The sequence below is a fragment of the Salvelinus alpinus genome, chromosome 21, assembly GCF_045679555.1.
Source record: "Salvelinus alpinus chromosome 21, SLU_Salpinus.1, whole genome shotgun sequence".
Lineage (NCBI taxonomy): Eukaryota > Metazoa > Chordata > Actinopteri > Salmoniformes > Salmonidae > Salvelinus > Salvelinus alpinus.
This window is the reverse complement of record NC_092106.1, coordinates 21,325,875-21,431,956: the sequence shown is the minus strand read 5'-3', so window position 1 is coordinate 21,431,956 and position 106,082 is coordinate 21,325,875. Positions and strand designations below refer to the sequence as shown.

General features: G+C 43.0%; 6 protein-coding genes and 1 pseudogene across 8 annotated transcripts; 1 reads left to right on the top strand and 6 right to left on the bottom strand.

The window, feature by feature from the left end:
• Nucleotides 1-336: 336 nt before the first annotated feature.
• Nucleotides 337-7,179, top strand: ywhag2 (3-monooxygenase/tryptophan 5-monooxygenase activation protein, gamma polypeptide 2). Its single transcript, XM_071357324.1, has 2 exons — nucleotides 337-606; nucleotides 4,877-7,179. Exons 1-2 carry the CDS (start codon nucleotides 520-522, stop codon nucleotides 5,534-5,536), a joined length of 747 nt encoding a protein of 248 aa, XP_071213425.1. The 5' UTR covers nucleotides 337-519; the 3' UTR covers nucleotides 5,537-7,179.
• Nucleotides 7,180-16,727: 9,548 nt separating this feature from the next.
• LOC139548466 (heat shock protein beta-1-like) lies at nucleotides 16,728-19,928 on the bottom strand. The gene is made up of 4 exons (XM_071358172.1): nucleotides 19,916-19,928; nucleotides 19,399-19,776; nucleotides 17,120-17,145; nucleotides 16,728-16,808 (listed from the first exon to the last, which is right to left on the bottom strand). Exons 1-4 carry the CDS (start codon nucleotides 19,926-19,928, stop codon nucleotides 16,728-16,730), a joined length of 498 nt encoding a protein of 165 aa, XP_071214273.1.
• Nucleotides 19,929-24,060: 4,132 nt separating this feature from the next.
• LOC139548465 (calcium/calmodulin-dependent protein kinase kinase 1-like) lies at nucleotides 24,061-37,068 on the bottom strand (annotated as a pseudogene).
• An 8,517-nt stretch (nucleotides 37,069-45,585) lies between these two features.
• LOC139548028 (dicarboxylate carrier UCP2-like) lies at nucleotides 45,586-49,088 on the bottom strand. Its single transcript, XM_071357322.1, has 8 exons — nucleotides 48,787-49,088; nucleotides 48,449-48,564; nucleotides 48,118-48,333; nucleotides 47,626-47,833; nucleotides 47,265-47,468; nucleotides 46,895-46,996; nucleotides 46,628-46,808; nucleotides 45,586-46,487 (listed from the first exon to the last, which is right to left on the bottom strand). The coding sequence occupies exons 3-8, from the start codon at nucleotides 48,241-48,243 to the stop codon at nucleotides 46,373-46,375; spliced, it is 936 nt and encodes a 311-aa protein (XP_071213423.1). The 5' UTR covers nucleotides 48,244-48,333; nucleotides 48,449-48,564; nucleotides 48,787-49,088; the 3' UTR covers nucleotides 45,586-46,372.
• Nucleotides 49,089-49,301: 213 nt separating this feature from the next.
• On the bottom strand, nucleotides 49,302-75,359 carry c2cd3 (C2 domain containing 3 centriole elongation regulator). Its single transcript, XM_071357323.1, has 35 exons — nucleotides 75,169-75,359; nucleotides 74,325-74,594; nucleotides 74,055-74,212; nucleotides 73,698-73,900; nucleotides 73,432-73,598; nucleotides 71,629-71,761; nucleotides 71,230-71,382; nucleotides 70,935-71,073; nucleotides 70,574-70,689; nucleotides 68,641-68,844; nucleotides 68,351-68,460; nucleotides 68,030-68,148; nucleotides 67,674-67,805; nucleotides 65,629-65,872; nucleotides 63,774-64,015; nucleotides 63,252-63,403; nucleotides 62,867-63,106; nucleotides 62,527-62,714; nucleotides 62,118-62,301; nucleotides 60,775-60,947; nucleotides 60,519-60,651; nucleotides 59,540-59,714; nucleotides 59,344-59,437; nucleotides 57,387-57,467; nucleotides 56,660-57,295; nucleotides 56,110-56,454; nucleotides 55,831-55,969; nucleotides 55,119-55,183; nucleotides 54,788-54,990; nucleotides 54,453-54,586; nucleotides 53,980-54,126; nucleotides 53,614-53,804; nucleotides 52,472-53,381; nucleotides 52,196-52,304; nucleotides 49,302-50,239 (listed from the first exon to the last, which is right to left on the bottom strand). Exons 1-35 carry the CDS (start codon nucleotides 75,218-75,220, stop codon nucleotides 50,105-50,107), a joined length of 6,876 nt encoding a protein of 2,291 aa, XP_071213424.1. The 5' UTR covers nucleotides 75,221-75,359; the 3' UTR covers nucleotides 49,302-50,104.
• A 6,025-nt stretch (nucleotides 75,360-81,384) lies between these two features.
• LOC139548026 (prolyl 4-hydroxylase subunit alpha-3-like) lies at nucleotides 81,385-92,636 on the bottom strand. 3 transcript variants are annotated; one of them, XM_071357319.1, is made up of 13 exons: nucleotides 92,159-92,623; nucleotides 91,536-91,690; nucleotides 91,167-91,396; nucleotides 89,464-89,613; nucleotides 89,265-89,316; nucleotides 88,588-88,751; nucleotides 88,081-88,257; nucleotides 86,253-86,317; nucleotides 85,642-85,801; nucleotides 85,116-85,178; nucleotides 84,514-84,582; nucleotides 83,627-83,723; nucleotides 81,385-82,988 (listed from the first exon to the last, which is right to left on the bottom strand). In XM_071357319.1, the coding sequence occupies exons 1-13, from the start codon at nucleotides 92,347-92,349 to the stop codon at nucleotides 82,918-82,920; spliced, it is 1,644 nt and encodes a 547-aa protein (XP_071213420.1). In that variant the 5' UTR covers nucleotides 92,350-92,623; the 3' UTR covers nucleotides 81,385-82,917. The 3 variants fall into 3 exon arrangements, 2 of the variants coding, with proteins under 2 accessions (XP_071213420.1, XP_071213421.1); XM_071357320.1 differs by having other exon boundaries at nucleotides 91,536-91,703; nucleotides 92,159-92,298; XR_011669618.1 differs by having other exon boundaries at nucleotides 82,948-82,988; nucleotides 85,116-85,155; nucleotides 92,159-92,636.
• A 390-nt stretch (nucleotides 92,637-93,026) lies between these two features.
• or95a1 (odorant receptor, family 95, subfamily A, member 1) lies at nucleotides 93,027-94,770 on the bottom strand. The gene has a single exon (XM_071357321.1). The coding sequence runs from the start codon at nucleotides 94,192-94,194 to the stop codon at nucleotides 93,229-93,231; it is 966 nt and encodes a 321-aa protein (XP_071213422.1). The 5' UTR covers nucleotides 94,195-94,770; the 3' UTR covers nucleotides 93,027-93,228.
• Nucleotides 94,771-106,082: the final 11,312 nt, after the last annotated feature.

Genomic DNA, 106,082 nt, shown 5'->3' with positions numbered 1-106,082 from the left:
TTGTTCAGTGACAGGTGTTAGGTAGAGGTAGTGGTAGGTTTAGGGTTGAGCTGGGGTGTGGAGTTGAAGCTAGGGTTAGGGTTATGACTAGGCTTATTATGGTTATGCTTGAGCCGGGGTGTGGGCATGAAGTTAAGGATAAGGTTATGGCTGGTTATCGGTTAGGGTAAGGGTTAGGTTTAGAATCACTAAGGAGTCCTGTTGGACTAAATTTCCCACATTGATTGCCTAGTGGGAATGAAACAGGAAATCTGATTCGCTCTCATCCCAGATATGCAGTACCTCTGGATTCCCATGTAAGGACTGTTACATCAGTAGCAAGACACCCACCTTTCTGAGTGATGACGCAGCCGGGGGAAAGTGTGAGGAACGAGAAAGGGTGTCCCGTCGGCACTAGCACAGACTGCACAGAACAGCTGCAGCCTAGGTTCGCACAGAATTTCACGGCATTGCAAGTAGTAGACATATTATTTTATCCCAAAACCTATAGAATAACGTTCACACTAACCAAATATTAAAATGGTTGATCGCGAGCAGCTGGTGCAGAAAGCCAGGCTGGCTGAACAGGCTGAAAGATATGATGACATGGCAGCTGCCATGAAATCGGTAAGTCTCTCCAAAACGATTGCATGTGAATAGCCTACGAATAAGGTCTATGATTTGGTGTTCAATAAAACATTGAATTCTCTACAATGTAATTCTAATGAATATGAATTATCTCTATTTAGATATTTTATTCTATTCCTAGAGATGTGATGTGTATAGAAATTAAACATTTTGATATTAGATTCAGTAAAGGTTTTGCAGCAATCCTAATCACTACACTGCATTGAAATACTAGCCTAGACCAATACTAGCCTACACCATTCAGAATATCAAGTCTGTTTCATAGGGCGCAATCACTGTTTAATTATAACGAATAGAATAGCCTACATGTGGAGCTCAAACATTCAAGAAACATTCAAGAAAGGCAATCAATGTATGCTATTGAACGCTCCTTGGGCGGTGCCAGTTTCGTGTCTTTAAAAGAAATGCAGTGGAGTAATATTACCACGAAATGTATTCAGAGGCACCAAATAACATTGATTTCTCTGTCAAACGTGTTCCTCGCGTTATAAAATTACATTTGATAAATGTGTTCTATGCCATTGGGTACAGACGTCAATTCAACTTCTATTCCACGTTGGTTCAACGTAATTTCATTGAAATGACGCAGAAACAACGTTGATTTAATGTATGCCCAGTGGGACTTAATTCCCCATGTGATTTGTTAAATTCAGATCAGTTAGAATTGGTCTTTAGGATTGTGCCATGTGAGGTTGCTCGAATATGGATTGATTCTCCCTGTAATATCTAGATTTAATTAAATAATTGTCTCGTAATAATAGTACTTTTTAAAAAGTATATTTGTGAGTAAATCTGTCCTCTATTTAATATATATATATATATATATATATATGTGTGTGTCTGTAAATAGAGGCTACAGATGTTCTCTGAATGAGCATCTATTCCTGCATAAATGGTTATTCAGTTTGCAGCTCTTTACACAAAACAAATGTAGGAGGCAGCATAATTCTCTCTAGAATGTTCTGTATTTTGTCGTATTGCAGTGAGTCAATGATCAGATTGGATATTGGTCCTTTTGTTATCAGTCGTTGAGCTACATTAAGTTACTTGATCACATTATCATTCTGCATTGCACCTGTATGTCGCATTGTGTGTCACTGTCAACATGTGCAGTAGCCTCTCTAGACATACTGTATGTCTGGATATGGATAGGGTGAAGCTGTGTGTTCTTTAAAGCAATTTAATGAAATTTACATTATTGTTTGGTTTATTGATACAGGTCTCACACTGTGTGAAAAAATGCATTGTCATTAGGCCCTAAACCTATATGGCCAGTCTCCTCCTGACATCTTAACCATTATTATTATTACCTAGTAACACTTTCTGTCTCATCGGCTGCATAATTTAGATCTATTTCTCCTGCAGATTTCTGGTTGCACACAATGGCATTTTAGTGATGTGTGCATGTGGGATTCCTTTCCCTTTAAGCAATCTGCTTTGTCAGTCCATGCAGTCAGAACTGGGCCTTTTTGCAGTGTAGGGGTGTGTACTCGTTCCCCTCTCCAATGGGAAATCCCTTGTCACTGCAGCCAGGGTTCACTTGATGGCAGGAAAAAGCAATGAGAGGTATAATTTTATGTTCTGATTTCACCTTGACCAGTACAGTACAGTACAATATTATTCTGCATACATGTTTGCATTGGTTCCTTAATGCATCAATGCAGTAAGATGCAATTATAAGCAGTGCTGCTTTGTCAGTGAATGCGTTGAATGGCATTTGTTTTATTTTATTATGTAATGTATTTACAGTAGCATAATGTGTTCAGGATAGTCGTGACAGATTTTTACCCAGCCCGTCAATAATTGTTTGGGCTTGCAATTAGGTATTCAGATCAGTATGGTAGGCTGCCTCTCTTTATTTATATTGACTGACATCAGCATTTTGGTACAATGATGATTCACTGACAAGAAATGCATATGATGGGCTTTTCCAACATCACTTGTGGTCTTTTGCACTCTCTGGCCATTATGTTTCTTACATATCCATCAAGATGGACTAACAATCAGATAGTAATTGAACATTTGCTTAATAATACCATGGCATTTGAGCTGTCAAGTGTATGTTCTTGCATTTAAAGCTGGGAAGGAAAAACGCCTGCTTAGAAGCATTCTGTCATCCATGCACACGATGGCTGTGACGTCACCTATCAGCCGCATTCTTTGTGCTCCTCTACCAGGCTGGGAGGGGAATGTCACATCAGCTCACCAGAAAGGAGAAATATTAGCTTCCCAATGAGAGAGAGCACTTTGCTAGAATGAGCCACCCATTAAGCTGTATTTCCTCTGTAGCTGTATTTATACTGTAGCCTTGTGCTGTCTGTATCTTCCCTCTCTATAGTTATAATCTAGATAATCAAATTATTTAGCCGATATTGATTTAGATGGAGATAAAAACTTGTGTTTTATCGATATAAGGTTATCTGGAAGTGGACTGGAAGTGATATAGTACGGAGCGTCTCAGGTCTTTACAGTTGCTCTTAATGTGATATTCAACGAAGATAGGGGGGTCATTCCACAAAATGAGTGTCTTTTGCATCCCTTTGATATTTTAAGTAGAAATTATGCACCAATATTGCATTTTAAAAGCCTGTAATATGAAACGAAGTGCCCTTTAATATAGACCACATGGATAATTCACCCTCTGTGACTTCCAGGATGACTTTAAACCATTTAACTTCAGAATTTCACCATCATTCTAAAGCCCTAGTTATTTTGTTGTTTTGAAAAAGTAATTTCTGAATATTATTCATTATTTCATGTGATTAGTGATTGATTTTAAGGTTAAAAAAACACCTTTCCCTGAACTGAACTCTCATTTTAATATGGTGAAAATATTCCATTTAAAATAAAAAAAATTTTTCAAAAGAAACAAATGAGGTAGACTGACAGTGACATGCTTACTTACGGGTCCTTTTCCAACAATGCAGAATTAAAGAGAAAAATAAAATAAACATTGAACATCTAATAGTCAAATCATAGTTTAAAAGCAGGTGAGCTGGCTCTACTCATTTTGGCCATTTTCTAGTGTTTTGTGAGGGAAACAGAGTGGGTTGAGCATAACACGTCAACCCTGTTACCCATAGATATACAGACTATAAATGTTTTAACAATGAAAAACATATACTTGCATTCAATTGCTCCTTCATGTTGCACACAATAAGCTTCCATTCCCCCTGTCACACAGGGATTTATGGCTGATTTAAGTGTTACGGTCAACCCTGCTACTTTATTTGACTATTTATTTATTTAACCTCTTGAAATGGGAAAAAAAAATATTAAGTTAAACATGTGCTCTTTATGACAGAATGTATGTGAAATCTAAATATTTTTTCCACCAAGTTACACATCTCAAAGGGCACCACATTTGTGGAATGACCCAGGGAAGATACTGTATATGACATTTGTGTGTGGGTTAAACTGTTGAGAATATTTTTGGTTACTTATTGTAATTTGCTACCCAATGTCTTTCAGTCAGAGCCACTAAATACCTTGTAGGTTACTGGAATGAGGTGTAGCATTTAGACCAAGTCAGGTTTTACAAACGTTAAAAGTTCAAAGGTTACTTATCAATTGTGCTTTTTACAGTACACTATTTGACATTCCTGGAATTAACACGTTTCCTCCTACATTGTACGTATAGAGTCAAGTAGTAGGTGAAAAGCATGTCCTGGGTGACAGCATTACATGGGGTTTCAGACAGATGAAAAGGTCAGTTTAAAGCAGCGGAGAAGGTCAGGGAGACACATGAACTGCCTGAGCGATGATCGACTGACCGTCTACACTTACACTGCAGCTGCCCCTGGATTCCTCGTGGGAACATAGCTACCTCCAATCCTCTGCCCCCTCTCCAGTCCCAACCCCCACTCTCTCTCACTATCATGAATATGGTTCTCCACTTGCTAGCATTAGCTGTCCACATGACAGCTGGAGCTACTGGTGCACTAAATGAGCTGATTGCCATGGAAACTGAGAATTGCACATGATGAGTTGAATCTTGCTCATTCCCAAGAACAACATACTGTACAGTAGATATAATAGGTATGATACTGTATATGGTTGTGACATAGAGTACAGTAAATGCTCTGATGTGATTTCCTGTAAAACCACACCTTCTGTACGTGATATTGTTGAAAGATAACTGTTTACATTCATGAATGCATAATATAGGGGTTTATTGGCTGTCTTATACATCTTCCTAAATCACTGCCCAGATAGTGCATTTATGACCACTGCTCTGTCCCCTCCTCAGGTAACAGAGCTGAATGAGGCCCTATCTAACGAGGAGAGGAACCTCCTGTCTGTGGCCTATAAGAATGTGGTGGGGGCCCGCCGTTCCTCTTGGAGGGTGATCTCTAGCATCGAGCAGAAGACCTCTGCAGATGGAAATGAGAAAAAGATTGAAATGGTTCGGGCCTACAGGGAGAAGATTGAGAAGGAGCTGGAGGCTGTGTGTCAGGACGTGCTCAACCTTCTGGATAACTACCTGATCAAGAACTGCAACGAGACGCAGCACGAGAGCAAGGTGTTTTACCTGAAGATGAAGGGCGACTACTACCGCTACCTGGCTGAGGTGGCCACGGGTGAGAAGAGGGCCACCGTCATCGAGTCATCAGAGAAAGCTTACAACGAGGCCCATGAGATCAGCAAAGAGCACATGCAGCCCACCCACCCCATCCGCCTCGGCTTGGCTCTCAACTACTCTGTGTTTTACTACGAGATCCAGAATGCCCCTGAGCAGGCCTGTCATCTGGCCAAGACCGCCTTCGATGACGCTATTGCTGAGCTGGACACCCTGAACGAGGACTCCTACAAAGACTCAACTCTCATCATGCAGCTGCTCCGAGACAACTTAACACTGTGGACAAGTGACCAGCAGGATGATGAGGGAGGGGAGGGTAACAAAGATTAATAAACCACACAGAAAAAATATATAATGAAAGGCCAGTGGGCTTTGGTAGCCGCTTTTGCTGATGATCGTACCGCAGCAGCAGTTCTTTATTTTTCCATGTGTTAAAAGAAAAGAATCAAAAGAAAGGTGAGAGGGGAGGTTACATCTTAGTTTAATATATATAGAAATATATATGAACGGTTGAAAGGGCTGCCATCTTCTTGATTTTCTCTTTGACGTTTGCCAAAACCACTGAAATGTCAGTCAATCCGCCTGAAGTGGTCGTTGTTGGATTGGTTTGGCAGCCTCACACTGGCATAAGGACTGGTGTCGTTGTACCAAGGGAAGCAGCTTAGTTAGGTTTATGCATGATAGAGATGCAGACACTTGAGGAAGGGAAAAAAAAACACTTGAGTGAGAGTGCCTCACAAAAATAGCTTGCAATGGTTCCAGTACTAGTTTAAAGGCCAACTCGGCCACTTTTCAACCTCATATTCATTATCTCCAGCACCAAACCAGTGTCCACATATGTGAAACAGCGCGTTTCTATGATCTGTGGTCCTACAAAAGGTCCTACAAAATGCTTCTCTGTGACATCACGAGTTCTAGCCATTATGATATATAATATCACTCACTCTTGAAGGGAGTGCAGGAAAGCTAAAAGTATTAATCTGACCAAATCAACTAGAAAAAGTGCAATGCAGATGTTTTGTAAAGGTGAGATGTTTATTGTAAAGTTAATGCCAATCATGCCAATGATGGCAATGAGAAAATACTGTTATCAATTTCCTATTTCACATGACTTCTAGTTTTAGGTAAATTTGGCATTAAATCCAATGTGACTGTCCTCTGACTGCTCTAAATATGATACTGGAACCATAGCTTAACCTCCAATAGAGTCTATCTAAAGGCAGAGACATGATCTTAAAGCAGCTGCAGAGTTTGTGGTTTACTTCTGTGTTTGTTTTATTAAATGCACTTGCCTACTATACTGTTTCTTCAGTGTAAGATGATTACTACAATAATATCGATTATTCAGTATTGTGCATGCTGGTGATGTATTGAAACATACAGTAGCTTGACTTTATTAACTTATACTGTGGGTGTTAAGTATTCAAATGATTGAGAAAACATAGGCTTTGTCTGATTATTTCTTATTTATAACTTATTCTTATTTTGTTTATATTTGCTATACCAAAATGGTGATCGTAAAAATGTATATGTTATGAGCATTGCTATAGTGGCATGCAATATGTGTATTTCATTTGTTAATGGAAGAAAAAAAGTGGGGAAAAACACACCAGTGATTGCCTAATCTTACCAACTGGTGTTTGTAACGTTAAATTATAATAATGGCTTTGTCACATTAAATTATAATAATAGCATTGTAAAACAAATACTTTGTTCTTTGAACTATATTTGAGTATTTATTTTGTCATGTTATTAACCAGTTTGAACAATGGTGAAGTTTTCAGAATCTGTGTTTCTGTTATGAATTCACAACATGGACCACAATTTATTTCTGACAGTATACATTTTTTGTTTGTTTTTATACCTTTTAGCTGTTCCTGAGTGACAAATATCTTGAATGTGAGTCATTATGTAGCAGTTGCACAAGAAATGAGAACTATGATAATAAAAAAAGAATATGACAAAATGATAAATGCACCATTTCCATGGTGGTCGAGTGTATTGTTGTGATGTCACTAATAAGTCAACTTTTGCTTTTTAAAGAAAAGTATTTAAGATAGAATGTTGTAACCTCTTGTGTGCTGCTAGTATGCTATTCTTGTGTGCCTCCTTTGCCACTTCAAATAGTTGATTCAGCATACTCCATAGGCATCCTCAATAACCATGTATGCAAACAGAGAATCACAAGGACACACTAAAAACCCACTTGCGCTTTTAGATCTACACAATCTTGTATGACACCAGTGCAGTGAGTGCACATGTCTGCTCATGCAATATAATGCAAACGCTAGTCCAATAATAGCTGGCGATTAGGACTTCAGGTTGAAGCAAACAGGGAGAGTCATTTGTCATACACTTTTAACGTTATTTACCCCCGAGGGCTGAATGTCCCAACTGAATGATTTCCACCACAACAAAATACTGGATCTAAATGATCTAGGACTTTAACAGAGTCACAAATGCCAACCTATTCCCTATATATTGCACTACTTTTGACCAGAGCCCTATTGTTCTTGGTCAAAAGTAATGCACTATAGGTAATATGGTGTCATTTGGGAAGCCACCTATAGTCTTTAACCCACTCTGTACATCTCACATCCTCTGAGCTAACCATGTATCCAAATATATATTGCTGAAGATGTGGTTCTCTATCTTGCTGCTATGCTCTCTAGATTTTATTAGATGTATTATCTTGATCGTAATGGGCTAAAACTCAGCAAATTCTATTTTTTGGTGTCAGATATTATCACTTGCCCTGGCAAACCCAAACACCTTGAGGTGTGTCAGATTTAGATATTTATATTCATAAGCCTACGGTGTTACTTTATGCCATCTATCTAGTGCCATCAACAGAGAGACACTGTTATACCTTCCGTTTTTGCCATGCTAATCTCAGAACAGTTAACACATGTCATTTAGTAAGTACAGTTAACACGTCATTAAACCTGGTACTTAATTAACTTACATACTCCCTTCTGGGTCACAAGGCAACTTTTGAACACTGTATGTTACTTTTTCCGTCTGTATGTCAACGCAGGTAGCGAGAGTGAACGATTCAGATGACTTTGCATCGCATAGAAACTTTAAACTCTTTTATCATTTGTTTAGTTTAGTTTTTTGAACACATCAGAAGGGATGGTTCATACACTAAGAACATTTCATTCATTGTTTTGATATACAGTAATGTTTAATTTAATTTCGTTTTTTTTGCTATTTTGTTTGTGTTTATTTATTGAACTGTAATGTTGTTTGACACAGATCCTTGTGTCTGTGTGTTTAGGTAGAACAGTACTGTAACATGTATGCTCTCTTTTCTCTGAAATTGAATTCAACTTCAATTGAATCAAGTAAAGGGTTGGCACCATGGCTATACAACAGAAAAAATGTAGACTGAAGGAACATAATCTTATCAACAAATCGATTACTATTAAAATGGGTTTAATGAATCATGTACCGTGTGTTTTTAGGAAATTTCGTTGCTATCTGTTGCTCATTCAAGCTATTTGTTTGCCAGTATATACAGTATACATTATTTATTACAGTAGATATTTATTTTTGTCATTCTGAACTACCAGCTTATTCACTATACTTCATCCTATAAACTTAGTTCTACAATGTTTCATGTCCTCTCCAGTATTTCACTCAGTTCTACAACGTTTCCAGTATTTTACTCATAGACATTTTACAAATGAGAGTGCAGTGCACCATATACTTATTAGAAATGAGAGTGTAGTGCACCATATACTTATTAGAAATGAGAGTGTAGTGCACCATATACATATTAGAAAGGAGAGTGTAGTGCACCATATACATATTAGAAAGGAGAGTGTATGGCACCATATACATATTAGAAGGGAGAGTGTAGTGCACCATATACATATTAGAAGGGAGAGTGTAGTGCACCATATACATATTAGAAGGGAGAGTGTAGTGCACCATATACATATTAGAAGGGAGAGTGTAGTGCACCATATACATATTAGAAGGGAGAGTGTAGTGCACCATATACATATTAGAAGGGAGAGTGTAGTGCACCATATACATATTAGAAGGGAGAGTGTAGTGCACCATATACATATTAGAAGGGAGAGTGTAGTGCACCATATACATATTAGAAGGGAGAGTGTAGTGCACCATATACATATTAGAAGGGAGAGTGTGGTGCACCATATACATATTAGAAAGGAGAGTGTAGTGCACCATATACATATTAGAAGGGAGAGTGTAGTGCACCATATACATATTAGAAAGGAGAGTGTATGGCACCATAGACATTTAAAAAATGAGTGTAGTGCACCATTGGACAGTGTGACAGAGAAACCAATTTGGGACACTGCTCTCATTTGAAACACTTATGTGCTGGGTCAGAGATACTGGGTCAGAGGTCATAGTTCAAACAGGCTTGTATTTATCTGTGGAAACTGTGTATGTGTGCATGTGCATGTGTATGTGAGTGTGTGTATGAGAGAAAGAGTGAGAGAGACAGAGAGAGATAAGGTGCTTTGCACATCATCATCTATACAATCACAATATGGATCAAAGCATACTTCTAGGCTATAACAATAGAGACCACATATACTGTACTCTCTTCCTATGGTTGAAATATAGTGTGCCTACTCAAAACATACATTTCATTATCATAATTTGAAAGAAACTGATATGCTTGTGGGACAATAAATCTCTGTCATGTGGATGCTATAAGTCAATGATATCTGCCATACCCCAACAGTAGTTTCACATACACGCACGCACACACACACACAAGTTATTCATGCACATCTGTTTAATGCAATCCGGAAACAGAACACCACAATGACTGATAAGATGAAATGGCAAGCTATTGGATCCCCAAACCCTAGACTGCAGTCTCTTGCTGCAGCCTGCTGTACTGAAGCTTTCATGAGATGAATTTCTGTTCTTGGAATTGTCTCCCTTGCCAGCCAATAGCTGATAGGCTCACCCTGCGCAGCCACCAATCCCGTTCCTGTTGCTAGGGCTATAATAAGCCTCCTGTTATTAGCCCCAGTTCCTTGCTGCACTGTTCAGACACCTATACCATCCTGCAAAAAAAGATGAAAGCTCAAGCAGCAGAGGAAGCATTAGAATTCAGCAGCACCAACCTGTCCCCCACGCTGTGTTGTAGTGCACTACATTATCTGCACCAAGGACGACAAGACCAACATTCATACGGTGTCCAATAGATTGTGAAAGTATCTTTGAAACAATGACAAAATGATTTATCTGCTAACATTGGTCCTTTTTTCCGACCTTCTAAGCATCTGATGATTTCCTGGATTGCGGCAACATAGACTAGACACCAGTCAACAACGATACTATAGTATAATCAAGTTAACCAGATGTGTTCTATTTATGTATAAATCACTGATAAATCATGTCAAACCTATTCTATGTGCTCTATTCACATGGTAACACTTTAAAGGGTTTATATTGCATTTACAAATTATTAAATAACCGAAAACGTAATTATAAACATTTAAGAGGATGTGAGGTCAGTGTTCTTCCTCTGGTCAAAGTGTCAAAATGAGGTCTGGGGTTTTAAAGCAGCCCACTGAGTTAAAAACTGAGAACCGAGAAGGCCAGCATCCCGGGGTCGCCTCTTCACTGTTGACGTTGAGACTGGTGTTTTGCGGGTACTATTTAATGAAGCTGCCAGTTGAGGACTTGTGAGGTGTCTGTTTCTCAAACTATACACTCTAATGTACTTGTCCTCTTGCTCAGTTGTGCACCGGGGCCTCCCACTCCTCTTTCTATTCTGGTTAGAGCCGGTTTGCGCTGTTCTGTGAAGGGAGTAGTACACAGCGTTGTACGAGATCTTCAGTTTCTTGTCAATTTCTCGCTTGGAATAGCCTTCATTTCTCAGAACAAGAATAGACTGACGAGTTTCAGAAGAAAGTCCTTTGTTTCTGGCCATTTGAGCTTGTAATAAAACCCACAACTGCTGATGCTCCAGATACTCAACTACTCTAAAGGCCAGTTTTATTGCTTCTTTAATGAGCACAACAGTTTTCAGCTGTGCTAACATAATTGCAAAAGGGTTTTCTAATGATCAATTAGCCTTTTAAAATGATAACTTGGATTAGCTAACACAACGTGCCATTGGAACACAGGAGTGATGGTTGCTGATAATGGGCCTATGTAGATATTCCATTAAGAAATCGTCCGTTTCCAGCTACAATAGTCATTTACAACATTAACAACGTCTAAACTGTATTTCTGATCAATTTGATGTTATTTTAATGGACAAAAAAAATAGCTTTTCTTTCAAAAACAGGGACATTTCTAAGTGACCCCAAACTTTTGAACGATAATGTATATAAACTTAATTCAAGACAATACATGTTTCTGTTTTCATTCATCCCTGACAAACAGCTGTGTGTATATATAGAGGAAACCTTATGGGCAGCATCTGAACCATGCACTGCATGTGTTAACAGTCTTTGACTAAATGAACCATGCTAGTATACTATTTTTTAATTTGGGGGGGAATTTTACCCTCTTTTTCTCCACAATTTCGATCTTGTCTCATCGCTGCAACTCCCCAACGGACTCGGGAGCCGAAGGTCGAGTCTTGCGTCCTCCGAAACATGACCCGCCAAACCGCGCTTCTTAACACTGGCCCGCTTAACCCGGAAGCCAGCCGCACCAATGTGTCAGAGGAAACACTGTTCAACTGACGGCCACAGTCAGCCTGCAGGCGCCCGGCCCGCCACAAGTAGTCGATAGAGCGCGAAGAGCCAAGTAAAGCCCCCCCGGCCAAACCCTCCCCTAACCCTGGCGACGCTGGGCCAATTGTCCGCCACCCTATGGGACTTCCAATCACGGCCGGTTCTATACAGCCCAGGATCGAACCCGGGTCTGTAGTGACGCCTCTAGCACTGCGAAGCAGTGCCTTAGACCACTGTGCAACTCGGAAGGCCCAATGCTATTCTATTCTATTCTTACAGTAATATTACATAATTTGCCTGCTACGTCCACTGTGGAATCTGAAGTGAGCCTGCTGTGCTACAAAGGATTTCTTTACAGTGTAAATTACTATCATAACTTAGTCGGGATAGAGCAGGGGTGTCAAACTCATTTCGCATCGTGGGCCACATACGGCCTAGGGAGATGTCAAGTGGGCCGGACCATTAAAATTATACCATACTCTGCTATAAATAACCAAAATATCATGTCTTTCCTTTGTTTTGGTGTAAAGAAGCACAAGAACATTAGGAAAATATTGAAATTTAATGAACTATCCTTTTACAAAACATTTCATGAAACACCTCATATTTCCTTAGACAAATGTGCAATTTACTTTTATCATTCACAAATATGCATTGCAACTGATCCCACTGATTGTACAAAGGCACAAAACTTTAATTGGTACTGAAAAATATTCCGTGGCAATAAAAATATCAATTGCCACGGAAAATGCAATAAATGACTTGACTCTCTGTTTCAATTGACTGTCTAAATCTGCCGATAGTTCCGAAATCCTCTCTGCTATAGTATTCCTCGTCAGGCTAATATTGGCAAAAGCTTGTCGCTTCTCGGGACATACAAGTTCAGCCGCCTTCATCATGCATCGTTTAACAAAGTCACCGTCGGAATACGGCTTCGATGCTAATGCTATTTCGCTAGCAATTAGGTAGCTGGCTTTTACCGCTGCTTCACTGACTTCTCGGCTCTGGATGAAAGTTGACTGCTGTTTCCTCAGACCCGCCAGCAATTCGTTAATCTTATCTCTTCTCAGTTGTCCTTGCAAGCCGTCATATTTTTCGCTGTGATGAGTCTCGTAGTGGCGTCGAATATTATATTCCTTCAATACCGAAACTTGTTGCAAACACACCAAGCACGAAGGTTTTCCGTGCATCTCTGTAAATAAATAGGACGTGGTCCATTTTTCTTTGAAAATTCTACACTCCTTATCTACTTTTCTCCGTTTGGATAACGACATTTTGGCTAATGAGGGTGTAGTGGAGAGGTAGAGACCAAGGTATTAACAACGTCGTAACAAGCAGCAGATGGCGCATTGATACCGTCTGCTGTTTTCAGTCTGTCTCAGTGATGCGGCTTGTCTTCTACTCTGATGGAAAGAGTGCGCCCCTTAGCGGATAATCCATGAATTGCAGCGAATTAAAAATATTAATTCCATGTCTTTTATGCATTTTTTCCACTTTCAAATTATCCTGCGGGCCTGATCGAACCTCCTTGGGGGCCGGTTCCGGCCCGCGGGCCGTATGTTTGACACCCCTGGGATAGAGGGAGATGGTGTGCTAACTTTGGCTCAGAGTTTTTTGCTTGTTATGCAAGAGTATGTTGATGTCTGATGGACTGACTACACAGTAGGCTAGTCTCCGTGGTGGTCTGTCACATTGATGTACCCAGTCTACTCAGTGTCTACTCACAGGCTGCAGGCAGAGAGTACAATTATTAGAACTGTCCGTGTACTCAGCTTCTACAGTACTACTAGCTTTTTAACAGGATGATATTTCTGGAGCTCCACTGGCATTCTCTTTATTTTTTTGGTGGGTGGGGGCGGGGGGGTGGAAGCTTCTGATAGGCTAATTGATATCATTTGAGTCAATAGGAGGTGTACCTGTGGATGTATTTCAAGGCCTACCTTCAAACTCAGTGCCTCTTTGCTTGACATCATGGGAAAATCAAAAGAAATCAGCCCAGACCTCAGAAAATAATTGTAGGCCCCCACAAGTCTGGTTCATCCTTGGGAGCAATTTCCAAACGCCTGAAGGTACCACGTTCATCTGTACAAACAATAGTACGCAAGTATAAACACCGTGGGACGACGCAGCCGCCCAGGAAGGAGTCGCGTTTTGTCTCCTAAAGATGAATGTACTTTGGTGCGAAAGGTGCAAATCAATCCCAGAACAACAGCAAAGGACCTTGTGAAGATGCTGGAGGAAACAGGTACAAAAGTATCTATATCCACAGTAAAACGAGTCCTATATTGACATAACCTGAAAGGCTGCTCAGCAAGGAAGAAGCCACTGCTCCAAAACCGCCATAAAAAAGCCAGACTACGGTTTGGGGACACTGCACATGGGGACAAAGATTGTACCTTTTAGAGAAATGTCCTCTGGTCTGATGAAACAAAAATAGAACTGTTTGGCCATAATTACCATCGTTATGTTTGGAGGAAAAAGGGGGAGGCTTGCAAGCCAAAGAACACCATCCCAACCGTGAAGCATGGGGGTGGCAGCATCATGTTGTGGGGGTGCTTTGCTGCAGGAGGGACTGGTGCACTTCACAAAATAGATGGCATCATGAGGAGCAAAATTCTGTGAATATACTGTAGCAACATCTCAAGACATCAGTCAGAAAGTTAAAGCTTGGCTGCAAGGGTCTTCCAAATGGACAATGACCCCAAGCATACTTCCAAAGTTGTGGCAAAATTGCTTCAGGACAACAAAGTCAAGGTATTGGAGTGGCCATCACAAAGCCCTGACCTCAATCCTATAGAAAATTTGTGGGCAGAACTGAAAAAGTGTGTGCGAGCAAGGAGGCCTACAAACCTGACTCAGTTACACCAGCTCTGTCAGGAGGAATGGGCCAAAATTCACCCAACTTATTGTGGGAAGCTTGTGGAAGGCTACCCGAAACCCGAAACATTTGACCCAAGTTAAACAGTTTGAAGGCAATGCTACCAAATACTAATTGAGTGTATGTAAACTTCTGACCCACTGGAAATGTGATGAAAGAAATAAAAGCTGAAATAAATCATTATCTCTACTATTATTCTAAAATTTCACATTCTTAAAATAAAGTGATTTGGGCAGTCTTGATACAACATTTTGAACAGAAATGCAATGGTTCATTGGATCAGCCTAAAACCTTGCACGTACACTGCTGCCATCTAGTGGCCAAAATCTAAATTGCACCGGGGCTGGAATAATACATTATGGCCTTTCTCTTGCATTTCAAAGATGATGGTACAAAAAACATACAAAACAACTGTTGGTTTTTTCTTTGTATTATCTTTCACCACATCTAATGTGTTATATTCTCCTACATTCCTTTCACATTTCCCCAAACTTCAAAGTGTTTCCTTTCAAATAGTACCAAGAAAATGCATATCCTTGCTTCAGGTCCTGACCTACAGGCAGTTAGATTTGGGTATGTCATTTTAGGCGAAAATTGAAAAAAAAGGTCAGATCCTTAAGAGGATTTATCAAACTTCAAGATTTGATGATCTGTTGTGAGGATTAATTTCCTCCAACTCAGATTTCTCTGGTTCATTTGGCCATGGAATATACAGTACCAGTTGAAGGTTTGGACACACCTACTCATTCAAGGGTTTTTCTTTATTTTTACTATTTTCTCCATTGCCTTGATGACAGCTTTGCACACTCTTGTGTTATTTCATAGTTTTGATGTCTTCACTATTATGTCTTCTATTATCTAGAAAATAGTAAAAATAAAGAAAAACCCTGGAATGAGTAGGTGTGTCCAAACTTTTGACTGGTACTGTATATATTCTTCCACAAGGCAAAATAAAGACAAATAGTATGAATGACAAAATGTATTATTAATTCATATTAACATTTATAGACTTTGCTGTGTATTATTTATTAAAATAACCAGAATTTTCAGCTGAAGTTAAGAAACCTCCCTAAAACAGCACAGAGAACTATCTTTAGCCGCTCCTCTTCCTATAATTCACTGGAAATGTCCACTATATTGAAAATACAATTTAAAAAGCACTGTACAGTATATATATTTGAAATCAGAAGATTGAAACATGAGACTGCAGAAATACTGATTTCCAGGTGGAAACTTATCTCCCAACTCACTTTCATACAGCATCAAGTGTACATACATGGTCATTTACAGTATATAAAAAAAGCGGGTCACACTTTATTTGGATAGTCCATCCGTAGATGCTCTACAGATGATCATGCTATCTACAAACTATTTGTTGATAAGCAACTGCTTTCTAAGGTTACAGTTGGGGTTGGGGTAAGGTTTAGAATAAGTGTTCGGGTAAGGGTTCGAGTTAGGGCTAGCGTAAGGGTAAGGATTAAGTTTAGGGTTAGGATAAAAGTTAAGGTTCGGGTTAGTAGATAGTTAGTTGAAATGTTACTAATAGTCTGTAAGCGCTTATCTCCAGTTGACCAATATCTACTGCAGATGATCTGTATGTTTGACTCTTCTTGCTATAATTGGTTGTTAGCTATTAGTCGCTAGTCCCAAACATCATCCCTGTTAATTAAAAAGAAAATATCAGATGTCTGTCAGTTCTCCTGTCAGTTTTTCAAGAGAATAGAGAATAGAGAAAGGTTGGAGCTACAGGACCAATGAAATATATCAAAATGCAATTTTGCCAAAACAGGCCATTCAATGCATTGATTGACAGTAACTACAAGAAGTTACACTAACAATGCAAGTTAAGGTATAAAATACAAGCCACAGCAGAAGATGTCATGTGTTAGCCATGAATTGCACTTGAGAACTGGTGCCTGCAAAATTACACAATGTTGGAAGCTTACTCGTGGGGAGTTTACTTCTTGCTGATGGCCATGGAGAGCCCTCCTTCCTGGACTGCTGACATGGGCAGTGGGACCTTGACGCTGAGCATACCCTTTGGAGAGAGAGAGAGGAGATCACCTTCTCAGAGTCCACACCGGGGAGAATAACAAGTTTGTATCAGAGGAGAGTACTCTCATGTGACAGAAGTTATTATTGTCAATATCGGCATCCCAAATTGCACCCTATTCCCTATATACTGTAGTGTGCTTCTTTTGACCAAGACCTAAAGGGCTCTGGTCAAAAGTTGTGCACCATATAAGGAATAGTGTGCCATTTTGGACGTATCATTGCAATCAACACCCAAGGGATGTTACTTTAGCTTTACAGTTTTATAACTATTGAAATGTTCTGCTTTGTACTCACTTGTACTCTTCTCTCTTCGTGCTTTCCTGTTGATATGACAGACACATTGGGGTTAGGAGTGTATCTTCGGTGTGTACAGTATGTGTATGACTCTCTGTGCACAGATTGAGTTCGGTCTACAGTTTATGCTTTAGAGTGCACCTGGCTGTATATTGTATGGGTATTGGGTTGTTATTTTGAAAGGCTTGACTCCCTCCTGAAGCTGCTCTGGGATACGTTTACCAACAAAGATGTGTCATTGACCCTTAACTATAGGCTGCAGTACTGTACGGGACTAAGAAATGTAGCATATCTTCTATCTTCGTCTATCCAGTAGGTAAGCAACTTTTTATTTGTTTTATTATACAAGAAAGATCAAAGCATAAACTGAACGACGACACAGATAATATAGAGCTGGTGGGATTTTCCATGCATCGGCAGAACAGAGAAGCTACGTCTGGTAAGACGAGGGGCGGGGGTGTGTGTCTATTTGTCAATAACAGCTGGTGCGCAATGTCTAATATTAAAGAAGTCTCGAGGTATTGCTCGCCTGAGGTAGAGTACCTTATGATAAGCTGTAGACCACACTATCTATCATGAGAGTTCATCTATATTATTCGTAGCCATCTACTTACCACCACAAACCGATGCTGGCACTAAGACCGCACTCAACCAGCTGTATAAGGCCATAAGAAAACAAGAAAATGCTCACGCAGAAGCTGCACTCCTAGTGGCCGGGGACTTTAATGCAGGCAAACTTAAATCTGTTTTACCTCATTTCTACCAGCATGTCACATGTGCAACCAGAGGGAAAAAAACTCAAGACCACCTTTACTCCACACACAGAGATGCATACAAAGCTCTCCCTCGCCCTCCATTTGGCAAATTTGACCATAATTCTATCATCCGGATTCCTGCTTACAATCAAAAACAAATTTAGGAAGTACCAGTGACTCGCTCAATAAGGAAGTGGTCAGATGACGCGGATGCTACGCTACAGGACTGTTTTGCTAGCACAGACTGGAATATGTTCCGGGATTCATCCAATGGCATTGAGGAGCATACCACCTCAGTCATTGGCTTCATCAATAAGTGCATTGATGACGTCGTCCCCACAGTGACCGTATGTACATATCCCAACCAGAAGCCATGGATTACGAGCAACAGCCACATCGAGCTAAAGGCTAGAGCTGCCGCTTTCAAGGAGCAGGACACTAATTCGGACCCCTTTAAGAAATCCTGCTACGCCCTCAGACGAACCGTCAAACAGGCAAAGCATCGGCTTTGATGCTCGTCGGATGTGGCAGGGCTTGAAAATTATTACGGACTACAAAGGGAAACCCAGCCGCGAGCTGCCCACACTGACAGTGTGGTGCCAGGACAACAACATCTCACTCAATGTGAGCAAGACAAAGGAATTGATCGTGGACTACAGGAAAAGGCAGGCCGAACAGGCCCCCATTAACATTGACGGGGCTGTAGTGGAGCGGGTCGAGAGTTTAAAGTTCCTTGGTGTCCACAGCACCAACGAACTATCATGGTCCAAACACAAGACAGTCATGAAGAGGGCACAACAACACCTTTTCCCCCTCAGGGGACCCCAGATCCTCAAAAAGTTCTATAGCTTCACCATTGAGGGCATCCTGACCGGTTGCATCACCGCCTGGTATGGCAACTGCTCGGCATCTGACCGTAAGACTGTACAGAGAGTCGTGAGTACGGCCCAGTACATCACTGAGGCCAAGCTTCCTGCCATCCAGGACCTATATACTAGGCGGAGTCAGATGAAAGCCCAAAAAATTGTTGTCAAAGTCTCCAGTCACCCTAGTCATAGACTGTTCTCTCTGCTACCGCACGGCAAGCGGTACCCGGAGCGATAAGTCTAGGACCAAAAGGCTCCTTAATAGCTTCTACCCCCAAGCCATAAGACTCTTGAACAATTAATCAAATGGCTACCTGGATTATTGACATTGACTCGCCCCCTCCCACACACACATGTGTTTTTACATTGCTGCTACTCACTGTTTATTATCTATGCATAGTCACTTTATCCCTACCTACATGTACAAATTACCTTGACTAACCTGTACCCCCGCACATTGACTCGGTACCGGTACCCCCTGTATATAGCCTCGTTATTGTTATTTTATTGTGTTACTTTTTATAATTTTTTACTTGTATTCGGCACATGTGACAAATAACGTTTGATTTGATTTGATCAATCTTGATTGCATGAGAATTGAGAGAGAAATATTGAATCATGTAAATCATCTAATTCAATAACATGAAGGAATACTGACCGATAATCTCTGTCACTCTATCCTTGGCCTTGACCATCAGCTCCTCAGGGGCGAACTGGTTGACGTCCAGGCTGATCCTCCAGGAGTCATGGGTCTGCTTCCTCTCAGACAGGCCAGATCTGAGCTGGCGGGACATTGTGCAGGCATAGGGGTTGCCCATTAGGCAGTAGAAGTAGAAGCCTACATCCACGGAGGAGCCTGGGGGGCACATGTAGCCGGGCCAGTGGGAGCCTGGCCAGTGGGACCACTTGTCTGGGATCTGGGGCATCCCGAAGGACTGGTCGAAGAGCCGTGTGCTGTGGTGCCAGTTGCGGAAGAGGTCAAAGTTTGGCTCCCGGAGCATAGTGAAAGGGACATGATTTAAACTATTTTCTTGGACTGTTAGGAAACAAAGACAAGCTCATGTGTCCAAAGACATATATGAGATATACTGTACCCACCACCCACCCTGGGAAAAATGACAAGTATCAGGACTATGGACATTAGAGGTAATTTACCTCTGCTGGGTGTGACATACTGAGGGCCCACATAGCACAAACTTAAATAACATACAGTACCTACTGCACAGACCTCATGGTACAAAAGCTACAGCGAACACGCCCATAGGATTACACTGCAAAAAACAGCGGTACAAAGGTACAACAAAGGCTTTGCTTGAGCATTGCAAATAGTCATTTTATTTCCTGTTGTTGCACTTTTTGATCATGTAAATCATGCACTCTTTGATTGAAACGTGTAATTGTGTATTTCCTGTTTTGCTATCTATTGGTGGTTCTGGTTGGTTAGTATCCACACACTGAGAGAGAGAAACAGAGCACACCCAACAGAGACAGTAAACAGCTGTGAAGATTTGTCAAGACCTTGCAAATGAAAACAGATACTTTGAGAAGACTGTCTGTGTAATCTGCAGCTTTTCGCATTGAGTTTAAAAACAACATTTTTTTATTAAGAATCATGAAAAGCGGAAGAGTGAAAACAGTCTACCAAGGAGTATAGCTGAGAAATGAGCTCTCTTCCGCAGTGGCAGTTCTGAAAGTGATGATTTAATTTGTTGGTTTAGGACTTGATTGCATGTCAGTGACACCAGCATGGTCTTTGTGTGAAAATCAACCTGGACCTTAACGTGTGTCTAGGCCAGGTTTTGCAAACCAGTCAGTTATACGAAGCTCAGAGAGAAAGAGACACGGGCAACATGACTGCTAGCATGATGGAGTCGTGAGTGACTTGGAAGAGACTGACAGAGTTGGGGATTCTGTAAGGGGTGCGTAATCGGTGGCAGGGAAGTCAGACGCAAGAGAGCAGAACTTGGTAATAGCCGGAGCAGTTTAATAGCAAAACTCACTGCATAAATACAACAAGATATTTGGGTACAAAAACCCGTCGCGCACCAATCAACACATGCACAAGCACTTACAATAAACAATCCCACACAAAGACATGGGGGGAACAGAGGGTTAAATACACAACAAATGATTGAGGGAATTGAAACCAGGTGTGAGGAAAAACAAGACAAAACACATGGAAAATGAAAAGTGGATCGATGATGGCTAGAAGACCGCCGAGCGCCGCCCGAACAAGGAGAGGACCCGACTTCGGCGGAAGTCGTGACAGGGATGGGAATGGACTCAGAAAACCAAGCCCATGATGGTGCTGACTGGGTTGTAACAGCTGTAGTGGCTTTAGCTGGGCCGGGGAGTCCCGCTGGGCCTCTGCATTGGCCTGGCTGGCTCAGCCTGTTGCTGAGGCTGTCATGGCAGATGTCACTGGCAAGGGAGCAGAAAATGATCAGCTATACATCATACATTTCTCCCAAAGGAGACAGGCTGTGTTGGAGGGTTGGTGGTCTCTGGAGCACAAAGGGGAGGTGTGATCTACAATACACAGGTATGTACTTCACACTGGATTAGGGAGCTTGTTTTTTTTCATCAGTTACAAAACAACACATTTTCTGTTTCCTGTGTAGCCTATTTTATGTAAGGAATCACAACAATCAATTGTCAACTGAATTGTACCTCTATCAGTAGACCAGTGGATTTTTATATATAGTGTGGAGAAACAAGTCAGTTTTATGCATTCTATTTCTAAGGTGTGGTCCGATCAGAAACAGAGCACTACTGTGCTGTTGCTTGGCAACTGTTTCCACAGTAACCTTTGCTCAGAAACATTCCACTGTGGATTTCGAGGAGTGCCATGTACATCAATGGGAAAACAAACTGATCACAAAAAAGCCAACTAATGTGAAGAATGATTAAACATGGTCCAAAGTGATGTGCATGTTTCAATAAATTTATTTTGTTACAGCTCACATGGAGGCTGTGCATTTAGCATGTACCCCTAACACCTGTGCAGTAAGTCACTCACTTCAATACAGGGAAACTTAACCCCCGGAGTATTTATTTTAGATAAAGGGACTGTGTGTCAATCCAAATCCCCTATCATAACACATATGACTAGTATGACAGCCCCTTGAGATAAATGGCTCTATAGTACACAGGACAAACACACCTATTTTTACCTCCTCTTGCTGAGGAGTGCATGACAGAGACGTATGGACTTCATATGTGCACCTCTTTCTTAACAAGAGTGAGCACACCTTTACATGCATTGTGTGACATCAAGGTGACCGTTGAAAGAAAAAAAGCATAGGACAAATGGCATGTTTCATTGTGGTCGTTGGCAAGTGGTATTAGATCATTCTACAGACATACACTATAATATGTCTGAAGCAAGCCTAATGTAGCCTCTGTATGAAGAACAATGGAGGAAAAAAACTGGCCTGAGGCACAATAGATGATACAGTTAGACAGAAGGGTGCCATCTAGTGGTATATTTACAAAGAAACAGGGACATTGAACATAAGGCCTATGACTATATGTCTGTCAATTTTGAATAAACAAACACTGAAAATCAAAGTAGACACATACCTTAGTACAATTGCCCACACCCCAAACATTTCTTCAAAACAGCATGGTTCTCAAAATGGTTCTCAGACACAGTCTCCATCAACTTCAGGTACAAAATCTCTTACCTAAACATGTCATAGGGGCGCTTTGATACTTTTGACCTGTCCCATCCTAATTAAGGTCCCAGGGGCCCAGATTCACAAAACATTCTTAAGAAGACATTTCTTCTTAACTGCCTATACTTAAGAAGAAAGTTAAGCAAAGTTGCTATTCTTTAAAATGGTTCTTGGAAATGTTCTTGAGCTATTTCTCCTTAAGCAAAAAGTTAAGAAGAAATGTAGATTCTTGAACTAAAGTTATTGGAAATTCTAAGATAGCTAAGATAGTTTCAGTATTGATTATTTTAACCCAAGAACATGTTTTAGAACAGTAATCTCTAGGCAACCAATTTAGCTAGCTAGCTAGCAGTGGTAATCATGTTAGCATATTTATTATTGCGATTACTGTTCTAAAACATGTTCTTGGGTTTAAAATAATCAATACTGAAACTTTCAGATTAAGTTTGTAGGTGAATTAAGAAGACATTTCTCTTAAGAAGGTTTTGTGAATCTGGGCCCAGGTTCCTACCCTGTCACAATAATACAAGTGTTATTCCAGTTAGTTTTTTACAAAAACATGTGGATGGTGTCAGAGAGCCATACTTGAATAGCCTACTGTGCTATGACATGAGGGAATATCAATGTGAACAAATATGTGGCCATATTGTTGAAAATTATGTGGTATACTTCAGAATTTCAAAAGCACCAATGAAAAAAGCCAAACCGAAAACAGGTATTTTGTCTTATTCACGTGTTCACATTGTCATATTATATAACTTTCATGTCAGCTGAGATGATTCAGAATAAGCTCCACTTTTTAGCTCCTCGCAATGCAGACTTTGTGTCGACATAACTTGTTTCTCACTCTTAAATCTGTATGTTGTCCTAAAAGCTGTGGTCAGGCTAATCTGACACATGTTCCACAAGTCCATTTGACATATTGATGGAGTTCTAGGTGTGATGTTACTCACTTCAATTTGTACAACAGTAAAAAAATATATAATAAAGCATTTAGTCCTACTGTTTTTTTTTTTTAACGGCTCCAGATTAAAGATTGCTTGCACTATAGGACGTTAATAACACCTGCGTGCAAGAGTCAGCACATCCTGTTAGAGAGAGCCATACAGAGAACAAACAAGAATGTTCATTTGCTAACTTTAATTATCGTCAACATCAACTGTATGTAAGCATGCAAAAATGACTTCTTTAGAATGATAAATATTTGCATTGTAACAACCACATTTCAGTTGAGCACATAGGTGTAATATTTGGAGAAACACAGAGCTAACAGTACAAAAGGCATTCAGACTATTAAGAGTACTATAGTACAGTCATGAATAGACAATGAACCCTGCTAACAACAGACACAAACATCATGCAGATGGGATAAGACAAAAGGAAAAAAACCTAACACATGGTTTGTACTGTAATTATATGATATACTGTATAAGGTTTATCACAAATCTTTCTAAAAGACTGTATCGGGGTGAGCTCTTTCATTTGGATCTTTCTTCAAATACATTACATTAATATTACATATTATGTGAAGATACAGCAAAGAGTTCTCTTTAAACAGGTCTGTCCTTTAATTTAAACAGGTCAATCAGAAAATTAAAAAAAACGAAATAAAAAATCGTTTGGGAGCAGGTTTACCAGCAGACCTATGCAAATGTGCCATCATCTTCAGTAAGGTCCTCCAACTCTCCTTCTACGCTTCCATCCAACTCTCCTACTCTGCTTGATTTCCTGCGGGCAACATATGTTTTATTGTCCCCAATGATGAAATCGGGGCAAGCGGGACAACTATGGATCGGTACAACTGAAATTCCACAATTTGAACAAGCATATCTCCTGTCCCATTTGAGATACAGTCATTATATTTTGTACATACAGTGCCTTGCAAAAGTATTCAGACGCCTTGGATTTCGTCACATTTTATTTATTTTTAAGATTAATTAAATTAAATTACAAAAATATAGTTGTTGCATAAGTATTCAGCTCCCTGAGTCAATGCATGTTACAAACACCTTTGGAATCAATTACAGCTGTAAGTCTTCTTGGGTAAGTCTATAAGAGCTTTGCACACCTGGATTGTGCAATAGTTGCCCATTATTCTTGTCAAAACTCTTCATGCTCTTGCAAGATGTTGGGGGTCATGGCTAGACAGAAATGTGCAAGTCTTGCCATAGATTTTCAAGCAGACTTAAGTCAAAACTGTAACTTGGCCACTCAGGGACATTCACTGTCTTCTTGGTAAGAAACTCCAGTGTAGATTTGGCCTCGTGTAGTAAGTTTGCCGTGCGGTAGCAGAGAGAACAGTCTATGACTATGGTGGCTGGAGTTGTTGACAGTTTTTAGGGCCTTCCTCCTTTTTAGGGCCTGGTATAGAGGTCCTGGATGGCAGGAAGCTTGGCCCCAGTGATGTAGTGGGCCTTACGCACTACCCTCTGTAGGTCCTTGCGGTCGGAGGCCGAGCAGTTGCCATACCAGGCAGTGATGCAACCAGTCAGGATGCTCTCGATAGTGCAGCTGTAGAGCCTTTTGAGGATCTGAGGACCCATGATAAATCTCTTCAGTCTCCAGAGGGGAATAGGTTTTGTCGTGCCCTCTTCACGACTGTCTTGGCATGCTTGAACCATGTTAGTTTGTTGGTGATGTGGACACCAAGGAACTTGAAGCTCTCAACCTGCTCCACTACAGCCCTGTCGATGAGAATGGGGTCACGCTCGGTCCACAATCATCTCCTTTGTCTTGAGCACGTTGAGTGAGAGGTTGTTGTCCGGGCACTACTGTTGTGTCATCGGCAAACTTAATGACGGTGTTGGAGTTGTGCCTGGCCGTGCATTCATGGGTGAACAGGGAGTACAGGAGGGGACTGAGCACGCACCCTTGAGGGGCCCCAGTGTTGAGGATCAACGTGGCGGATGTGTTGTTACCACCTGGGGGCGGCCCGTCAGGAAGTGCAGGATCCAGTTGCAGAGGGAGGTGTTTAGTCCCAGTGTCCTTAGCTTATTGATGAGCTTTGAGGGCACTATGGTGTTGAACAATGAGTTGTAGTCAATGAAAGCATTCTCACATAGGAGTTCCTTTTGTTCAGGTGGGAAAGGGCAGTGTGGAGTGCAATAAATCTGTGAATCTGTTAGGGCGGTACGCAAATTGGAGTGTGTCTAGGTTTTCTGGGATAATGATGCTGATGTGAGCCATCACCAGCCTTTCAAAGCACTTCATGGCTACAGACATGAGTGCTACGGGTTGGTAGTCATTTAGGCAGGTTACCTTAGTGTTCTTGGGCACAGGGACTATTTTTATTTACCTTTATTTAACTAGGCAAGTCAGTTAAGAACAAATTCTTATTTTCAATGACGGCCTAGGAACAGTGGGTTAACTGCCTGTTCAGGGGCAGAACGACAGATTTGTACCTTGTCAGCTCGGGGATTTGAACTTGCAACCTTTCGGTTACTAGTCCAACGCTCTAACCACTAGGCTACCCTGCCGCGACTATGGTGGTCTGCTTGTTGGTATTACAGACTCGGACAGGTTGGTATTACAGACTCGGACAGGAAGAGGTTGAAAATGTCAGTTTAGACACTTGCCAGTTGGTGGTCCGTAATAGTTTTCAAGCCCTGCAACATCCGACGAGCGTCGGAGCCGGTGTAGTACGATTCGATCTTAGTCCTGTATTGACACTTTGCAGTTCGCCGGAGGGCATAGCGGGATTTCTTATAAGCTTCCGGGTTAAAGTCCCGCACCTTGAAAGCGGCAGCTCTAGCCATTAGCTCAGTGCGGATGTGTCCTGTAATCCATGGCTTCTGGTTGGGGTATGTACATACGGTCACTGTGGGGACGATGTCATCAATGCACTTATTGATGAAGCCAATGACTGATGTGGTGTACTTCTCAATGCCATAGGAAGAATCCCGGAACATATTCCAGCCTGTGCTAGTAAAACAGTCCTGTAGCTTAGCATCTGCTTCATCTGACCACTTTTTTATTGACCGAGTCACTGGTGCTTCCTGCATACATTTTTGCTTGTAAGCAGGAATCGGGAGGACCTCCGTCCTCTTTTTCTCCGTCGTCTCTTCACGCAAATGACGGGGATTTTGGCCTGTTCCCGGGAAAGCAGTATGCCGTTCACGTCGGGCTCGTCGGACTCGTTGAAGGGAAAAAAAGCTTCTGCCAGTTCGTGGTGAGTAACCGCTGTTCTGATGTCCATAAGTTATTTTAAATCATAAGAGACGGTAGCAGCAACATTATGTACAAACGTTTAAAAATAAGACACATACAACGCAAACAATTTGACATAAAAACACAATCGTTTAGGAGCACGTAAAACGTCAGCCATCTTCTCCGGCACCGTCAATCACAGTTGATGTCCTAATGAAAGGTGAACTCCTCTCCCAGTCTCTGGTGTACAGCAAACTGAAGTAGGTTTTCCTCTAGGATTTTGCCTGTGCTTAGCTCTATCCCATTTCTTTTTGTCATGAAAAACTCCCCAGTATTTGCCAAGCATACTCATACCATGAGGCAGCCACCACCATGCATGAAAATAAGGAGCCAGTTACTCAGTGATGTGTTGTGTTGGATTTGCCACAAACATAAGGCTTTGCAGTATTACTTTAATACCTTGTTAAAACCAAGATGCAAGTTTTTATCATTTAGGTAAGTATTGTGGAGTACTACGATGTTGTTGATCCATCCTCAGTTTTCTGCCATCACAGACACTGAACTCTGTAGCTGTTTTAAAATCACCAATGGTCTTATGGTAGGATCTCTGAGCAGTTTCATTCCTGTCCGAAAGCTCAGTTCAGAAGGACGACTATACCTTTGATGTGTCTGGGTGGTTTAATATATAATCCACAGCATAATTATTAACTTTACCATGCTTAAAGAGATATTCAATGTCTGATTTGTTATTGTAACAATCACTGCCCTTCTTTATGAGGCTTTCAAAAAGCTTTCTGGTCTTTGTAGTTTTATCTGTGCTTGAAATGTAATACTTGACTGAGGGACCTTACAGATGGTGTATGTATGGGGGACAGAGGAAAGGTTAGTCATTCAAAAATCATGTAGACCCCTATTATTTCAAACAGAGTGAGTCCTTGTAACTTATTATGTGATTTGTTAAGCAATATTTCACTCCTGAACTAATTTAGGCTTGCCTAAAAATGGACTGAATACTTATGCAACGACTATATTTTAGTTATGTAATATATACAGTATATATAATTTTCTTCCACTTTGACATTACATTACTCATGCTGCCAAACATACCCTCGTAAAACTGACTATCCTACCGATCCTCGACTTCGGCGATGTCATTTACAAAATAGCCTCCAACACTCTACTCAACAAATTGGATGCAGTCTATCACAGTGCCATCCGTTTTGTCACCAAAGCCTCATATACTACCCACCACTGCGACCTGTAAGCTCTCGTTGGCTGGCCCTCGCTTCATACTCGTCGCCAAACCCACTGGCTACAGGTCATCTATAAATCTTTGCTAGGTAAAGTTCTCAGTCTTCTCAGGTCACTGCTCCAGCAGGTATATTTCACTGGTCACCCCCAAAGCCAATTCCTCCTTTGGCCTTTCCTTCCAGTTCTCTGCTGCCAATGACTGGAATGAACTGCAAAAATCACTGAAGCTGGAGACTCATATGTCCCTCACTAACTTCAAGCACCAGCTGTCAGAGCAGCTCACAGATCATTGCACCTGTACATAGCCCATCTGTAAATAGCCCATCCAACTACCTTATCCCCATACTGTATTTATTTAGCTCCTTTGCACCCCAGTATCTCTACTTGCACATTCATCTTCTGCACATCTATCACTCCAGTGTTTAATTGCTATATCGTAATTACCTCGCCACTTTGGCCTATTTTATTGCCTTACCTCCCTTACCTCATTTGCACACACTGTATATATACTTTTTCTACTGTATGTTTGTTTATTCCATGTGTAACTCTGTGTTGTTGTATGTGTCTAACTGCTTTGCTTTATCTTGGCTAGGTCGCAGTTGTAAATGAGAACTTGTTCTCAACTAGCCTACCTGGTTAAATAAAGGTGAAATAAAATCAAATAAAAAACAGTATTTTGTGTAGATTGTTGACAAAAAATGACAATTAAATCCATTTTAATCCCAATTTGTAACACAATAAAATGTGAAGAAATCCAAGGGGTCTGAATACTTTTGCAATTTGCAAGGCATCTCCTCATGAGCAACACGTGTTCCATAAAGACCTACCAGCTTGGCCCACTACAATTTCCAGAAATTATACTTTTTGTCCCCCAGCAAGTTTTGAACAAGCATATCTCCTGTCCCTTTTGAGCTGCAGTCATTACATTTGTACATATTAGCATCTCCTCATGATCCTGTTTTATATCAATGCATCTCCCTATCAGGCAGTGGAGCCCGTTCTCTGACATCCCATCCATTGTGAGCTATCAAGTTTTGATTTCCAAGGGGAAAAAGACTTGATTGTTTTTTATCTTTCTCATTAATCCACGCAACAAACGTGAATAATTGGCACTCATTGGCCCAATGGGGGTGCTGCATAATTTGTGGGGGACAACATGTTTACTCTTGTCTTGTTATTGTGTGTTGTTAAAGGCAACTAGAAGGGGGAAGGGTCATGACAAGAAGAACACTGCATTAAATGCCATGCATGTCAGGAACAGCATTACCCATCAAGTCCAATACACATAAACTCTCAGCAGCGATAGTGCTGAGACCATAGAAAACAATCACGTAGAGTAGAATGACAGTGATCAAACCCCAGAAGAAACCCTGTTAGCACAAGACTAAGGTTGCGTCCCAATTCCAAATTGCACCATATTCTCTATATAGTGTGGACTACTTTGACCAGGGCTCTTACCTCAACGAAGGATGAACCTTGGATTCCAAACTCCCCCAAGAGTCTCTGCAACAGGTAACAGATAGACAAGAACAGGACAATATCAGCAAATATGTGCTTGTTAAAGACTATACGTCAATACAATTTAATCATTAAGTTACATTACATGATGGAGATAGATAAACAACACATATCACAATATTCCAAAATACAATCATGGGAAAACAGTTTGGAAAGCAAATGGCTATTGCTGTAAACAGAAGTCAAAGACAATACTATAATCTGCCTTTTAGTTATCAAAATTCTCTACTTAATTGAGAGAACAGTATAGCCTATCTTCTTGGCGCCAGCGGAGAGTATCGGCCATATGCGTTGAGACAACGCATTATCAATGACCCAAACCCAGCTCATTTAATCCCTACCATTGTGTCGCTGAGTTGTCATAATGCTTCAGCAAATGTACATCATACCAGGGGTGTTGGAAGACATGTAACCTAATTTATGTCCCTCTTACTGCCCTGAATGCCTCTGCTGATCTTACAGCTATTGTATGCAGTAATCATATGCCTATGAACCAGAGTTATACTGGTAGCACTGAGGTGGTGTGCTCTAGCAGGAAGTCCACTGTGTGCAGCTCACCCTGCACTAACATAAATAACTCAAGCATGTCTACCTCTGCTAAGCTTCCCAGTAAAGCAAGAAAAACAAGAATCCCAGAAAAGTGCTACAAATAACCCACGTTAACATGTAGTTTAAGAAAGAAGGTTCATGAAATCAATAATTTGCTTGTAACAGATGACATTCATATTCTGACAATCTCTGAAACTCACTTAAATAATACCTTTGATGATACAGTGGTAGCAATACATGGTTATAACAGAAATGCCAAAGGTGGAGGTGTGGCTGTTTGTATTCAGAACAACATTCCTGTAAAGCTTAGAGAGCATCTCATGTTAAGCAGGTTAATCTGCCTCATCTAAAGCCTATTCTGGTGGGAAGCTGCTATAGACCACCAAGTATTAAGTGTTAACAGTCAGTACCTGGATAATATGTGTGAAATGCTTGATAATGTATGTGATATCAATAGAGAAGTATATTTTCTGGGTGATTTAAATATTAAATGGTTTTCATCAGGCTGCCCACTCAAGAGAAAGAAACTAGTGCCTGCAACCTGGTTCAGGCTATCAATCACCCTACCAGGGTAGTTACAAACAGCACAGGAATTAAATCCTCAACATGTATTGATTACATCTTTACTAATGCTGCAGAAAACTGTTTGAAAGCAGTATCCAAATCCACCGGATGTAGTGATCACAATATAGTAGCCATATCTAGGAAAACCAAAGTTCCAAAGGCTGGGCCTAATATAGTGTATATAAGGTCATACAATAAGTTTTGTAGCGATTCCTATGTTGTTGATAAACAATATTTATTGGTCCGTGGTGTGTAATGAGGAGCAACCAGATGCTGCACTTGACACATTTATAAAATTGCTTATCCCAGTTACTAATAAGTATACACCCAATAAAAAAATTAATGTAAAAACAGTTATATCCCTGTGGATTGATGAGGAATTGAAAAACTGTATGGTTGAGAGGGAAGGGGCAAAGTAAATGGGAAATATGTCTGGCTGTACAACCGATTGGCAAACGTACTGCAAATTGAGAAATCATGTGACTAAATTGAATTAAAAGAAGAAACTACACTATGAAACAAATATAAATGACATAAAGAATGACAGCAAAAAGCTTTGGAGCACCTTAAATGACATTTTGGGCAGAAAGGCAAACTCCTCTCCATCATTCATTGAATCAGATGGCTCATTCATCACAAAACCCACTGATATTGCCAACTACTTTAATGATTTTTTTCATTGGCAAGATTAGCAAATTTAGGCAGCAACAAGCAGCAACAAACGCTGACACTATACAGCCAAGTATATCTGACCACACTATACAAGTGATTGTTGTCTATCAACAATCTGACAACTGACAACTTGGATGGAAAATTACTGAGGATAATAGCAGATGATATTTTCACATCTTGTCACGATCGTTTGTAGAAGCGTGCGTAGAATTCCACATGTTTAATAAATAAGAAACTCACCAAACAAAACAAAACAAAAGAAACGTGACGTTCTGGGCTGCTCACAGGCATCTACACAAAAACAAGATCCCACAAACAACAGGTGGGAAAAGGCTGCCTAAATATGATCCCCAATCAGAGACAACGATAGACAGCTGCCTCTGATTGGGAACCATACCAGGCCAACAAAGAAATAGAAAACATAGATTGCCCACCCTAGTCACACCCTGACCTAACCAAATAGAGAAATAAAAAGGCTCTCTCAGGTCAGGGCGTGACACATCTTCAATTTAAGCTTACTAGAAAGTGTGTGCCCTCAGGACTGAAGGGAAGCAAAAGTTATTCCCCTACCTATGGATAGTAAAGCCCCCTTCACTGGCTCAAATAGCCAACCAATTAGCCTATACCAACCCTTTGTAAACTTTTGGAAAAAATAGTGTTTGACCAGATACAAGACTATTTTACAGTAAACAAATTGACAAGGTCAGCACGCTTATAGAGAAGGACATTCAACTAGCACAGCACTTACACAAATGACTGATGATTGGCTGAGAGAAATTTATGATAAAAAGATTGGGGGCTGTTTTGTTAGACATCAGTGCGGCTTTTGACATTATCGATCACAGTCTATTGCTGGTAAAATGTATGTGTTATGGCTTTACACCCTCTACTATATTGTGGATAAAGAGTTATCTGTCTAACAGAAGACAGAGGGTGTACTTTAATGGAAGCCTCTCCAACAAAATCTAGGTAGAATCAGGAATTCCCCAGGGCAGCTGTCTGGGCCTCTTACTTTTTTCAATCTTTACTAATGACATGCCACTGGCTTTGAGTAAAGCAAGGAATAGGTTAGTCCAACATATTTCAAAAACTAAAATCATTGTATTTGGGACAAATCATTAATTAAACCCTAAACCTCAACTAAATCTTGTAATGAATAATGTGGTAATTGAGCAAGTTGAGGAGACTAAACTGCTTGGAGTAATCCTGGATTGTAAACTGTCATGGTCAAAACATATTGATACAACAGTAGCTAGGATGGGGAGAGGTCTGTTCATAATAAAGTGTTGCTCTGCCTTAACAACACTATCAACAAGGCAGGTCCTACAGGCCCTAGTTTTGTCGCACCTGAACTAATGTTCAGTCGTGTGGTCAGATGCCACAAAGAGGGACTTAGGAAAATTGCAATTGGCTCAGAACAGGGCAGCACGGCTGGCCCTTGTATGTACAAAGAGAGCTAACATGAATAATATGCATGTCAATCTCTCCTGGCTCAAAGTGGAGGAGAGATTGAGTACTACATAGAGCCATGACTACAGTACATGGAGCTCTATTCCACATCAAGTAACTCATGCAGCAGTAAAATTAGATAAGAATACACCTTATGGAAGCGGGGACTGTGAAGCTACACAAACATAGGCACAGACACATGCATACAAACACACGATAACATACGCACTATACACACAAGTACATGGATTTTGGTTATAGATATGTGGTAGTAGAGTAGAGGCCTGAGGGCACACACTTAATAAGGCCCTGGTCAAAAGTAGTGCACTATATTGGGAATAGGGTGCCATTTAGGACAGAGCAATACTCTATCAATTTGCCTTATGATTTAACTTTTCCCTGACCATGTGTCTTGACCTGGAAAACTCTGGGCACTCAAGTTTTGAGTGCCCAGACTTTGTTGTAGGTCCCAGACTTTTCCCCTTATTAAGACACAGATGTTCAGGAAAAACTCCAGTCCCTATTTGTGATAGATGAGTAATTAAGTAAGTCTTGTCCGAGCCAGAACGGCTCATAGGGCAGGAGCCTATCTCCTGTACATCCCCTGGACAGGACACTAGTGAACTGACTCACCACAGCAGACAGACTGGGGATGAGTTTGATAGAGTTCTGGACCTCCTCCTCAGTGACCTCCACCACGGTGCAGTGTTCCTCCTCCAGGGGTAGAAGGTCAGTGCCATCCTCCATCACCCACGGGTGCTCCTGGCAACACACAGGACAGGGAGGACAATAGTGACACAACACATGAGACAGCTCTACTGGGACAACTCTACTACTGTAATATTTCATCATTTGAAATGTCAAAGATGGTTTCATGAAGGACTGTTTTTTTTAAAGCACCATTGAAGGTCTAGCTCTGCCCGCTTTCACCTTGATTTCAGGAATGGTGATCCTTGTATAAGGATTTTTATCCGGCATCCTTACAATAAGATCCTTCAACTCCTTGCATACTTCCGGCCTGTGGTACCAAAGAGTGACTGAGAGGAATACCCACCAAACCATCTACAGTACAGTAACTAGAGTAGCAGTGATTGGCTAAGAACAATAAAACAATACGATTACTATGTTATTATCACGTGCTATTACATGCCATATTGTGAAGTTCTACCCATATTTTAGAGAGGTGCACATAGTGCAGACTAAATATTTGGACATTGCTTTTACATGGTAAATAGTGTCCCTTACTGGAACTCACATGTCAGGGAACTCCACAGGCCTGTTCCTGATCTTATTGTGCAGGCCAATGATGTTTTCATCGATGAAAGGGCACTGAGATAGGAAGATAGTGAAGAGAAAAACATTAAAATGTTGCTATAAAGAGATAGGCTACATGCATACACATGCTGTCTGTTTCCCACATAAAGCATTCAATTGATTTATTTTAAAAGCATTATTACGTGAGATGCATCGGTTGATCGAACAATATTTGTAGTCATCAGCATAATGGACACAGTAAATCAGATGAGAAACCAGCAGGCCAAAACAATCCATGGCAGAATACCGTACATTATGATAATAACAGAACCTACCTTCCCATAGACAAAGCAGTACAGGGTGACTCCCATGGCCCACACATCCAAGGCCTAACAAACATGAACATTGACCATTACTTTACAAAGAGAGCTTGCTGTATATTTTACAGTACAGTAAAATTTTGACCTTTGATACCAAGTACTTTTCTAATTATTTTTGATACCAGTCAATACAATACATTTTCATGCCGTGAATTAAATTTCTACGATATAATCAAAGATGAATTATCTAATTAGATAAATTAGCGATTAGTGTCTAACCTTGCCAGTAAAGCTCTGTTCATGGTCAGTCATCATCTCGGGGGCCATGAAGGCTGGAGTCCCTGCTGAGCTGGACAGGAGAGCATCACTCCCCTCAAACTGGTTACTGACACCAAAGTCTGCAATCTTCACATGCCCATTGTCTCCCAGCAACAGGTTGGAAGGCTTGATGTCTCTGTGGATGATCTTCTGGTAGTGCACTGGGAGGGAGAGGTACCAGGGAAAAATGACAGGAGACACTGATTTAGCTCTTTTTTTTTTTAAATCAACTTTTATACGTCTATGAACAGCATTGACCGAGTGATTAAGGTCTTGATATTCAGCTGTCAAAGCACCAATTGATCCTGTCTTTTCAGAACATATCTGACTAGTGACTTTTAAACCAATGTTTTTGCTAAAGCATGAGCAGGGTTAACAGCATGCTGCAGGTCTCTGAGCAGAAGGCTAGTAGGTCCTACGTCCCGAATGGCACTCTATTCCCTATTTAGTGCACTACTTTTGACCATGGCCCATAGGGCTCGGGTCAAAAGTAGTGCACTATATAGGGAATAGGATGCCATTTGGGACGAAATCCAGGTGGCGGACTCACAGTATTCAATCCCCAGGATGATGTCTCTGAAGTAGAAGCGGGCTTGTCCCTCTGTGAAGGGAGTGTCTGAGGGCACCTCCATCACTGGGCTAGGGCCAAGGAAAAGCAACAGAGACAGGCAAAGGTAATCAAGCATCACCACCATAATATTCCAAACAATAAAAATGCCTGAACCTTGTCATTGTTATCTTATGTCCCTTAACAATGGATATCTTATATTCACAAAATTCAGCAACTGGATGAGTTATATATTAATAACTAAATTCATCCTTTCAGTGTTATATATAATAATAATATAAGCCATTTAGCAGACGCTTTTAGCCAAAGTGAATTACAGTCATGCATGCATACATTTTGCATATGGGTGGTCCCGTGAATCAAACCCACTACCCTGGTGTTACAAGTGCCATGCTCTACCAGTGGAGCTACAAAGGACCAGTGTTAAAATGTAATGCAATACAGTATATTTCAGAAAGGGGTAAAACTTACCCTTTTGGCATTAACTCAAAGGCTAGAAAATAAACAAACAGAGAATGAAAGGACTAGTCAGAGCTCACATTAGTTTCTATGTAATTAACAAACTGGATAGACTGTATTATAGTCTACAAACTATGGACCTAGTACAAGGAGATACAACAGAAAACATACATTTACCACATAACACCTTATTTCACCATTTAGTGCACTGAGATGAATGCATACTTACCCATGTGGAGATTATCTTCAGCAGGATCATCAAGAACCTACAATTGGAAAGTGTAAATCGATTAAATTAATGCAACTACATGTAATAGTAGAACCTTTTATAAATCTTCCAATTATGTATGTCAGTGTGTTCACCTCCACCAAATTGACAATGTTAAGGTGGTCTAGTTTCTTCAGGATGGCGATCTCCTGGTAGACTCTCTCCAGTGGCCCCAGGGGTTTGGGTGGCAGTCCCTGTTCTGTGCTGGCTCCTCGAGGAGGGGGACGCCCTATAACCAACCACAATTATATATAGTGATATACTGTATATAGTGGTGAGCATCACCAGTTAATGTTCATATCGGTAATAAATAACATACTAAAGACTTAAAAGGAAAAATTTCACCTACGAGGAAATCCACACATCTTCATCAACTTCTTTTTTGAAAAAACTTTCATTGCCTATGAAAGGAAATACATGATCAGATTGCTCCTATGGTATAAGAGCCAATCAGGCCAAAACAGAGAGTTGAGTAACTGTACATTTCTCTGCTTCCACAAAGGGGATGATAATGAATGGAATGTGCAGAGCTGAAAAGATGCTTACATAGTATTGTTCATCATCTTCATTGTAAGCTAATCTCACCACCCCATATAAGCCCTACAATAGAAAAAGAAGAGAGTCTGACAGCATCCTTTTTACTTATTACACAAGAATGTTTTATGACATTTTTTTTTCTCTTGTCAGACAAATTCAGCATCTAGTTTTGATATACAGTTTTGTATCAGACTGAGTATTCTGACTTTTCTTTTCTTACCTTTCCAATCTCATCCTTCAACTTGTATTGGTTGAGCTGGATACAATTCTAGGGAGAAACAAAGTGAAGGGTATTTAGTGGTGGGATATTGCACATTGACTACACATTATTTAGGCTCATGCCTATTTATTTTGAGACTTCATAGATGAATCCCAAATGGAACCCTATCCCCCATATACTGCGTCCTGAATGGCACCCTATTCCCTTATGGGCCCTTGTCAAAAGTAGTACACTATATAAGGAATAGGGTGCCATTTGGGACACAGCCCTGACCTCCATTTGGGATGCATCCTTGATCTCTGACCTGGGAATCTGAGATGGACACCCGCTTGGACTCGATGGTGGGCTGTCGGGCCTCTCGCGGCTGGGTCGATCGCTCCTGCAATGATAGCTTCCTGTCTGACAATGACAGCTTCCGGCGCGCTGGTGCAGGGGGCCTTCGGTGACCGTTGGGAGGGTCATCCGGTTGGATACCACGCTCATGGCGGCCACCATGTCGGCCAGCTCTGCATTGTGCTCAGAGTCCAGCTCTGCCAGTCCATCAGTGTCTTCACTCATGGCTGTCCCTGTCCTTGTCCCATGTCCCGGTTAAATCACAGATAATTGCATTGAGGACATACTTAAATGCATTGTACAGCCTTACCCCAATTCATGGACAAACGATCCATAGGTATCAGCCTATTCAATGACACCAGCAGATTACAATTCTGAAGAGTTTACACAAATATTAGCGTCATAGCACTTACAGTTGAAGTCGGGAGTTTACATACACTTAGGTTGGAGTCATTAAAACTCGTTTTTCATCCACTCCACAAATTTCTTGTTAACAAACTATAGTTTTGGCAAGTCGGTTAGGACATCTACTTTGTGCATGACACAAGTAATTTTTCCAACAATTGTTTACAGACAGATTATTTCACTTATAATTCACTGTATCACAATTCCAGTGGATGAGAAGTTTACATACACTAAGTTGACTGGGCCTTTAAACAGCTTGGAAAATTCCAGTAAATTATGTCTTGGCCTTAGAAGCTTCTAATAGGCTAAATGACATCATTTGAGTCAATTGGAGGTGTACCTGTGGATGTATTTCAAGGCCTACCCTCAAACTCAGTGCCTCTTTGCTTGACACCAACAAACTAACATGGTCCAAGCACACCAAGACAGTCGTGAAGAGGGCACGACAAAACCTATTCCCCCTCAGGAGACTAAAAAGATTTGTCATGGGTCCTCAGATCCTCAAAAGGTTCTAGCTGCACCATCGAGAGCGTCATGACTGGTTGCATCACTGCCTGGTATGGCAACTGCTCGGCCTCCGACCGCAAGGCACTACAGAGGGTAGTGCGTACGGCCCAGTACATTACCGGGGCCAAGCTTCCTGCTATCCAGGACCTTTATACCAGGCGGTGTCAGAGGAAGGCCCTACAATTGTCAAAGACTCCAGCCACTCTAGTCATAGACTGTTCTATCTGCTACCACATGGCAAGTGGTACCAGAGTGCCAAGTCTAGTCTCCTGAACATCTAATCAAATGGCTACCCAGACTATTTGCATTTCCCCCCCCCCCCCCCCTCTTTTACACTGCTGCTACTCTCTGTTGTTATCATCTATGCATAGTCACTTTAATAACTCTACCTACATGTACATACTACCTCAACTAACCGGTGCCCACGCATATTGACTCTGTACCGGTACCCCCCTCTATATAGTCTCGCTATTGTTGTTTTACTGCTGCTCTTAATTACTTGTTACTTTTATTTCTTATTCTTATCCGCATTTTTTAAAACTGCATTGCTGGTTGGGGGCTCGTAAGTAAGCATTTCACTGTAAGGTCTACTACACCTGTTGTATTCGGCGCATGTGACTAATGGAATTTCATTTCATTTGTTTAGAAAGATCTAACTGAGTGGTCATTTTATGATATGCCTGTTGTGAAATCATTATTTTTGAGAGAATAGTCTGGGGTAGCCATTTGATTAGATGTTCAGGAGTCTTATGGCTTGGGGGTAGAAGCTGTTTAGAAGCCTCTTGGACCTAGACTTGACCCTCCGGTACCACTTGCCGTGCGGTAGCAGAGAGAATAGTCTAGTCTGGGGTAGCCATTTGATTAGATGTTCTGGAGTCTTATGGCTTGGGGGTAGAAGCAGTTTAGAAGCATCTTGGACCTAGACTAGGGCCTTCCTCTGACATCGCCTGGTATAGAGGTCCTGGATGGCAGGAAGCTTGGCCCCGGTGATGTAGTGGGCCGTACGCACTACCCTCTGTAGCCTTGCGGTTGGCGGCCGAGCAGTTGCCATACCAGGTAGTGATGCAGCCCGTCAGGAGGCTATCGAACAAGTACTTTTATTTCTGTCAACTCATATACAAGTTTTTTGAAAACTCTTCAGAATTCTAGTCTGTTGGTGTCACCGAGTACGCTGATACCCCAATTCATGAACCCAAGATCCATAGGTAAGGCTGTACAGTGAATATAAGTATGCCCCCAATGCAATTCTAATGTATAATACATCCACAGTGCGATTTCAAATTATTTTGACTTTTTATGTGCCAAATTAACTAATTGTCTTTTGTTGAATTTATATAACAACATTATAACCTTGTTTAGCATTATCTAGTCCAAATATGGTATTATTCCACTATTTGAATCACTTTCACAGCTACCCTAACCCTAACCGTTAAATTGTATTTTTATTTAACCAGGTATGTTAACTGAGAAAACATTGTCATTTAAAGCAATGACCTGGGGAATAATTACAGGGGAGACAAGATGAATGAGACAATTGGAAGCTGGGGATAATTAGGTGGCCACTAGGGCCAGATTGGGAATTTAGCCAGGACACCCGGGTTAACACAACTACTCTTATGATAAGTGCCATAGGATATTTAGTGACCACACCTGTTCAGCGTCCCATCCGAAATACCCTACACAGAGAAATGTACCCAATCACTGCCCTGAGGCATTGGGATCTTTTTTTTCTTCAGAGAAAAGAGTGTCTCCTGATGGCCCTCCAACATCACCTGGTCTCCCATCCAGGGACTGACCTGGACACACCCGGCTTAGCTCCAGAAGCAAGCCAGCAGTGAGATGCAGGGTGGTATCAACTTTAGTGAGGTAGGGACGTCCCCGGATAGCATGGACCATAAAGGAGACGAAGTGTTCTGATTGGCCCTGACGCCTTTAAAGCAAGTCTCAAAGCCACTCCTGTAGAAATAGGCGGGGTTTAGTACTTTGTGGCTGTGGTAACTAGTGACGACCCTCCCGCGATGTACCAGTAATACAACACTCAATGTCATCTCAGAAACGCGTGTGCTTCTCAAACCTACAGCAGAGGACGACACTTTCCATCTTTATTTTGGAGCGTGGTCTACGTTGCTCTTCATTGGAAGGGCAAACTGCAGTTTTATGGTTACGAGTTACTGGTGTGATGATTATGCGTAATTAAGCACCCGATGTGCATCATGGGGACCAAATAAAGGAACATTTCCAGATAAAAAGTATGTTGCTTGGACATGATGCCTAGGCATTGCGACTCAAAGTCAGTATCTGACCAATTAAGGGTTTTGAGGACTGTTGAATTGCGGGAGCTTCTGCAGGATGAGGAATAAATTAGGCAGATCATCAGATTCAGCCAAAAGGTATTTTCCCTTTATTTACTGAAAATCTTACACACCGTTTGATGTTACTCTGTGTATAAAGAGTGTTTTGTTTCTTGTTTTTTAGTGATGCAACTTTTTATTCACTTTAGAATGGGTATATTTTGAGGGTCAGCAAATATTTCAATATATTTATTAGTTCCTGTAAAATATGACTGAATACAGGGTATTATTAGGGTCATTAGTAAGATATGACAAACATTTTGGGGGGGAATGTCATTATCCTGTCCAGTTTTAGGGGCTTCAGGGGGCAAAGGAGACTGTGTTGGTCTCCAACAGTAGATTGGCAGAGACCAGTCTCTCTCATGAGCCAGAGCTCAGCACTGGTAAGCTATGGTTAGCCAAGAAGTACCAGGAACTGGAGAAACTTACCAATACCATCCAAGCCAAACATAACCAACTTGGTGAGTTTGAATGTCACATTTGTATATATTATTTTAGGGAACATTAAAGTTCCAGAATGCTTGTTATTCTCTCCAACTGCTTCTGCAATTTTGTCAGTTAGTCAAAACCGTGTTTATGCCCCTTTTATTATACAAATATACTGTTGCCTTTCTAGTAGTTTTACTAGAGAAACATAGCCTTCACATGATCCAGTGGCTTCTCCTGAAGAAGCTGGCTCACTCTGACGAAGGATGTGCAGTAAGGCTGGAATAAATGTGTAACACAAATGATCAATTAAGCAATCATATTACTATCCTCTGAGTGTAATAGTAGACTATGCCAACATTTTGTGTCTTTCTATCTTAAAGGCTCTCTCACAGAAATTCACAGATGGGAGAATATCCCTAGAGCATTTTGTGGAGTCCTGTCAAAGATCTTGTAAGGTCTACCATGTCCGTCTGGTTCAGGCAGAGAAAATCCAAGAGTTTATCAAGCCGGAACAGAAACCCCAAAGGCCCACTGAGAATCACAATAGTAGGGAGCCTCCATCAGTTGACTTCCCCCTGAGCCCCCCTCCTAATATCTGCCATGTTTTCTATGGTCTCACCTCTGCTATTATTCTGCCTAACGTCTACCACTCCTTCAGCTCTGCTCCAGTCCACTGCCGGATGGGTCCATATCAACCGCCCCTGAGTGACCACATCAACAGTGCTCAACTTGCGGCCTACAGCCTTGCCTTTTGACACTGGCCAGCCTGTAGGCCTTAGAGTGTATGGAAAGGGTCATACTCCCAGTTTGCCAGGCAGACCTGTACGTCTGCAGCGACTCAACAACATACAGCCTAGACATCATCAGCAGGACCCACCTCCACATTGACACTGTTGGATAGAAAGGGCATCAACTGTTACTCTCTGGACTATAATGAATTTATGTACTTTATGATTGTCTGTAAAATAGCACCACATAGTTGAAACAAGTCGATTAAGAAGGGTGAATAAAGACAACACCTTGTGGGTTTTGTTTTATATCCAGGCTCTCCTAAAAACATGTCATTGTAACATCATACTGTAGGCATCAATGCTTTCTTGGGGTAGGAAAACCCTGAACTCACTGTGCCTCAGTGCAGTAGGTCACAAGGTGTACTTAAACTCTTCACCTAGCTACACTTGATAGCTCAGATCATCCTCTCTCCACAGAGACTCCTGCTAAGGTCAGCCAAGGACCACGTCTGGAACTGTCAAACTGCAAGCTTTTTCAAGCCTCTAAATCACACGTTCTCTATACTTAGTATTACATCCAAACCTAATGTTGATTCATTGTTCCTAAAATTCATAATGAAAGCAGTTGCCTGATTCCATTGAATGACTAACACTGCCTACCGTACTCAGTGGTTGTCGTTTGTTCCCCCAGTTATGTGGATCACCAGACCAAGGATTCGCCTGATCAGCCATAAGGTCAGCCAGACTGCCATCTTGCCTAATCAAGCTCACTGTACTAATTAGCTGTCCGAGAGAAGCTAGTGAGTTTACAGGAGCTGATTAGTGATGCAGTGGATGTGAATGCCTTTGTCAGAAAGCTTACTTCTGTTACAGTTATGTCAGCAGCCTCTATTGTCCTAAGCGACTGTAATTGGGCAATTTTCTCATCTGTCAGCTAATCATCATGTCATGTCAACTCCACATCTCCGTGTCTCTCCTTTATCAGTTGAAGTCAATGAGCTCCAGTTATTTTATATCAATAGGCGAGCACTATACAATTTGCAGGCCACAAATGACCCTACAAGTGATCACAATTACTAAAGGAGTTTGGATTTAATGACACTATCCCATCACTGAAAGGTATTTGAAAGGAATGTCTTCAATGCACAGCAATACCAAATAAGGCTATCACTCAGGAATACATCTTCATGAGGGTGTTTATATTTCCTTCCAAGAACAACTAGCTATGTGTATTGGAATAATGGAGTATCTGCGTCACTCTCCGTTGGTATAGTATGTATTGGGTGACTCTTAGAGGGGTTTAATTGTGTACGAATACATATGGGGCAGCTTAGGCTGACCTAGTTCTGTGAACGTTCTCAAACTAACAAGCACCTGTGGGCTGCATTTCAAATGGCACCCTATTCCCCATGGGCCCTGATCAAAAGAAGTGCACTCCTGCTCTGTACTGGTACACCCTGTATATAGCCACGTTATTTTTTTTAAACTTGTTATTCACTGTGTATTAATTCCTCGTGTCACTTTCTATTTTTACTCATCGTTGGAAAGGGACCCGTAAGTAAGCATTTTACTGTTAGTAAACAATAGGTGTAGACTAAGTATGTTACAAATACAGTGGGGCAAAAAAGTATTTAGTCAGCCACCAATTGTGCAAGTTCTCCCACTTAAAAAGATGAGAGAGGCCTGTAATTTTCATCATAGGTACACTTCAACTATGACAGACAAAATGAGAAAAGAAATTCCAGAAAATCACATTGTAGGATTTTAATGAATTTATTTGCAAATTATGGTGGAAAATAAGTATTTGGTCAATAACAAAAGTTTATCTCAATACTTTGTTATATACCCTTTGTTGGCAATGACAGAGGTCAAACGTTTTCTGTAAGATCTCCTCTAGAGCAGTGATGTTTTGGGGCTGTTGCTGGGCAACACGGACTTTCAACTCCCTCCAAAGATTTTCTATGGGGTTGAGATCTGGAGACTGGCTAGGCCACTCCAGGACCTTGAAATGCTTCTTACGAAGCCACTCCTTCGTTGCCCGGGCGGTGTGTTTGGGATCATTGTCATGCTGAAAGACCCAGCCACGTTTCATCTTCAATGCCCTTTTATTTGATTTATTTCACCTTTATTTAACCAGGTAGGCAAGTTGAGAACACGTTCTCATTTACAATTGCGACCTGGCCAAGATAAAGCAAAGCAGTTCGACACATACAACAACACATAGTTACACATGGAGTAAAACAAACATACAGACAATAATACAGTGAAAAATAAGTCTATATACAATGTGAGCAAGTGAGGTGAAATAAGGGAGGTGAAGGCAAACAAAATATATATATATATAAATAAAAATATAAAAAAGGCCATGGTGGCGAAGTAAATACAATATAGCAAGTAAAAACACTGGAATGGTTGGTTTGCAGTGGAAGAATGTGCAAAGTAGAGATAGAAATAATGGGGTGCAAAGGAGAAAAATAAATAAATAAATACAGTAGGTAAAGAGGTAGTTGTTTGGGCTAAATTATAGATGGGCTATGTACAGGTGCAGTAATCTATGAGCTGCTCTGACAGCTGGTGCTTAAAGCTAGTGAGGGAGATAAGTGTTTCCAGTTTCAGAGATTTTTGTAGTTCGTTCCAGTCATTGGCAGCAGAGAATTGGAAGGAGAGGCGGCCAAAGGAAGAATTGGTTTTGGGGGTGACCAGAGAGATATACCTGCTGGAGCGCGTGCTACAGGTAGGTGCTGCTATGGTGACCAGCGAGCTGAGATAAGGGGGGACTTTACCTAGCAGGGTCTTGTAGATGACCTGGAGCCAGTGGGTTTGGCGACGAGTATGAAGCGAGGGCCAGCCAACGAGAGTGTACAGGTTGCAGTGGTGGGTAGTATATGGGGCTTTGGTGACAAAACGGATGGCACTGTGATAGACTGCATCCAATTTATTGAGTAGGGTTTTGGAGGCTATTTTGTAAATGACATCACCGAAGTCGATGATTGGTAGGATAGTCAGTTTTACAAGGGTATGTTTGGCAGCATGAGTGAAGGATGCTTTGTTGCGGAATAGGAAGCCAATTCTAGATTTAACTTTGGATTGGAGATGTTTGATGTGAGTCTGGAAGGAGAGTTTACAGTCTAACCAGACACCTAGGTATTTGTAGTTGTCCACATATTCTAAGTCAGAGCCGTCCAGAGTAGTGATGTCCTTGCTGATGGAAGGAGGTTTTCACTCAAAATCTCCCGATACATGGCCCCATTCATTCTTTCCTTTAAACGGATCAGTCGTCCTGGTCCCTTTGCAGAAAAACAGCCCCAAAGCATGATGTTTCCACCCCGATGCTTCACAGTAGGTATGGTGTTCTTTGGATGCAACTCAGCATTCTTTGTCCTCCAAACACGACGAGTTGAGTTTTTACCAAAAAGTTATATTTTGGTTTCATCTGACCATATGACATTCTCCCAATCTTCTTCTGGATCATCCAAATGCTCTCTAGCAAACTTCAGATGGGCCTGGACATGTACTGGCTTAAGCAGGGGGACACGTCTGGCACTGCAGGATTTGAGTCCCTGGCGGCGTAGTGTGTTACTGATGGTAGGCTTTGTTACTTTGGTCCCAGCTCTCTGTAGGTCATTCACTAGGTCCCCCCGTGTGGTTCTGGGATTTTTGCTCACCGTTCTTGTGATCATTTTGACCCCACGGGGTGAGATCTTGCGTGGAGCCCCAGATCGAGGGAGATTATCAGTGGTCTTGTATGTTTTCCATTTCCTAATAATTGCTCCCACAGTTGATTTCTTCAAACCAAGCTGCTTACCTATTGCAGATTCAGTCTTCCCAGCCTGGTGCAGGTCTACAATTTTGTTTCTGGTGTCCTTTGACAGCTCTTTGGTCTTGGCCATAGTGGAGTTTGGAGTGTGACTGTTTGAGGTTGTGGACAGGTGTCTTTTATACTGATAACAAGTTCAAACAGGTGCCATTAATACAGGCAACGAGTGGAGGACAGAGGAGCCTCTTAAAGAAGAAGTTACAGGTCTGTGAGAGCCAGAAATCTTGCTTGTTTGTAGGTGACCAAATACTTATTTTCCACCATAATTTGCAAATAAATTCATTAAAGATCCTACAATGTGATTTTCTGGATTTTTTTTTCTCATTTTGTCTGTCATAGTTGAAGTGTACCTATGATGAAAATTACAGGCCTCTCTCATCTTTTTAAGTGGGAGAACTTGCACAATTGGTGGCTGACTAAATACTTTTTTGCCCCACTGTAACAGTTATTTGAATAGGTAACCCCTCTGAACACTGAGCAGAAAAAGGCTACCACAGACAGCTATTCTGAAATTCAGTTATTTTACTAATGAAAAAACTATATTTTAATAACAGGACATAATAAATAACATATTTAGGACATCCTATATTCATAATTATTTTGGACTCTTCAAGGCTTGGTCCAAAATTGCAGTTACTGCATATCAGCAGTAATAAAATAATATCAAACAACTTCACATACAGTTGTAAAATGCACAGTTCCACCTCCTTATTTAAAAGTGAATGGTTATGACATTGCATTGCTTACTAGAATGTTGGATTATTTGTTATGAATACAAAACCACTAGGTTCATGGATATTTTGAGGTAAAGTTCTCATACGTTACAAATAGGTATTATAAATAACACAACTTCAATAACATTTGAAGGTCACATTATGCACCCTATCGACCAGCGAGGAAGCATAATACAGTATCCCTAACCTAAACGCAAGTTAGATAAACCACTATCAAGCCATTCATTCCATTACTGAGTCACAAAGTTGTATCAATAGTCCATGGTGTGGTTCATGGTCTCGCTGTCTGGGACAAGGCATCATGGAGACACGTTGGGTCACACATCCCTGCACGGCGCGTACTTTCCTGTACAGAAGTCAGACTCATAGCTTAAGTGTCAGTCTGTTTGTGCTATCATGCCAACTCCTTGTCACTCAAATATATCAGGGACCAGGCTAATACTTGTGTGGTTCCTCCTTTAGATGAAAATGTGCTCTGCCTATACAGGCGGTCATGGCTTGAACATCATAGTCAGTAAGAGAAATCCACACAGCAGTCAGTCAGGATGAGACAGGTTAGATAGGAGACTCCCAGGACTGCTGTACTCTCATCACGTGTTTCTTGATTTGCTCATATGTGACAAACATTACGATGTTCCAGGAGCCAAGGCGAAGGAAAGAAGGCATGAACCTGGAGGGTAAAGAGAATCAGACTATTTAACCAAGCAGAACGATTTGCTTAATTCACTGTTCATATCTAGGAATCTTGATTCAGCCAAATATGATTTGAAAGCAATTGGAATTTAGAAATGGCTTTTGATTACTACTCACCCTTTATAGAAGGCTTTGGGTCCCTCATTTCTCATCATCGTAACAGCACAGTTAATAGCACTGTTGTATTTTCCAGCTGAAGAGTTCATGAACCGGGTCTTCACTACATCTACAGGAGACGCCACAATAGTGGTGATGAAACCAGCACTGAAGGCTGCTGTGAAATGGCAGGGCAGGTTATCTGAAAAAACAACAAAACACTTTGAAGTACTTGAAACGATTCAAATGTACCCTGTGTGGTGTAAAACAAATCACATGCCTGCTTACCAGTCATGATGTTATACTGCAGGATAAGTTCCTTGATGATGTCATAAGTCACCAGCTCCGAACAGTTCACTATGGCGTTACGAGTTATGTTTGGGCCACAACCTGAAGGAAAATTATGAATGAAACTGGTAATTACAATTACGGAATCATCTTTTTTTTTAATTTTTTTTATTTTTAATCTTTATTTAACTAGGCAAGTCAGTTAAGAACAAATTCTTATTTTCAATGACGGGCTAGGAACAGTGGGTTAACTGCCTTGTTCAGGGGCAGAACGACGGATTTTTACCTTGTCAGCTTGGGGATTCGATCTTTTATGCACGTAAAGCAAATGTTCCTAATTGGACTGAAATTCAGACTGCATTAGGCCTACCTTTCCAGAGCCCTCTGATGCCCTCAGTCCTGGCGATGGTCCTGTAGGCATCCATGGTGCCGCTATATCTCTTCACCCCCTCTGCTTCTGCTCCCCTGACTTGAGCTTGGAACCGCACTTTCACCACATCTGTTGGCTGAGCAAAGGCTACTGCCATGGCCCCGGTCGTACAGCCTGCCATCAGTCGACTCCCAATGCCTGCATCTATGAGAGTAGAGAGGAGTAGCGAGGATGAGAGATGCATTCATAAAACACCATGCCACATTCTTTCAGCCACTTTCATGATATTCTACTTGCACTAAATCAGATAAAAATGTAATTGAGAGATAAATAAAATGAAAATGTCCATTAGGTTACGTACTGTCTGTTCCCCGGGTGTAGAACTGCTTCATGGAGTCATAGAGGCCGATGCGGACCGAGGCAAAGCTCATCTGTCTCTGGAGACCTGCCACCAGGCCATTGTAGAGGCTCCTGGGCCCCTCTGTCTTCACCATGGTGTTGATGGTGCCAAACACACCTCTGTACTTCACCACCATCTTCCCTTCAGAGGACTTGGACTCGCCCTGGATCTAAGAAAGACAAACCCAAGTGTTAATTCATCTTTGTATTGAAAGTAATCCTAGTGACACAATTCAATCAAGACATAATACCTTTACATAATCATTATGTAGAACATGGCTACATTGCAATGACCATACTAACATACCACTTAAGAGTACATGTCCAATACATTGCATCGTTCTAAATAGTATACTAGTGAAGATAATGGAACAGAAACCATTACTTACTTTTTAAGCATAATCATGGTTGCAAAAATCACTGTACTGTATGTAAAGCATGTGCACCTTCTCACCTGCAGCCTAACTTTAGCTGTGTCCAAAGGGAAGGTGATCAGGTCAGCAAAACAGGCTGCAGTTCCAGCGCCAAAGAACTTAACAGCAGCTGTAGGGGCCAAGTCTGTGGGCTTCACTCCAGCCATGACTGAGATGGTGCAGATAATTTCCCAAAGAGTACTGAAGGTCTTACAAGTACAGTAGATAGACCGTAGTTTAATAGGTTCTGTCCGTTCCTAAAGAGAATAGAGCAAATAGTAAGTAATCAGAATGAATCAAGGAACACATAAAGATGGCTTTTTAGTCAGTATTCATTGAATGATTATTGTAAGCACCCCAAATCTCACTTACTTAGACAGATGCAAGTGATATTCAAGTTTCAGGTATTGGAAAGTTATCTTTATGAATGTAAGATCCTCTTGTCTTTTGTTGTTCCATAAAATTGCTCCAAAAAAGCATACCACCGCCTGTGAAACATATGAACATGAAACAAATATGAAAAAAATACTTTGGCATGCCCTATAAGCATGTGTAAAATTAATATAAGCTTTTAAAATGTGGAGTACAATTTAGGTCATATCTCAAATTCTAAATTGAAGCTGTAGATAAATGTTAAGCAGACAGATGGGGCAAAATGGATATTGAACAAACTAGCAATATAACAAATATTGGTATAACATTAGGCTTACCTGATTGGAATGAAAAGTACTGTAATCCAAAATTTGAATTGAGAGGTTCTATTGAGGAGCACTGGCTTGAGAGAGTTAGGATTTGATTCTCACGCCCTGGGGTGGGTGTGGATTATTATAGCCTGCCCATCCCTTGTCACACATAGTTCCATGACATACATTGACCTGAAAAGTATGCGTAAGCTCGTGTCATACATGAGATATGTTGACACATGGCTGGCTCAATGATTTGTCTAGTATGTGATGACAATGATCCGATTTTGTTATCGATTCAAACCAAATGAGTCAAGATTCCACACTTTCAACTGCATTTAGCTTTTTTTGGTAAAAAAACATTACTCCAAAGATGTGTATTCAAACCATGATGAAAGGTTCATAAAAACTATTTCGCCCTTTTGGGAGTACAAGACAGTATGCAACATTATGTCAGTCAGTCTCACAGTTTACAACAGTCAATGTTCTGTTGAACCTTAAAGAAACATATGCATTTAATTATATCTGCGCAAAAATGCATGACTCTTTGATACATCATTTATTATGTAATTGGTAATTTTCAGTTACACTGAACAGCCGATATGCAAGATACAGTAGTTGTCTTAAACTCAAAAGTTATTACATCCAATGAATTTCATTGCAGCAGGGAGCCAAGGCAATAAGACTTGTTGAAATAGCACAGAGCTAAATTAAACTTTATAATAATTATGTAACACTCCATAATTATATTTTTTTAAACACCCATGCACCCATCTGCTGAGCCAATCCATACATGTCCCTGAGAGGCTGTGTGCCTGATCTAGTGCATGTTTTCACTGTCAGAAGTTCCTAGTCTCTGGTTTCAGGAACAGAAGCGGCTCTTGAATAGTGTGTGACTGCCTGGTGACGCAGAGAATAGAACAACGTAGGCCTATTACATACATATCCTAACAGTAGCCCACTTACCATGACAGCTGCTGAAATCCAAACAAAGGTGACGTCACTTTAAGAACAAACTGTTCATCACTTTGTTGGAAAAACAAGGACTACTGGACTACCTGTGACAATAATCCTTAAAAGACTATGGGAGTCTCCCACATTAGTGATCATGGGTGCACACCTAATAATAAATAAAATATCAGTTACATTGGCAAACCATTTAATTTATAAAAACAATAGAAAAACTACTTAAATGAAATGTACATATTCTTTACATAATTAGAAAGCACTGTCCATGAGCTGCCACTTATGTAATCAAGATGTGTGGTCATTCATAAACCATTCACCCAACCGTATATACAGCACGACACACAATATCAAATAGCATTTAGAGAAAGTGCTAATGTTAGTCTTTAAAATGAGATGCAAATATCTTTGCTATTCTCTTGGTCTCTTCTTTCTTCATGGACGACAGTGGTATATTGGGCCTGGGACGAGGAACACGCCGACAGAGAATCCCATGACTAAGAGGGCTCTTTTTCTGCAAAAAAGAGATTCAATCAATTGTTTAGCATAGAAACTGGCCTATTGTTCCTAGTTTGCAAGCAAACTAAATGCATAATTAGGCTTTAAATGGAGATATTGGGAGACAAAAAATGTGAAAACGCAAAGATTTAAATGTCTACCATTGTGTGTTAATGAGTCAGTCCTTTCTCCATCAAACAGAACCGGCCCCACATTGGTCAAATACGTACAAATATGTGATCAATCACGCTGAACTCTACTCTAAAAAGGGCTGGTCAGATGTTTGTTTTAATATTAGCACAGAGTGACTAGCTGGAACTAGTTTCGTTTAGCATTGAGTGACTAGCTGGAACCAGTTCTCTGACATGTCCTGCGAACTCTGTAGTCCCATTGCGTGATAAACAACTGCACCTCCACACCCCCTTCTTGAAACTGGATACATGCCAGTCTGACGCAGGGGCCCGGACAAGCAGGCATACCTCCCTATCACCACAGTTGCCCTTTAGTTATGTAAGTTAAGTTTTGAGCCAAACCCTAATGATTATTCTCATTAGAACAACAACTCTTGAGCTATTAATGATAAAAGATAAGAAATGTTGATTTCTCACAAATAGTAAGCCTAAATCTCCCATAGCCAGACTGCCAAGTGTGTTACCACACAGACAGACATATCAGCCCAGCGACTGTGACCCCACAGTTAAAGGTCAACACAATGCTGAGACGGAAAGACACTCAGGGTTCTTGTTTTATGATATTTCAGCCAATGGCGTGTGGAGCGCCCTGAGTCTCTCCCTCTCTCTAGAGATTAGCTTAACGGTTATTTTCTCCTTAGCTCAATAGCAATGCAACCATTTGAGAGAGATCACCCCACTGCTAAAGAGTTGGACTAATCCTCAGGGCAGGAAGGACAGTTCCTCTCATGATAAAAGCCCCCACCTTAGAAGTATATTTTAAGGCAGGCAGTGGCCTCTTATACTACTAGCTGCTGCACTGGCTCAGTTCTTGCAGTCACTAAACTGGCCCAGTTCTTGGAGTCACTAGACTGGCTCAGTTCTTGCAGTCACTAGACTGGTCTATACTGGTGCACTCTTGGACTCCCGAGTGGCACAGAGGTCTAAGGCACAGCATCGCAGTGCTAGAGGAGTCACTACTGTCCCGGGTTCGATCCCGGGCTGTATCACAACCGTCCTTGATCGAGCGGGTCAATTGGCCCAGCGTCGTCTGGGTTAGGGGAGGGTTTGGCCGGAGAGGATTTAGCTGGCTCATCGCGCTCTCGCAACTTCTTGGGGCAGGCCTTGGGGCAGGCCGGGCGCCTGCAGGCTGACCTTGGTCGTCAGTTGAACGGTGTTTCCTCTGACACATTGGTGCGGCTGTCTTCCGGGTTAAGCGGCCCGGTGTTAAGAAGCGCGGTTTGGCGGGTCATGTTTCGGAGGATGCATGACTCGACCTTCGCCTCCCGAGCACGTTGGGGAGTTCAGCAATGAGACAAGATCGAAATCGGGGAGAAAAAAGGGGTAAAATTCACAACAACAAAAAAAATAGACTGGTGCACTCTGTGTGACTCTGGCCCCCTTTACTCGCCGAGATCCAAGCTGGACGAGGACTGGCACATAGTGACCTACTAGTAACTATGTCCTCCTTTGGCATTGGTATGACAGAATATTAGCACTGGAAGATGACTTGGCAACTTCAAGACTGTAGAGACAGTTTCCTTATTAATCAGCAGCGTGCTCCATACACGTGCCTGATAGAATGAATGACTCAATATTCTGTAACCCATGGCTTGTAATGCAACAATCAATCATTTTCGTGGAATTTGCTACTACTCTAAATGTTGACCTGTGTCTCAGTTACTCATGTCTAGACTTGCAAAAACCTGTTAACGTAGCATATTCAGGCTCAACCCAGAAGCAGAAGAAAAGGAGATTGAGGCAGAGAGAGAAAGAGGGGACAGGGCTGGTACTGTACTTACTGGGTCAGAAGAGGCCAGGGGGAAGACCGGTGCTATGCGTAGCGCTCTCATAGAAGCCTCCATGTGGTGAGATGAGAGGAAGAAATTAGGGATGTCCACAGGGTCAGAGCTGGACAAAAGGCAGTTAAGGAACAAGCAAAAACCAAGCATCTAGGTACTGTATTCTTTCTTGGGTCTATGTTAAAACTGTAAACACTTTATCAAAGAAGCTCAGCTTCAGCTAAACAGTTAAAATAACAAAGAGGTAAGAAAACAACGCTGACAATGCAAGGATACTGTTTAGACTTCCTGTTGTCTTCTTTGTGTAGGAACGTTTCTGGCTGATATGTGTCAGATGTGACAACAACATGTTCTGTGTCCTCTTCTGAGAAAGCAGCTGTGTCGTACAACAACCCGGAGGTCTCAACCTCTGACAGAGCATCTCTGTCACCAGGAACCTTGCTAGCAGTCTCTCCACTACACAATAAGGACTGTTCGTGTAGAGCAGCAGTGATGGACTCCTGATGTAGTGCTGCCTCATTGTCAGAGGTTTGGAGTGTCCTCTCACCATCACTCACCATGTCTTCCTCCTCGTCTGTGTCTGGTCCATGAGGGAACTCAGAGTTAACATGTTGCTCCCTCTCCTCTAGTCTGCTGCCTATGGGCTCACTAGAGCTCCAAGCCTGCAGGGTGTCAGTCTGCAGATCAGACCTCTCCCTCTCCCCCTCCTGTTGGGTGAGTCTGGGGTGGTAGGAGTAATCCAAGGCTTGGTGCTCCTCTGGTGTCTCCAGACTCTCCAGAGAGGCTAGGTCTGGGTCTGACAGCAGGCTGGTCCAGGGGCTGGTTCTGTCTGTTAGAGATGCAACCTCATTCAGAGGCCTGGGCTCTACCACTGTCTCCTCATAATCTCCATCCTCTTCCTCCTCTCTGGGACCTCCTCCTTCATCATCTTCAGATGCAGGGTCCTTGTCCTCCTCCTCTTCATCAGCCTGAGAATCACTGTGTTCCTGATACATACATGGTACAGGTGAAGGGACAGGAGACACGTCCTCCTGGGGGGAGCCTGATGCTTTATGGAAACATGGAGCACTCTGGGGGAATGTTTCATAGCTTTCAGGCAGGTGGTGGTCATCTGGAACAGGGGGAGTTGTTGAGCTGCTCTGGGGGCTAGAAGATATTGTCTCCATGCGATGATGTCTCTGTAGACCTGGAGAAAGGAAAGAGATGTGTTGAGTGGCCTGACTCTAATAACAGTATAATAATAATACATTAACAAGGCAATCCCCAAGACGTAGACATGAAGTAACATATTTTGGATACCCTATGAATAGGTATGCATCCCAAATCTCATCCTATTCCCTATATAGTGCTCTACTTTTGAACAGAGCCCTATAGGAATAGGGTGCCATTTGGGACTAATCAGGTGAAGAGCATCTCACCACTGATGAGGTTGTTAACCTCCCCAACCAGGCGGGTGGACTTGAGAAGGAGCTGGGAGGAGTCTGTGTCTGAGACCCGGTACTCGTCCAGTCTGGAGCGCTGACCCTGCTCACTTTGAGAGGGGAAGGTAGGGGTGGACAGCTTATGGCTGAAGTACCTCTGGATGTCATCCAACTCACTTAGGTTTTTCCTGGAAAAAACACAACAAGCACATTCCTTATTGAAAAGTTACTTCGGTGACACTTTCTGTGTGGGTATACAGTAAACACAGTCCAGCCCCGCCCTATGGGCCCTGGTCAAAAGTAGTGCACTACATAGGGAATAGTGTGTCATTTGGGATGCAACCCTAATGTCCAATAATTTACCGGAGTGCTGAGAACAGAACGGAGCTGGAGGGATGGGCGTCCAGCGCAGCAGCACTGGTGGGGTGGCCCACTCCCCCCTCCTGAAGACTCTGGTGGTACAGTCGCACCCTGTCCATGTGCTCATCATGTCGGTCACTTTCACTGGACCTGACATCGGGGAGGAGGGGGAGAGCAGAAAGGGGGAGGAGGAGAGCAGGAGGCGGCGACAGGGAGAGGGCAGAAAGGGGGAGGAGGAGAGCAGGAGGCGGCGACAGGGAGAGGGGGATAGCAGAAAGGGGGAGAGCAGGAGGAGAGGAGACCCAAAAAAATAAAATAAGTAACACCATTACAATTGTTGAAGTGGTTCTCCAAAGTGAATTTAGGGAAGGTTTGTATGATACCATACACTTTATGTTGCATCTAATTGAAATAGATTACTTGCATGTTAAAGAAAGAATTGTGAGGGACAGAGCTAGAGACGAGCCCTACAGTACCTTTCTGGCAGCAGCCTGTCTAGGTGGTGGGGTGTGGAGTTGATCCTCTGCTCTGTGTAGCGGCTGACGTGGGAGGGGAAGCTGCTGTATGTGGCTGTCGTGTGGTAATAGAGGGGCAGGGTCTGGAACAGAGCCTGACAAATAAACACACGCACCACGGCTGTTAAACCCACAAAGATATACAAGTAGTACAAAACACTGATGCACTCAAATCCTTTTGTGACTGCTATGAGCCATTCTGGCTCAGACAAGGTTACTTACCTACTTACTAAATGCTAAGATGCTTTAGGAAGAACTTAATACAGACTAACAGTGAAAGCCACTGCTGTACTCACTGAGGAGTCTTTGTTGCCGTCACACACAGCCTGTCTCTGACCCCGCAGCTCCTGGACTCCCTTAAGTGGGGAGACAGACACTTTGAGCTGGCCCTGGCACTGGCCATTGAAGTCAGTGATGTTGTACCAGCCACACACTGACTGGAAGCCTGACAGGAGAGGGGACAGGTCCACTGAGGCAAACCCAATCACCCGCTCCACATCTAACAAGACAAGACACAGGACCAATGAAGTGCATTAAACATTAAAACAACACTAACTTTATCCCCTTCAATAATTGTTGGTTGATAGCTAGAGTATTAATGTGTGTTACTACATTGCTGTACTGTACCTCCTTTGTGCCAGACTTTGAACACCAGGGACTGTTGTGGATCCAGAAGAAGTTGCTTTGACAGCCTGGGATTATCAAACAGTATATTAGTTCAGCGTGACACGGTCTGACAGAGGGCATTCTAAACTAGGCATGTTCCAATAATATCAACAGCACATTTGTTCATAATCATCCAAACAATCCTTAATATGGATTCATAACTTTTACATCTTTGTGCCCATTAAACCTGTATATTAAATAAACAGTATGTGTTGCAGGAGTTAAAACTAAAATAAATACCATGACTAGAGATATCTCACCCCAAAAATCTATATTGCGATAATTTACCCGAATTGATTCGATAACGATAAATAGAACAATACGTTTATAACATTAATGTGCACCAGTTTTTTCAAAATAAACCTTTATTTTATTTCTAATCTCTAGTATAGTCTACATATCGTAATGAAGGACATCAGCTAAATGCCTACGATAAGTGATTGGTATTGTATCCCCTTTCATACCAAAAAGCAATGACCATCATTGTGTAAGGGAAAGAGGATGATTTTATAAATGTATTAAACTGAGTTTGACCAATTCCAGTCCTTTTCAATATAAAAAATATAATAAAAAGAATCCATATGACGTAAATCTGTCTCAGTGACGGAGAACTTTAACCCCTGTGTTGTCTAAACCTCTGAAGTAAGCTATAGATGGTACACAGGTAGTCTACCTGCACTCCTGCTGGTGGTCCCAGACGGGGCAGTGACTGTCTGCTATGAGAGCTGTGGTGACTGGTTCAGCAGAGTCAGTCGTGATGTAGGACACACAACAACTAGGCAGCCCTCCACTACGCTCAGCTAGAGGACAGCCTGCCAAGGAGACGCAACACAACCATCAGACTCATCAACAAAGTGTTAAAGGACACAATCAAAATGGATGACCCTACTAATGGTCAAACGTAGTGCACTACATAGGAAATAGGATGCCATTTGGGAGGCAATCTGTGTACCTTTAAGACTGAGGTGCATGGCCCTGTCCACAGTGATGGTGACAGTGAACGTGTCCTCCATGCTGACCTCGGAGGGCTGTGAAGGCTCTACACTAATTGAGGACTTGGTCTGGTGTCTGCTGGGTGCTCCAGACTGTCTGGACACAGCTGCTGTGGATGAGGGGACTCCCTGCCCTCCCTCCTTCTCCTCCTCCTCTCCCTGGCTATCACAGTTCTCCTGGTCCTGGCTGTCCCCTCCTCCAGGTGTGTGCGCCTCTGGGAGGGATCCAGGGGTCAGGGTGATGTGGACCCTCAAGGCAGCTCCACTCAGATCTGGTGCGGAGCGCCTGAACAGGGGGTACACACCTACACAAACAAAACACTGGTGTGTTACTGATGACCCTTATGTAACATTATATTACAACATAGCATTTACAAAGGCTAGATAGTCAATGATTAGTTTGAGGTCGTCATTGACTGTTAGTTATATCAGTACTGTGCTATTTAGTATCTTGAAAGGAGCAAATAAAATGTCTTATTTTTTACTAAATGTATTATTAGTATTACGTGCCACTGAGATTCAGCTTGTGCCTTGCCATCTTGGCCAGGGAGGAGAGGTCTACGAAGGCTGAGCCCACCAGCCGGTCCATGTCATGAGGCCTAGGTCCCCTGTCCTTCCCAAAGGCCACCCACACCTGAAGCTCCAGCTTCTCCTCCCGGAGGTACCACAGCAGGGGCTGGCTGCTCCTCAGCTCCACAGTCCTGCTTCCTCTGAAGGCCACCGTGGCCAGGCCCTCTTCCCCTCCACCTCCCTCCTCCTCCACAGACAGGCCAGGGTGTCTGAGCTGGGAACAGAAGGCCTCTCCGTCGTAGAGTTTATATCTAAAGTAGCAGTAGGTGGAGCGCTGCAGCTCGCTGTGTCCAGGCAGGAGGAGACAGTGCACAGGCAGCCAAGCTCTGGGCATGGACATGGACAGGGACACCGTCCTCTGAGTCTCAGCCCACATCTCTCCCTCATTGGGTGGCTCCTCTTCCTCCTCCTCCCTCCCCACCTCCCAGCCCAGGCCCTGGGCGGCAGTGACGACCCTCTCTCTATCTGCATGGTGGGCAAAGTTGATGGAGATGTCCAGGCCGCCCACGAATATGTGATGTCTGGGAGATGAGGTCAGGTCTTTCGGCAGAGACACTCCAAACCACCCACTGATCCCTGGGAATTTACAACACGTTAGCAGTCTGTTGGTTGGTAAAAACTGACCTTATAACAGCACTGACCGAGTGTATTACACAGCATACTGAACCTGTTCTTTTATGGATGAGATCAGCCAGCTGAATTCTCACTGTACCCAACATAGTATTCTTTGATCTCGGGCTGACCATCACTGCAGTAATAAAACACATAAATCACATTGGATCAAGTTTCCATCAGTGTTACATTAGGAAGATGCGCAAACTGTGAAATTAAATTGTATAATAACATTTCCTTGTAACAATTGACGTTAATATACAACTTGTAGGATCGAGTACTTGAGCTGCAGTGAACCCATGATTGTCAATTGGATATATTAAATGTCTGATATGGCTTTTGTTTACAATTGCACCCAATAAATACATGAATATACACTGCTCAAAAAAATAAAGGGAACACTTAAACAACACAATGTAACTCCAAGTCAATCACACTTCTGTGAAATCAAACTGTCCACTTAGGAAGCAACACTGATTGACAATACATTTCACATGCTGTTGTGCAAATGGAATAGACAAAAGGTGGAAATTATAGGCAATTAGCAAGACACCCCCAAAAAAGGAGTGATTCTGCAGGTGGTGACCACAGACCACTTCTCAATTCCTATGCTTCCTGGCTGATGTTTTGGTCACTTTTGAATGCTGGCGGTGCTCTCACTCTAGTGGTAGCATGAGACGGAGTCTACAACCCACACAAGTGGCTCAGGTAGTGCAGTTCATCCAGGATGGCACATCAATGCGAGCTGTGGCAAAAAGGTTTGCTGTGTCTGTCAGCATAGTGTCCAGAGCATGGAGGTGCTACCAGGAGACAGGCCAGTACATCAGGAGACGTGGAGGAGGCCGTAGGAGGGCAACAACCCAGCAGCAGGACCGCTACCTCCGCCTTTGTGCAAGGAGGTGCACTGCCAGAGCCCTGCAAAATGACCTCCAGCAGGCCACAAATGTGCATGTGTCTGCTCAAACGGTCAGAAACAGACTCCATGAGGGTGGTATGAGGGCCCGACGTCCACAGGTGGGGGTTGTGCTTACAGCCCAACACCGTGCAGGACGTTTGGCATTTGCCAGAGAACACCAAGATTGGCAAATTCGCCACTGGCGCCCTGTGCTCTTCACAGATGAAAGCAGGTTCACACTGAGCACCTGAGCACATGTGACAGACGTGACAGAGTCTGGAGACGCCGTGGAGAATGTTCTGCTGCCTGCAACATCCTCCAGCATGACCGGTTTGGCGGTGGGTCAGTCATGGTGTGGGGTGGCATTTCTTTGTGGGGCCGCACAGCCCTCCATGTGCTCGCCAGAGGTAGCCTGACTGCCATTAGGTACCGAGATGAGATCCTCAGACCCCTTGTGAGACCATATGCTGACACATGCACATTTGTGGCCTGCTGGAGGTCATTTTGCAGGGCTCTGGCAGTGCACCTCCTTGCACAAAGGCGGAGGTAGCGGTCCTGCTGCTGGGTTGTTGCCCTCCTACGGCCTCCTCCACGTCTCCTGATGTACCGGCCTGTCTCCTGGTAGCACCTCCATGCTCTGGACACTACGCTGACAGACACAGCAAACCTTTTTGCCACAGCTCGCATTGATGTGCCATCCTGGATGAACTGCACTACCTGAGCCACTTGTGTGGGTTGTAGACTCCGTCTCATGCTACCACTAGAGTGAGAGCACCGCCAGCATTCAAAAGTGACCAAAACATCAGCCAGGAAGCATAGGAATTGAGAAGTGGTCTGTGGTCACCACCTGCAGAATCACTCCTTTTTTGGGGGTGTCTTGCTAATTGCCTATAATTTCCACCTTTTGTCTATTCCATTTGCACAACAGCATGTGAAATTTATTGTCAATCAGTGTTGCTTCCTAAGTGGACAGTTTGATTTCATAGAAGTGTGATTGACTTGGAGTTACATTGTGTTGTTTAAGTGTTCCCTTTATTTTTTTGAGCAGTGTATAAAACCATTCATGCAGACAGTATTCTGATTGTATGACTAAATCCCATTGCAACTGCTTCCTCACCCTTGCGACTGTCTCTATTCCAGACAGTGAAGACAGCTGTGGCCTCCTGCAGGAGCTCAGCCAGGCTGCAGGTCTCCCCAGAGCTCCTCTGGACCTGCATGAAACAATGAATTAATTAAATTCTTGTTTTATTGTCCCATAGGAAAACTTGTGACAACAACACATGCATTCATCTACATCATGTGAGTTCCATCACCTGCAGCTCACAGGGGAACTCGGTGTGGTGGTCAAACTCTGGGCAGAAGGTCCTGGCGGCCACACGGGTACTACGCCTCTCACTCTCAGGCAGGAAGGAGAGATGGGCAGTAACGTACACATTCACCCCAACATCAGCATAGTACTGAAACGTTTCATCTTGCTCTGACAAAGCCCTGTGGGAGTGTATGTTTGTTAGAAGCAAATTGAGTTTAAATGCACATTTATTGTAAAGCACTAGGCCGTGTTACTGTAAAGCACTTTGTGACAACCGCTAACATAAAAAGGGGTTTGATTTGATTGAACCAATTGAAATGCAGTGAATATTTATCAATGTACAGCTTCTACTACTCTTAAACCTTTGGATGCCATCTACCATAGTGCCCTTCGTTTTGTTACAGGTGACCTCATCACTGTATTCTGTATCAAAAGGTAGCTGGACTTCGCTAAAGACCCGTAAATCTCTACATTAGTTATTTTTTGTTTACAAGGCCCTACTTAATAAACTTCTGTCTTATCTAACTTTGCTGTTGAAGTATAGACACTTAAGTTGCCTAACACATTCACAGGTTTGGTTAACTTGAGGTTCCCATGGTCTCCACCGAGCTAGGTAAATCTGCTTTTAGTTTTAATGCACCGTATTTCTGTAACAAAATTCAAAATATATTTCATCTTGATGTTCTGGTTTCTTTCGCGCAATTTAAAGTATTGATTGTGGACTTATTTGTGGAGGAATGTAACCGTTTTCTGGGTGATTTGTGAAGTTTTAATTGTGCTTACCATGACTGTGTTTTTGTATTTTAAATGTATATATATATATATATATATATATATATATATATATATTAGTATTATACAGGGCGTACTTGGAAAAGAGACCTAGGTCTCAATATGTCATCCCTGTTAAAATAAAGGTTAAATAAATAAAAAACGCAGAACATTCCAATGATTGGAATAGAGAGAGGGAGAGATGGCAGTACCTTGCTGCTGCCTGTAGTCCTGCTGCCCTGTGCACCTGAACCACCATGGTCACCACCCGAGAGGCAACCGCCCCACTCCTTACATCAGATCTCAACGGACGTTGTTTGTAATGAACAAACACATCAAGCAATCCTTGGAGAGTACATACAACAAAGTTAACTGATCAAATACTGTATGTATGTAAGGAAAGTGTCTTGATTTCAGGTTTTGTAAGTACAGTACAGCATTGCCAAAAGGAGTGCCTGTGTGTGTTACCTGAGGGCTGAGGTTGGTGTCCAGCAGGGCTGTCAGTCCTGGGCATCAGCGGAAGGGAGAAGACCTGGGCTTCAGTGGGCTGTTGTCTCTGCATGGTCACCATGGCACACAGCTTGGACAGGGGCAGCATCCCTTTAGCCACCAGCTGGTCCCGGACATTTGGGTAATAGTACCTGCAAAGGTGGGTCAAATACATTCTATTAAACCACCACTAAATTCCAAATGTTAAAGTGAAGTCTAAAAAACGATGGAAGTTTGAGTGCCAATTTGTTTGTGCTATCATGTCAACTTGACACCAAACATGGCTTGACAATGACAGCAATGGAGTTGACAAGAGCACCAAAACCTGCGGACTCTCCTTCACTGCAGCCGACGTGAGTAAAACATTTAAACGTGTTAACCCTCGCAAGGCTGCAGGCCCAGACGGCATCCCCAGCCGCGTCCTCAAAGCATGCGCAGACCAGCTGGCTGGTGTGTTTACGGACATATTCAATCAATCCTTATCCCAGTCTGCTGTTCCCACATGCTTCAAGAGGGCCACCATTGTTCCTGTTCCCAAGAAAGCTAAGGTAACTGAGCTAAACGACTACCGCCCCGTAGCACTCACTTCAGTCATCATGAAGTGCTTTGAGAGACTAGTCAAGGACCATATCACCTCCACCCTACCTGACACCCTAGACCCACTCCAATTTGCTTACCGCCCCAATAGGTCCACAGACGACGCAATCGCAACCACACTGCCCTAACCCATCTGGACAAGAGGAATACCTATGTGAGAATGCTATTCATCGACTACAGCTCAGGCATTTAACACCATAGTACCCTCCAAACTCGTCATCAAGCTCGAGACCCTGGGTCTCGACCCCGCCCTGTGCAACTGGGTACTGGACTTCCTGACGGGCCGCCCCCAGGTGGTGAGGGTAGGTAACAACATCTCCACCCTGCCGATCCTCAACACTGGGGCCCCACAAGGGTGCGTTCTGAGCCCTCTTCTGTACTCCCTGTTCACCCACGACTGCGTGGCCATGCACGCCTCCAACTCAATCATCAAGTTTGCGGACGACACTACAGTGGTAGGCTTGATTACCAACAACGACGAGACGGCCTACAGGGAGGAGGTGAGGGCCCTCGGAGTGTGGTGTCAGGAAAATAACCTCACACTCAACGTCAACAAAACAAAGGAGATGATTGTGGACTTCAGGAAACAGCAGAGGGAGCACCCCCCTATCCACATCGACGGGACAGTAGTGGAGAGGGTATAACAGGTTATGTCCCAAATGGCACTTAATGGCACTTAATTCCCTATATACTGTACTACTTTTGACCAGGGCTCACAGACTGACCTGCACCACACTTCAAACAGGATGCCTCCTCCATTGGCCAGGCCCTGGCTGGAGAAAGAGCTGAGTAGCAGTCTCTGGACTGGGACTTCTAAAGGAGCCAGCAGCACATGACTCTCACTGTGGCCAAACACTGGGTCAGGAACACACAGGGTAGTGGTGGTACGGAACTGCCTCAGATTCACACCTAGAGGAGAGAAATGGACAGTACATTAGCAGAGGATATACAGACAACAGACCTCAAACCCTCATGTCAAACGTGATAAATGTGTATTCAAGGCTAGAACAAGAAAAATATTAATGCAGTGCTAACATTGAGACAAAGGGCCCTTGTCAAATGCACTCCACCATAAAGGATATATGGTGGGATGCAGCCAAAGACAAGAAACTTAAACATGAGCTATTTGCTTACTGCAGTTTAACAGAATTGGGTCCAGACTTTGAGCAGGAGGCTCCTCCTGAGTGGGGAAGGTGTACTGGACATAACAGTCAGCCTCCCCCCAGACTGTAGACTGTAGTGGTGTCAGCCCCTTCACTCTCTCCACTTTCACCACAAACAAGTGCTCTCTCATAGTCTCCTCGGGAGACGGCTTCACCTGGAGGATAACAAGGATAAAACTGTTCCAAGGACCGCTGGAATTGAATTTACCCTGAAATCCTGGACTTGTATGAATAACAGTGAGCAGAAAAATCCTGAAACTTGCATTAAAAACATTTTAAAGACAGAAAAAAATGTATAGCTAATAAAATGTTGTTCCTTGTGTGGTTGGTGATCCAGCAAATGGGCTGGTCTTGGGAGATGAGACACAGAGCCAAGTTCTTCATCCCTCATATGCTGCAGAGATACTATTTGGACAGATAGACCCATGGCTAGAAGCACCCGGAGGTTTCCATTTATAATGCCTGAAAACACGTCAATGACTGGCATGTAGCTGTCCACCCCTAACACTGGGTACTGAGCCTGAAGCAGAAGGTGGGAAATCTTGGGATCTCTGAAAAACAAAAGAAAAATCAATCAAACAAAAAGACATTGTATTGAGTAGTTGTTTCCATAATAACAGCTGTTATATGACTCATTTATATATAGTACAAAGGTTGAGTTATAACAAGATAATGTATTTCAAACCTTTCCCTCACCTGAAGGACATGTAGAACTGGTGGAGGGGTAGTTTGACCAGCCCTAGGAGCCGATCCTGCCCTAAGCTTCCTGCTCTCTGCCAAACCTCAATCACCATCACATTGTTCCTCATCCTCTCTAGCAGCCTCGAGGTCAAGGACACAGGAGCCACCTGAGAAACAGAGTATTTGAACTCACATCTACCAGGCAGACAGAATCACATCATAAGGGCACCCTATTCCTTTTATAGTTCACTACTTTTGACTAGGCTGAGGGCCCATTTGGGAGGTGTTTTCATCGCCTATGATATGAATACCCTTAGCCAGTGGAGGCTGGTAGGAGGACGGGCTCATTGTAATGGCTGGAATGGAATCAATGGAACGGTATCAAACATATGGAAACTACATGTTTGACTCCGTTCCATTTAAACCATTCCAGCCACTACAATGAGCCCGTCCTCCTATAGCTCATCCTACCAGCCTCCTCTGCCTTCAGCAGCATCATGCTGACTGGGCATAAAATTAATCTGTTCCATCAGTTACCTGTACAAAGTTGAACGAGGGGTTTGCCTGGCCCCAGCTGATCACTGATCTGGACGTCTCATCCTGGCCAAAGAGCTTACAGTTCAGGTAGACATTAGGAGGCTGCATGGGTCCACAGCTAAAGTCCTTTCCATTAGGCACCATGAGCAAAGCATGCAGCAGAACCCCACTGTCCTCCTCCACCACCTGATGGGCCTGAGGTCTGTGATGGGATGTCTGGAGGCTGGGGAGAGGTGAGGGACCTTGTGGGGCCATAAGAAAAACATTTACAGTTGAAGTTGGGAGTTTACATACACCTTAGCCAAATACATTTAAACTCAGTTTTTCACAATTCCTGACATGTAATCCTAGTAAAGAATCCCTGTTTTAGGTCTGTTAGGATCACAACTTTATTTTAAGAATGTGAAATGTCAGAATAGTAGAGAGAATGATTTATTTCAGCTTTTATTTCTTTCATCACATTCCCAGTGGGGCAGAAGATTACATACACTCAATTAGTATTTGGGATCGTTGCCTTTAAATTGTTTAACTTGGGTCAAACGTTTCGGGTAGCCTTCCACAACCTTCCCAAAATAAGTTGGGTGAATTTTGGCCCATTCCTCCTGACAGAGCTGATGTAACTGAGTCAGGTTTGTATGCCTCCTTGCTCGCACACAATTTTTCAATTCTGCCCACACATTATCTATAGGATTGAGGTCAGGGCTTTGTGATGGCCACTCCAATATCTTGACTTTGTTGTACTTAAGGCATTTTTCCACAACTTTGGAAGTATGCTTGGGGTCATTGTCCATTTGGAAGACCCATTTGCGACCAAGCTTTAACTTCCTGACTGATGTTTTCCTCCCTCATGATGCCATCTATTTTGTGATGTTCACCAGTCCCTCCTGCAGCAAAGCACCCCCACAACATGATGCTCCCACCCCTTTTCTTCACGGTTGGGATGGTGTTCTTCGGCTTCCAAGCCTCCCCCCTTTTCCTCCAAACATAATGATGGTCATTATGGCCAAACAGTTCTATTTTTGTTTCATCAGAGCAGAGGACATTTCTCCAAAAAGTACAATCTTTGTCCCTATGTGCAGTTGCAAACCGTAGTCTGGCTTTTTTAAGGCGGGTTTGGAGCATTGGCTTCTTCCTTGCTGAGCGGCATTTCAGGTTATGTCGATATAGGACTCGTTTTACTGTGGATATAGATACTTTTCCTCCAGCATCTTCACAAGGTCCTTTGCTGTTGTTCTGGGATTAATTTGCACTTTCGCGCCAAAGTACGTTCATCTCTAGGAGACAGAACGCGTCTCCTTCCTGAGCTGCATGACGGCTGCGTGGTCCCATGGTGTTTATACTTGCGTACTACGAGGTTTTGGCTGATTTATTTTGATTTTCCCATGATGTCAAGCAAAGAGGCACTGAGTTTGAAGGTAGGCCTTGAAATACATCACCAGCTACACCTCCGATTGACTCAAATGGTGTCAATTAGCCTATCAGAAGCTTCTAAAGCCATGACATAATTTTCTGGAATTTTCCAAGCTGTTTAAAGGCACAGTCAACTTAGTGTATGTAAACATCTGACCCACTGGAATTGTGATACAGTGAGTTAGTTATAAGTGAAATAATCTGTCTGTAAACAATTGCTGGAAAAATTACTTGTGTCATGCACAAAGTAGATGTCCTAACTGACTTGCCAAAACTACAGTTTGTTAACAAGAAATTTGTGGAGTGGTTGAAAAATGAGTTTTAATGACTCCAACCTGTATGTAAACTTACGACTTCAACTGTATGTGATAGATTTTTTTCCCTAGTAGTCTTTTTATTGTTTACACACAAGGATGAGTTGTGCATGTTCTCTTTCTTTACTGACCTTGAGGGGCCACAGTTTGTTTTCCCGTCCTGGAATATCTATTATTAACAGTAGATAGAGGGATATCCTCCCCTCTAGTGTCGTGATGCTGAGGCCTAATGGTTGTCATGTCCACCCTTGAGGGGCTAGCTTCTCTCTGGGGACTGGTCAGGGCCTGGGAGGGGGCTCGGTAACCAGCTCCAGCTGACCTTTGACCATTGGCTGATGAGAAATCTTTGTTGTCTGCAGCCAGTTCAAGTGACACCTGGAGAAACAAAGAGGGAGATTGAGATAATTGTTGTATTTATTTTTATTTCACCTTTATTTAACCAGGTAGGCTAGTTGAGAATAAGTTCTCATTTACAACTGCGACCTGGCCAAGATAAAGCAAAGCAGTGCGACACAAATAATAACACAGAGTTACACATGGAATAAACAAACATACAGTCAATAACACAATAGGAAAAAAAAGTGTAGTCTAAAGTGTGTGCAAATGAAGTAAGATAAGGGAGGTAAGGCAATAAATAGGCCATAGTGGATAAATAATTACAATTTAGCAATTAAACACTGGGGTGATAGATGTGCAGAAGATGAATGTGCAAGTAGAGATACTGGGGTGCAAAGTAGCAACAACAAAAAAATAACAGTATGGGGATGAGGTAGTTGGATGGGCTATTTACAGATGGGCTATGTACAGGTGCAGTGATCTGTGAGCTGCTCTGACAGCTGGTGCTTAAAGTTGGAGAGGGAGATATGAGTCTCCAGCATCAGTGATTTTTGCAACTCGTTCCAGTCATTGGCAGCAGAGAACTGGACGGAAGGAATTGGCATTGGGGGTGAGCAGTGAAATATACCTGCTGGAGCGCGTGCTACGGGTGGGTGCTGCTATGGGTGACCAGTGAGCTGAGATAAGGCGGGGCTTTACCTAGCAAAGACTTATATACGACAAATATGAAGCGAGGGCCAGCCAACGAGAGCATACAGGTCGCAGTGGTAGGTAGTGTATGGGGCTTTGGTGACAAAACGGATGGCACTGTGATAGACTGCATCCAATTTGCTGAGTAGAGTGTTGGAGGCTATTATGTAAATGACATCGCCGAAATCAAGGATCGGTAGTATAGTCAGTTTTACTAGGGTATGTTTGGCAGCATGAGTAATGTAATGTCAAAGTGGAAGAAAATTATATATACTGTATATATTACATAACTAAAATATAGTCGTTGCATAAGTATTCAGTCCATTTTTAGGCAAGCCTAAATTAGTTCAGGAGTGAAATATTGCTTAACAAATCACAGGCAGAATGAGTGAAGGATGCTTTTTTGCGAAATAGGAAGCCGATTCTAGATTTAATTTTGGATTGGAGATGCTTAATGTGAGTCTGGAAGGAGAGTTTACAGTCTAACCAAACACCTAGGTATTTGTCGATGTCCACATATTCTAAGTCAGAACCGTCCAGAGTAGTGATGCTGGACGGGCTGGCAGGTGCTGGTAGTGATCGGTTGAAGAGCATGCATTTAGTTTTACTTGCATTTAAGAGCAGTTGGAGGCCACGGAAGGGGAGTTGTATGGCATTGAAGCTCGTCTGGAGGTTAGGTAACACAGTGTCCAAAGAAGGGCCAGAAGTATACAGAATGGTATCGTCTGCGTAGAGGTGGATCAGAGAATCACCAGCAGCAAGAGCGACATGTATACAGAGAAAAAGAGTCAGCCCAAGAATTGAACCCTGTGGCACCCCCAAAGAGACTGCCAGAGGTCCGGACAACAGGCCCTTCGATTTGACACACTGAACTCTATCAGAGAAGCAGTTGGTGAACCAGGCGAGGCAGTCATTTGAGAAACCAAGGATGTTGAGTCTGCCGATAATGAGTAATATTCCAACACTACACTCAATATGTCAACAACCTCCTAAATATGATGAATGTAACAAAGGCTGTGTCCCAAATAGTACCATCTTTTCTATGTAACCCTATTCGCTTTGGGCTCTGGTCAAAAGTACAGCACTATAAAGGGAATAGGGTGCCATTTGGGATGTAGACAAAATGGTGGACAGTAGCAGACAGGCTCACCTTGAGAGGGCCGATGTCCTGGCTCTCACCAGTCCCCTGCAGACTCTGGACAGGCAGAATGATAGTCTGACTCAGCTGCTCCCTCTGCAGTAGACAGCAGAGGGGGAACACAGCCTTGCCAATGGCTACAGGCTGCAGAACAACACAGAACACATCCATTCAGGTGCAATATACATTTACATTTACATTTAAGTCATTTAGCAGACGCTCTTATCCAGAGCGACTTACAAATTGGTATACCATCTATATACTATCTATAAATACATAACTTGGGTAAAGCAGAACAGAGGCTTGGTTACTGTACAATAAAACATAAAAGAAAGTAGATTTTTGTTGTCATACAAGTGTCCACATACTTTCTTCTGGGAGCTGTTTCTGGAGTAGATGTTAAATGTGAGTTCTGTTCCCCACCACTGCTCAATAGTTGACCCACTGAAGTGGACTGGAAACACATTGCGCTGCTGGAAGTTCACCACTATAATGCAGAGTGAGACAGACATCTTTAACAAAACCTTCATGTTATCATTCCTAATAATTCACAATACAAATTGAAATATCAAACTCTCTGATAATGCTAAAGAAATGTGTCTACAACACAAATGGCACCAAAAGTAGTGCACTATATAGGAAACAGGGTGCCATAAAGGACACAATCTTTGACAATGTTAAAGTCTTACCTCCTCCTGTAACTTTACTAGAGAAGACTCGTGTCACCTCTGCTGCCAGGGCCTGACTAGGATCATGCCTGCTGGAAGTTACAGGGAACAGGTACTCCACAAAATAGGAGCTATGAAAAGAGAGACAGACATGAAGCAGGAGCAGACATAGGTCTTCTGTATTATAATGGTAATCAAACAAAAGGGGAGACAAACATTTGAAACATTGGGCGCGTTAGTTTTGCATCCTAAAGAGAACCGAGCGATGCAAAACGAATGTGCCCATTGGCATGTTTCATAATGGTGCATACAATTTCTTAGAGGAGAGGGGTCGAGGAGGTTTCCCTTTGCCAGAGGTCTTCTTAGGTGTGGTGGTGGCGCTGTCTGCAGGCACATTCAGGGTGTGGATCACCACTCTGGCCAACCGGACCTCACCTAGGACAGTGAGCTGGTCCATACACAGCCCAGGAAGCATATCCCCAGTCCCTGGAGTCTGCACATTTTCTGAGTCCAGGCTGACACAGAAGGTTCATTACTGTACAATGACTTAAATTCATTTTGAAATGTTCAATATACAGTGGGGAGAACAAGTATTTGATACACTGCCGATTTTGCAGGTTTTCCTACTTACAAAGCATGTAGAGGTCTGTAATTTTTATCATAGGTACACTTCAACTATGAGAGACGGAATCTAAAACAAAAATCCAGAAAATCACATTGTATGATTTTTAAATAATTAATTTGCATTTTATTGCATGACATAAGTATTTGAATACCTACCAACCAGTAAGAATTCCGGCTCTCACAGACCTGTTAGTTTTTCTTTAAGAAGCCCTCCTGTTCTCCACTCATTACCTGTATTAACTGCACCTGTTTGAACTCGTTACCTGTATAAAAGACACCTGTCCACACACTCAATCAAACAGATTCCAACCTCTCCACAATGGCCAAGACCAGAGAGCTGTGTAAGGACATCAGGGATAAAATTGTAGACCTGCACAAGGCTGGGATGGGCTACAGGACAATAGGCAAGCAGCTTGGTGAGAAGGAAACAACTGTTGGCGCAATTATTAGAAAATGGAAGAAGTTCAAGATGACGGTCAATCACCCTCGGTCTGGGGCTCCATGCAAGATTTCACCTCGTGGGGCATCAATGATCATGAGGAAGGTGAGGGATCAGCCCAGAACTACACGGCAGGACCTGGTCAATGACCTGAAGAGAGCTGGGACCACAGTCTCAAAGAAAACCATTAGTAACACACTACGCCGTCATGGATTAAAATCCTGCAGCGCACGCAAGGTCCCCCTGCTTAAGCCAGTGCATGTCCAGGCCCGTCTGAAGTTTGCCAATGACCATCTGGATGATCCAGAGGAGGAATGGGAGAAGGTCATGTGGTCTGATGAGACAAAAATAGAGCTTTTTGGTCTAACTCCACTCGCCGTGTTTGGAGGAAGAAGAAGTATGAGTACAACCCCAAGAACACCATCCCAACCGTGAAGCATGGAGGTGGAAACATCATTCTTTGGGGATCCTTTTCTGCAAAGGGGACAGGACGACTGCACCGTATTGAGGGGAGGATGGATGGGGCCATGTATCGCGAGATCTTGGCCAACAACCTCCTTCCCTCAGTAAGAGCATTGAAGATGGGTCGTGGCTGGGTCTTCCAGCATGACAACGACACGAAGCACACAGCCATGGCAACTAAGGAGTGGCTCCGTAAGAAGCATCTCAAGGTCCTGGAGTGGCCTAGCCAGTCTCCAGACCTGAACCCAATAGAAAATCTTTGGAGGGAGCTGAAAGTCCGTATTGCCCAGCGACAGCCCCGAAACCTGAAGGATCTGGAGAAGATCTGTAGGGAGGAGTGGGCCAAAATCCCTGCTGCAGTGTGTGCAAACCTAGTCAAGAACTACAGGAAACGTATGATCTCTGTAATTGCAAACAAAGGTTTCTGTACCAAATATTAAGTTCTGCTTTTCTGATGTATCAAATACTTATGTCATGCAATAAAATGCAAATTAATTACTTAAAAATCATACAATGTGATTTTCTGGATTTTTGTTTTAGATTCCGTCTCTCATAGTTGAAGTGTACCTATGATAAAAATTACAGACCTCTACATGCTTTGTAAGTAGGAAAACCTGCAAAATCGGCAGTGTATCAAATACTTGTTCTCCCCACTGTATCTTTACAAAGTAAAGACGGAGACACTAGTAGAGACAACAGCAGAAATGAGTATAACTGACCCTCCACTTTTCTTTGGACCAGAGTGCCTCAGCTCTTTATCATCACCCCTCTTCTTAAGATTCTTCTTTGGAGAAGGACCATCCTTGTCATCATCACTTGGACTGCTGTTAGACATCTGAAGGACACAGAGGTAAAATAGTGACCCTAAAGGCTACACTATTGCCAATGTAAAAATATACGGTAATATTGGTAAACAGAGTGCAGGTATCCATCTTTCCATTATCCTGCTTTTTCAAACTTGCATACCTATAACTGACTTTTTTAAATTATTATTAAGGACTAGAAAAGAGTGCAGGTGGCCACCCATTGTTTCCTTGGTAAACAGAGGACAGGTGTTGCTGACTAGTGGCTGACACTCACAGGAGCTTTGTAGAAGAGGTTCTCTAGCAGGCTCTGGTCATACTGTGGGTCATTGAGTTCACTGTCTCCATACACACTGAGGAAAGAATCAGGAGGAGAGCCCTCTCCATCCCAGATAGGGAGAGCAGATCCGTTCAAACTAACAAAAGGAGAGAAAACACGACACAGTTACTTATAGAAATATACTGCACAGTTACTTATACAGCTACAACGTTTAATCAACTTGGTACCAATTACTAGGTAAAGACACAGTTTTGTTTGTTTCTTAATATGCTAAGATGGGGGTCAAGGCTACCTGCCCAGCAGCAGATCCACTGCCCTGTTCTCAGTGTCAGCAGCAGTACAGTCTGGGCTGAGGTAGTCTGGGGGAGTGTGGGGAGACTGCAGGAGACTGGAGTCAGCATGCAGAATGTTCTGCAGTAGCCTCCCACAGTGAGGAATGGACGGCCTAGAGAAACAAAAACAAGACAAGTTCCCTAAGCCACGCATCAGTCAATGAGAGAGATTTTTAAAAGGACTGGAGCCATATGTATCAAGCATCTCAGAGTAGGTGCACTGATGTAGGATCAGATTCCCCCTATCCATGTAGTCTTATTCCTTATGATTTAAAGGGCAAAACCGATCTTATATCAGCACTCCTACGTACACTAAAATGCTTGATACATACGGCCCCTGATCTCAGTTTAATACTAACATTGGTGGTGCTCCTATGTTGTCCTTTGGAAGAGGTAGAGGAGTGTCTTTCAGAGCCAGTTCAGAGTCCATGTCAGACTTTAAAGCTGATACCACCATGGCATTTCTAAGATTGCTTCCACGCTCTAAAAGAACTAAAACAGGAAAGGATACAGTAGGGATGTTAGCAGAAGATAGACAGTTTCTCTATTGTACGCATACAGTGCATTCAGAAAGTATTCAGACCCCTTCCCTTTTTCCACATTTGGTTACGTAACAGCCTTATAATAAAATTGATTAAATAAAATATTTTCCTAATCTATCTACACACAACATCCCATAATGACAAAGCAAAAACAGGTTTAGACATTTTTGCAAATGTATACAAAAAACAACAACAGAAATACCTTATTTACATAAGTATTCAGACCCTTTGCTATGAGACTCGAAAATTCAGTTCAGGTGCATCCTGTTTCCATTGATCATCCTTGAGATGTTTCTACAACTTGATTGGAGTCCACCTGCGGTAAATTCAATTGATTGGACATGATTTGGAAAGACACACATCTGTCTATATAAGGTCCCACAGTTGACAGTGTATGTCAGAGCAAAAATCAAGCCATGAGGTTGAAGGAATTGTCCGTAGAGCTCAGAGACAGGATTGTGTCGAGGCACAGATCAATCAAATAGATGTATAAAGCCATTTTTACATCAGCCGATGTCAAAGTGCTATACAGAAACCCAGCCTAAAACCCCAAACAGCAAGCAATGCAGATGTAGAAGGGTACCAAAAAATGTCTGCAGCATTGAATGTCCCCAAGAACACAGCGCCCTCCCATCATTCTAAAATGGAAGAAGTTTGGAATCACCAAGAATCTTCTTAGAGCTTGCCGCCCGGCCAAACAGCAATCGGGGGAGAAGGGCCTTGGTCAGGGAGGTGACCAAGAACCCGATGGTCTCTCTGACAGAGCTCCAGAGTTCCTCTGTGGCGATGGGAGAATCATCCAGAAGGACAGTCATCTCGACAGCACTCCACCAATCAGGCCAGACAGAAGTAAAAGGTACATGACAGCCTGCTTGGAATGTGCCAAAAGGCACCTAAAGGACTCTCAGAGAATGAGAAACAAGATTCTCTGGTCTGATGAAACCAAAATTGAACTCTTCGGCCTGAATCCCAAGCGTCACTTCTGAAGGGAACCTGGCACCATCCCTATGGTGAAGCATGGTGGTGGCAGCATCATGCTGTGGGGATGTTTTTCAGCGGCAGGGACTGGGAGACTAGTCAGGATCGAGGGAAAGATTAACGGAGCAAAGTACAGAGAGATCCTTGATGAAAAACTGCTCCATAGCACTCAGGACCTCAGACTGGGGCGAAGGTTCACCTTCCAACAGAACAACGACCCTAAGCACACAGCCAAGACAACACAGGAGTGGCTTCGGGACAAGTCTCAATGTCCTTGAGTGGACCAGCCAGAGCCCGGAGTTGAACTCGATCTAACATCTCTGGAGAGAGCTGAAAATAGCTGTGCAGCGACACTCCCCATCTAATCTGAAAGAGCTTGAGAGGATCTGCAGAGAAGAATGGGAGGAACTACCCAAATACAGGTGTGCCAGGCTTGTAGCGTCATACCCAAGAAGACTTGAGGCTGTAATCACTGCCAAAGGTGCCGCAACAAAGTAATGCGTAAAGGGTCTAAATACTTATGTAAATAAGGCTGTAATGTAACAAATGTGGGAAAAAGTCAAGGGGTCTGAATACTTTCCAAATGCCCTGTATATGATTCCTTTACAGTATGTACATGATGATGCTGTAGTAGGCTACAACCTGAAAGTATGTCGTTGGTGGTCTGTCCGTGAGTTGATTCCTGCACTGTGGGATTTGCCGCTCCCTGTCCATGTTGAGATCTACTTGATGTTGGCTTTTGGTTCTCAAGTGCCAAGTCAGTCTTTTTTTCCGTCTGGGCATTTTGGAAGTACAAATGGTCTTTCCCTCTGAAAATATTACAAAAGCATGAAAGCATCACTGAAATGAGAGAGAGAGAGAAGCTGCTTGAACAGACAGTAGGTCTATGACATTAGTGGACTGTCTACCTTGGCGTATTGCTCCCTGACTCTTTCCCACTGTTGACAGAGAGTGGTCTGGACAAGGAGGGCACCACCAGAATGTTTGGTTGAGATGCTGGCTTCACTGTGGACCTGAATGCAGGCACAGCCATTTCGATACTCATGTCTGTGGTGGGAACTGAGCAGCTGCTGTCGTACGTTTCAGTCAGGGCCTCCAGAGCAAGCGACACCTGGAAAAAATGTTAATCAAGAACAATCTGTATGTAGACTCATCCAATTAACATATGTCTTTTAATTAACAGAGAGCCTGGGAAAGCAAGATAAACCACAAAGCACCTATCAGAATTAAATAACACATTTTCAATTAGGTTGCAGCCTCCCTACCTGTAATTCTCCAAGCTTCTCAGACATTGGAGACACCAGGGTGAAGAACCCACTGATGGAGTGTGACAGAGAGAGACAAGAAATCCCAGCAACCTGAGCACGAGCAATTGGCAGGTGTTCTGGCTTTGTCAGCACCTCCAGCACCAGAGAGCCCATATCTGTAATAGAGACAACATATATAGTGAAAATCAACAACATCAGGAGGTCATTTGAATATTCTGAAGACAGCTTGGATCACACCATGTGGCATACCATGCATGCAATAGTTACCTGTTAAGTAGGATGTGAACTGCTTCGGTCCACATCGGATGGGAAAACGAGCTGTGGACTTCACAGTATTCTGTGTCGTTTGTGACCCATCCCGTGGTCTGAACTGGGTCCCATTGGAAGACTCTCCCCACCAGCGCAATCTGATAAAAGTTGTCGGGAAAGGCTTGGGGACTGTCCATAAAACTCTGCTTACTGTCACTCGTAGAAAGCATCGCAGCTGACCCTCAACCAGTGGAGGGAGGCTTGTGGTTGGGGACACATCACTGGGGACTGAACAAAAAAATATTGTCAATGTACCTTACATGATGTTACTTATAGCGTAAAATCATTTTCTACTACTAACGTTAGTTATAAAAAAGTACTAGCTCATATAAAAAAGTACTAGCTCAGGTCAACGTGCATGAGTCGGATCTGCAATACGAGGCATGCGCCTGGACACAAGGCGGTAAAAAGTCGTTTATTTCGTATTTTGTAGAAATTACACCCTGCTCCTACCGCGAGAAGAAATGTAGCACCCTTGAAACATATTTACTCTGCCGCGTTACAAAAGTATATGGAGCCAGTTAACGTTAATAAACAAAGTCAGTGCAGGTAACGTTATCTGTTGTTGTCGCTCGATGGACCAGAACTAGCAACAACAAACAAGCGACAGAAATTATCTTAGCTACTAGGTCCATCAATTGAGGTTGCAAGTTTTCACTATATCCATGTCATTAGCATGCACCTAACTAGTTAGCAGCAAGCAGCTTCAAATGATAATCTAAATTTTTCACCATTCACCACACACAGCCAGCAGCATAACGTTAGCTAGCTAATGAGATTGACGTTGGTCGTAGCTAGCTACCTTTCCTCCTGATGCTTCCACATTTGGTAGACTTCAATTTTTTTGTCTTCATTCCTTACCAATAAATGTGATATGACAATATTAAACCTAAATTACATTATGTAAACAAGTTGTCAGTGCAAACTGTCCCTGAGCAACAATGTTCGTTAACTTTCCTCAGTCCCGCCTCTAATCCAAAGACCGCCGCTGTTATCCCGTGGTGCACTGTGGGAAGTTGTGTCATTGCAACTCCCCAACCTCTCATCACCAGTCACCACCAGAGAGCAGCACTATTCTGTACAATACTGTAATGTATCAGGTCCACCATCATCATAGATGGTGAAACTAAAATCAACGTTCACAAATCTTAGTCTTCAATTATTTGTGGGTACTGAGTTTGAGGCTTTTGTTCCAAACCCTGGTGTAACACACGACTCAGCAATTCAAGATCTTGATCAGCAGTGTATACGTATATCCAGATGTGCTAGAGCAGGTATTCCCAAACTGGGGTACGCGCAATGCCGTCGGGGGTACGCCAAATAAAAATGTGATTCATATTTTAAAATATATATAATACATATTTTAATATCTATGTTTTTTATTTAAATATATATATATAAATCAAAAATAACATTTCCAAACAGTCCATTTATATTTTTCAACTGGGCTATACATTTGGGGGAGTATTTTCTCGCCTGAGTAGCCTCGTTTCACTGCCAAAAATAAAATGAAAACATCTAACGTTAGTGTTCAGCGAAATAACAACACAATGTCAAATACAGGTAGCCTAGTGTTGATTCGTTACTAGAGAAATGAGACCAAGTCAATACGCTGGACAGGGTGGAACAGTATTTAGTAAGACAGTTTATTCAATGTGAAGATATCTGGCAAATCGTGCAGCACGGCCCCTTCTGTCTGACTCGTATGGAATCGTCGGAAAAGAGACCGCTCTAAACAGTTTGTACTGGTTATATAGGCAACAAGCAAAGTAGGTTGATCTTGTAGTCTGGCCTTCCGATTGGTCGATCTGGGTCGTGGGTAGTCCTGTCCGGGCCTGATGTCGACGTTCCATTGGCTCTTCACACAGTTCTTTGTCTTAGTCTCATCCTTGAGCAGAATGCATGTGCGTTTGTTTTCACAGGGGCCTATTCATGGGGGAGGGGAGTGTGTGTGGGTCTGTGGTTATTTATAAGGGTACAAAGTGTGGGGGTATAGTGGGGGATGGGTGCATGTTGTGCCAAGTATAGCTTGTGTTGAGAAGTGGTTAAAACAAGTTACCAGTATCCATTACAATTTCTTACACTAGTCAAATAATTAACATCCAATCACATTAACCGTTACACTCTCGCTTCCAGTAATGGTCCGTATGTGGCCAAACGTAGCTGCTGCTCATTCCGTTTGCTTGAAAATTGATAAATGGTTTTAAAAAAGTAGGGCCCACGTCCATAGAGACACATACCAGCTCTACTGGTAGTACTACACCTGCACTTGTCGACGACACAAGTTGATCTGCTTCCACGAGCACATCCAATGGTAGCATCAGTAATTCTACATTTGTTGTTAGCCCAGCTAGCATTGACACTGACAGTTGTGAATCTGATGCAGCCGAAGAGCTACTGCCCTTTTACCATGGAAAGCACCGAACAGTTGGACCATCGAAGAGGCACAGATATGATGAGAACTACATTGATTTGTGGTTCACTTATATAGAGTAGTGCCTTTCCCCAGCCACAGGCAAAATATGTGCAAAATGACTATCTCACAACTCGATGAAACCGTCACTCTTGCGCAGACATTTTAAAACAAAACGGGCCAATTTGGAAAATAAGCAAGAATTAAGACAACTTTCGAGTAGTAAGACATGTATAATAGCATCAGATACCATTAATAAGAATGGGCTAGAAGCGTCTTATATAGTGAACTACGGAGTGGCTAGGACAGGCAAGCCCCATACTATTGTGGAGGACTTAATCCTTCCTGCTGCCGTGGATATGGCTGGGACAATTCTGAGGGAAAAGGATCAAAAAACTATACAGACAATGCCTTCATCAAACAACACTGTTTCACGACACATCAGTGACATGGCAAGAGATGTTTTGAAACAATTACTGCTTCGCATACAAGCCAGTGAATTCTATGTGTTACAGTTGGATGAGTCAACAGACGTGGCGGGCCTGGCACAGCTCCTGGTATATGTCTGTTATCTTTATAGGGCATCAATTAAGGAAGACATCCTCTTCCGCAAACCACTGGAAACCAGGACTACAGGAGAGGATATTGTTAAAGTACTGGACAGCTTTGTGACATCAAGTGGACTTAGGTGATGTGTTGGTATCTGTACTGATGGCGCAAAAGCCATGACAGGGAGACATAGTGGAGTGGTACCGTGCGTGCAAGCAGTTGCTCCCGACGCCCCTTGAGTACACTGCAGCATCCACCGAGAAGCTCTTGCTGCCAAGGGAATGCCTGATAGCTTGCTTGAAAGACGTTTTGGACTCTACAGTGAAAATTGTTAACTTTGTTAAAGGAAGGCCTTGTGTATTTCCTGCACTATGCAATGAAATGGGCAGCGACCATGTAATGCTTTTACTAGGGGTAAAGTATTGACACGTTTTTCTTTTTATTGCTTGCATGATGACGAGTTTCTCACACAACTGGCCTATCTGGGTGATGTTTTTTCTCGCCTGAATGATCTGAATCTAGGATTAAAGGGACTCTCCGCAACTATATTCAATGTGTGGGACAAAATTGAGGCTATGATTAAGAAGTTGGAGCTCTTCTCTGTCTGCATTAACAAGGACAACACCCATGTCTTTCCATCATTGTATGATTTTTTTGTGTGCAAATGAACAAGCTTACGTACAATGTCAATGTGATATAAAGAAGCACCTGAGTGAGTTGGGTGCGCAATTAGAAAGGTACTTTCCCGAAACGGATGACACAAACAACTGGATTCGTTATCCCTGTCATGCCCTGCCTGCAGTCCACTTACCGATATCTGAACAAGAGAGTCTTATCGAAATTACAACAAGCGGTTCTGTGAAAATGTAATTTAATCAGAAGCCACTGCCGGATTTCTGGATTGGACTGCACTCAGAGTATCCTGCCTTGGCAAATCGTGCTGTTAAGACACTGATGCCCTTTGCAACCACATACCTATGTGAGAGTGGATTCTCAGCCCTCACTAGCATGAAAACTAAATACAGGCACAGACTGTGTGTGGAAAATTATTTAAGACTGGGACTCTCCAATACAACCAACATTGCAGTTATGTGCATCCTTTCAAGCACACCCTTCTCATTAACATGTGGTGAGTTATTCACAATTTCTGATGAACAAATAAGGTTTTATATGTAATATGGCTAAATAAAGAGCAAAATGATTGATTATTATTATATTATTATTTGTGCCCTGGTCCTATAAGAGCTCTTTGTCACTTCCCACGAGCCGGGTTGTGACAAAAATGTCTCGTTTAGTGTGTGTGGCAAAAAACAACATTTGAGAGTTCGCTGACCCTGGTGCTAGAGGGGGTACGCAGCTGGAGGTTGAATGTTTGAAGGGGTACGGGACTATAAAAAACATTTGAGAGTGCACTGACCCTTGTGCTAGAGGGGGTACGCAGCTGGAGGTTGAATGTTTGAAGGGGTACGGGACTATAAAAAACATTTGAGATTGCTCTGACCCTTGTGCTAGAGGGGGTACGCAGCTGGAGGTTGAATGTTTGAAGGGTTACGGGACTATAAAAAGTTTGGGAACCACTGTTAGAGACTTCAAATTTAAATCTGGACATTGAAGCCAGTTCTGCTTTTTTTCATGCTTTTTCGGGGATTGATTTAGACCTGAGACACCAGGTGGGTGCAATTCATTATCAGGTAGTAGAACAAAAAACTATCAGTAGTACAGACTTTGTAGGGTAAGATTTGAATACGCCTGTGCTAGAGCTGGGCTGTAACAAAACCCTGCACACATGCACCCATTAGCCACCCCTGTTGTACACAGTAGCCTACTGATAAAGTTCTGATGCCACATGGCATCAAAGATCCACATTTTAATACCCCATTTACTGTAGTTTATTTTCACTTGATCTACCAGACATTGGTTGCAACATATACAATTTTACTTCTTTACAATACAGTGTGTTCTTCTGGTCATTGTAGGTTGATGATCTACTGTAAGTTTCCTCTCCTGATACAAGTCACGTGTCTCAAATGTTTGGACAGTGAGGAAGAAACTCTTCTTCTTCGTCTTCTTTTTCTTCTATGGTATTATGCCAGTCTGCAATAAAACTAGGAAGAAACTCTGAAGTGCCTAGCAACTAGGACCACAGAAGCCATGTGTGTTGCTGTGATGGTAGCAACACTGTGTCAATGGCGGATAGGAATTCCCACAGAGCAAAGTAAAGGCCTGTTCCCTTTGAACTGAGGAATATGCAAGTTTCCCTGTTTCACAGCAGTCTTGTGTCAAAGAAAGCCACCACTTTTAGAAGAAACATTTATCTGCCACTTCACTACAGTTCTAATAGTTTACATTTACAAATTGGTGCTGTAGCGTAGCATTTCCCATGTTGTCTGTTACATGGTAGGCTAAGACACTATGAGGTGTTCATATTCTATGACAATATTTCAGTCACCAAAATTGAGTTAAGCATCATCAGTGTTTCTGCAAAGTAAGCCTGCTCCACAACTTCATCAGTAGGGTCGGGCAGCGCATCTTTTTAGATGTTTTATGCCAGATGGAGTATGATGGCATTTAGTCGCATTAAAATTATGATTACCTCCAGCTGCCCACTTCAATCCTATTTACAATTTCTATGTCCCACATCAAATCAACCCCTCCCAACTGTGAAATTCTGCATCGACCTAATATTAAGACCCCTTCTCCTTTCCAACTGCGGTCTGGGATTCCAAATGTAGTGTTAGTTCACCCAGTACCAGATGTCTCAGAGCGAACACCATTGTCATGCACTCGTTGAACTTCCTTGTTGTCATAGATGCAGTAATAGATAAACCTCTTAGCCAGGGTTTGGGAGGGCTCAACAATTGGACAGTACAGTACACTTAAATACAATAGCACAATACGTGTCCTATGCTCACATATTAGACAGCTACATGGACTCAGACTGTACACTGATTTCCATATGACATGCTTGGGCCAGTCAGGAATGAACGCAGTGTACGAGAGGAGAAATAACATTTCCTCAATGTGCAACGTCAACTATAAATAGTCTTTATAGCGTAAAAGTAGTTTTTACTACTAGCTAAAAAAAAAAGTACTAGCTCAGGTAAATGTGCATGAGTTGGAGCTGCAATATGAGGCATGTGCCTGGACAAAAGGCAGTCTGGCTGTCACGGCTGTCGTTTGGGTGGAAATGACCGGACCAAGGTGCAGCGTGGTTAGCGTACATTTTATTTTATTAGAATGTCGCCAACAAAACAAGAAACAAAGAAACGACCGTGAAGCTTACTAGGGCTATAGTGCCACTAACAAAGTCAACTACCCACAAACACCAAAGGAAAAAAGGCTGCCTAAGTATGATTCCCAATCAGAGACAACGATAGACAGCTGTCCCTGATTGAGAACCATACCCGGCCAAAACATAGAAATACAAAACATAGAAATAAAGAAACTAGAATGCCCACCCTAGTGACACCCTGGCCTAACCAAAATATAGAATAAAAACCTTTCTATGGCCAGGGCGTGACAGTAACCCCCCCCCCCCCCCCCCCCCCCCAAAGGTGTGGACTCCGGACGCAAAACCTGACTCTATAGGGGAGGGTCCGGGTGGGCATCTATTCACGGCGGCGGCTCCGGTGCGGGATGTAGACCCCGCTCCACCTCTGGCTCCCCCCACTTTGGTGGCTCCTCTGATGCGGGGACCAACGTCGCCGACCCCGGACTGGGGACCCTCGCTGCAGGCCCCGGACTGGGAACCCTCGCTGCAGGCCCCGGACTGGGAACCCTCGCTGCAGGCCTCGGACTGGCGGTAAAAAGTCGTTTATTTCCTATTTTGCAGAAATTACACCCTGCTCCTACCGAGAAATTCAGCACCCTTGAAACATATTTACAGACTGTACACTGATTTCCATATGACATGCTTGGGCCAGTCGGGAATGAACGCAGTGTACGAGAGAAGAAATTCAATTTCCTCAATGTGCAACGTCAACTATAAATAGTCTGCTGAATGTAAGCTTTTGTGAATGTTCTGTTTAAAGTGCTTAGTAATGAGGCAGACATAACTTTAACAAAAATATGTATTTATTTTAAAACCATATAAAGATTGAGAATTCCAGAGAATACTCTTTCTTGGTTGGAGAAACTCCAAAGGCACAACCTCCATCCTCCATGCATTTTATCAAGTATGGGCCTCCTGTCAATCCACTCCAGGGGGAACAATCAAGGTCTACTGTTTAGGAATGCAGTTGGGAGCATGTAGCATTCCTGTAGTATATGGCCCCTGTGTTTGTATCGGTGTGTGTGTGTGTGTGTGTGTGTGTGTGTGTGTGTGTGTGTGTGTGTGTGTGTGTGTGTGTGTGTGTGTGTGTGTGTGTGTGTGTGTGTGTGTGTGTGTGTGTGTGTGTGTGTGTGTGTGTGTGTGTGTGTGTGTGTGTGTCTAAAGGGGAGGAGTGGTAGGAGGTTGTAAACTGGAGGGAATCCTTACATCCCAGCAGGCAGAGATATAGTCCCTGTTGAACCCCTCTCCCTTCCTCAACACTCCCTGTCACTCAAAAGGCAGCAGCACTGACAGAAAGGCCCCTTGGCGCCTACAGCTCCTATAGTAAGTACATTTCACTCCTCACCCTCAGACTAGGTGTGAAAGCTAACATGCACTCTCTGACCTACATACAGACAAATCTTTTGTCTGGTTGGTAGGCAGCTAGACACCCAGGATTTGAGGTCAGAGACTCGGTACTAAAGCAGACGCATTCCCACTTTCCAATCATCTGGTTTACAGACCATGACTAATGAATGATGCCACTGAATGGGAGTTAGAAGATTAAACAGGTTTGACTCATATCCATCCCATTAGCTACAAGGAGATGAGCAATAGAGAACACACCAAATGTCATCAAGCCCCTCAGTGGGAGACGACGACCTCATCTCCTTTGATTTCCTGAACTGACTGAGCATGAATGGGAAACAGTCACAATAACCCTTTTCCTCTGAATAACAGCACCGCTCTTAACTACATTCTTAAGGTGTGAGATGGTTACAGAAATATAATTCTAAAACAAAATATTCTGATAAAGATCAGTGCTGTGCTAATGAGATCAGTCCGTGTGAAGAGTATCCTGCCAGATTCAGTGCACCAGTTTTCAAAAGGATGCATTATACGTTTTTTCCCCCCAAACAAACTGACACCGGAGGCAAACAGCCTAGCAGAGTTAACTGAAACCAGCCCAGTGTGTGAGGGTAGAGGCCTCTCTCTCTCTGATCCAGCAGGGACTGACTGGGGAGTTAGAGCAAGAGGCCGCTCTGCCTTTGGGGCTGATTGCCAAATGCCCCCCTCCACCCCCTTCCCAAAACCAACTCAGCCCCCCTGCCATTCCAGCCCCCTCCAGCAGTGTCTGTGCTCCTCATTCCCTTGGGCCTGAAGCTCCAATCACAGATGCAGGCTGCTCCTTGGTTGCCTTCCCCTCCCCCAGCCGCTAGCGCTTCTCATGCCCTCTCTCGTTCCTTCCCTCTCTCGCTCTGCCTGCGTGGTGCGCGCGGCTCCATTGTGGAGACTGGCTCTTGTACTCCAAGCGGTCCCAGCAGCTGCTTTCTCTCTTCTCACTCCTCAGGATTGGGGCTACAGCGTCTCTGGAACTCCTGGCCGTACTCATGGATCCATTTGTTAGCCACTGGAACAGGGCATGGACAACAGAGAGTGTGTGTTAGTGGTGTATGTCACACAGTAGTCAAACAAACATAAAATATAATATATAGGTCTGTAAAAAGGAGTCGTTAAATACTCACTGACCCCCTAAAAGTGTTGACAAACATGTGTATATTCAAATGGGTCCCTTGTATATAGAGCCATCAATAATGGCAAATGGGGCCTGATTTCCTTGTTATAATCTTAGTTCAAACACATAAACATATAGTAAAAAGGTATATACTGTACTTGCTCTTGTAAATGTCTCTTAGATGCAGCCTCTCACAGTAATGACTAATACCCCTCTCTGTGCGTTTCCTTTAGCCTTGTCACTGACTGTGGGATCCAGGACGGAGTTTAATTATGTGGAATGGAGGCCCACATGTTTAGCATCCCAGAGCTGTGCTCAGTACCTGACCTCATCTCTATATCATCCCTAACTATCTGTCTAATGCAGTGCAGATGTGGCCCCGGGCTCCTGCTGTGACTTCAGTATGACAGACAGGGGCTACTGGAATAGACGTAGGGTTCTTAGCTTTCCACATCTGACACTGATCACTGTACCTGTGTGTTTTTCTATAGGAACTATGTGGTGTTCCCGGTTGTCTCATTAAAGCCTCTTACCCCATTTGTCCCCAACAAGGACAGGGCAGCCAGCATGCAGAGTGTCCCCATCTCCTTGACCGTTCCGATGGAGGTTCCACCAGAAGAGGGCAGCATTCTGGAACACGAAAGACAATGGAAATGTTTCACTAAAAAACATAGGGAAGAAACATTTTAAATCGTGCCTGGATTTTGTGTGGGCCACTATCGTGCCTGGAATTTGTTTGGTCTTCTCCTCTACTTGACAATCCTAAGACATTATTCCTCCATAAAAAATATATTTTGTATACTTGTAAGTTAAAATCCCACGTGCATAGCGGTGCTCCAAGTACAACATCTTTGACATGGATATGGGGCAGGAAGTGAAACCTTAATAAAATCCAGGTTGAGAGGTTAAAACCTGGTGAGGTCCTGTGTCTTTTCAACAGCAGCTCATTTATTAAACCGAATACTACACTGTGGTTGCATCCCAAATGGCATCAGATTCCCTATATAATGTACTACTTTTGACCAGGGCCCTGATCAAAAGTAGTACACTATAAAGGGAATTGGGTGCCATTTGGGACACAGCCTTTGGCTCCTCCATAAGAACAGTAGTACTCAACAGTACTACTCAAAACATCTTAAGAAATGATGTGACCTTTCTGAGGAAGGAATTTCTTATTATTCTTGATGCCATTTTAACAGAGTGAAGGCTTATGAGCGTACGTGTTCTGGCTTGAAGCAATTTCGATGGGTAAACAGAAGAAGATTAAGTATATGTCCCAAATAGCACCCTATTCCCTATATAGTGCACTACTTTTGACAAACAGCCTGGTAAAAAAAAAATGTGTGCACTATGTAGTGAATAGGGTGCCATTTGACACAGACTAAGTTTAGCCAGCAGCTGGCATTTGCAGTGCATTTACCTCCAGAACAGGAACGCTGAAGTTAGCATGGATGAAGGCTGTGGACCCACCTGCGTCCACAGAGCTGAGCTGTGGAGGATGACAACATTCTCACTGAGTTGTGTCTAGTCTAGCCACTGTGTGCACATGTCATAAAAAAGCCATCCATGCCGGAATACGGAGTGTGGAGTTTGTCCAAAACTGACAAGCAGACATTCTTTTCCATACCGCCTTAACTGGGGCGGCAGGGTAGCCTAGTGGTTAGAGCGTTGGACTAGTAACCGAAAGGTTGTAAGTTCAAATCCCCGAGCTGACAAGGTACAAATCTGTCGTTCTGCCCCTGAACAGGCAGTTAACCCACTGTTCCTAGGCCGTCATTGAAAATAAGAATTTGTTCTTAACTGACTTGCCTAGTTAAATAAAGGTAAAATAAAATTAAAATAAAACTGGAAGTTTGACATGGACTAAAATATCATTGCAATTTTCAATAAGATAATACTGAATTCTTATGCTGATAAATGCAATCTAGCATACACTATCTCCAAAGATGCTTTTACTGGATTTCCACAAATGCGACAATCATGCACATATAATAAGATAACAAGATAAAATTATTAACTTACGTATATCATGAAGGTTGCCACTCGATTCCCAGTGTTGAGCCTAAAAAGGGGGCTTGATGCTGACTGGTTATATGTAGGAAATAGTAATCATAAATATATCATGTCCTTCCTTACTTTACCACCATAGACTATGGCTATGTCTCAAATGGTACCCTATTCCCCTATATAGAGCACTAATTTTGACCAGAGAACTATGGGCCCTGGTCAAAAGTATTGTACTAGGGCAGTGGTTCCCAAACTATGGGGTGCGCTCGGCAGGGGGGGCGGGTAATAATAAGTTGTAATAGTAGAATGCACAAGGTGCAATTTCGAAATTGAGTAGTGCATCATCAGTTTTCCTCTTGTCATGTCAGTGTGTTTGAGTGAAACCCTTGTACTAGCGAATAGAATGACGTTTGGGACACTGCCCATCACTCAACACTAACACACAAAATGAGGGTACACTATTGCATCAAGTGTTGACTAATGTAGTAAATGTTGGGTTTATTCAAGATCTACTGTTCTTAATATAGAGAAACCCACTCACCGTTGCATGGTCAAAATGGGGTTCATAGTGTCCTCCAATCCCATAGTTCACCACTTGGAGGTACTCTGCATACGGAGGCTGCACATTGAGACTTGTGAGCAAGGTGATTCTCTGGTCCAGCCTCCCAATGATAGGGTGGGCTGTCTCCTTTAACCATGCACTGAAAAACAAACCACAAACTCTCATAATACAGATAATGTTACTGTCTTGGTTTGAGCTCGACCAGATGCTCTACTGACAGGTGGCGTCATTCCTACGTGATGTGCAGTCCTAAACCGATCAGTGCAGATACTCGTCTTGCTACCTAACGTAAGACAATGATGTACACTTCCTCTTCCACTGATACTGTAGGTTCCAGAGGTGTTCAGCCAATTTCCATTCAAAGGTTAAAGTTTATCTCACATTTAACTATCATACATTACATATAGCTAATAGGCCTGCAAATCTAGTGTGCACCATAAAATTAGCCCAAGCATTTTATAGTGTTATACAGTATATTCACTGGTTGTTGTGAGGATGCATTGTTCTGCTTGGTGCTTTATTACTGCTGTAAGTGTTATGAGAAGGAACAGTAAACTATACATTTAATAGTGGCATGTTTCTGATAGTACCTCTTGCTGATGCGATACTCTGCAGTAGCCTGTTCCTCTCCAGATGCCACTACAGATCTCCTTAACTTATGGCACAAAAATAAAGAAAACTGTCAATACTCAGTTTTATACAGCAGTAACATTTTAAGATCAAACTGCAGGGCTCTGTCTGACAAGAGAGACACTAATGATGTGAGGATAGAGAACAGAACATCCAAAAGAGCTCAGTAAATAAACATTCTTTTTTGAATATGTCAAAACTCAATAACTGGCAGCCGCAGTAATTTTCCAATGAAGCCATGCCTGACGGAAATACTTGACTGGCATTTCTATCTACACTCTCTCTAAATACTTTGGACTAGACAGCTAATACTAAACCATTGGATCCAAGCATGAACACACAAATGCCATGCTCAGGCAATGATGTATGTGTCTATGTGCTCAGGGCAAGGAGTGCTGCATGTGCTCCAGGCTCCAAATGACTAATACTCCAGATGTGACTCCCAAATGGCAGCCTATTCCCTATATAGTGCGCTACATTAGTAGTGCACTATATAGGGAATAAGGTGCTATTTGAGATGCAGGCCAGGCCTGGTTTTAATCAACCCACCAGAGTGCCATCAAATGTTGACATAATAATGAAATAAGTAGAGGGATTTCCATTTGAAGAAGGGGTGGAAAACCTGTTGAACAGTGCCAAAACCTCACACAATCTAGGAGATCATTTGGGTTACAGCATCTCGCCAGAAAAACTGAGTTAGCATAAACACTATTAGGACGATAGATCTTTCTATGCTGCTGGCACAGGACAGACACAGTATTATTTTCCATTAGCTATTGAGATGAGAAGTCAGTTTTTACCCATAGCCCTCAACAATTTGGACCGTCTGAGGCACTCCGCCAAGGATCGGAAGTAATGTATCCTTTATTACTTTAACCTTTGCTTAATGGTTGGAACAATATCAACTATTCCTCCAGTGGGTTTTTGAGAGATCCCTAAACCTCTCACTATTGTTAAACTTTTCCTAGATTGGGATCAGTACAAAGTAAAGTAAATTCAGTCAGACGTTCTTCTTGCAAACCAGCTTGATGAACATATTTGCGCTCTTTTTGGCATGTATGATCAGATTGTAAATATTTGTTAATATTCTCAAAATTGCAACCAGGTCACAGAACTGAGACTGAGCCTTTCTAAAACCCTTGGTAGATTAAGTATTTGAGATTACAAACATGCAAGAATAGAAAGAAAATCCTACCATAGCCTGCCAATGTAATCTACGGTGTAACTATTACTTGGGTGAAAAACTAGCACCTCAGTTCAGTGCTAAGCAGCCAGACCACAAGGAAAAAAAGATGGCCGATGGGAAATTTCCATAAATAACCGCTATCCCAGCAGAGCCAAAACGAACACTCTTCGGTGTGTAGAGTCACTCTCCTGCACAATCTTTACTGGAGTCATAAAATAGGCCGTTGACATGTAATACATTTAATAATCCTTCAGATGTGCAAAAACGAATCATGACACACGGGGTCTCTTTTATCAGTTATGTGATTTAAAAGACAGTCCTCATTTTCAATGGACTTGGAATATTGGAACAATGGACTTGGAACATGTCAATCAATGTTATGACAATGACAATGGAATCTGGGGCCATTTGTATCAAGCGTCTCAGAGTTGGATGGCTGATTTAGGATCAGTTTTGCATTTTAGATCAACATGAATAAGACTGGATGGGGAGGACTGGATCCTAGATCAGCACTTCTTATCCGAGGCGTTTGATACATACTGCGCCTGATAGGCCTTTTCTGAGTAAAAGGGTTGATACCATGGCAGTAGATAGACACTCACCCCTGTCTGGGCGAGGTCCCTGATGCTCTCTGCCTCTGAGTCAGTGATGAAGCTGTGGTAAAGGACCACGTAAGGCTGCAGGCTCAGCACCTCACGTCTGATTGGCTGCAGTAGCAACCCAGGACTGTCATTGTTGAAATAGTCACAGAACAGCCGGGGGTTTTCATAATGCGTTGGCTGTGAGGAGAGAATGGCATCTGAAGTCCATTACTGGAGCCGAAATATGGAAAGAAAGCGGCAGTATTTTCTTTTCATCCTCAAAACTTGTATTTTAAAACTCTTTTCTATCTCTGTGAGCTCCAGACTGTAGCCAAGTCTCTGCACATTATTTGAAAACCACAACTGTTTTCCTCATATGGTGGCTCATATGGTGTCATACATTTAAAAGGACAGTATGATTTCTGTTGCTGTTTGGAGCAGTTCTAAAAGTTAGCAAATGTATCACTCAATTGCTACCGCATATAGCCGGGTGGGTGGACAAGATTATAATATCATAGATGAGTATACCTGAGTGCCCTGTGTTCGACATAGTCTCTCATAGGTGTTCCTTGTCCGTAGATAGGTGGTGTTGGGCCTCTTCAACCCAGTGTCAGTGCTCAGTAAGGGTGGACTGTCAACTAGCAGTCGCTCATACTTCTGTACATTCTTTAAAACTCTCCCGTTCATGGGATCTTCAGGAAGAGAATCATGTAAATACCATCCATGTGATACCATAAGTTTGGAGAAACAAATCACAGCATCCAGTTGGTCAAATATAAACGAGCAAGCATGTTTCCTGGTCATTTTACAGGAAATGTATTTACTTTTATTAAAAGAGTCCTGAATTGTTAGGTCCAGGTCCACGTCTGCATTATGCACAGTAAGTATACAGTTGTTACGGGATTCGTAACAACAGTACTTCAGGGCTCAGCTACCGTATGGGGAAATAGGCTGACATGCAAAGCAGGCTGCCTCTATATACTGTGGGACAGTAGTGGGATGTTTTTATATGGAGTGGGGCAGTCTCACTCATTTAATAGTTTTATGTTTATTGGACAGGATAAAGAGAAAGGAAGGAGTAGTGGATCGGAGTAAAACCCATGCTCGCAATGGTGCATAGTATATGTGATCCAGAGACAGCTGTTTAGACTGCTGGACCACCCCAGGCCACAGTATAGTGGAATGTTTTAATTGAACAGGCTTACCATGGTTCAACAACTCCTGAGAGAGACTCAGTGCATAGGAAATGTTTCCTGTCTGAAACAAAACAAAAAAGTTACATTTAGTCAACAAAATGCTTAAAGAATCACATCTTCTCTCAATTTTTACAATTTTTCAACCAATAAGTCTATCTATTTTGAAAAGAGTCAGAATAACTTGTATTTCTATGTGCAAAATAGACACCTTGAAGTGAGAAAAGGCCAGGTGATCCAGAGCATCTTCCAGAGTTCCCTCATTCTCTGGACTCCATTCCCCCCCTACCCCTCGGAACAGACGCACTGACTCCTCCAGCCACTGCACTGAGTGGTAGTAGTCCTCCAGCTCATAGGCAACCTGCAATACAACAACAGGATGTTAGCATTAGAAAACAACAGAAAGATTTTATAATGAGAAATTGAAACACATTATTTTCCTGAACAGTCATATACCCATACTTGGAAATGTTTATCTGTAATCAAAACTTATGTTGGAAGGAAAGAGTAAACACCTTTTAAAGCATTGTAAATATAATTCTCTTGTATCTAGAGCTGAAGAGAAGATAGCCACGTAAAGTACATGTAGCACTATGATTGTTGATGGTGGCTGCGGCTTTGTACATGCCCCGGAAATGGGAGAAATAAAGCTAACTCTTAGCTTACCCTGCTGGTTTTAACGACTGGGTTTTAGCCACCATAAAAGCGCAGTTGTAGAACTGTTACTGTATGCTGACTCACAACACCCCAAACGGAGCATCTGTTTACACATGATCACAGTCAGATAATCTTGGTGTTAACAAAAGTGAAGCAAACGCCCCTACTCCACATTCTTAGACTTCCCTAAACAGAGATTATGATTTTCCACACTGTCTCTCCCACACAGTGCCCCTTGTGCACTGCCACTGTACATTTAACAATAGGATCCATTGTGAAGTGACTCATCATGAGGAAGACTTTTCCGTGTCCCAAATGTTACCCTATTCTCTTTATATTGCACTACTTTTGACAAGGACATATAGAAATCTGGTCAAATGTAGTGCAGTAAATAGGGAATAGGCTGCCATATGGAATGCACATCATGCACCCTTTTCAAATTTGTCTGAGAGAGCACTCCGGTCTTGTCATTCTATATCAATCCCCCTGACACACACGAAGAGGACTTTACTCCATCTCTAACCACAGAGTATGACAGGCTCAGAACAAAACTGTGTTTTATGGTCTTCTGCTAATGCTAATTAGGGAAGCCAGATTTTACAGCACCATCTGCCCAGCAGGCTAGCACTCCTCCTGTTACATGCCCTCCTCCTCTCCATGACTCCAACAGCACATCTCCAGTTGACACTTTATAGAGTGCAATGTGAGCAGGGATTACCTTTTGGTCGCACCCCATAGTGAGTGGATGCAAAAAGGAAATGAAGTAAAATGAACCCATAAAGGCTACGTCCCTTTTCTCCACCCTTTTCCAGAAGTATGTACTTGCACAATACCCATCATGGATTTAAAAACATGGTATAGGATGAACTTTAATGTCCCCAACGGGAAAATGGTCTTGAACACACAGTACTGCTGTATACAAAAGACACTGTACATGACACAATAACATAAGACATACATTGTACATTACCCTTATCATACACACTTCTCATATAGCCACATACTGTACATAATACATATAGAACATTCCCTTATTCAGTCAGTGGAGTACTATTGTCGTTCAGGTATGATGGACATGGGAATGAATGAGCGCTTATACCAGTTCATTTTACACGTGGGATTTGTGTAATCTTTGGCTGGAGGGAAATTCCATCATTGTTAGATCCACGTGAGACAGTGTGCAAGTGCACACTTCAGGAGAAGGGTGGAGAATCAGGCACCGCCAATGATTAAATGGGTGAGTTATTGGTGGCTTACCTTCCCAACTAGGAAGCAATCATCCCCAGAAAGAGGAACAGATACTGTGGGACTGTAGATGTCAATGGGGTTGCCGTCAGTGATCCTCTGGAAGTGACCTCTCACAAGTCCCCCCACTTGAAGGGCATACACATCCTGCAGCCTCATCAGCCCCTTGGCAGCCCCCTGAAGGTCCTCCAGTTTGGGCAAGCTGCCCTCCTTCTCCACCTCCTCGTAACCAGACCTGAAGTCTGAAACACAAAAAGGGGGAATGAGTGGGAGTGAGGTAATGATAGGACACAAGAATCAGGGATGGAGCTTTGACAAACTTAGGTCCCAGGTGATGTCAGTTGTAAGGACCAGATGTGTTTGTAAAGAGAGTCAAACAACCTTGGGTGTTTTCTTGTGCTTCATCACTGTAGATCAGATTCCGCCACTCGGATTGCAAGCGCTTGATAAGAGTGAACGCCACCAAGGGGTTTGCCATAGCAGCTGACGGTCCACTGTACACCTCACTGTGCAAGTCTGACACCTTTGCATAAAACCTGCAGAAAGAGTCTACAAGTATTATACGTTTAGAGAGAATATAGGTGATATCATGATAGGGGAGACAACCATGCAATGCAATGATATATGCATGAGGCTTTCCATGGACATTCTTCTCCTAAACTAGTATAGAACTCATCTTGAGTTTATGATAGGCTTTAGAACATTAGTAAATTAATGTTAAGTTTCTTCTAAAGTTACCTACACGGATGGAGGCGATTCATCGATGGCATATGTTCCGCAAGGAATACAACGCCATAAGTAAGACGATAACAGTAACCTATCATGAAATTGTATGGAATATAATAAAGGACACATAGTCCAAACTTAGAAACAATTATTTATCTCAATTTTTTCTCTGTCTCCCTCTAAAACCACCCACTCCGAAGCCTTAATAATTAAGCCTACAATACAAGTGGTAGTCTATCAAGCGTGCATCATGACAACATTCCCTGTCTGGTACTCACCTTTTGATGTCTTCAAGTCTCTCCGATTCGTGTTCGATGTAAGTTTCTAAATGATCAATAAGTTGTCTTTCAACATTGATGGCTTGTTTTACGTTCAATAATGATGTATACATCTCACCAAAAGATAACGGCATCAAAATGACACTGATTATAGCACAGGCTGAGTAAATGGATTTGAAATAATATAGCATTTTGCGCGCGTATGATCCCCTCGATTATGTTTAAAATGTTGCCTATGCTTGTGCTAGATTTTTTGTAAACTCTAATCTACAATGGTTCCTCCTGTCAATGTATAAAGTGTAGCGCAGTTTCTTGTTTGAAACCACTCAAGCCTGCCCTACGGGAAAGCTGCGCTCGGTCCTGCGGTTCTGTGTAAATCTCTGCAATGTTCTTTCTCAACAGCGCGCGCGGGTCACACCTGAGACATCAGCTTTCACCACTTCACCACTTCACATGATCTGTCATCCGGAGGAATAGTTCAAGAATGCCTATCTCATATATGAAGTTGCATGATTAATGAACAATCATATTACATTAGGTAGTTTAGGAAAACTGTATTTGCTCAAAATGTATTGCAACAGTTTGCACTTTGGAATTGTGATGCGTGAATGTGCCCAGTCCCTGCCTTCCACTTATATAATAGTTTCGTTAAATTGTTTTATAATAACTCTGAATATCAAATAATCTAACCCTTATTGCTTTAGCTATCAATGTTTTCATTTCGCCAAAGAAACTGAACGTCTTCCTGTGGGCGCACATTCATCCAGTGCGGTGACCCAAGTTGGACCACTTGATACATGTGGAATTATAGTGACATCTAGCGTACAAGTTTACGATATCTCAAAGTATTTTGAAGCAATCTTCTCTATTCCAAACAAGCCTCTGTGTTTGAAGAAAAATGTACAGTTTTGTTAGGTAGTAACCAAGGAATCTAAGTTTTTAAAGGACACCAGCTTTATAATGATACAATGGCTGTCATCCAGCCAAGGGTTTACTCTTTTAATGAACTAACATATACAGGCTACTAGTCTGTACATTGATTTGACAAGTGGCTCCGCTTCAGGACCAGTTCATTTGACCCTGGGCTTGGTGGCTGGGGCTCTGGGGCTGATCCTGTGTCTGTGTGAGCAGCACAGGACAGCCCCCCTCATGTAGCCTCTTAGGGACTCATCTCTCAGGCCGTAGATGAGCGGGCTGAGGAAGCGCGGCAGTAGGATGAAGCAGAAGTAGTTGAAGAAGGAGATGTGCTCTTGCAGCCAGCCGGCCTGCATACTGATGCGGCTCTCTGTGACCGGGTGAGTGAAGGCGATCATGCACAGCAGCAGCTGAAAACCGTGGAGCAGCACTGTGTGCATGGCCTTGCCCACCGACGCCCGGTCCTGACGCATCTTCCTGGTCTCCAGCAGGATCCTCATGTAGGTGAACATGATGATGGCCGCCACCACAGCAAAGAACAGACCGTTGAGCGACACCTTGAACAGTGTCTGGACGGGGGATGAGTTGAGGACCACGGTTTTGCAGAGCACCGGGGTGGAGAGGACGTTCATGCCAGGTTTAGTCTCTCCCAGGGAGAAGTCCACAATGGGCAGGATGCAGCTGACCAGCCACAGGCTCAGGATGATGATCCAGATGCGGTCAGCGCGCCAGGCAGCCGGGCGCTGCAGAGGGTAGAAGATGGCCACGTAGCGCTCCAAGGACATAGCTGCCAGGATCAGAGGGGTGTTCTGGAAGGTGGAGGTGGAGAAGAAGAGTAGAGGTGCACAGTATACAATGGCAAACTTCACATTGCCCATGACAAAGAGGAAGAGGAGGACAGAGGAGAGGAGCTGGAGAGTGTCATTGATCAGCATGTAGGCAAACAGGATGTAGCGGGAGTTGTCCAGGAAATGTCTGTGGGAGGCAAACGTGTGCAGCATGACCACGATGCAGTAGAGGAAGATGCAGAAGAAGGGGATCACCACACACACCTTGATTATCACAGATAGGCTCTTCTGTGAGTTGGTGGCATTGCCTGGATGGTCGGTCAGATTCTGCATTTTTCAATGTAGCCTGCTTGAGGAATGGTCGATGTCTGCAAATCTGAAATGTTGTGGAAAACAGACTTGATACGCACACAGAAAAATTTATGACAATATACATGATCCCAAAGATGAATAAGATACCATGAACTAACCTCAACTTGTCCTCTGATGGAGAAAGTAAAGGTTTGGGAGGGATGGATTGTGGATTTTTATACATTTTCTCCATAACATCACCATGATACAAAACATCTCTGGGAAGAGGCATTTCCTTATTCTAAATGTTTTGACAGTGTCTTGATTTCTCAAGGGATAAATTAATTTCATTCCATTCTCAAAGTGCATTATGTTCATAATTATTGCTCAAGTTCCTCAACAGGGAAAAGGTCTAATAGGTGCTTAACTTTTACTTAGGGAACTCTTCAAAATACCTAATTAGAACAACTAATTAGAAGTAATGATCGTATGGTCTGACGATTTGAGCCATTATGTGGACCATGCAAGAATCAAACCTACAACACTTGCAAGCACCTTGTCCAACCATTAGCTATTAGAGCCATCTTTACTCAGATTAACTGATAAAAAAAAACAGGTTTCACAATAGTGCAAAATCATATAGGCCATTTAGTCACTTTAAAATGGTGATCACATTTGATGAACTATGGGCTCTATTTAATCAACACCAGTTCAAATTTTCCTGGATAAGTCAGGCACATTATCTCTGTGCAGGGACAAAAGCATGTCTGAATTCACATGCAGACCAGTTTCTTTTTGTTTGAATTTGGAAAATGGTTAAATTTTGAAACGACCCTATGTTTTGAAATTAAGGCTCAGCAGGAGGCCTGCTATTTATGAAATGTAACTTAGACCAATCAATGGTTCTTCAAATGTGTTTATTTACCTCAGTACTGTTATGCCAGTATTTGTAATACAGTATAAAATATTGGAGCGATCCTTGCTTTATGAGCACGTTACAATTCACACCAAGTGGGTTAACCCTATTGGTGCAATGCATAGGGTGTTTGCCTTTCACACCAGCCACCCGGGTTCTCCTCCCTGTCCCGTCATTCGCTACATTGGTGTCAGAAGTGGGATGGCGGCCGTGAGGCCAAAGGAACGCACAGATGTGTAAGGGGGCTGAGTAGTCAAAGCATGGGGACGTGCCTTCCCGTTCTGTGGGGGCCGTGTAGCGATCCTCTCTATATGAGCCACATTACAAATCCCACCAAGTGGATTTACCCTATTGGTGCGATATGTAGGGTGTTTACCTTTCACGCCAGTGACTCGGTTTTGCTACTCTGCTCCGCCGTTCGCTACAATATCTATAAAACCTTGTTCTATTTTTAAATGGTGTTCTATCAACCTTGGGTGAAATGCATGCAGACCAGGGCAAAGAGTAAAAGGCATGTCTGTCTATCAGCGTTTGTTATTCTTTTCAGAGAGAATGATGAAACCGTAAACATTGGCATAAGTTGTTTGTGAGGGGACTTGCATGGACTACATTTGATGAACTGTGTTGCCAGATGGATATCTCCAGAGTATAGTTAGAGAGAGAGTGTGTCCCCTGTTCCCTGATTAGTAATTAACAGACTGGTTGATTATTAACGGAGTCGTGCCTAATTGTGCAACCTTATGTTTTCTTTTGTTTGGCAAACAAGATGACTCTGTTGAGACCAGTACACCAGGGCTTGGTCTGCTCTTGACGTAAGTCATGCGTCAGTAGTGAAGACAGCTTTGGCCAGGTCCAAACAGTGTGTTCTCCCTGGGACTCTGGGCCCCAAACAAACCTGATGTTCGTTGGACTCCTGTACTGTAAACGCCAGCTCAGCATTCCCCCAAAATGAAAACTACATGTATTGTTCCAGTCAAACTTTCATAAAAAAATGGCCACTAACATCAACTTCTGAAACAACAGAGATAGGGTTTAAAACATTATAGATTTAATAGATTTAGTTTCTGTCCGTCCTGTCTCCCTATAGCGCTGTCTTAGGCGTCTCACAGTACGGACATTGCAATTTATTGCCCTGGCCACATCTGCAGTCCTCAAGCTTCCTTGCAGCATACCTAAGGCACGTTCACGCAGATGAGCAGGTACCCTGGGCATCTTTCTTTTGGTGTTTTTCAGAGTCAGTAGAAAGACCTCTTTAGTGTCCTAAGTTTTCATAACTGTGACCGTAATTGCCTACTGTCTGTAAGCTGTTAGTGTCTTAACGACCATTCCACAGGTGCATGTTCATTAATTGTTTATGGTTCATTGAACAAGCATGGAAAACAGTGTTTAAACACTTTACAATGAAGATCTATGAAGTTATTTGGATTTTTATCTTTGAAAGACAGGGTCCTGAAAAAGGGCCGTTTCTTTTTTTGATGCGTTTAGTAATTTTTCAGTATCAACATTGACCATCATAAGACACACATCTTTTTACTACTACATAAAGAATGTCAGCAGAATCTGAAATAAATGTGAGAAGGAGGTCTTACTGTAATCCTTTAATAACAATAACAGTAACTATTGTAAAATATCTATAACCTATTATGGTATCAATATGTGTGTCTCTAAAAGGTTCATTGATGTCAAACACGACCCTTGCCCAGTCTCCTCCTCCTCCTGTCCCTAGCTAGGACAACAGTGTCAAACATTTATAGTAAAAATCCACACTGGCCCGAGTTCTCTGTGGGTTGAAGTTAAGTCATCTAGCAACTATTGTGTTGATAAACAAGAGCTATCGTAACAGATTTTTCTGGAAGTTGTAAACAGTCTTATATCAAGTGTCATGAGGGATAAAGACTGCTTTTGTCAGAATTTTTTTTGTCATATTGTCTAGAAAACAAAGACGGATGGACTGCAATATGTTTATTAAAATCATTTTATGGTATCTATTGTATTCTAAAGACATCTCACCTTCACCTGTCTTATGATCATTTGACACACAGTATTGCTTCAATGACACACGATTTCTGTGTGAATCAACAGGATTTAGAATCGGTTTGTCTCCCTGTTAACCTGTAGCAAGTGTAGTTCCAGACTGTTGATTTTATGTTTCTCCATCAGCCGAGGGCCAAGTGTCATGACAAAGTAGATGTAGTGTGTACTACTACACAGGTGTGTGCTTGAATTACTAATGACCTAGGTGTATCTACTGGCAAAAAGTACATATCTACTGACATAAATACATATCAAATTTGCAGTTTAACATGTGAAAATCGTATTTTCACATGTGAAATAGCTGTTTTCACACGTTGAGCTTAAATTTTACACATGGAACCATATTACATTTTTCACATGTATTACATTTAGAGTTCACATGTTAAACACCACCTTTTCACATGTGAGGAGAATAACATGTTTTCACCTCACATGTGAATTGCAGTTAATGCAGTGAAAATCGGATATGCAATTTCACATGTGAAAAACATTCATGTGAAAATCACATTTGCCGTTTCATATGTGAAAATGTGATTGTTTTTCACTGCGAATGAGATTTTTACATGTTATTGTTTTTTTACATGTGAACTTGCAGTTCTACATGTGAAAGTAAATATCACATTTGAAGTATCACATGTAAGAAAACTCCAACTGTGAAAATCTCAGTCAATCTCAGTCAACAACATGTGGGGATGAAATAATGTTATTCTTCCGTGACGACCCTCCCACTCTCTGCCGAATTCTTTCTCTTTGCTTTTATTTTTATTACTCTTTTTATTCACTTAGCTACTTACTTTTTCCATTGTTGTTGCATTGTTGAGAGGTTAACTGGCAAGTTAGCATTTTATTGCACTGTGTACTCCATGTATATCATATGTACTCCATGTACATGTGTATATGACAAATAAACCATCTGGAACTTAGAAGGGAAGGGGGAGGGCAGCCAGAAAGGGGGGGGGGGGGGGGGGGGCAGCTTTGTGGTTAGATTATGAAAATTATTGAGAATGTATAGGCCCTTAAATTTTGTGTCCTCAAATGTTATGTAATCTAAAACTCAAATATTAGCTGGTAGAACTGATGAAATCAATTATAGAGGTTTTATAACTTATTCTATTCCACTGTTTTTTTGGAGGGGGGGCTGTCTCTTTATGGTCATATAGCCTAGGGGGTATGTAGCTTTTTATCTGTCATGTTTGAAGTTGTGTTGCTCTGTAATGCGAACACTTACATTTTTCTTTACATTTGAAATGCAAGAAAATCCCCAAAAATACTAATCCAGAGGCGGCGCTCCTAGTGGCCGGGGACTTTAATGCAGGGAAAAGTCTATTTTACTTAATTTCTACCAGCATGTCACATGTGCAACCAGAGGGGGGAAAAAACTCTAGACCACCTTTACTCCACACACAGAAATGCGTACAAAGCTCTCCCTCGCCCTCCATTTGGCAAATTTGACCATAATTACATCCTCCTGATTCCTACTTACAAGCCAAAACTAAAGCAAGGATGTACCAGTGACTTGCTCAACACGGAAGTTGTCAGATGACGCAGATGTTTAGCTACAGGACTGTTTTGCTAGCACAGACTGGAATATGTTCCGGGATTCATCCGATGGCATTGAGGAGTATACCACATCAATCACCAGCTTCATCAATAAGTGCATCGATGGCGTCGTCCCCACAGTGACAGTACGTACATACCCCAACCAGAAGCCATGGATTACAGGCAACATCTGCACTGAGCTAAAGGCTAGAGCTACCGCTTTCAAGGAGCGGGACTCCGACGAACCATCAAACAGCAAAACGTCTATACAGGACTAAGATTAAATCCTACTACACCAGCTCTGGCGCTCGTTTGATGTGATAGGGCTTGCAAACTATTATGGACTACAAATGAAAACCCAGCTGCGAGCTGCCCAGTGACGCGAGCCTACCAGATGGCTAAATGCCTTTTATGCTTGCTTCGAGGCAAGCAACACTGAAGAATGCATGAGAGCACCAGCTGTTCCGGACCACTGTGTGATCACGCTCTCCGTAGCCCATGTGAGTAAGACCTGTAAACAGGTCAACATTCACAAGGTCGCGGGGCCAGACAGATTACCAGAATGTGTACTCAGAGCTTGCGCAGACCAACTGGCAAGTGTTTTCACTGACATTTTCAACCTCTCCCTGACCGAGTCTATAAAACCTACATGTTTCAAGCAGACCACCATAGTCTGTGTGCCCAAGAACGCCAAAGTAACCTGTCCTAATTGACTACTGCCCCGTAGCAATGAAGTGCTCACATCAACACCATCAGCCCAGAATCTCTAGACTCACTCCAATTCGCATACCTCCCCAACAGATCCACAAATGACGCAAACTCAATTCCACTCCACACTGCCCTTTCCCACCTGGACAAAAGGAACACCTATGCGAGAATGCTGTTCATTGACTACAACTCAGCGTTCAACAACATAGTGCCCACAAAGCTCGTCACTAAGCTAAGGACCCTGTGGCTAAACACCTCCCTCTACAACTGGATCCTGGACTTCCTGACAGGCCACCCCCAAATGGTGAGGGTAGGCAACAACACATCTGCCACGCTGATCCTTAACACTGGGGCCCGTCAGGGGTGTGTACTTAGTCCCCTCCTGTACTCCCTGTTCACCCACGACTGCATGGCCAAGCACAACTCCAACACCATGATTAAGTTAGCTGATGACACAACAGTGGTAGGCCTGATCACTCCCGAGTGTTGCAGCTGTCTAAGGCACTGTATTTTAGTGCTAGAGGCATCACTACAGACCCTGGTTCGAACCTGTGCTGTATTACAACCGGCCGTGATCGGGAGTACCATAGGGGGGCACACAATTGGCCCAGCATCATCTGTGTTAGGGGAGGCCAGGGTAGGCTGTCATTGTAAATAAGAATTTGTTCTTAAATGACTTGCCTAGTTAAATAAAGGTTCAATACATCTTAACAAATGTTTAAAAAAATAATCACCAATAACGATGAGAAACCCTATAGGGAGAGATCTATAGGGAGAGATCTGGCAGTGTGGTGCCAGGACAACAACCTCTTTCTCAACGTGAGCAAGACAAAGTAGCTGATTGTGGACTACAGGAAAAGGAGGGCCGAACACATCCCCATTCACATCGACGGGGCTGTAGTGGAGAAGGTCGAAAGCTTCAAGTTCCTTGCTGTCCACATCACCAACAAACTATCATGGTCCAAACACACCAAGACAGTTGTGAAGAGGGCATGACAACACCTATTCCCCTCTCAGGAGACTGAAAAGATTTGGCATGGGCCCTCAGATCCTCAAAAAGCTGCAGCTGCACCATCGAGAGCGTCCTGACCTGTTGCATCACTGCCTGAAATCGCAACTGCTCGACATCCGACCGACCGTAAGGCGCTACAGAGGGTTGTGTGTACGGCCCAGTACATCACTGGGGTCAAGCTTCCTGCCATCTAGGACCTCTATACTAGACTGTGTCAGAGGAAGGCCCAAAAAATTGTCAAAGACTCCAGCCACCCAAGTCATAGACTGTTATCTCTGCTACAGCACGGCAAGTGGTACCGGAGCACCAAGTCTAGGTCCAAAAGGCTCCTTAACAGCTTCTACCCCCAAGCCATAAGACTGTGGTAAAATTAATCAATTGGCTACCCAGACTATATTAATTAACTTCTCTAGGGTAGGGGGCAGCATTCGGAAGTTTGGATGAAAAGCATGCCCAAATTAAACTGCCTGCTTCTCGGGCCCAGAAGATATGATATGCATATAACTGGTAGATTTGGATAGAAAACACTCTAAAGTTTCCATAACTGTTAAAATAGTGTCTGTGAGTATAACATAACTGATTTGGCAGGCGAAAACCTGAGAAAATCCATTCGGGAAGTAGTATTTTTTTTGGTTTTGTAGTTTTCTATTCAATGCCATTACAGTATCCATTGACTTAGGACTCAAATTGCAGTTCCTATGCCTTCCACTAGATGTCAACAGTCTTTAGAAATTGTTTCAGGCCTGTATTCTGAAAAATGAGGAAGTAAGAGTAGTCTGAATGAGTGGACCCTAAAGTGTCACAGAGCTTTTTCGCGACCGAGGGAGTGCCTTTCTTGTTAACCTTTTATATTGACGACGTTATTGTCCGGTTTAAATATTATCGATTATTTAGGCTAAAAACAACCTGAGGATTGAATATGAACATCGTTTGACATGTTTCTATGAACTTTACGGATACAATTTGGATTTTTTGTCTGCCTGTTTTGACTGCGTTTGAGTCTGTGGATTACTGAAGAAAACGCGCGAACAAAACTGAGGTTTTTGGATATAAAGAGACTTTATCGAACAAAAGGAACATTTATTGAGTAAATGAATGTCTGCTGCGTGCAACCATATGAAGATTAATTTTTGTCATACCCGTGGTATACGTTCTGATATACCTCATCTGTCAGCCAAACAGCATTCAGGGCTCGAACCACCCAGTTTTTAAATTACCATTTTATAAATGGTATAATTGAGTGATATGATAACATTTAGCAAACCTGTTGCTCCAAGATGAATGGTTTTGACCGGGGGTGCAAATTTGTTTTTAGAAGTGGGGGGGACATACTTTATTATTATTATATATTTTTTATCTGTCAGATAAACACTCCAAACAGCCTACCCGACTGCTCGTAGGTGTCCGCAAGGTCCTAAAGTACACCGTTACCTCGTTTTGTGTCACATTCCAATGATAAAACTGGGTGGGGCAATTATAACATTTCAGAATGTGGAGGGGACATGTCCCCCCTGTCCTCAGTAAAAGTTGCGCCCCTGATTTTGACCATTAAAATTTTGCTTCCATTTGTTGCAAAGTTTTCCCTAAATCAATGCTTATGACAAATCAAGCTCCAGAACCAGCCAGAGAGCCAGCTGGCTTTTGAATAAGGTGTAGTTAAAAAACCTGCAACAACAGATAACATTAGCTAGTTCATTTTTATTTATTTAACCAGGCATATCAGTTAAGAACAAATTCCTATTTACAATGACGGCCTACCCCTGCCAAACCCAGACAACACTGGGCCAATTGTGCACTGCCCAATCACAGCCAGATGCAATGCAGCCTGGATTCAAACCAGGTACTGCAAGGACACCTCTGGCAATGAGAGGCAGCGCCTTAGACCACGGCACCACTCAGGAGCCCTAGCTAAGGTTAGTGCCCTATTTGTTGATGTTTATCACTGCATACTGTGTTCGATCTTGTCTAGCCATCTTGTCTCAAGAGGACTACAATGGAAATAAGTCCCAGACATTATTATGTGTTATCCTCAATTCAGTGTAGATGAAGAAGAGGAGACAGGTTAAAGAAGGATTTTTAAGCCTTGAGACAAATGAGACATGAATTGTGTCTGTGTGCCATTCAGAGGGTGAATAGGCAAGACAAAAGATTTAAGTGCAAGTTACACGGGTTTGTGTCAAGAACTGCAACACTGCTGGGTTTTTCATGCTCAGCAGTTTCCTGTGTGTATCAAGAATGGTTCACCACCCAAAGGACATCGAGCCAACTTGACACAACTGTGGGAAGCATTAGAGTCAACATGGGCCAGCATCCCTGTGGAACGTTTTTGACACCTTGTCCATGCCCCGACGAATTGAGGCTTCTAGTCTACAGTGATGAAGCACAAGAGAACACCCAAGGTAATGTCCTTTTACGACTCTCTTTAAAAACACATCTGATCCTTATAACTGACATCCCCATTTGGTGTCGGAGGGGCTAAATGAAGGGAGCTGTCCTGCACTGCTCACACAGACACAGGGTCATGATCAGCCCCAGAGCCCCAGCCACCAAGCCCAGGGTCAAATGAATTGTTCCTCAAGCAGAGCCACTGGTCAAATCAATTACTTTATTTGAATCTGTACAGACTAGTAGCCTAGATAAGCTACCTAATGCACAACTTCAACATTTTGTATGTTAATCAATTAAAATATATCAAAAGAGTAAAACCCTGGCTGGATGACAGCCATTATGCCATTTTAAAGCGTGTCTTTTAATTGTTAGATGTTAAGTCTCCTTTATGGCCGACTTTGAGCGGTGCTGGACTGTTTCCGACTGACATTCTGGTGTACAAAGTGTTCTGTGAAAGTCATAGGGTTCAGTGAATTATAGTGTCAGAAAGACCCATTTGTCAGCTCTCCACTACCACTCTCTCAGTGGAGCTGACTTGAAGTGTCATGGTTCAGATCTCACATTTGTATAGGGAATGACTTGTCATATTTTCTGGCCTATCCAGACAAAGAATCGATTTGCTCTCCCTCTGTGTGATGGACACCATCCTGGGAGATGGCATATGAAAGGGAACCATTTACCCAACTGTTGTAGTTTCATCTCGCTGAGATATTGTAACGGATGTCTTTGTCCTCCTCGTCTGAGGAGTAAGAAATGTCGGACCAAGATGCAGCGTGGTAAATATCAATTTTAATAGGAATACGTGAAAGAAACAAAATAACGAATGAACGAACGAAGACGAAACAGTCCCGTAAAGTGACAACACAAAACACAGGAACACAGTAACAGGAACAATCACCCACAACCCACAATACAAAACAGGCTACCTAAATATGTCTCCCAATCAGAGACAACGACAAACACCTGCCTCTGATTGAGAACCATATCAGGCCAAACACATAGAAATAGACAAACTAGACAAACAACATAGAATGCCCACTCAGATCACACCCTGACCAAACAAAACATAGAAACATACAAAGCAAACTATGGTCAGGGCGTGACAGTACCCTCCCCCCCCCAAGGTGCGGACTCCGGCCGCAAAACCTAAACCTATAGGGGAGGGTCTGGGTGGGCATCTGTCCGCGGTGGCGGCTCTGGCATGGGACGTGGACCCCACTCCACCATAGTCATTGCCCGCTTCAGTGACCTCTTTGGAGTGGCGACCCTCGCCGCCGACCTTGAACTGGGAACCCTAATAAAGGGCCCCACTGGACTGAGGAGCGCCTCTGGACTGAGGGGCGGCTCCGGACTGAGGGGCGGCTCCGGGCTGAGGGGCGGCTCCGGGCTGAGGGGCGGCTCCGGGCTGAGGGGCGGCTCGGGACTGAAGGGCGGCTCGGGACTGAAGGGCGGCTCCGGACTGAAGGGCGGCTCCGGACTGACGGGCGGCTCCGGACTGACGGGCGGCTCAGGCGCCTCTGGACTGAAGGGCGGCTCAGGCGCCTCTGGACTGAAGGGCGGCTCAGGCGCCTCTGGACTGAAGGGCGGCTCAGGCGCCTCTGGACTGAAGGGCGGCTCAGGCGCCTCTGGACTGAAGGACGGCTCAGGCGGCTCCTGACTGAAGGGCGGCTCAGGCGGCTCCTGACTGACGGGCGGCTCAGGACAGACGGGCGGCTCAGGCGGCTCAGGACAGACGGACGGCTCAGGCGGCTCAGGACAGACGGGCGGCTCAGGACAGACGGGCGGCTCAGGCGGCTCAGGACAGACGGGCGGCTCAGGCGGCTCAGGACAGACGAGGCGCACTGTAGGCCTGGTGCGTGGTGCCGGAACTGGTGGTACCGGGCTGGGAACACGCACCACTGGGCGAGTGCGGGGAGCAGGAACTGGAGGCCTGGTACGTGGTGCCGCCACCGGAGGGCTGGTGCGTGGGGCTGCCACAGGAGAGCTGGTGCGTGGGGCTGCCACAGGAGAGCTGATGCGTGGGGCTGCCACAGGAGGGCTGGTGCGTGGAGAAGGCACCGAATAGACCGGACCGTGGAGGTGCACTACAGGTCTCGAGCACCGAGCCTGCCCAACCCTACCTGGCTGAATGCTCACCGTAGCCATGCCAGTGCGGCGAGGTGGAATAGGCCGCACTGGGCTATGCACACGTACTGGAGACACCATGTGTAGGGCTGGTGCCATGTACCCCGGCCCGAGGAGACGCACTGGAGACCAGATGCATAGAGCCGGCTTCATGGCACCTGACTCGATGCCCACTCTAGCCCGGCCGATACGAGGCGCTGCTATGTACCGCACCGGGCTATGCACACGTACTGGAGACACCGTGCGTATCTCCGCATAACACGGTGCCTCCCCGGACCATCTCTCTCCACTGTAAGTACGGGGAGTTGGCTCAGGTCTCCTACCTGACTTAGCTACACTCCCCGTGTGCCTCCCCCCCCAATACATTTTTGGGGCTGCCTCTCGGGCTTCCTAGCCAGCCGTGTTCCTTCGTAATGCCGGTTCCCTTTTCCTACTGCCTCCGTTCTCCTGGCTGCCTCCACCTGTTCCCATGGAAGGCGATCCCTTCCAGCCAGAATCTCCTCCCATGTGTAACATCCCTTGCCGTCTAGTATGTCCCCCCATGTCCATTCCTCTCGAGATTTCAGCCGCTGCTGCTGCTGCCCGTTACCACGCTGCTTGGTCCTTTGGTGGTGGGTGATTCTGTAACGGATGTCTTCGTCCTCCTTGTCTGAGGAGTAAGAAATGTCGGACCAAGATGCAGCATGGTAAGTATCCATTTTAATAGGAATACGTGAAAGAAACAAAATAACGAATGAACGAACGAAGACGAAAACAGTCCCGTAAAGTGACAACACAAAACACAGGAACACAGTAACAGGAACAATCACCCACAACCCACAATACAAAACAGGCTACATAAATATGTCTCCCAATCAGAGACAACGACAAACACCTGCCTCTGATTGAGAACCATATCAGGCCAAACACATAGAAATAGACAAACTAGACAAAGCAAAGCTATTCACCCACTATTAGTTTGGGATGGAGATTGAATAAATGGTGTGGCCAAGTGTGTCTGATACGCAATATTCTGACCTTGACTTAATTCCCTAATAATTCCACCACCTTTACACGCAAGGAAACCGTGAATAAAGTGGGAAAAGCATCTACTTAATTTTTTCCGATAGAAATAACACAATTCTCCATGCACTGTAATTTACAACTTGATAAGAGCTATTGATAATAGTTTGAGATGAGTAATCCGATTGGAAAAGGGAATTGTAAGTA

Excerpts from the sequence above, each read along its gene's own strand:
- ywhag2 (XM_071357324.1), top strand. The coding sequence starts at position 520 with ATGGTTGATCGCGAGCAGCTGGTGCAGAAAGCCAGGCTGGCTGAACAG. Across the intron at positions 607-4,876 it reads TGGCAGCTGCCATGAAATCG|GTAACAGAGCTGAATGAGGC; the intron begins GTAAGTCTCTCC and ends TCCCCTCCTCAG.
- LOC139548466 (XM_071358172.1), bottom strand. Across the intron at positions 17,146-19,398 it reads TAGAGTGACAGAGATTATCG|GAAAGCACGAAGAGAGAAGA; the intron begins GTCAGTATTCCT and ends TCATATCAACAG. Across the intron at positions 16,809-17,119 it reads ACGAAGAGAGAAGAGTACAA|GGTATGCTCAGCGTCAAGGT; the intron begins GTGAGTACAAAG and ends CTCTCTCCAAAG.
- LOC139548028 (XM_071357322.1), bottom strand. The coding sequence starts at position 48,243 with ATGGCTGGAGTGAAGCCCACAGACTTGGCCCCTACAGCTGCTGTTAAG. Across the intron at positions 47,469-47,625 it reads CTACACCCGGGGAACAGACA|ATGCAGGCATTGGGAGTCGA; the intron begins GTACGTAACCTA and ends CTACTCTCATAG. Across the intron at positions 46,997-47,264 it reads CATCAGAGGGCTCTGGAAAG|GTTGTGGCCCAAACATAACT; the intron begins GTAGGCCTAATG and ends ATTTTCCTTCAG.
- c2cd3 (XM_071357323.1), bottom strand. The coding sequence starts at position 75,220 with ATGAAGACAAAAAAATTGAAGTCTACCAAATGTGGAAGCATCAGGAGG. Across the intron at positions 71,762-73,431 it reads CACCAACGACATACTTTCAG|TTCTTTTAGAGCGTGGAAGC; the intron begins GTTGTAGCCTAC and ends TTCCTGTTTTAG. Across the intron at positions 55,184-55,830 it reads GACCACCAGCAGGAGTGCAG|GCTGTCAAAGCAACTTCTTC; the intron begins GTAGACTACCTG and ends TGATAATCCCAG.
- LOC139548026 (XM_071357319.1), bottom strand. The coding sequence starts at position 92,349 with ATGCTATATTATTTCAAATCCATTTACTCAGCCTGTGCTATAATCAGT. Across the intron at positions 88,258-88,587 it reads GTCGAACACAGGGCACTCAG|CCAACGCATTATGAAAACCC; the intron begins GTATACTCATCT and ends CTCTCCTCACAG. Across the intron at positions 85,802-86,252 it reads GAGTATCGCATCAGCAAGAG|TGCATGGTTAAAGGAGACAG; the intron begins GTACTATCAGAA and ends TTTGTTTTTCAG.
- or95a1 (XM_071357321.1), bottom strand. The coding sequence starts at position 94,194 with ATGCAGAATCTGACCGACCATCCAGGCAATGCCACCAACTCACAGAAG.